Source organism: Globicephala melas, chromosome 5 (assembly GCF_963455315.2).
Source record: "Globicephala melas chromosome 5, mGloMel1.2, whole genome shotgun sequence".
NCBI classification, from domain to species: domain Eukaryota; kingdom Metazoa; phylum Chordata; class Mammalia; order Artiodactyla; family Delphinidae; genus Globicephala; species Globicephala melas.
In genome coordinates, this window is record NC_083318.1 from 7,503,850 (window position 1) to 7,648,028 (window position 144,179).

The 144,179-nt window shown below is 35.0% G+C and overlaps 1 long non-coding RNA gene across 1 annotated transcript; it reads right to left on the reverse strand.

The window, feature by feature from the left end:
• Positions 1 to 22,036: 22,036 nt before the first annotated feature.
• LOC132597307 (uncharacterized) lies at positions 22,037 to 73,357 on the reverse strand. The gene is made up of 3 exons (XR_009563849.1): positions 73,155 to 73,357; positions 26,238 to 26,371; positions 22,037 to 22,202 (listed from the first exon to the last, which is right to left on the reverse strand). It is a non-coding gene; the product is annotated as an uncharacterized lncRNA (long non-coding RNA).
• Between the last annotated feature and the right edge of the window lie 70,822 nt (positions 73,358 to 144,179).

Below are 144,179 nucleotides of genomic sequence, written 5' to 3' on the forward strand. Positions count from 1 at the left end.
ATTAACATTCTAAGTGAAATAAGTCAGACGGAGAAAGACAAATATCATATGATATTGCTTACATGTGGAATCTAAAAAAAAATGATACAAATGAACTTATTTACAAAACAGAAATAGACTCACAGATGTAGAAAACAAACTTATGGTTACCAAAGGGGAAAGGGAGGGGTGAGGGATAAATTAGGAGTTTGGGATTAAAATATACACACTATTATGTGTAAAATAGGTAACCAACAAAGACCTACTGTATAGCACAGGGAACTATACTCAATATCTTATAATAACCTATAATGGAAAATCATCTAAAAAAGAATATATATGTGTGTGTATGTGTGTATACACACACACACACACACACACACACATATATATATAAATCACTGCTGTACACCTGAAAGTAACACAACATTGTAAGTCAACTATAATTCAATGAAAATGAAAAGAAGTGCAGGCAGAGCAACCCTGTTATAACAGAAGCTAAGCCTTGTCACTCTTCTGCTTAAAACCCACCCATGACTCCTTATTTCTCTTCAAATAAAGGATAAATTTCTTATTATGACATACATGGCCCAAGGTGATCTGACATTCATTTCCTGTCCGATCTTATTTCCTTCTATTTCTCCAGCTTGCTCTCCTCCAGCCACAGTCATCTCCTTCCATTATTTTTTTTAATCTTTATTGGAGTATAATTGTTTCACAATGGTGTGTTAGTTTCTGCTGTACAACAAAGTGAATCAGCTGTATGTATACACACATCCCCATATCTCCTCCCTCTTGCATCTCCCTTCCACCCTCCCTATCCCACCCCTCTAGGTGGTCACAAAGCACCGAGCTGATCCTGTGCTATGTGGCTGCTTCCCACTAGCTATCTATTTAACATTTGGTAGTGTATATATGTCAATTCTATTCTCTCACTTCGTCCCAGATTACCCTTCCCCCTCCCCATGTCTTCAAGTCCATTCTCTACATCTGCATCTTTATTCCTCTCCTGTCCCTAGGTTCATGAGAACCATTTTTTTTTATTCCATATATATGTGTTAGCGTACGGTATTTGTTTTTCTGACTTACTTCACTCTGTATGACAGACTCTAGGTCCATCCAACTCGCTACAAAGAAAGAAACAAACTCAGTTTTGTTTCTTTTTATGGCTGAGTAATATTCCATTGTATATATGTGCCACATCTTCTTTATCCATTCATCTGTTGTTGGACGCTTAGGTTGCTTCCATGTCCTGGCTATTGTAAATACAGCTGCAATGAACATTGTGGTACATGACTTTTTTTGAATTATGGTTTTCTCAGGGTATATGCCCAGCAGTAGGATTGCTGGGTCATATGGTAGTTCTAGTTTTAGTTTTTTAAGGAGCCTCCATACTGTTCTCCATAGTGGCTCTACCAATTGACATCCCACCAACAGTGCAGGCGGGGTCCCTTTTCCCTTTATTGTTGCTGTGACACAGCAGGCACACTCCCCACTCTGAGTCTTTGCCCCGCTTTATTCCTCTTCCCAAAGTGCTCTTCGGTCAGACATTCTGACTGAGCACTCTCACTGCTCCTCCAGACCTTTTCTTAAATGTCACCTTCTCCATGAAGCTTTTTCCATCTAACTCTTTTCCAGTTTCAGTCTCTCCCTAGAACTCACCACACTTATAAATCTAGTTTTCCTGGCACAATCACTTTAGCACATAATTTGTTAATTTATTATGTTTATGTTTCTCTGTCTGACATTCTACACTAGAATGTGAGCTTCACAAGGGCAAGGATTATTTTGTCTGTTTGAGGAAACAATTGAGAAAAAGTAGCGTTGAAAAGATGGGGTAAGGAGTAAAAATTGAAACATAAATAGAATAAGTATTGTTTATCTTATCAATTATGAATCTTTTTAACCAATATTATTTATGTTTAATCAGAATTAATCATTTCTAATTCAACACAGCTAATATTACTTCTAGATCATTTGTCCCTGCTGACTGCACCCTTGTTACAGCCTTGTATATGGAAAGCACCTTTAGATGTTTATGTGATCTTTCTTCCAAATTCTTTAATGTCTCCAATTTCTCCCTTCTTTTGAGAGGAAGTTTACAGTTACTGGTAAAACTGTTGACAAGCATGTCACATGGTAAGTGGAAATAATAACCCACCCTTAGGTGGAACATGTCTTTCAATCCTTGTATGTGTGTAGGTGTTTTTCACACTAGGGAAGATATAATGAGTCCAGGAAAAAAACTGGATATTCCTCTTTTCATTCATAAGTCATAAGATCATTTCCTAAAAATTTATGACACTGATATGAACTGAATATTTGTGTGCTCCCCAAATGCATACATTGAAATTCTCACCACCAATGTGATGGTATTAGAAGATGGGGCCTTTGCGAGGTCACTAGGTCGAGGGTGGAGCTCTCATGAACTGGATTAGTGCCCTAAAGAGCTCTCTCACCATTTGCACCACTGAGGACACAGTGGAAAGATGGCCATCTCTGAACCAGGAGGCAGGCTCTCACCAGACACACAATCTGCCAATGCCCTAGATTTTCCAGCCTCAGGAAGAGTGACAAATAAGTTTCTTGTTGTGTATAAGTTACTCGGTCTATGGTATTTTTGTGATAGCAACCTGAATGGACTAAGACACCTACAACAAAGTTAAGGTAAAGTATTCAACTTTTATAAATAAACTGAATTTTAAAAACAGTTCTGTGTTGTATTGACCAGCATATAATCTTTTGATTACAAATGAACAATCTGAGACCCAATTAGCAAATTCTTTAGCCAATGGTGGTGACACCAGCGTTAAAGTTATGAATAGAGCCCAAATTTAATGAACTTTTTAGTGGACAATTTACCCCTGTATACTGGCTTTTAAAATGTATTAGCTAAAAAAAAAAAAAAAAACCCAAAAAACACCATATGGTTTTGTATGAAAAGGCTTATTATTTTTACTAACACTGTTAATAGTCGTCTTTCTCCATCCAGGTAGCATATGGTCAGTGTTTCTTTATCTGGGGTCTCCTATCTCCATATATAAATAGGTGACTACTTATGATATTATCCAGTACATCTCACCTAATCTCTCCTTAAAAAACAGAACTCAACAATGCTTAGAATTTAGCATTAGTATTCTGAGAGATTTATTGAGGGGTATTTTACTTTAAGGTCACTTAGTACAAAATTGGCTAGAGATCTCAGGGATCCCTTCAACCTTTAGGCTTTTGCAACCTCTTACACCTGAAGTTTATATCATCACTCTGGTCTGAATGTTTGTGTCTTCCCCAAATTCATATGTTGAAATCCTAACCTTCTAAGGTGATGTTATTAGAATGCGGGGCTTTGGGGAGAGAGTTAGGTCACTGATGAATGCCATTAGTGCCTTATAAAAGAGGCTCCAGAGAGATCCCTAACCCCTTTGCCACGTGAAGATACAATGACAATCTATGACCCAGCAGTCTGTGACCCTCAGGCAACAATGCTGGTATCCTGATCTCCGACTTCCTGCTTGCAGAACTGTGAGCAATAAATGTTTATTGTTTGCAAGTTACCCATTTGCAGTATTTTGCTATGGCAGCCCAAATGTCATAAGACATATCACACTTTGAGTGCCCCAGTCATAGTTAAAATGCTCCTAATGTCACTGGGCTATTATAGATGAATAAAAACTCAACATATATTAATGGTTTGCCTGAATAATAAGAGGCAATAATTTTCCCAAGGGCATGCACTAGTGATGGGATGTTTTCTGAGCTAGTTAAGTTCCCTGACTCTGAGGCTGACATTACTAAATATGTTAATTAGTTATAAAATACTTGAAAGCATTACTTTTGAAGATTGCAACAACATTCTAAGTCAAAAATAATGCATTTAGAGAATATGGGAATGTTCTGATTCTTGATACAAGTAGCTTTTTGGGGGGAATGTTGCATGACAAATGATAAATTGAGCCAAATTGTCAAAAATGGGAGTTATATTTGAGTGAAAAAATAAGTAAAATATTTGTTTATATTAATCCATTATAAATAAATGTGTACATTTTTATCCATTGTAAATCAGTCTGAGATTAGTATTCAGAGGATGTGGATCAGAGTTATGTTCTAATGCCAAATGGAATCATAATATTTATTGGCAATGAAATACTTATAAAGTAAAATTCTTAGAATTCTTAGATTTGTCTCTAAATTAATTGAGGAATCAAAATACAATTACAATTTTTTAAACATATTTTTGGAGTATAATTGATTTACGGTGCTGTATTAGTTTCTGCTGTATAACAAAATGAATCAGCTATACATATACATATATCCCATATCTCCTCCCTCTTGTGTCTCCCTCCCACACACACTCCCTATCTCACCCCTCTAGGTAATCACAAAGCACCAAGCTGCTCTCCCTGTGCTATGCGGCTGCTTCCCACTACTATCTATTTTACATTTTGTAGTGTATATATGTCAATTCTACTCTCTCACTTTGTCCCAGTTTACCCTTCCCCCTCCCTGTGTCCTCAAGTCCATTCTCTATGTCTGCGTCTTTATTCCTGTCCTTCCCCTAGGCTCTTCAGAACCACTTTTGTTAAAAATTCCATATATATGTGTTAGCACACAGTATTTGTTTTTCTCTTTCTGACTTACTTCACTCTGTATGACAGACTCTAGTTCTATCCACCTCACTACAAATAACTCAATTTCATTTCTTTTTATGGCTGAGTAATATTCCATTATATCTAGGTGCCACATCTTCTTTATCCATTCATCTGTCGATGGACACTTAGGTTGCTTCCATGTCCTGGCTATTGTAAATAAAGCTGCTATGAACATTGTGGTACTTGACTCTTTTTGAATTATGGTTTTCTCAGGGTATATGCCCAGTAGTGGGATTGCTGGGTCATATGGTAGTTCTAGTTTTAGTTTTTTAAGGAACCTCCATACTGTTCTCTATAGTGGCTGTATCAATTGACATTCCCACCAACAGTGCAAGAGGGTTCCCTTTTCTCCACACCCTCTCCAGCATATATCTTTTGTAGATTTTTTGATGATGGCCATTCTGACTGGTGTGAGAGGATACCTCATTGTAGTTTTGATTTGCATTTCTCTAATGATTAGTGATGTTGAGCATCCTTTCATGTGTTTGTTGGCAATCTGTATATCTTCTTTGGAGAAATATCTGTTTAGGTCTTCTGCCCACTTTTGGATTGGGTTGTTTGTTTTTTTACAATTACAATTTTAAAATGTAAATACAAGTTTTGGCCTACCTCCAAATTTTCTACTATTTTATATGTTTGAATTGTTTAATAACAAGAGTTTTGATAGTCACAATATTTTGGACTAATGATGAGATAGCATTTTCTTGTGATTTCTGTGATTTTTCCATAAAAGAATCAAAATAAGCCATTCTATTTTTAGTATAAGTATTTACAACCCCAATAACAAGTTTTTTTTAAATTTCTGAAATAAATGGCATGTAGTTAATTTTTCTTCAATCATTATTTAAACAGATTGTGTTGAGACTAAAAAAGCATCATATTTATATCAACCATCAATTGAGATTTTAAACCAAGAGTAAGGATACTGTTTTTAATAAAATCTTAGAATAAGGTTTACTTTTTTTAAATCTTGCATTTATTTCTTTTATCTCCTGAAAATGTGAGCAAACAGACTGCAGTACAGCAAAGGAATTGGAAAAGCTCTAAGAATATTCAAAGTAAACATTTTTTAGAGCAGGGTTGTAATTAGCTAACACACAAAGAATTCCTTCTACAAGCATCTTGCATAACTTAAGAGAATTTCTCTTAAAGCATACTCATGCCTGCAGGTAGAGATCTGCCTATAGGTGTTTATCTGCCTGTCTTCAGTAAAAATGAAAGAAAATTAAGGCTTTTTTTTTTTTTTAGCAGCATATATTAACCTTCTGTTGCCCAAAAGAAAGAAGTCTTAAAGCATATGTACCTGCAGATGGGAATGCACTGGCAAGATTTTCTGCCGAAGGCCAATATCAGTAAAATAGACTAGACTGTGTTTAAGTTGGAATAATCAGGCGAAAAAATAACGATACTACGTACAAATTAGTAAGATTGGCATTTAGCACAAAAAGGTAGAGAAATAGTTTTTGCTTGCTTCTTTATTCTTGTTTTTGCTTTGGCCTTTTCTTTAGGAGTTAGTTACATTTTTAGTGTCGAATGTCTGCTGGGTTACTAATTTTTCCCTCCAAAGAACACTAATTTGTAAAGTGACTGAATTCTCTAAAACAGAACTCTTCCTCAGGTACTTGAAATAGCAACTGTTCTACTAAGGTGTTGGTTGGGATGGCAATACTTCTACTCATTGTTTTTTGTTGTTGTTTTTTTTAACCGTTAGAAAAACATTTTGTTTTGAAACAATTGCAAATTCCTAGGAAGTTGCAAAGATAGTATATCGAGATTATCTATGTTCTTTATCCAGTTTCTTCAAATAGTGACATCTCACATAACCACAGAATAACATCAAAATAAGGAAATTAACATCAGACAAATGTGGGTGTGTAATTCTAAGCTGTTTCATCACATGTGTAAATTCACATAACCACCACCACAATCGACATACTGAAGGATCAGATCACCACAAAGATCTCCCTCCTGCTACTCTTTTTGTGTTTAAAATACATCTTTATTGCAGTATAATTGCTTCACAATACTGTGTCAGTTTCTGTTGTACACCAAAGTGAATCAGCCATATGCATACATATGTCCCCATATTTCCTCCCTCTTGAGCCTCCCTCCTACCCTCCCTATCCCACCCCTCTAGGTGGACGCAAAGCACCGAGTTGATCTCCCTGTGCTATGCGGCTGCTTCCCACTAGCTATCTATTTTACGTTTGGCAGTGTATATATGTCGATGTTACTCTCACTTCGCCCCAGCTTCGCCCTCCCACCCGCTGCGTCCTCAAGTCCATTCTGTATGTCTGCGTCTTTATTCCTGCCCTACCACTAGGTTCATCACTATCATTTTTTTTAAGATTCTGTATATTTGCATTAGCAGACAGTGTTTGTTTTTCTCTTTCTGACTTACTTCACTCTGTATGACAGACTCTAGTTCCATCCACCTCACTACAAATAACTGAATTTCATTTCTTTTTATGGCTGAGTAATCTTCCATTGTATATATGTGCCACATCTTCTTTATCCATTCATCTGTTGATGGACATTTAGCTTTGTTCCATGTCCTGGCTATTGTAAATAGTGCTGCAATGAACATTGTGGTACTTGACTCTTTGAATTATGGTTTTCTCAGGGTATATGCCCAGTAGTGGGACTTCTGGGTCATATGGTAGTTCTATTTTTGTTTTTAAAGGAACCTCCATACTGTTCTCCATAGTGGTTGTATCAGTTTACATTCCTACCAACAGTGTAGGAGTGTTCCATTTTCACCACACCCTTTCCAGCATTTATTGTTTCTAGATTTTTTGATGATGGCCATTCTGACTCATGTGAGATGATACCTCATTGTAGTTTTGATTTTCATTTCTCTAATAATTAGTGATGTTGAGCGTCTTTTCATGTTCTTCTTGGCCTTTTGTATGTCTTCTTTGGTGAAATGTCTGTTTAGGTCTTCTGCCCATTTTTTAATTGAATTGTTTGTTTTTTTGATACTGAGCTCCATGAACTGTTTGCATATTTTGGAGACTAATCCTTTGTCCATTGCTTCATTTGCAAATATTTTCTCCCATTCTGAGGGTTGTCTTTTTGCCTTGTTTATGATCTCCTTTGCTCTGCAAAAGCTTTTAAGTTTAGTTAGGTACCATTTGTTTATTTTTGTTTTTATTTCCTTTACTCTAGGAGGTGGGTCAAAAAAGATCTTGCTGTGGTTTATGTCAAAGAGTGTTTTTCCTATGTTTTCCTCTAAGGGTTTTATAGTGTCTGGTCTTAAATCCTTTTGGAGTTTATTTTTTTGTATAGTGTTAGGGAGTGTTCTAATTTCATTCTTTTATGTGTAGCTGTCCAGTTTTCCCAGCACCACTTATTGAAGAGGCTGTCTTTTCTCCATTGTATGTTCTTGCCTCCTTTGTCATAAATTAGGTGCCTATATGTGAATGGGTTTATCTCTGGGCTTTCTATCTTGTACCATTGATCTATATTTCTGTTTTTGTGCCAGTACCGTAGTGTCTTGATTACTGTAGCTTTGTAGTATAGTTTGAAGACAGGGAGCCTGATTCCTCTAGCTCCATTTTTCTTTCTCAACATTGCTTTGGCTATTTGGAGTCTTTTGTGTTTCCATACAAATTGTGAAATTTTTTGTTCTAGTTCTCTGAAAAATGCAATTGGTAGTTTGATAGGGATTGCATTGAATCTGTAGATTGCTTTGGGTAGTATAGTCATTTTCACAATATTGATTCTTCCAATCCAAGAACATGGTATATTTTTTCATCTGTTTATGTCATCTTTGATTTCTTTCATCAGTGTCTTATAGTTTTCTGAGTACAAGTCGTTTGCCTCCTTCGGCAGGTTTATTTCTAGGTATTTTATTCTTTTTGTTGCGATGGTAAATGGGATTGTTTCCTTAATTTCTCTTTCTGATTTTTCGTTGTTAGTGTATAGGAATGCAGAGATTTCTGGGCATTAATTTTGTATCCTGCTACTTTACCAAATTCATTAATTAGTTCTAGTAGTTTTCTGGTGGCATCTTTAGGATTTTCTATGTATACTATCATGTTATCTGCAAACAGTGACAGTTTTACTTCTTGTTTTCCAATTTGTATTTGTTTTTTTTTCTTTTTCTTCTCTGATTGCTGTGGCTAGGACCTCCAAAACTATGTTGAATAAGAGTGGTGAGAGTGGACATCCTTGTCTTACTCCTGATCTTGGAGGAAATGCTCTCAGTTTTTCACCATTGAGTATGGTGTTTGCTGTGGGTTTGCCATATATGGCCATTATTATGTTGAGTTAGGTTCCCTCTATGCCCATTTTCTGGAGAGTTTTTTTTATCACAAATGGGTGTAAAATTTTGTCAAAAGCCTTTTCTGCATTTATAGAGATGATCATATAGTTTTTATTCCTTAAACTGTTAATGTGGTGTTTCACATTGATTGATTTGCATATATTGAAGAATCCTTGCATACCTGGGATAAATCCCACTTGATCATGGTGTATGATCCTTTTAATATGTTGTTGGATTCTGTTTGCTAGTATTTGGTTCAGGATTTTTGCATCCATGTTTATCAGTGATATTGGTCTATAATTTTCTTTTCTGGGGATATCTTTTTCTGGTTTTGGTATCAGGGTGATTGTGGCTTCGTTGAATGAATTTGAGAGTGTTCTTCCCTCTGCAATGTTTTGGAAGAGTTTGAGAAGGATTGGTGTCAGCTTGTCTCCAAATGTTTTATAGAATTCACCTGTGAAGCCATTTGGTCCTGGACTTTTGTTTGTTGGAAGATTTTTAATTACAGTTTCAATTTCATTACTTGTGATAGGGTTGTTTATATTTTCTAATTCTTCCTGGTTCAGTCTTGGAAAATTGTACCTTTCCAAGAATTTGTCATTTCTTCGTGGCTGTCCTTTTTTTTTTTTGGCATACAGTTGTTTGTATTAGTCTCTTATAATCCTTTGTATTTCTCCAGTGTCAGTTGTGATTTCTCCTTTTTCATTTCTAATTTTATTGATTTGCATCCTCTCCCTTATTTTCTTACCCATTGATTTCAGAACTGACAACTGGTTAAAAAGTAGAGGATCTGATTCTCCATGAGATATTTTCTTAAGACAAAGTCTTTATTTTCATACCATCCCAAACCTATTGTATCTAAATCTTATCTCTGTTTTATCTTTTACATACTACTTTTTACTTATTTCTGTAACCTTATATTTACCCAATTGACTTCTAGAATGATGACAAAAAATTTCACATTATCGAAAATTATCTATATACATTTTTGTGTTTATACTTGCTGTCTATCATGATATGTATATGTATATATATTTGTAGATCCATGGTGAAATCCTCATTCCAAATCATGCTCTTGTATTCCACATGCTTGCATAACCCACAGATATTCTACATGTATGTCCACAACTTTAAAATCCCTGTAGATACTCACTGTATTTGTATATGTATTTCTTTAGAGTTTTCAAGGAAATAAACTCTTATCATATTGTTTAGCTCTTAGAACAAACCTATGAAGAGAGTTTTACTGTACTCAGTTCAGAGATATGGAAACAGTATTTTAAAGATGATGAAAATTGCAAAATTAATATTCATGTTAAATATCAGAGCTCTGATTTCTAGATCAACTAGCAACATTTGGTTGGGGAGGAATCTCCATTGTTCACTCCTACTCATAAAATCTGTGGACACTAGATCTTGCTTTTCAAAATCATGTTGTAATTTACTTAGGAGAGAAAGTGCTCTATGATTTTATTGTTGAAACACTAGTACATCAGTATAAAATGTTAGGATTTAGTTAACTGGTGATGGATCTCACCCCAACAGGGAGGGGCAGAGTCAGTAGGCAAGAATGAGGGCAGACAAGCAAATTGGATAAAAGAGGCATAGAAGCTCATTCTAGGAGATGCTCTACTTTTCTACTTTGGCTTAAGGTCCCCCTTTTTTCATTTCTTTCCTTTTCTTTTCTCTACAAGTTATCTGAGGATCCATGTTGCAGTCAGCCAGACTGAAGTTTGCCTGGGACAACTCTGATTCTTATTTTTCTAGTACTAGTGAGGTTTTAAAAATATGTACTTCCATGAAGAAGTCTGAAATGCAAGAGAGAAAACTCTCCCACACAAACACCTTTCAAGCAATTATGAGTGTCTAGTGTCACATCACCTAACAAACCACTGGCTAAATCAAGTTGCATGTATATCTGTGTGTGTATGTTGTGTCTCTGTCTCAGTTTCTGACTTGCTCTTTCTCTCATATGTAAAAATGAGAGAGAAAAAATGTAAAAATTCATTTTACAGTTATGGACATTTTGGTTAATCATAGAAATTTACTATTATATAAAATATTTCTGTGCATTTTGTGTACATGTCTCCTAGGGCCATATGCCTAATTTAGGGGGCCCAGTGCAAAATAAAAATGCAGGGCCCCTGGTCCAGAATTATTCAGAATCAGAAGATGACGACAGAAGGGCATTAAAACAAAAAGTGGAGCCCTTCTAAGCACAGGTTGTACACCCACAAAGCTGGTCCTGTTCCTAGGACATACATACAAGATATTTCACTGGATTAATCTAGAAATGGACTTAGTAGGTTGTAGGGTTGTGAACAACTCTGGTTTTGTTAGATAATGGCAAAATATTTTCAAAGTGATTATACAAATATACATGCTTATATGCAGTATGTAAGATTTGCTGTGCTAACCTTTGATACTACCAGAGTTTGAAATGAGAAAGCCATGGCCAAATAGAAGAATGGTCAACCTCCTCCTTTTCAAGACTTTCCTATTTGTGTAAATGATGTTTTCTTTCTTCCAATTACAATCTTCACTCCCTCATTTCCAGTAGTGCTTTACTTAGTTAAATAAATTCAGCCACTATGGAAAACAGTATGGAAATTCCTTAAAAAAAGAACTACCATATGGCCCAGCAATTCCACTCCTGAGTATTTATCAAAAGAAAACACAAATTCAAAAGATATATGCACCCCTATGTTCATTGCAACATTATTTATAATAACCAAGATATGGAAGCAAGCTAAATGCCCATTGATAGATGAATGCATAAAGATGCACATATATATATATATATATATATATATATATATATATATGCACATTAAGGTCCAAACTTCAGTCCAGCTGACTGCAACATGGATGCCCAGATGACTTGTAGAGAAAAGAAAACAAAGGAAAGGAAAGAAATGAAAAGAAGGGGACCTTAATATGCATAATATATATATTCATATATATATGAATATTGCTCAGCCATAGACAGGAATGAAATCTTGCCATTTGTGACAACACAGCTGGACCTAGACAGTATTATGCTAAGTGAAATAAGTCAGACAGAGAAAGACAAATACTGTATAATTTTACTTATATGTGCAATCTAAGAAACAAAACAAATGAACAAATATAAAACAGAAACAAAGTTATAGATACAGAGACCCAATAGGCAGGTACCAGAAAGGAGGGAATGGGGTGGGGGGAGGAAAGAAAGAAGTGAAGGAGATTAAGAGGTACAAAATTCTGAGAGCGTAGACAGCAGAAGCAAGAAGAACTACAATCCTGCAGCCTGTGGAACAAAAACCACATTCGCATAAAGATAGACAAGATGAAAATGCAGAGGGCTATGTGACAGATGAAGGAATAAGATAAAACAACAGAAAAACAACTAAATGAAGTGGAGATAGGCAACCTTCCAGAAAAAGAATTCAGAATAATGAGAGTGAAGATGACCCAGGACCTCAGAAAAAGAATGGAGGCAAGGATCAAGAAGATGCAAGAAATGTTTAACAAAGACCTAGAAGAATTAAAGAACAAACAAAGAGAGATGAACAATACAATAACTGAAATGAAAACTACACTGGAAAGAATCAATAGCCGAATAACTGAGGCAGAAGAACGGATAAGTGACCTGGAAGACAGAATGGTGGAATTCCCTGCTGCAGAACAGAATAAAGAAAAAAGAATGAAAAGAAATGAAGACAGCCTAAGAGACCTCTGGGACAACATTAAATGCAACAACATTCACATTATAGGGGTCCCAGAAGGAGAAGAGAGAAAGAAAGGACCAGAGAAAATATTTGAAGAGATTATAGTCAAAAAATTCCCTAACATGGAAAAGGAAATAGCCATCCAAGCCCAGGAAGTGCAGAGTCCCATACAGAATAAACCCAAGGAGAAACACACCGAGACACATAGTAATGTAATTGGCGAAAATTAAAGGCAAAGAAAAATTATTGAAAGCATAAAGGGAAAAATGACAAATAACATACAAGGGAACTCCAAACAGAAAATTAATAAGAAAACACAAGATTTAAATGACACAATAGGCCAGATAGATTTAATTGATATTTATAGGACATTCCATCTGAAAACAGCACATTACACTTTCTTCTTAAGTATGCACAGAACATGCTCAAGGATAGATCACATCTTGGGTCACAAATAAAGCCTCAGTAAATTTAAGAAAATTGAAATCATATCAAGCATCTTTTCTGAGCACAACACTATGAGATTAGAAATGAATTACAGGGAAAAAAACATAAAAAACACAAACACATAGAGGCTAAACAATACGTTACTAAATAACCAAGAGATCACTGAAGAAATCAAAGAGGAAATCAAAAATTACCTAGAGACAAATGACAATGAAAACATGACGATCCAAAACCTACGGGATGCAGCAAAAGCAGTTCTAAGAGGGAAGTTTATAGCTATACAAGCCTACCTCAAGAAACAAGAAAAATCTCAAATAAACATTCTAACCCTACACTTAAAACAACTAGGGAAAGAAGAACAAACAAAACCCAAAGTTAGCAGAAGGAAAGAAATGATAAAGATCAGATCAGAAATAAATGAAATAGAAACAAAGAAAACAATAGCAAAGATCAATAAAACTAAAAGCTGATTCTTTGAGAAGATAAATAAAATTGATAAGCCATTAGCTAGACTCATCAAGAAAAAGAGAGAGAGGACTCAAATCAATAAAATTAGAAATGAAAACGGAGAGGTTACAACAGACACCACAGAAATACAAAGCATCCTAAGAGAGTACTACAAGCAACTCTATGCCAATAAAATGGGCAACCTGGAAGAAATGGACAAATTCTTAGAAAGGTATAAGCTTCCAAGACTGAAGCAGGAAGAAATAGAAAATATGAACAGACCAATCACAAGTGATGAAATGGAAACTTTCATTAAAAATCTTCCAACAAACAAAAGTCCAGGACCAGATGGCTTCACAGGTGAATTCTATCAAACATTTAGAGAAGACTAACACCCATCCTTCTCAAACTCTTCAAAAAATTGCAGAGGAAAGAATACTCCCAAACTCATTCTTGAGGCCACCATCACCCTGATACCAAAACCAGACAAAGATACTACAAAAAAAAATTACACACCAAATCACTGATGAATATAGATGCAAAAATCCTCAAAAAAAAATACTAGCAAACAGAATCCAACAACACATTAAAAGGATCATGCACCATGATCAAGTGTGATTTATCCCAGGGATGTAAGGATTCTTCGATATACACAAATCAATCAATGTGATACATGATATTAACAAATTGAAGAATAAAAACCATACGATCATCTCAATAGATGCAGAAAAATCTTTTGACAAAATTCAACACCGATTTATGATAAAAACTCTCCAGAAAGTGGGCATAGAGGGAACCTAACTCAACATAATAAAGGCCATATATGACAAACCCACAGCAAACATCATTCTCAATGGTGAAAAACTGAAAGCATTTCCTCTAAGATCAGGGACAAGACAGGGATTTCCACTCTCACCACTTTTATTCAACATAGTTTTGGAAGTCCTAGCAATGGCAATCAGAGAAGAAAAAGAAATAAAAGGAATACAAATTGGAAAAGAAGAAGTTAAACTGTCACTGTCTGCAGATGACATGATACTATAAATAGAGAATGCTAAAGATGCCACCAGAAAACTACTAGAGCTAATCAATGAATTTGGTAAAGTTGCAGGATACAAAATTAATGCACAGAAATCTCTTGTATTCCTATACACTAATGATGAAAAATCTGAAAGAGAACGTAAGGAAACACTCCCAGTTACCATTGCAACAAAAAGAATAAAATACCTAGGAATAAACCTACCTAGGGAGACAAAAGACCTATATGCAGAAAACCATAAGACACTGATGAAAGAAATTAAAGATGATACCAACAGATGGAGCGATATACCACATTCTTGGATTGGAAGAATCAATACTGTGAAAATGACTATACTACCCAAAGCAATCTACAGATTCAGTCCAATCCCTATCAAATTACCAATGGCATTTTTTATGGAACTAGAACAAAAAAGCTTAAAATTTGTATGGAGACACTAAAGACCCTGAATAGCAAAAGCAGTCTTGAGGGAATAAAACGGAGCTGGAGGAATCAGACTCCCTGACTTCAGATTATACTATAAAGCTACAGTAATCAAGGCAATATGGTACTGGCACAAAAACAGAAACATAGATCAATGAACAAGATAGAAAGCCCAAAGATAAACCCACACACCTATGGTCAACTAATCTATGACAAAGGAGGCAAGGCTGTACAATGGAGAAAAGACAGTCTCTTCAATAAGTGGTGCTAGGAAAACTGGACAGCTACATGTAAAAGAATGAAATTAGAACACTCCCTAACACCATACACAAAAATAAACTCAAAATGGAATAGAAACCTAAATATAAGACCAGACACTACAAAACTCTTAGAGGAAAACATAGGAAGAACATTCTATGACGTAAATCACAGCAAGATCTTTTTTGATCCACCTCCTAGAGAAATGGAAATAAAAACAAAAATAAACAAATGGGACCTAATGAAACTTCAAAGCTTTTGCCCAGCAAAGGAAACCATAAACAAGATGAAAAGACAACCCTCAGAATAGGAGAAAATATTTGCAAATGAATCAATGGACAAAGGATTAATCTCCAAAATATATAAACAGCTCATGCAGCTCAATGTTAAAAAAACAAACAACCCAATCCAAAAATGGACAGAAGACCTAAATAGACATTTCTCCAAAGAAGACATACAGATGACCAAGAAGCACATGCAAAGCTGCTCAACATCACTAATTATTAGAGAAAGGCAAATCAAAACTACAATGAGGTATCACCTCACACCAGTTAGAAATGGCATCATCAGAAAATCTACAAACAACAAATGCTGGAGAGGGTGTGGAGAAAAGGGAACTCTCTTGCACTGTTGGTGGGCATGTACATTGATACAGCTACTATGGAGAACAGTATGGAGGTTCCTTAAAAAACTAAAAATAGAATTACCATATGACCCAGCAATCCCACTACTGGGCATATACCCAGAGAAAACCATATTTCAAAAAGACACATGCACCCCAATGTTCATTGCAGCACTCTTTTCAATAGCCAGGTCATGGAAGCAACCTAAATGCCCATCGACAGACAAATGGATAAAGAAGATGTGTTACATATATACAATGGAATATTATTCAGCCATAAAAAAGAATGAAATTGGGTCATTTGTTGAGACATGGATGGATCTAGAGACTGTCATACAGAGTGAAGTAAGTCAGAAAGCGAAAAACAAATATCGTATATTGACGCATATATGTGGAACCTAGAGAAATGGTACAGATGAACCAGTTTGTAGGGCAGAAATCGAGACACAGATGTAGAGAACAAATGTATGGACACCAAGCGGGGAAAGCAGTCGGGGGGTGTGGGTGGTGGTGGTAGGATGAATTGGGCGATTGGTGTTGACATGTGTACACTGATGTGTATAACATTGATGACTAATAAGATCCTGCTGTATAGAAAAATAAATAAAATAAAATTCAAAATTTCAAAAAAAAAAAAGTAAATGTTGGGGGGCCATCCCATGCTAAAAAGCAAAAAAAAAGAGGTACAAACTTCCAGCTGCAAAATAAAGGGTCATGGTTATGAAATGTACAGTGTGGGGAATATAGTCAATAACTATGTAATATCTTATGATGATGACAGATTGTAACTAGACTTATCATGGTGATCATTTTGAAATGTATAGATATGGAATCACTAAGTTTTATAACAGGAATGAACATAGTGTTGTAGGTTAGTTACATGTCAAAGCGTACCAATCAAACTCATAAAAAAAGATCAGATTTGTGATTACAAGAGATAAGGGGGTTTGGCGAGGAGGAATTGGATGAAGGCAGTCAAAAGGTACAAACTACCAATTATAAGATAAATAAGTACTAGGGATGTATTGTACAACATGATAAATATAATTAACACTGCTGTATAGTATATATGAAAGTTGTTAAGGGAGTAATCCGTGAGTTCTCATCACAAGGGATTTTTTTTTCTTTAATTTTGTATCAATATGAGATGATGGATGTTTACTAAACTTGTTGTAATAATCATTTCATGAGTTTTGTCAGTAAAATAATTATGGTGTACACCGTAAATTTATGCAATGCTGTATGTCAATTATATTGCAATAAAACTGGAAGGAAGAAACACCAGCACTATTTAAGTTGTAATTCTCCCCCACAAAGTTTTCATTCTATTTTAAATTTCTCAGAGCACATTTACTAGCATTATATACTTTAACTTTTTACTTGTTTATTGTCTGTGACAACTCTAATAAAATTTATGTATTATGATGATATTTTTTTTGATCTTTTGTTTGTTGCTGTGTATATATAGTTCCTGAAAAGATATCTAGTACATGCTAGCAGCTCAATAAATGCTCACTGAGTGAATGAACAAATAAATACGTGTGTAGTTAATTAGTTTAAAATACAGATACTTGAGAATATATAATTATGTAAAATGGATGGTGTAGTAGAATTCAGAAATGGCTTCATTACTTCACCTTATTCACATCCTTTGCAATGTAAATTTGTTGTGTCTACAATTCTAACTGCAGTTTTAGGTATGCAATTTGCTCTGGTCAATAGGCTACTAGCAAATTTTTATACAAGCACAACTTGAAACGTACTTCTGTGATTGGATTTGCTTTCACTCATGCCGTCTACCTTTTCTGTGGTAACATGTATGAACTACCTTGGTGAGGGTGAAAATGTGGAATAAACAGGGTTGCCCCAGTTGTTCCAGTTGAAGTAATCCTATGTCAACTGAGAATTTGTTGGCCCTATGTCTGTGAACTAATCTAGTTAATATCAGCAGCTCTGCCTTACTGAACCACTGCTCATTATAGAAGTACGGGAAAGGACAGGATCAGATAAACCCAGCCCAGATCTACTGAATCTTACTGACTCATGAGCTAAATACCTGTTTGTTGTACGTCACTAACACACAATGCTTATTTGATTTGCATCATTATTTTAGTAACATCAATAGATAGCTGTGACAGAAGGAGATAATTCCACTTAGGGCCACTTTTATGACCACAGGTTAGTGGTAGTCAAAATCAGGATTTTGAGCCTCAATTTCATGCCTTGTAAAATCAAATAGATAATTGGGTATTTCTAACTATTTGCTGGTTCACATTAGTACAAAGGAACACTTTCCTAAGCTGGTGTTGAAATGAAGAAGCATGAATACTCCAACACAACTCAGCTTTCTTCCAAATAGAGGGGAAAAAAATCACCTGAGGGATGGCCTGCTGCTTATACGGAATAGAAGTAAAGAACAGAATAGAAGTAAAGGTAAAAATAAAATTACATATGAAAAGTTAATGCAGTATTTTTAATATACGTAGAGTAAAATATACATGTTTCTTGTTTGTACAAAGTCTTCATTCTTATCCTACCTTCTTCAAACTGATGAATAGTATAACTGATAACACAGATCAATATTAAGTAGCCCTTTGTATTTTTTTCTCAGAGAAAATCTTTAACATTATCCTTAGTATACTTAGAAGAAAATTTATTAATCTGATACAGTTTACACAAATGATACCTACAAAATGTCATTCTCAGAAATATTCTCTATCAATTTGATTAATCACACTGGACTAGCGACACTAGTAAAAAAAAAGCTGTCAACAGCAGTGACATACTGCCGATAGTCCTGAGAAAAATGATCAAAGCTCTGAGGTAGTCAGTCTGCCAGGAGCAGGCAAGGACACCACCACGCAGTGAAGCCTTCCTCACTGCAGGACACCCAGGTCAACTTTGGCAGGAATCATGAATCCAGTATGGAGTGGTAGCCTATAGGTTTGAAACCTAGAGTCCTTTACTTTTCGCCTAGCCTTTGATAGTGCAACTGTTGCCATGCCTATTACAAGGTGGATCCAGGCACCAATGGTAGCAATCTGAGTCTGCAACTGAGCAATCTGATGCAGTTCCCATCAACATCTTGATTCCAGTTGATGCCTTCACAGAAAGGTCCATGCTGTGGGCATCTACTTGAGTGACCCACATGGTGCAATCAGTATCTGTGATTTTTTTCCCCCACAATTCACGAGATCCAAAAAAGGGATGTCTTTAATCATTAACTTATAGTCTTCTAAATGGCAGACCAGATAGCTATCACTTAGGTTATCGGCAACATTTCAAGAGTCAATAAAACTATTACCAGGTTCATCAAGGGGAACTTAGGTCAGTGCTGTGAGAATGTCCTTAAATTCCACCCACAGAGTAGAGCAACCGCATCCCTTTCCAGTCTGCAGAGCTGGTACTGAAGCTGAACAGACACAGCAGCCTAGAGGACATTTTCAGAATTCAGCTTTTTAGTTAACCACGCCTAGGTGTTTAGAGGAAAGCCCAATGAAACATGGGCTTTGCTTCAGGCGGTTTAGAGAGGGTTGTTTCCCCCAAAGGAATAGCTGCTACTTTTTCATGTAAAACTGATTTGCCAGCTAGAGCCAGGCTGGAATCATTCATACATTTATTCAGAAGAGAGAAGTGAGAGGCCTAAGCTCTGACTGGGACAAAGTTGGGTGTTCAAGGACAATCTTACAGAATATGTCTTAGGCTGTTTAGAAACTATGTTATTTTATTATTTTCTAAACCAGCGGTCCCCAACCTTCCAGTTTTGTGGAAGACGATTTTTCCATGGATGGGGGGACGGTTCAGGCAGTAATGTGAGCAAGCTGCCCTTGCTCCCTCGCTGCTCACCTCCTCCTGTGCGGACCAGTTCCTAACGGGCCGCGGATCGGTAGCGGTCTGCGCCCCGGGGATTGGGGACCCCTGTTCTAAACCATATACATATATGTGTGTGTGTACGTATACACACATACATATACACACTTGTGTGTGTATCTCAAATAAAAATAAATCTCAACATAGAACTTGCTGTTTGAGACTACAGTCCACTCAATTTTCTTCTCTCTAGTGAAGTTTAAAAATTTTTAAATGTTTTGACAGTTTTTTTCAAACCTAAAATACAAATGAAGCTTTTATGTTATAATAAAAAGAAGCCTGATGTTCACATTTCTTTATTGCTTTAATCTATAAGTGACTTAGATTTCTCAAATCATTTATTTACTAAATGGATCTGTGCTAGGTTCTGGCAATACAAAGATCAAATTAAGCTTTGTCATCACCTTCATTGTATTGATATCTGTTGATTTCCCAGCCTTTCTTAATTTCACTTGGCAGGGAACCCATCCTGCAAACAAATGTAAAACATTTTAGCTTCTCAATGAACCCCCAAGCTGAAGTTCCTTTACATGCTATTGGTAATCCCTTCAAATATCATGAAGTTTGTTCCTTATGGAATCCAAAAAATAATGCCACCTGCCCTGGCTGTCTGAGGACATTCATCTTGTGGAATATTAGGAATGCCACTTCATGTCACCTCTGTCACATTGTCGAGCACACTATGTGGCCATTCTAGAAATCTCAAATGAACTCAAGTTCTTATCTACTAGGAAACTGGATTACTTATTTAAATCACATTGTACCTCACCATTTAAACCTTTCATGGCTCACAGGCCTGGATTCTTCAGTCAACTTCCACATATAGGTCCCTGTAATTAGTTACAAGCCATTCCTACACTGCTTTGTGTTTCTTGCACTAGTAAAACATCCTCAAAATCATTTTCACCCTCTGAAATTCTTCACAATGCCCTTTACCACTACCAATCATCAACTAAGAAATCCCCTATTTTCTCAACAATTTTTCCAATCTTCTTTAATATTTCTAAACACAACTGAAAAACTATTTCCCCCAAATTTCTGCTCCAAGTGTACACTTTTCAAATAAAGTTTTTCATCTCCCATGCTACACACATGGCAGTGCAGTTTGGAGGTCCCTTCTTCCCTCAATCCCACTTCAACACATTTTCTCCTCACCATTTTAACATAACCTGCAGCTCTGAGACTTTCTTTTTCAACTGGGTTGCTCTCATGTACCAAAACTTTTTTTTTTAATTTTTAAATTTTCTCTATATCTAATTTCATTTAATTTTTATTGGAGTATAGTTGCTTTACAATGTTGTGTTTGTTTCTGCTATACAGCAAAGTGAACGTTGTAAAGCAGAAATAGAGACACAGACGTAGAGAACAAATGTATGGACACCAAGGGGGGAAAAGGGGGGTGGGATGAATTGGGAGATTGGGATTGACATATATACACTACTATATATAAAGTAGATAAGTAATGAGAACTTACTGTATAGCACAGGGAGCCCTACTCGGTGCTCTGTGGTGACCTACATGGGAAGGAAATCCAAAACTTTTGATGCTCATTTCATGCACTGAAAGATTTGAGGATCAGCTTTTTGCCCTAGGTATATTATAATACCACGTGATTCAAAGTGCAAAGGAATGATCCACCAAAATTCTCACCTCTCAGTTTTTTTTTTTTTTATTTTGTCACCTCTCAGGTTTTTAATCTCCTGTGATCACATCTATGCCACTTTAGCTGCAAATATCTAGAAATATTTCACCTGTAAAATATTAAATTAAGTTATCCTCTCCTCCTATAATACCTTCCAACATCTATATTTAATATTTTAGAAGCCAAATATTTCAGAGGGATGACACTATAGTATATCATTTGCAGTTGTTAGCTCTAACACATACTCCGATGCTCTACCTTCTCTCTCGTGGGGCCTTCACTCCAATGACCCTTTACTTTCATCAGTCACTTTACTTCATCTTTAGATGTCATTAAATGGAAGTTTAGGTTAACCTTCTACCCTCTGACTATTTGTCCTTTTTGCATATCTGTCCTGTAAAATCTTAACTTTCAGTGAATTCAACAGTCTTCCTACCTATACATAGACCGACGACACTTTTTCCACACAGTAGATTAGAACCATTGGGACCACTGCAATTGTATGTTCATTTTGTGTTCACCATTGATAGGCCCTCAGTGTTACCCATCAATCCTACTATAACAATCACCCCACAGAGAAGGGATACATTTTCCACCACCCCACCAAACATTTGGTTTGGGTACTGAGGCTGATAATGTCACACAAGCACCAAGATGGTATGAAAGGTTTATTACTCACAAAATGGTCCTTTCTGGGAGACAGCAGAGCAGGCCTCTGAAGCTGGTCCAAAAATGGCTCAAGAAGTCAGGAAAAGAGAACTGACTTGAGGGAATTCCTTGGCGGTCCAGTGGTTGGATCTCCCCCACTTCCACCGCAGTGGGGTACAAGTTTGATCCCTGGTCGGGGAACTAAAATCCCACAAGAAGCCCGGCACAACCAAAAAAAAAGAGAAAGAAAATTGAAAATTGATTTGAGGTTTTATAGTGGTTAGAGGGTGGGTCCAGGGTGACGATTCAGCATGTACTCTGGATGGCACTTACATGATTAAACTTGCCCACAAAGTCAATGGAGGATGTACCCAGGATTCCTTATTAGCCTGGCGGATGGGGTAGAAGGGAAAGAGGGAGGGGTGTGGTTTTAAAGCTGTCAGTAGTTTATTGTCACTGCTAGATCAGACTCTATCACATCTACTACTATTGCTTGTTACTATCTGCTTGGTTTTCTCCTCCCTATGATGGTTAGAACATTTACATTCTTTCAAATGTCACTAACCTTTATCTGAACTTTCAACTGACTCCTGATTTAGAGAAAATTGAAGTTATAACATGGGAACTCTTTAAAGATCTCTCTCCTCCTACATCCAAAATTACAGCTACCTGCCTTCATAGCCACTGTTGCTTTTTCTTTCCTCTCTCATCCTTGTTCTGATTGCATCCCCCATCACATTCTCAGGGACGTGGTTTGATTATCTCTTCTGTCCTGTCAGTACTTATGAAAAATAGAGTTTCAAACTCTCTTTCAATTGAAGCATAAGAAAAATAGAAAAGTCTATAACAGATATTTGTAAACCATTGGGAATACCACATACTTCTATGTGACCTTCATTCAGTTCTGTTGTTCACCTGACATTGATTTCAGCGTGTGGTGTAAGATTGGGTCAGTTTTAAATGACAGAACTCTTAGTTGTTACAAAAATACATAAACAGACTGGAAAAAGGAAATGACTATTATAAAAAGGAATAAAGAGGTACAACAAGAAGGTAACATTTGAGTTAAATCATGATTCCTCAGGAGATAGATGGCAACAAATAAGGAAGGGCCCAGGGACTAGCAATAGTGAAAATCATTTCCCAGACTGTGTGAGAATCATTTCCCCCACTCTGTGTGCTACCAGAGGGAGTAGTATTATTAGAAGAGATGGTCACAGAATGAATCTTAAGGCAAAATAACCAGCACAGATTGTAAAGGAAATAATAGGCAAAAGTGAAAATTTTGGGAGAGATTTCTATATGGGAAAATTCAATGAACAATGTTTCTTGAAAGAATGGCAAATGTAGTCGACTGCATGAAAAGACTGGTCTATTAAACAAAACCAAAATATGCATGTGGAAAAAACAATGTGAGGGGAATCCAGATAATGAAAGAGAACTAAAGAAGAGCTTAAATGTATAAAATCTAAATTGTGCGTTTTATATGTTACAAAATAGAACATTTAGTGATAGATGTATAAACCATATTTGAGAAATTCTAATTGGTATGGACCATATTAGAAACGAGAGCAGCAGAAACACCACAGACAACTCTAATGTGACTGTCCAGGCATAGAAGATTACTGACTGTCAACGATAATGGCTAAGAAGTGGAAAGTATCAATTGGTAAGAAATTGTGGAGGACAAAAGTACTTGGCATATTTAAAGTATTAATGTGGTAGGTGAGAAAAGAGAAAGAAACAAGTATTTTGGAGTGAAAATGACCAGTCTAATTTTTAGATAAGTCACAGGTGGAACTGAGTATATAATTATGATAGGACAATATCTGGGCTAGAGGCAGCTTTTGGAACTGTCTCTTGATAGATATATAGTCAGAGAGCACAGATTCTCTAAGGGCCTTATTATAAAGAAATATCAACAGACGGCCAAGGACTGAACTTACTTAGGTGTTCTTAAAGCATGGAGTCCTGAAAAATCCAGTGAGATGACAGAGTAGTCAACATTATCAGATAATGTTGGAAAGATTTTTTTAAAATGAGTATAAAATTGTGTAATTTTCAAAGTGACATAATTGGTGACTTATTTATTAATACAGTCATAAATTAAAATGATTGTATTCATTTCTTTTAATTGAAAAGTATTGTCTGGTTTAGCCCCTGCCCTCATGGGACACATATATAATGGCAGAAAGATGAATATATAAACAAATATTGTGAAATATTATCTTAGAGTATCTCATTCTGCTTAGTATTAAAATTAATAAATTGCTAATTTAACGAGAAATACTTAAAAGAAATCTCTATAATTTTATTTTACTTTATTTGAAATTTACTCTTTCCGGTAACTATTCTCATATTTATTGTAGCTCATTGTGACAATAAAATAAGAGTGGGTGTAAATTGAAAATTCATCGCTGACATGTAATTAGGAATAATTTTTCATTTATGAGGTTTCTGAATAGGGTTTTTAATACCATCTTAGTATTTACTAGATGGGTAGAAAATTACAGCAAATCTTATAGTTTCAAAAATAAAAAAGAGAACATTGGAAATTCAAACTTTAAAGGAATGTGATTGAAAAACCAAATTATTATTGTGTTGGCCATCATTACAGTTATCTATAATAGAAAGTTGTAGGCATTGTATGGCAACAATAGATAGCAATTGTTTAATTCAATGCATATCACAAATTATAAATCTCAATATGTAAAACTAATATTTTCATTCAATGCCCATCATTCCATTTTCAACTAGGAAGAGAAACTTTGTCTTTATTTTGACAGTAAAAAGCAAGAGGTGGGTTTTTTGTTGTTGTTTTTTTAAATAACTCGATAGTATACACACACTTATGGCAATATGGATTATAACTTAGGATTTCTTAGTAGGTAATAAGTTGCACATATTTTCATGGAAAGGTGATAAATAAAGACATGTTACAAACTATAGGAGTAATAAAATTAAGATGATAAATATAGAATTAATTTTCTTAAGAAGTAGAACACTGCATGTGGTACATTTTAGCCATCATTTTCTCTCTTAAATATTCCTTGTTATTAAGCTACATATTAAAAATATTTATTTAAAATTAAATTTTATTATCTTCTTTCAAATTTACTATCTACAAACCTCAAAATTATTAGAAGTATAGAGAACAGCATCTTATTTATCCCCAGTAATTAAAAAAATTTTTTTGCTTAGAAAGGACAAATAATAAAACACTTTTTAATATTTTAATAGTACAAATATAGATGCAAAAATAGACAGAATATGGTTATTATTTGGCTAAACAAAGATTAGAATTGATGAGGTTGTTCTTACTTTACTGTCAATTTTTTCCCTGTAGTAATTGGTATTTGTTTTTGCTATGTAGTTTAAGCATAGAGTGGGGAGGTTAAGTGAAATCAAGCAACACTATCCTGAAAATATTTCATTAAAAGAATTTAGGACAAGGATTTGATTTATTCAGTCCTTTTTTTTTTTTTTTAACACAGATTCCTCAACACTCAACTATAATCTGTATCAGTGTAGGCCCCTTTCCACTCCCATTTCTTTGAATTATTATTTTAGAAATTACTTTTCTTAGTGTTTTTTTTTCTTATATATATTTCCTTTTGTCACACTGAGTTCTGTTTTCCATGGTTTGCAGTGTTATGCTGCCAAAGGAAGCCAATGTTTTGATAGTTTAAAAGTGTCTCTCATTACTAAAAATAATTTATTATTGACTCCAAGGAAAGCATTTGGGTAGGGAATAAAAGGATGGGGAATCTATTAAAGATAATTTCCCGGGCTTCCCTGGTGGCGCAGTGGTTGGGAGTCCGCCTGCCGATGCAGGGGACACGGGTTCGTGCCCCGGTCCGGGAGGATCCCGCGTGCCGCGGAGCGGCTGGGCCTGTGAGCCATGGCCGCTGAGCCTGCACGTCCGGAGCCTGTGCTCCACGACGGGAGAGGCCACAGCAGTGAGAGGACCGCGTACTGCAAAAAAAAAAAAAAAAAAAAAAAAAGATAATTTCTCATCTGACTGTACTTGGGGCAAGCTAAAAGCGTGAGAAAAAGACAAATGCAAGAATCTGGGTTCAAGCGTGATGGCTCAAAGTCAATAAGATGGTGAAGGGATTTCTGCATGTAAGAAACACTGAGGTTGGTTCGTGGAATTCTTGCTTTATTTTGTAGGAAATCTGTATTCTTCACCATACGAAAAACAGTATCCGTAAGCTCCAAAGCATGTTCTCTTACCTCAGTCCAGGTTTTACAGAACTCTGTGTCTTGTGATTTTCATGGATTGTAATTTGGTGTTATAATTTCTTTCTCTCTCTCTTGATTTCTCTTTCTCTCTCTCTCATCTTGTGTCTTTCAATGTTTCACTCCCTCTGGAAGAGTTTAAAATAACTTTAAGGCTGTGGAACAACTGGGACACTTTTAAATTGTTGGTGACATCATAATTTGACATAATCACTTTGAAACAAATGTTCAGAAGTACATACTTTCAAAAATTAAAGATAGATATTTTAAATGAACTAATTAACCTAACTAACCTGCTTCTAGATATATAACAAAAAACAAACGTAACTTAAAAAAAGGAAGCTCTAATGTCTAACAAAAAATGTACAAAAATGTTCATAGGTGTTTATTTTAATAGACAAAACATAGAAACAACCTAATATCCATCAATATTAGACTGGGTAATTTTATTTTATTTTTTTACAGAGGAATACCACACAGCAATACTCATGCACATAAAAGCAAATAGGAAGATAACATTCATAATAGATTCTTTAGAGAAATCCAACACAAGAAAGTATTCCGTATGATTCTATCCAGGTGGAATCAGAAATAGGCATCGCTAATTGCTAATCTATGGTGATCACAGTCAGAAGAGTGGTTACTTTAGAGCTAACACTAACATACGTCAAAGAGCCCTCCAGTATAGTGGGGTTATTCTACACTTTGATCTGTTACATAAATCTATATGCATGTAAAAGTTCAACAATCAGTACACTAAATATTTGTGGATTTTAATATAAATAAGATATACTTTTATAAAGTCAATCAAAACTGCACTTCTTTGGAACATAACCTGGAAAAATAGCAGGCTCTTTAGATAAGTCTATACATATAGCATGGTATCAGAATAAAATTTGAAAGCTATTTTTGCTGGATATAGAATTCAAGTTTGGTATTTTCTCTTTCAGTATTTTAAAGATATTATATCTCTGTCTTCTCACTTTCATTGTTTCTGACAAGAAATACACTGCTATCTTTGTATTTGTTCCTGAATATAGGACTTCTTTTATTCTCTAGCTGCTCTTAGGATTTTCTCTTCTTCCCTAATTTTGGGAGAGTTGATTATGATATGATATGGCTTGATATAGTTTTCATTGTGTTTCTTGGGCTGAAGATTAAGGTTTTTGGATCTGTGGGTTTATAGTTTTAATCAAATTCAGAAAAATCTTAGGCACTACTTCTTTACATATTTTTGCTTTTCCTTCTTTTAGAAACTCAAATCACCTATATATAAATATGTATATGTAATATATATACATATATACATTATGTATGTACATATATGGCTGCTTGAGTGTTTCACAGTTCATTGAAACTCTGTTAAAATTTTGTTGAGGGGGTGTCTCTTTTTCTCCCTGTGTTTATTTTGGATACTTTCTATTGCTACGTCTTCAAGTCTACTTAGTTTTTAAGCCTTTAAAACCACTTGAAACCACCCCTGCCTCTTTCCATTTAGTAACTTCAGGAAGCATAAGCAACTAATTAATTTAACAAGCATATATTGTGATCAGAAAACCCATTCATGTGGCATTCTGAATGGACATGAGCAATGGAAATTTAAGGTACACAAATATAAAAAGTATTCATTATATCATTTACGTTTATTGTTCTCAATCATCTAGAAAGTCAGAATGACATATTGCAACATTGTAAAAAGGAAACTAAATATAGATTAAATATGGAATTGGTTTCTTAAAGTTATGTAAAATATAATATCCTTTCTGATATATCTCAGTATATAATTTTCTCAACAAAGAACTGCTAATATGCCAATTTAATGATTTCAGCTGGTTAATGAAAAGTGATGGGAACACATGTGTTCAGAAAACCAAACAAAGGAATCATTTGTCTTTTTCCTCTGATTCTGAGTAAACTGAAACATGCCTTCAGCCCTACTGAGCTGTTTTCTTTGACTATCCTTCAAGAGATACAACTAAATTGCTTCCCCTGAGCCAGTTATGAGTGATTTCTGCTGTGGGAGGGCACTCTCTCCACTATATCAAAAAAGGACTTTAAAAGGAAGGGCATTTGCATGAGAGAAAGAACACAAAGAAAAAAAGTACGCTGCTCCTAGTGTCCTCAAAAACTTTTAACTTCAGGTAAAGTTAAACCAGCTCAAAAACATAAATTTCTTTCATACCTTGAGGCATTCATTGCCTAAGTTAAATGTCACGAATAAGCTCCAATAAGCAAACACATTTAGTTTTTGTAGGTGGCTAGTGGACTTCCCTACTTAATTTTAATAATGTTTAGGAGAAAAATTATTGATTTCAATTCCCCCTCTTCTTTTAAGATCTATAATGGTTATATTTTATAGCAGTGAGTTGGGGGTCTGTAGGGGAGAGGCTTTTCACCTTCTCACAATTGCAGTTGTTTTAAAAATAGGTTTGGAATGTCTTATTTTCTTACTGTTTTATTCTTGGTAAAAGCACCTGAAAGTGTTCAGCTTCTCACTGGAGTCCTGTTTTTTAAAAAACACGTTATGAATATAATAAAACATATGCATTTTTCTTCAACCTAGAAAAGTTTTTCGTCATAACAAGAACATGATGATGATGATTATTAGGTACAACAATAAAAGCATGATTTAAGGCACACTCTTGGTTTTAGTTATGTAATCCCATTTTAAGTAATGGTGCCAGAATCAGAATAAAGAGTATAAGCAGGAAAGCCTGTGGTATTTACTAATGACTAAGCTTCAGTCAACCTCTCAGATCATCTTGATATTAAGTTATGAATCTCTCTGATAGATGCTCCTAACCCAGCTCTGACAAAGATCCTAAAATAAAGTACAGCAGTACCACATTATTTCCTCATTGTAACCCAGTTTCCTTGGCATAAAAAGCCTCTATGCCAAATAGGATACCAGGGCAACAGACAATGTAAGAAAAAAACAGAAAGGAGGCAAAGGTGTTTGGGGAATCTGTTTCAGAGTACATTTATGTGGTCCCAAGCTATACGTTTATTCTTATTTTTTCTTCTAAATAGAGGGAACGAATGGTAGAGGTGTATATTATCAGAACAATGTACTGTGACTGACCAGTGACCCAATGTGAGAAAGGTAATACCCCATATTTCAGGATACTGATAAGACTAGAGAATGTAGCACAACTGACCAGTTACCTAGAACTATTATCAGTATTCTCTTGGTGAGCATTGTATTAACCGCTGGTAATGACGGGGGCACCTTCAAAAGCCCTTATGCCTTGTTCATAAATACATCCAGTAGAGTTGGCAAGCCATCATGTAATTACATATAAGAACAAAACCAACTGTTCATGAACTCACAAGAGGTCAACCAAGGAATAGTATGTAATATCGTTTAGACTTGGGGAGGACCAAATGGAGTAACTTCTTCAAAAGTTCCACAGAAATGATTTTAATCTTTAAAATATTATTTGAAACATTTCTTATGATGTTAATTTATATACATATATATTATGTAAATTAATAAATATTAATTTACTATCTAGGACTTTGTTTTGAAAAAACAAACAAAGTTGACAAATCCAAAGGAGAAGTGGCTTTAAAAGTCACTAATGTACATAAGGAAACAGATCATTCCTTTCTGTCCTTCCTTTTCTCTTTCTTCCTTCATTTAATAAACCTTTATTGAATATTTGTTCAGAGGTAGGCACCAGATATAAAATGACAAAGAAATCATGGCTGATGTTGTTGGGAGATCACAGTCTAGTAAAGGAGCTGTAATGAAGTGTACCATAATTGCTATAGAAATCAAATTGACACAAGAATACTTTTATTATCCATTTACAAACAAAACTAAAATGAGGCATCTCTTCACACTGATCAGGAAGGCTGTAATGAAAATGTCTACAAATAATAAATGATGGAGGGGGTGTGGAGAAAAGGGAACCCTCCTACACTGTTGGTGGGAACGTAAATTGGTAGAGCCACTATGGAGAACAGTATGGAGATTCCTTAAAAAACTAAAAATAGAGCTACCATTTGATCCTGCAATCCCACTCCTGGCATACATCTGGAGAAAACCATAACTCAAAATGATACATGCACCCCAATGTTCATTGCAGCACTATTTACAATAGCCAAGACGTGGAAGCAACCTAAATACCTATCAACAGATAAATGGGTAAAGAAGATATGATATATTTATACAATGGAATATAACTCAGCCATAGAAAAAAGAATGAAATAATGCCATTTGCAGCAGCATGGATGGACCTAGAGATTATTATACTAAGTGAAGTAAGACAAACAGAGAAAGACAAATATCATATGATATCACTTGTATGTAAAATCTAAAAAAAATGATACAGATGAACTTATATACAAAACAGAAATAGACTCATAGACATAGAAAACAAACTTATTGTTACCAAAGGGTAAAGGGAGGAGGGATAAATTAGGAGTTTGGGATTTACATAAACACACTACTATACATGAAATAGATAACAAACAAGGACCTGCTGTATAGCACAGGGAATTATACTCAATATTTTTTAATAACCTATAAGGAAAATAATATGAAAAAATATATATAACTGAATCACTTTGCTGTACACCTGAAACTAACACAACATTGTAAATCAACTATGCTTCAAAAATACAAAACAACACAAAGTTCCTGGATAGAACAGTTAAGTTTTTAAAAAAATTCTTATTAATAATTTGATTATATTTCTTTCACAAAATATAACATTAATCAGCAACTTTGTAAATATTGACCAAAGGAAATTATAAATATATCATTCAACGATCTGGGCTAAAAATGGCTGGACACTTGGAGCAATAGAAATAATGAAGGCATGTGGGAAAGCTTGCATTCAGGTATATTTATGACAATATTGAGTGTTCTTGTAAATATCTGGATAGCCATTTTCCTTTTATAGAGGAAATAGAGTTTTATGATGAAATCAAGACTCCTATGCTTCAATGAGATTTGGTTATACAAGACATGTGATTGAATAAATTCATATTTTTTCCTTAAAAAAATCACTTGATTCTTTTTCTGAGACAGACTAAGACATTTTTAAGACTCTTATAATCACAGAGACTGACAAAAATATGTGAAATCTCTGAATATTTACTTCCACATTGTCTTTGATGGTGTTGCTCATTAAGTTACAGTTTTTCTTGTTATGAAGGTGTGAAAAGCCTACCTTAGACTGAACAATATATTATTTGAGAGTGAATCTGTCACATAGTATGCCATGAGACTATGCTGATAATATTAATATTAGGCCTGGAAATAACAAGTTATCTTTATGCACTGTTTATGTACATTACTTTGGATAGCTATAGGGTTGATGGACATAACGTCCATTAAATATTCTGGTTAAAGTAGTAACTGCATCTTTTTTTTTTTAACATCTTTATTGGAGTATAATTGCTTTACAATGGTGTGTTCATTTCTGCTTTATAACAAAGTGAATCAGTTATACATATACATATGTTCCCATCTCTCTTCCCTCTTGCGTCTCCCTCCCTCTCACCCTCCCTATCCCACCCCTCTAGGTGGTCACAAAGCACTGAGCTGATCTCCCTGTGCTATGCGGCTGCTTCCCACTAGCTATCTATTTTACACTTGGTAGTGTATATATGTCCATGCCACTCTCTCAGTTTGTCCCAGCTTACCTTACCCCTCCCCGTATCCTCAAGTCCATTCTCTAGTAGGTCTGTGTCTTTATTCCTGTCTTGCCCCTAGGTTCTTCATGACAATTTTTTTTTTTTTTAGATTCCATATATGTGTGTTAGCATACAGTATTTGTTTTTCTCTTTCTGACTTACTTCACTCTGTATGACAGACTCTAGGTCCATCCACCTCACTACAAATAACTCAGTTTCGTTTCTTTTTATGGCTGAGTAATATTCCATTGTATATATGTACCAAATCTTCTTTATCCATTCATCTGTTGATGGACACTTAGGTTGCTTCCATGTCCTGGCTATTGTAAATAGAGCTGCAATGAAGCTTGTGGTACATGACTCTTTTTGAATTATGGTTTTCTCAGGGTATATGCCCAGTAGTAGAATTGCTGGGTCATATGGTAGTTCTATTTTTAGTTTTTTAAGGAACCTCCATACTGTTCTCCATAATGGCTGTATCAATTTATATTCCCACCAACAGTGCAAGAGGGTTCCCTTTTCTCCACACCCTCTCCAGCATTTATTGTTTGTAGGTTTTTTAATGATGGCCATTCTGACCAGTGTGAGATGATATCTCATTGTAGTTTTCATTCGCTTTTCTCTAATGATTAATGATGTTGAGCATTCTTTCAGTGTTTGTTGGCAATCTGTATATCTTCTTTGGATAAATGTCTATTTAGGTCTTCTGCCCATTTTTGTACTGGGTTGTTTGTTTTTTTGATATTGAGCTGCATGAGCTGCTTGTAAATTTTGGAGATTAATCCTTTGTCAGTTGCTTCATTTGCAAATATTTTCTCCCATTCTGAGGGTTGTCTTTTTGTCTTATTTATGGTTTCCTTTGCTGTGCAAACGCTTTTAAGTTTCATTGGTCCTATTTGTTTATTTTTGTTTTTATTTCCATTTCTCTAGGAGGTGGGTCAAAAAGGATCTTGCTGTGATTTATGTCATAGAGTGTTCTGCCTATGTTTTCCTCTAAGAGTTTGATAGTGTCTGGTCTTACATTTAGGTCTTTAATCCATTTTGAGTTCATTTTTGTGTATGGTGTTAGGGAGTGTTCTAATTTCATTCTTTTACATGTACCTGTCTAGTTTTCCCAGCACCTCTTATGGAAGAGGCTGTCTTTTCTCCACTGTATATTCTTGCCTCCTTTATGAAAGATAAGGTGACCATATGTGCATGGGTTTATCTCTGGGATTTCTATCCTGTTCCATTGATTTATATTTCTGTTTCTGTGACAGTACCATACTGTCTTGATTAGTGTAGCTTTGTACTATAGTCTGAATTCAGGGAACCTGATTCTTCCAGCTCCATTTTTCTTTCTCAAGATTGCTTTGGCTATTTGGGGTCTTCTGTATTTCCATACAAATTGTGTAAATTTTTGTTCTAGTTCTGTGAAAAATGCCAGTGGTAGTTTGATAGGGATTGCATTGAATCTGTAGATTGCTTTGGGTAGTAGAGTCATTTTCAAAATGTTGATTCTTCCAATCCAATAACATGGTATATCTCTCCATCTATTTGTATCATCTTTAATTTCTTTCATCAGTGTCTTATAATTTTCTACATAGATGTCTTTTGTCTCCTTAGGTAGGTTTATTCCTAGATATTTTATTCATTTTGTTGCAATGGTAAATGGGAGTGTTTTCTTTATTTCACTTTCAGATTTTTCATCATTAGTGTATAGGAATGCAAGAGATTTCTGTGCATTAATTTTGTATCCTGCTACTTTACCAAATTCATTGATTAGCTCTAGTAGTTTTCTGGTTGCATCTTTAGGATTCTCTATGTATAGTATTATCTCATCTGCAAACAGTGACAGCTGTACTTCTACTTTTCCAATTTGGATTCCATTTATTTCTTTCTCTTCTCTGATTGCTGTGGCTAAAACTTCCAAAACTATGTTGAAAAATAGTGGTGAGAGTGGACAACCTTGTCGTGTTCCTGATCTTAGTGGAAATGGTTTCAGTTTTTCACAATTGAGGATGATGTTGGCTGTGGGTTTGTCATATATGGCCTTTATTATGTTGAGGAAAGTTCCCTCTATGCCTACTTTCTGGAGGGTTTTTATCATAAATCGTTGTTGAATTTTGTCAAAAGCTTTCTCTGCATCTATTAAGATGATCATATGGTTTTTCTTCTTCAATTTGTTAATATGGTGTATCACATTGATTGATTTGCGTATATTGAAGAATCCTTGCATTCGTGGGATAAGCCCCACTTGATCATGGTGTATGATCCTTTTGATGTGCTGCTGGATTCCGTTTGCTAGTATTTTGTTGAGGATTTTTGCATCTATGTTCATCAGTGATATTGGCCTGTCGTTTTCTTTCTTTGTGACATCTTTGTCTGGTTTTGGTATCAGGGTGATGGTGGCCTCATAGAATGAGTTTGGGAGTGTTCCTCCCTCTGCTATATTTTGGAAGATTTTGAGAAGGATAGGTGTTACCTCTTCTCTAAATGTTTGATAGAATTCACCTGTGAAGCCATCTGGTCCTGGGCTTTTGTTTGTTGGAAAATTTTTAATCACAGTTTCAATTTCAGTGTTGTGATTGGTCTGTTCATATTTTCTATGTCTTCCTGGTTCAGTCTTGGAAGGTTGTGCATTTCTAAGAATTTGTCCATTTCTTCCAGGTTGTCCATTTTATTGGCATATAGTTGCTTGTAGTAATCTCTCATGATCCTTTGTATTTCTGCAGTGTCAGTTGTAACTTCTCCTTTTTCATTGCTAATTCTATTGATTTGAGTCTTCTCCCTTTTTTTTTTCTTGATGAGTCTGGCTAATGGTTTATCAGTTTTGTTTATCTTCTCAAAGAACCAGTTTTTATTTTTATTGATCATTGCTAATGTTTCCTTCATTTCTTTTTCATTTATTTCTGATCTGATCTTTATGATTTCTTTTCTTCTGGTAACTTTGAGGCTTTTTTTGTTCTTCCTTTTCTAATTGCTTTAGGTGTAAGGTTAGGTTGTTTATTTGAGATGTTTCTCGTTTCCTAAGGTAGGATTGTATTGCTATAAACTTCCCTCTTAGAACTGCTTTTGCTGCATCCCATAGGTTTTGGGTCGTAGTGTTTTCATTGTCATTTGTTTCTAGGTGTATTTTGATTTCCTATTTGATTTCTTCAGTGATCTCTTGGTTATTAAGTAGTGTATTGTTTAGCCTCCATGTGTTTGTATTTTTTACAGGTTTTTTTCCTGTAATTGATATCTAGTGTATTAACTGTATCTTAATCAAGATTAAAGATTCTAAAATTTATTATATAGCTATAGAAATTTAGATTTTCATTTTGCTATAGAGAGCAATGGGAGAGAACAGAGAACCCAGAAAGAGACCCACATAAATATTCTTAACTTATTTTTTTAAATAGACAAAGTTTTTTTCAGAGCAGCTTTAGGTTCACAGCACAATTAGGTGGAAAGTACAGAAGGTTTCTGTATACCACCTGATTCCATCCATGCACAGTCTTCCCTCACTCTCAACATCTCCCAGGAGAGTGGTGCTACTTTTGTAACAATCAATGAAGCTACCTTGACACATCACTATCATTCAAAGTTGATAGTTTACATTAGGGTTCACTCTTGATGAAGTGTATTCTATGGGTTTTGATAAATGTATAATGACACATGTCCATTATTTTAGCATTATACAGAATTGTTTTGCTGCCATAAAAATCTTCTTGTGATCCATCCAACTTATTCTTGACAGAAATGCAAAAGGGATTCAACTCAGGAGCCAGCGCCTTTAAAACAAATGGTAGTGGAGCAGCTGAGTATCCACAGGCATATAAAATAAATTTGACCCAAACTTCACACCAAAATAATAAGTCAAAATGAATTGTAGAATTAAATGTAAGATAAAAACTTTAAAACTTTCAAAAGAAAATAAAGGAGAAAATCTTTGGGAACTAGGGCTTGGAGAACAGTTCCTAGACTTGATACCAGAAACAAGATCCTTAAAGAAAACACAATACATTGGACTTTATTAAAAACAAAACAAAACAAAAATTTGTTCTGAAAAATACCCTGTTAAGAGCAGCTATAAACTAAGAGAAAGTATTTATAATGCACATATCTGATGATGGACTCATATCTCGAATACATAAAAAACTCGCAGAACTCACAAGTAAAAATCAAACAAGCAAAAAATCCAACTCAAAAAATGAGCAAAAGACATGAAGAGACATTTTACTGAAGAGGATATGTGGATGCCAAGTAAGCACATGAGAAGATGTTCAAGATCACTATCCATTAGGGAAATGTAAAGCAAAACCACAGAGAGACATCATACATACCTATTAGAATACATAAAACAAATAAACAAATAACAGTGGCAATACCAAATGCTGGTAAGAATGGAGAAACTGGATTTCTCATATGTTGGTGTTGGTGATGTAAAATGATACAGAAATTCTAAAAAATATTTTGTAGCTTCCTTAAAAAAATAAAGCATACATGTACCACATGGCCTGGCCATCTCTCTTTGGGGCATTTATTCTGGAAAAATGAAGTTATGTCCACACAAAAACTTATAAACGATTGTTCATGTAAGTTTCATTTGTAATAGCCAAAAACTGAAAACAATCCAAATGTCCTACAATAGGCAAACTGTTAAACAAACTGGTGTATTCATCCCATTAAATACTACTTAACAGTAAAGAAAATTGAAGTATTGATACACATAACAACTTGAGTGGATCTCAAGAGAATTATGCTGAGTATAAAAAGCCAAGCTCAAAAGTTTAAGTACTGTATGATTCTAACCTTGTAACATTTTCCAAATGACAAATTACAGAGACGGAGAACAAATCAGTCATTGCCAGGGTTTAGGGATGGTGGGGTAAGAGGACAGATGTGACTATGAAGTGTAGCATGAGAAAGATCTTTGTAATGATGAAATAGTTCTGCATCTTGATTGCAGTGGTGGTAACATAAATCTACACATCTGATACGAGAAGGTGGAACTATTCATACACATTGTATCAATGTCAGTTTCATGGTTTTGATATTGCACTAGTGAGGTGTAACCATTGGAGCAAACTAAGTGGAGAGTACATGGGGTCTCTGAAACTTCCTATGTATCTACGATTAGTTTAAAATAAAAAGTTAAAAGAATAGTATTTTATTTAACCCAATGTCCAAAATATTATTTCACTGTATAATCAAGACAAAAGGTATCAATGGAAAAATAAAACAAATTCCCACATTATATTTAAGTTTATTTTTGATCTACTCTTCCATTAATCTATGTGTGGATCCTCTCACTAATACCACACTATCTTGATTATTGTAGATTTACAGTATAATTTGAGATCAAGTAGTGATAGGTCTTCAACTGTAGGTTGACCTTTTAATTCTGTGATCAGAAAACGTTCTGATTTATTATATCTACCCAAGCATACTTTATACTAAAGACTTCAAATTCACTTTCTTTTCTATGTTCTATGTCTGATTTCATTTAGCCAAATTGTCCAAAATAACCCATTACAAGTTCTGTTATGAGCCTAAATGACACATTTACATATTTCAGTAATAAAATACAAAATGTTGATAATAAAGTTACAAAAAAGAAGCTATGCACCAAAATTTAAAACAAACTATTTCTAATGATCAAACATGCAAGCAAAGGTTAATGTGGAAAAAAAAATGTTAAGGGAACTCCAAACCCATATTAACTTTCCTCTTGTGAGTTATATTTGAAGAAGTGTGGGCAATGTGGCCATATGTATCCTGGAACACCATTGTGATATTTCTCAGAACAAACTGAAATTTAGTATCATATATGTAAATCTTGAATTCTGTCCAAGAGAGTGTAATCACTAAAGTTCCAAAATAATTCAATGTATTAGACCTATAATGTACTCCCAAGAGGAGAATTAAAATAGATTTTCAACTTCTTTTGAATTTAATTTTACAAAATACTTCAAATACAAGTTATGAGTACATTAATCTGACATAAAAATTTGTGTGTGAATACAAAAATAATAAGAAATGAAATTATTTTCTTTTCTTCCCTGGCTATCTCCCTTGATTTTCAACTTCCAGTCTCTGGAGGTCCATGTTAGTGATGGGACTGTAATAGAATTTTCTGCACTTTGAGAATGTTCAGCACATAAGTTAAGGAAATTGATAATTATATAATTTAAATAGGTTTATAACAACTATTTATATGACAATATTGTTAAAATTGTGGTACCCTTTAAATATATTTGTCAACTTCTTTGATACTCTTTCTTCTGAGGAAGTAGCATACTATAGCCACAGTAATTGCAACATGATATAACACAGTTCTTAGTAAAAACAAACATGGTACTAAGCCCATTGCTTTTGCAATGTTAAACATTTGTCAAACTCCGTATGACAGCTTTTACAAATATTTGAATAATTAGTCTATACTCATTACTTCCTTTATTTATGGATCAGTGGAATAGAAGAGAACCCACAAGTAAAGCCTCACAAATAAGCCCAACTAACTTTTGACAAAGGTGCTAAAGCACAGTTCAGTGGCGGAGGAAGAATAATTATTTCAACACTTAGTGCTGAAGCAAATTAGATATCCATAGATAAAACAAAATGAAACAAAACAAAAATTTTGACCTAAACATCACACCTTATACAAATATTTACTCAAAATGAATTACCGACTTCAATGTAAAAGATAAAACTAAACCTTTTAGAAATAAGTATAGAAAACCTTCTGCCTGGGGCTAGGTGAATAGTTCTTGGAATTGGCATCAAAACATGGCACATACAAGAAAAAAAGATAAATTAGCCCTCATGAAAATTAAAATTTTTGCTCTACAAAGGACCATTTGAAGAGATTGAAAAGACAAACTAGAAGTTGGGAGAAAATATTCACGAACCACATATCTGACAATGGTCTTATACCTAGAATATATAAAGAGTTCTCAAAATTCCACAGTAAAAAAATGATGCAATTAAAAATGCTCAAAAGACATGAACAAATATTTCAGTGGACAAAACATACAGATGGAAAAGAGATTCAACATCATTAACTATTTGTAAAATGCCAATTAAAACCTCAGAGAAAGATGATTACACATGTTTCACAAAGGCAAAAAAATGATAATGCAAAATGCTGGTGAGGATGCAGAGAAACTGGATCACTCATATATTTCTGGTGGGAATGTTAAATGGTGTGTGGCCACTATGGAAACACGTATGACAGTTTCTTACAAAACTAAACATGTGTCTCCAATAGGACTGAGAAATTGTACTCTTGTACATTTATCCCAGAGAAATAAAAACTTATATCCATTCAACACCTGGAGACAACCCAAATGTCCTTTAATTAGTGAATGTTAAACAAACTGTGGTACATTTCAATAATGAAATGCTACTCAGTAATAATTTTTTAAAAAGGACTATTAATACATGCAACAACTTAGATGATTCAGAATTATGTTAAGTGAAAAAAGCCAATTTCAAAATATTATACAAATGATTCCACTTATACAACATTCTTGAAACGACAAAAGTATAAGATGGAGAGCAGAGTAAAGGGATTGGTGGAGGGAGGGTCATGTTGTGACTATAAGGTAGCACAATTAATTCTTGTGATGGAACTCTTCTGTATCTTGACTTGGGTGGTGATCACAAGAATGTACATTTTTGATAAGAGTACATAGAACAAAACACACACATACACACACACATAGGAGGGAGTGTATGTTAACCGGGGGGAATCAAAATCAGGTCTGTGAATTATATAAATGTCAGCTTATTCACTGTAATATTATAATTATGCAAGATACCATCATTGGGGGAAACTGGGTGCAAGGAATATTTGGTGTCTGTTATTTCCTGCAACTGCATTTGAATCTAATGTCATGTCAATGCAAAAAAAAAAATTAAAAATAGATGGAAATTAAAATTATAGAAGTAAAAATCAGTGTAGCTATTAAATGTTATCATATGTCTAGTCTTTTCAAATGTTGAGTAAAGAATTTTTAGTATAATTTTCCCTCAGTTTTAAGGTTAACAAAATTGTTTAATAAAAAAGCTAATTTTCTGAATGTATTACTACTAATTCTAGATAAAAATTTTCAGTCTAAGACATATTTTTCCAACTATTCTTTTGAACTCTAAACATACTGTAGCATATTTCCCACTAGCTTATTTATTTACACCATGAGACTGTTTCCATTGCACAATGTTAAATGATATAATTTAGCATAGCAATATGGAAGTTTAATAAAGTGTCAAAATATTAGGTTCCTATGCATAACAACATTTTTGTGTTTATAATTGCCTTTTTCAAATATATAAAGAAACTTAAAATAACAAACTTAGCAAGTTTCAAAAAATTGATGATATATTCTAAATTAACATAATAATGCTAGTAATATTCAGAATTTTAATTAACATGAATTTTGACATAGAAATGAATATTAGAAAGTGATCATTAGAAACTTTTGAATTATCAAGGGAATATCCATAAAAGAGCTTTTAAAAAATGTCAACTAGCAATTAAATTATAATTTGCATTTGTTACTTTGTATACAAAGGTAACGCTTCTTAAAAGAAATGAAATTAGATGTTGAATTCTGGAAGTTAGGACCTCTTTGCAACCCAATATCCAGGGCCTTCTACAAAGTCTACATGTGGTTGGCACACAAGTAGTATTTTTTGATAAATGAATGAAAAAGCAGGTGTACATATTTAAGTTCATCCTTATTGGACTGACATTTGAGATCTACAGTCTTTCCAAAAACCACCACCAATTTATTGACTGTGTTTTCAGTTATTCCCTGCCCTCTCATACATGAACAGTTCTTCTTTCTTGTAACTAGTCTAAGTCTTTACTTGTAAGATGGTTACATTTTGTCCTACAGGAGATACAGGTAACTAAGCAATGCCATACAGGAGATACAGGTAACTAAGCAATGCCATCTGTGTTTTGATTTACCATTTATTGCCAATTAGATTGTTTTTAGTTGCAACTAACAGAAAGCCCAAGCAGACGTCTTAAACCATTAAGAGAATTTATTGGGTCATTCAAATGAAAGGGCTAGATGTAGTTCAGAAAACAGATATGGTTTGATCTGGAATCCGGTTTTATTTTCCTCCGGTTCTGATGTCTGCCCCCATGTGGATATTGGCTTCATGTTCATTTTAGATCCTAACAGCTGAAGATGTCGGGAGAGAGCATTCACGCTCACTACAGTGGAACAAATTCCAAAGCTATGTGCTTATTGAACCACTATTTATTCAATGCTTGTTATCTGTGGAATGACATGTAGTAATTAGATTGGTTCTGGTTACCTTACAAACATGATTGGCTCAGATCCTAAGTAATTAGGACCCCACAGCATTATTTTTTATTTTTATTGGAGTATAGTTGATTTACAATGTTGTGTTAGTTTTAGGTGTACAGCAAAGTGATTCAGTTATACATATACATATATCCACTCTTTTTTTTGTTTTTTGATTCTTTTCCCATATAGACCATTACAGGGTAGTGAGTAGAGTTCCCTGTGCTATACAGCAGGTCCTTATTAGTTAATCTATTTTATATATAGTAGCGTGTATATGTCAGTCCCAATCTCCAAATGGATCGCACATCAGTTTTAAAAATGAATGTGTAGTTAATCCTGACTAACTGCATGTTGTTTTTATAAGGAGGGAGTTTGGGAGTGACTGTTTGTAATGGTACTTCCTGGATATTTTGTATCCTTTTCTCAATCAGAGAGACAAAATGAACTGTGAAATTGGGACAGATTATTGGTGAGATCTGGTTGCAGAGTTATAGTTCTAATCCTTGAGCATCTGCTTGAATAATGGGGTTTTCTCTGTGAAGAGTTGGGAAGATATAGATAAAAAGAAAAAAAGACAATTATGTGATTGAAAATACTGTGTATCTCAGTTGATGGTATTGTCAGGATTTTGTGAAGAGCATGTTACTTTTGTTTATGAACATTTGATACTTTATATGAAATAGTACACTGAGACAGTGCACCGAGACCCTTAGAACAGATGAAGAGGGAAATTAGCAGAAAGTGAAAAAGACAATTTCAACTCATCTGGACTTCAAAAATAAGCACACAAATTTCAAAAAGATGTGATATTCCCTCCTGACTCCAACAATTCCCCAGCTAAGATATTTAGGTACGAACAACTAGCAAAGCAGTAAAGATATATATTTTAGAATAGATATAGAAACAAAAATGGTTTTATAATGCCCAGTATAAAATATTTAAATAATTAACCATATTAGAAAATATCATGGAGCTAGAGCAGGACTTAAGAATCGAATTGAACATAAGGGATTGGGGTCATAATGTAAAGTGGGGCTCAGGTGGTAAACCCAGAAATGGGGTATTCATTTTTGGAATAAAGATGAAATGAGAATGAATGTGTGGGATCAAAAGAGGGAGAAAAGTCGGAAAGCACCAAAGAGATCAGAGGAGCCAAAAGGTTAAAGAGACATATGACTTAGAGAAATTCCAGAGATACAGTTTGTTTTTGACAGGTTTAAATGAAAAGGCATAGTGGGAGTAGTGACATCTGTTTGATGATATGTATTAGTTTTTAATTTTTATTTATTTATTTTTTTTTGCGGTACGCGGGCCTCTTACTGTTGCGGCCTCTCCCGTTGCGGAGCACAGGCTCCCGACGCGCATGCTCAGCGGCCATGGCTCACGGGCCTAGCCGCTCCGCGGCATGTGGGATCTTCCCGGACCGGGGCACGAACCCGTGTCTCCTGCATCGGCAGGCGGACTCTCAACCACTGCACCACCAGGGAAGCCCGATATGTATTTTTTAAATGAACTGAGCATGTGCAATCGAACCTCTTTAAAATTTTTGAGTTAGCCTGCCCCAGGAACAGATTTGTTTCCTTCTATCCCCAAAGTTCTCAGCAAGGTTTTCTTTTCTAGAAGTTGACAAACTGGTTCTATGAAAAGGATACCTAAAAAGATTTTGAAAAATAATATAGTTGAAGAATTTTGCTACTGGATTTTAAGACTTTCTATGAAGCTACAGTGTACTAATGGTGAAAGAACTGACAAATCTACTAATGGAACAGAGGGGCATCCAGAATGAACTTACATATGTATAGTAATTTTTTTTTTAAAACAAATGTGCTTAGACTTTCCATCAAGTGGTAATCAGCAAACTGAATATCCAAAATAAGTTTAAAATAAAGGAAAAGAATATGGACCAGTTTCTCATAGCATTCAAAAAATTAAGTTCAGATTGATCACATAGCTAAATGTATATTATGAAGAGTTCAGAAAAAAATATAAGGCAATATCCCAGGACAAAAAAAGCACTAATGATAAAAGAAACAGAAATAATACATCAGATCTCATCAAAACTAAAAACTCTATTTTTCAAAAGATACTGTTATTAAAAACTAAAGAAAAGCCATACACTATGGTAATATAGTACAATATTTGCCATATAAATACCTGACAAACACCTGTACCCCGAATAATATATCAGTAATATACATATATACACATGTATGTATGTATCTTGAAAATTGTCAATAAAATGACAATCCAGTAAACATACTGAATTATTTGGGGGAAAAAAAAAGACTTCAAAAAAGAAAATGTATAAATGGCCAATGAAAAGTCACTTGACATGATTAGGGAAATGAAAATTAAAACCACAATGAGTTACAACTTCAGATCCCCAAGAATGTTTAAAATGATGCCAAGTATTTTAGTGGATGTAAGAGTATAAAATTACAAAAAGTTTGGAAAAGACTTTGACATTTCTCATAAAGTTAAATATGACCCTAAAAAATGACCCAGTAATTCCATTCCTAAGCATTTACCCCAAAGGAATGAAAATATGTGTACAGAAATGTTCATAACAACTTTAAGCATACGCATCAAAAACTGATAAGACTGTCCATCTTCAGGTAAATGGATATATTTATACAATGGAAGACCATGTAGCAACTACAAGGAGCAAACTACTGCTTTTCTAAAAACATTTATTTATAAAGAACAATTTGGTTGAGCGAAAGAAGCCTGACACACAATAAAATGCACACTGCATTTTTTCCAGTTAATATTAGTTCTGAACAGACAGAACTAAGATTTGATGAAAAATATCAAATCACTGATCATGTTGGGTTGAGGAGTAGAGAGAGAGACTTCAGTGGTAGTTTCTCTAAGAAACTTTTGGGGATAACAGAAAGTTTTTGTATCTTGATTGAAGTGGCGCTTACATAAAGGCATGTACTTGTCAATACACATTGATCTGTACACTTAAAATCTGTGCAGTTTATTTCATGGAAATCAGAGCTCCATGAATTGATTACAAGACAAACAAAAATGATTTTGTGAAACTTGGGCTTTATGAATTATAGGACAGTAATTCTTTGTCACATAGTAGCCCAACAGCATCTTACAAAACCTAAACAAATTGGAAAGCTTGAAAACAATGAGTGTTAGAAGAAAAACAAGATTTTACACACTTTATCGTTTATAAGCAATTAAAAATATTTTCAAGTGTTTTAATTAATGGAAGAGTTTCAGAAGCTTGTAGGATGTCACTGGCAGATAGCAGAAGCAGAAGAAAAAAGGAAAGTGCATGAATTAATAGGATGTATTTTTCCTTTGCTTTATAAATCATTTTGGATTTGAAAACATACAAGTAATATTAATAAGAAGAATGACTAGATCTTTTGAAGACAGAGCCAGACAAGTTTTTACTTCAAAACATGTCATGCTTGACCAAGGATAAGTGAACTCTCTAGGTAAAAGTTCAAGTTTAGTTTGAAATTGTGACCCTGTAACAAATATGAATTTTGTAAAACATTTTCTCTCAGCTATATCTCTCCTTCTACATTTTTTGCTCTCTCCCATCCTCTGCCTCTTTTTTCAATATAAATTCTTAACCATAAATCTGTGTTTTTGTTTTAATGCAATTTCCATATAATACCTGCTATTATCTTTTAAATGAAAAAATGATCCATTGTTATAAAATATAACTTTTCTTGTTTCTTTGGGTCCCTGGAAATTAATTTCTGTTGTAAGGATTTTGTCCTATTTTTCCCCCTGACAAGGCAAGGCTTATAGGTGCAAGTACCTAAAAGCACATATCGATATAAATTTCTGCCTCTGGGCAGAGATCTCAGCAGCACTGCCCTATATACAATTTATGGACCATATCATAAAGACACATATTGCTAGACAATAAAAACTGATGGGTGCACAGATGTTTGCAGTATTTAGGTAGAATTTCAGCCATGAGTATTCTGACCCTGGCCGTCTGGGTACAACTTATAAATATGTATATGGACCCTTTTTGTAAACTTATTTTGCCTTTTTGATGATAGGTAGATATGTTTTCAGCAGGAAAGGTATTCAAAAATACACAGTCTGCTTCCCTTAAGCGCTACCAATATAATTTGCATTTAAGTTGCTTACGTGCATCTTGAGCAATAGATTCTAAAAGCTACAAAATTTTGATTGATTGAAATTAAAAATAGCTTTAATGTTATTTTGGTGCTGTGTGTGTGTGTGTGTGTGTGTGTGTGTGATTTTAGACTGTCATATTTTACCTGAGAATAACTTACTATTTTTTATTGGAACTATTTGAAGCTAATGCTATTGTGAAAAACACTGGCTATTATATGTATATAATATGTATATAATAGCCAGTGTGCTTTCTATAACTAAATGAATAAACATGTAATGCTTTAAAGCTATGGCATAAGCAAACACTATGCTCTCTTATTTCATGCCATGAGAGGCGTTTATTTTTAAGGCTGCCACTTTTGAATTTCATTGAATCTCAACAAAACAAAACCATCGAAGGGATACTCTTTCTTCACAATTGTTAGTATCTGCTCAAAAGGTATGTCTTCCATCACATTTAAACAAAACTGTCATTTTGCAAAATTAGATTATTAATTTTCACACGGCATGAATCTCAAGCTTCGTGGTACTTTTTCAATATAATCATTAAGAGAAAGTTCATGAATACTTAATGAAAAAGAGGCATTTGCATCCTATAAATACCTTCAATCTCCTGCTCTGTATGCAGTGGTTGCACTACCATCTGGCAAAGGTTTCAGTTGACTGAAGCTAAAGCAATAAATTAATACAGTAAAAGATGCTACCAACAGTTTTAAACCAATTAAAATGCTTGAAGCAGGCTCAACGCATGTTAAAATGTTATGTCTGCTTCTGCCAATAGCCATGTATAAAAGAAATATAATAAGGCAACCAAGGCTGAAGGAAAGTTAGCAGGGATCAAGGGTGCTCTTCATTGTGGGCACTTACAGCAAGGTTCACACAATTAAAAAGTAAATACTGGCACGTGCCCACCCCGCTTACCATACCATCCTACCTTTCAGGCAAAGGGTGAAACTTACTGTTTATTTTCATTGAACATATGGATACCTTTGTACTTCAAATGACAAAGTTTGATATTTTATGTCTCTGAGAAATCTCTCCTGATTGGGATCTATTAGTGGAAAACTAACATTTCATTTCCAAAATTTCCATGTATCGCTACTGGATTAAAGAAAAGATGCAGATCGGCCACAAAATCACTTTGAAGAAAAAGTAGTTTTTCTCCAGTTTATTTATTGCTGTTTTATTTTAAAGCTACTTTTAATTTTTGAACGTAAATGGATAAAAGAACGCAAGTGAAGATTTTATACAAGTCTTTCGATACATAGGTGATTCTCACAGATCATTTAATATTGGCAAAACAACAGATTTCTTGTGTTTCATATATGAGATAGTAAATGTTATCTCTAATTACCATTTTCATTCTTTGTAAATATGAGCAACTTTGTAAGTTCACATTTCTAAGTCTGGTAATGTATACCCTAAACTCTAGTTATTAAATCTATAAACCAGATCGGTTTAGTGGTAGGAGTTTAGTTCTATAATATTTCTGAGAAATGTGGTTTGTTTGATGGCTGTTTATCTTCATTACCATAATTTGTAGTTAAATATAATTATTCTTAAAGCCCAATTTGTTGATTCAGTCTTTTAATTGTATGGGAAATTTTAGAGACACTAACATAAATTAAAAGAATCAGCAATTCCTAAATACTATCCATCTATCTATCTATCTATCTATCATCTATCAATTATCTATACAGGCATACCTCAGAGATATTGCAAGTTTGGTTCCAGACCACCACAATAAAGTGAATATTGCAATAAAGTGAGTCACACAAATATTTGGTTTCTCAGTTCATATAAAAATTATGTTTATACTATGCTGAAGTTTGTTAGGTATGCAATAGCATTATGTCCAAAAAAAACAGTGTACATACCTTAATTAAAAAGTACTTTATTGTTACAAAATGCTAACCATCATTTGTGTCTTTTTTCTAGTGGAAGGTTTTGTTTTGATGTTGATGGCTGCTGATTGATCAGGGTGGTGGTTGCTGAAGTTTAGGGTGGCAGTGGCAGCTACTTATAAAAAAAGGCAACAATGAAGTTTGTCACATTGATCGACTCTTCCTCTCACACATGATTCCTCTGTATCATACAATGCTGTTTGGTAGCATTTTACCCATAGTAGAATGTCTTACAGGATTGGAGTCAAATCTCTCAAACCTACTGCTGCTTTATCAACTAAACTTATGTAATATTCTAAATCCTCTGTTGTCATTTCAACAGTCTTCACAACATCTTCTCACGTTCCTTCTCAAGAAACCATGTTCTTTGCTCATCAATAAGAAGCAACTCCTCATCCTTTAAAGTTTGATCATGAGATTGCAGCAGTTCTGTCACATCTTCAGGCTCCACTTATAATTTTAATTCTCTTGTTATTGCCACCATATCTGCAGTTACTTCCTACACTGAATCTTGAACCCCTCAAAGTCATCCATGAGGATTAGAATCAGCTTCTTCCAAACTCTTGTTAATGTTGGTATTTTGACCTCTTCCATGAACCACAAATGTTCTTAATGACATCTAGAATAGTGAATCCTTTTCAGAAGCTTTTCAATTGACTTTGCCCAGATCCATCAGAGAAAGCACCATCTATGGCAGCTCTAGCTTTATGAAATGTATTTGTTAAATAATAAGAGATGAAAATGGAAATGACTCATTGATTCATGGGCTGCAAAACGGATGTTGTGCTAGCAGCAGTGACAAAAACAACGTTAATCCTGTCGTACATCTCCATCAGGATTCTTGGATGACCAGGTGCACTGTCAACTAGCAGTAATATTTTGAAAGAAATCTTTTTTTTTTTCTTTTTCTGAGCAGTAGGTCTCAACACTGGGCTTAAAATATTCAGTAAACCATGTTATAAACAGATGTGCTATCATCCAGGCTTTGTTGTTTGAGGGATAGAGCACAGGCAGAGTAGATTTAGCATAATTTTTAAGGGCCCTAGGATTTTGGAATGGTAAGTGAACATTGGCTTCAACTTAAAGTCAGCAGCTGCATTAGCCTCTAACAAGAGAGTCAGCCTGTCCTTTGAAGCTTTGAAGTCAGGCATTGACTTCTCTCTAGCTGTGAAAGCTCTAGTAGCATCTTCTTCCAATAGAAGGTTGTTTTGTCTACATGGAAAAATATGTTTTTTAATGTAATTATCTCAGATCTTTTGGATAACTTGTTGCAGCTTCTCCATACCCACTAGCTGCTTCACCATGGTGCTTTTATAAAGGTATCTTCTTTCCTTAAACCTCATGAAACAACCTCTGCTAGCCTTAAACTTTTCTTCTGTACCTTCCTCACCTCTCTCAGCCTTCACAGAATTGAAGAGAGTTAGGGTCTTCTCTGGATTAAGCTTTGGCTTAAGGGAATGTAGTTGGTTTGATCTTCTATTCAGACCACTAAAACTTTATCCAAGTCAACAATAAGGCTGTCTAGCTTTCTTACCATCGGTGTGTTCACTGGCATAGCACTTTTAATTTCCTTCAAGAACCTTCCTTTGGATTCACAGCTTGGCTGACTGTTTGGCACAAGAGGCCTAGCTTTCAGCCTGTCTCAGCTTCTGACATGCCTTCCTCACTAAGCTTCATCATTTTCAGCGTTTGATTTTAAGTGAGATGTGTAACTCTTCTTTTTACTTGAACACTTAGAGTTCATTGTAGGGTTATTAACTGGCCTAACTTCAATATTGTTGTCTCTCAGGAAATAGGGAAGCCTGAGGAGAGGGAGAGAAACTGGAGAATAGTCAGTCAGTGGAACGATCAGAACACACACAATATTTATCCATTCACATGTGTGTAGTGTCTCATATGGGTGTGGTTTGCCCCCAAACAATTACAATAGTAACGTCAAACATCCCTGATCACAGATTACCATGACAAATATAATAATAATGGAAAAGTTTGAAATATTGGGGGAATTACCAAAATGTGACACAGAGACACAAAGTGAGCAAATGCTGTTGGAAAACTAGTCAATAGACTTGCTGGATGTAGGGTGGCCACAAATCTTCAACCAATATATCTGCGAAGTGAAATAAAGTGAAGCACAATAAAATGACAGATGCCTGTACCTATCTATCTTCTGAAGTGAAATCTATGAGTACTGTGATGATGATCCAGATTGATTCAAGTGTCAAGTGGCCCTGAAAACAGTCTGTCCTGCCTGAGTAGTAGAGTACAGTGAAGAGCTCCGCCTCAGTTAGGTAAACACAGAGCCAAAACCAACGGTCAGTAGGGGAAACTCTAACAAAACATAGGAACCATCTTACCTCCAAAATGGGGAAAGATTATTCTGGGAAGACAAAACAATGTCCACTGCAACTTTAATTTGTAGTTCCCTTTTCTGCTCATATTATTCTAAATTTCTTAAATTTATCTCAGCATATCATTGTTTATTTGGCCAAAACCACAGTATTATGTGAGTGGGTGAAATATAGAGGATGGTATCATACTCCTATGACTACTCCCATGACGAGAACCAATACTGGGGCTGCACTGCTGACAGTGCTTCTCTGATGTCAGTTGCAATCAGAATAACTGGCAAATCTAATATCTACTATTTATTGAGAGCTATGTTCCACACACTTTTCTAACCATTTTATTACTATTGGGAAGGAATTTTTATATTAATTAAGATCTCTGGAGAAAGAAAGATTTGGGGTTGAATGCTCCTGATGGTGGAAGCTTAACATTCTAAGCTTTTTTTTATTTTCATAGGGAGAATGTAACAGCACATATTTCATTGCCTTGTGATGATATTTAAATGAAAAGAGAATATATACATTGAGCATAATATATATATTTGTTGAGACCTCAGCATATATGCATGTGGTATATGCTGAGATCTCAATAAATGTTAGCTACTCATTAATGTCGTATACGAAGCTGAGTCTTGCATAATTATGTACTTGTTCATTGTCACAAGGGTAAAATTAACATGGTTTAAATCTTGTCTCTCTGGGCTTCCCTGGTGGCGCAGTGGTTGAGAGTCCGCCTGCCGATGCAGGGGACACGGGTTCGTGCCCCGGTCCGGGAAGATCCCACATGCCGCGGAGCGGCTGCGCCCGTGAGCCATGGCCGCTGAGCCTGCACGTCCGGAGCCTGTGCTCCGCAACGGGGGAGGCCACAGCAGTGAGAGGCCTGCGTACCGCAAAAAAAAAAAAAAAAAAAAAAAAAAAAAAAAAACTTGTCTCTCTGACTTCAGAATCCTTATTTTGAAACATTGCACCATTTTTCCAGGTCCTCATTATTAATGCAATAGCTTTTCTATTATATATTAAAAGTCATAGAATTTTTATACAGAAGAGACAGTAGAATGTATACAGCTTAGATGCTTACTTTACATATGACACTATAGCCAGAGTATTCAGTTCCATGTCAAATACCACAGAATTGGTTAATGGCCCAGTTGAGACTAGAGTTAGTTCTCTTGACTCCCAATCCAGTGCTTTAAAATGATGTTATATTGAAAGAATCAGGAGAAAGTATATAATATAAATGTAGTTTCTGAATCATCATAATACAATGAAAATGAATACCAGTAACTCACCACCAAATTTTAGAAAAATAATATGTTCTATCATATTGAAATTATCACCTCCTTCCATGATAAATGTCATCATTATCCTGAATTTTACCAACATTTCATCTTAAAAAGTGTTTACCATATATATTTATCTACTTATTGTTTAGTTTTGCTTGCTTTTGAACCTTATAAAATTGTATCAAACTACTAAATATTATATTGACATAAGACCAGATATGCTACCTCTATCATATAGAGCATGAAATATATATAGAAAAAAGCTTATTAAAGGAGCTCTCTATAATTGATCCTCCTTAACTGGATTTGTCACTCCCTGAGCATCTGTAAAGTGCCTGAATCAGTCAGCAAGAGAAGACTGAGACAGAATATTTTTCTTTATCAAGGAAGACAAATGTAACTCCTTAAATACGGCAGACTACTTTATGGAAAGATCCTACTGGTTATGGGAAATAATCATGAATACCAACTAAATGGAAAAAGGTCCCTTGAATGAAAAGTGAGAGACTGTTAAAAATAAAATAATAGGCACTGTGAATGCTTTTATCTGGATGTTGGTTTGATCAAAAAACACAGAGTGTTAACGCCATTAAAATCTCCCTGGTAATACACCTGAACAAGAGTAGAATCACACTTTCAGACAATGTGTAACCCCCATGACATGCTCATTCTCCACTTATCGTTTAGACTTATCCCTACACCCTTATCGAATCCTCTGCCCTTTCTATCTCATATCAATTTACATAATTTCTTTCTTTTGTCAACATTGCTTATTCATTTTATGTAATCAAATAACAAAATAATATGAATAATACATTTTCTTTTCTCTCAATTTCAATACATATAATCATATATATTGAAATCAAAACTGCAAAAGGTATGCAAGAATAACATTACTAATAACAATTTTGTTTCATCTCCTTAAACACCTTTAGATTCACATAGAGGAAGGCCTCGTGAGGGTCAACTGGATAACTTCACGCATGCACAAACGCTACTCCCATCCCTGCCTGGGCTGCTTTACTTCCATTCAAATACGTTTTACTAATTCTTCAAAACTTCAGTCCAAGCACAGCCTTCTCGGAAAAGCCCACCTTATTCTCTCACAGAGAGAATCCCTTCCTCTATGTATCCATAGCACTGGCTCATACTGCTGTCATGAGCCCTAATTATTTTGGACTGTCATCATACTAGATTTGCCTGCAAAATCTTTGAAGATGGGCACTATGTCTTATTCATCCACTCTCAGCATGAAGCAAACTATCTGGTTGATGAAAATGCAATTGAAGACTGGAATGAACTAGTGGAAACAGTTTATTAGGCATCACCAAGAGAGGAGTTTCTATACCACAGTGATCATATATTCTCTTTTTCTTGTGTTTTCCAAAATTTGCTAATAATCCAAGTGCTTCTTAGCAGTTTGGGTTAGATTACCAGTTTTTAAAAAAAGAGGGCCTATGTATTTGCTTCAAGATCAGTATCTTCAAATAGGACACACACTGTATGAATATCGAAGCATTTCTTTGAATTGAGCAGTAATGCTTTTATGATATGATCTATATTTCTCTCCTATTACCTTCCATGACTATTGAGCCTATCTTGTTATCCTGTGTCCACAACTGGCTTGACTCATGGACAATATGGCAAAAGTTTAACATAATTTGAATAGAAACAAAATTAGTACAATGGGATATGGGGGTCCTCCACTAAGAGACAATGATTAAATGACAGCATAAGCTTGATATTTTAAAGTTTGTGAATATTAAATTGGGAGAAGAAACTGTTATTATTTTCATTTTTACCTTGCTGTAATTTAACCTCTTTATATGAAACATAGCATTGTGTCTACCTACATTTCAATTAAAAGTCTCCTTTTATGATCACATCCCTAACATTAAGTGTGTGAAATAATTATGTACATAAGTGACTTTTGAAAAGAATAAATAGTGCTTTACAGATCAGGAAATACAAGTTTAATCACAATCTTACTTACTTTGAAGTTAGGAAAACATTATTTTAATTTAAAATAAAGCCATCCCATTGAATGCTAAATGATTGACATTATGCAAATTGGATATAGGCCATTATAATAGTGCTTCACACAGGTGTACTATATTTCAAAACTACCATCATAATAATCTACTCAATTCATATTTGATGAGCATAGAAAACTGTATTGTAAGCTTGCCACACTTCAAGATTTATCACTAAAAGGCTGTCTTTAAAACATTTCTGAGTTGTGAATTAATTATAATAAAACACCCTTATGAAGATATTATTTTCAGTGCATTTTATATACTTTGAAGAGTGGTTTTGCAGAAATATTCGCATTTTTAAGCATCGTCACCAGACACATATTCTGACTGCCAAAGAATGAGGACAACAGAAGAGTCCGTTACCTCTGGGAACTGGAATTAAGTACAGACAAAATTGACTTATAGTGTGTGTGGAGAATTTGCTAGTACAATAGTATTTTTGTTAATAATGATAACTAAAATATTTATTGAAAGCATACTAAATGTTATAGGCACTGTGATAAGGCAAAATTGATCTGAATTTTCTAGTGTTTTTCAAGTTACTTAAAAACTATTTGTGTCTTTTTTCACTAATAATACATATCAATGTTGTACATTTGGAGATAGATGATAGATTGATAGATTACATAGATAGATGATAGGTACATAGATATATAGATGATAGATAGTCTCATTTTCCCTTGCGAAAATATTTAAATTTCTTAAGATGAGAAATATACACATGTTCTTCTAATGTATTGATCATAATTATACACCAATATACTAGATATGCATTATGAAAATAAATTGTTCTCTTATAATTCATTTTACTCTGTTGTGTAGGTATAAACATACATGGAATATCTTCTTGCTAATATATTGATGTTAGGTATATTTCACTGTGTTTTTGAAGTAAAAATGTTAAAATATTCATAAAATATGTTATAGCAAAGCTTATATAATTTCCATTTGTTTGACCATAGCAGTAAGCAAATACTTTACATTAGGACACTAATAAGGCTTCTTTACTAATTGTTTCATTTATATATTGTTGCTTAACAAACCACTCCCACACTTAGTAGCCTAAAAAGCAAACCTGTTTTTTATCTTTGTGGGTTGGGAATTTGGGCAGATGTGTCGTTGGACTGAGGCTTTTAACTGACGTATTACTATACTCTCTACATGGCCTCTCCAGCAGCTAGCTTAGGATTTCTCATATGGTAACTGAGTTCCAAAAGGACAAGTGTCAGTGCATGAGGTTATCAAGCCTCTACCTCTGTCACATTTTCCAATGTCCCACTGGTCAAAACAAGCTAAATGAACAAGCTTAGATTCAATATGAGAAGAGACTACACAATAGTCAGGATAACCATGAGGTATAATTAATTGCTGGACATTAATGTAATAACCTACCAGAGAATGTGGCTCTAACAATTCACATCCTTACTTCATGGAAAATATACTTAGCCCATTCCAAGATACCCCAAATCTCAAATAGTCAGGCATTAAGTCTAAGTTCCATGGTCTCAGGATTTGGATTACAGCAGGAGGCAGATGAATATAACTTCATTCATCTTAATATAACTCCTTGAGTATTTCTCCTCTTTACACATAGACTTTAGAATTAAAACAAAAAGATGTCTGTTCAGACAAAGTTAAGACAGGGACAACATAATAGATTTTTACATTTGCATTTAAAAACTGGAAGTAATTAAAGCACATAGGAACACTGGATCAAAGCAATTTTAAAATTCAGCCAGACACACATTTTCAGCTCCCCTATTCTAGGGACAGAAATTTTTTTTTTTTGATTAAGGCCCAGCTCCAGTTCTTTGGTGAAACTCCCTATCCAATTGTTCTGGTGCTTGGATCTGTTGTTTGGGCTGTGGGTTCTGCTCTCTAAGACATTATTCCTTTTCCATAAGTAATGGCCTGTGTTTGCAGTTGTACAGCTTTCACCATGTTTCCTAATCATATGAAGTTGGAAAAACAGAAGACTGTTTTTTTTTTCACTTTGAATCATTTCAGTTTCTTAAAGTCCAGTCTTTAGGTGACCTTTTAAAATACAACTATCTTAAACTTTTTGGGTATTACCCATGAACCTTATCAATATTTACTCCATGATTCAAAAGCCACTTCTATAATTCTTTTTAAGACAATATTTTCTCTACTTTGGGTTTGTCAGGTAGCTGAAGAACTGAACACTTAGATTCTTTTTAGATTCTTCTTTTTTTCTTTTGTTTTACCTCAATTTCCTATACATGGCCTTCCTACAGGCTAGCTTGGGTATCCCTAGTTTCTCTTAACTTCCAACAAGAGAAACCTCCATACATAAAAATCTAAAAATTCTCTGAAAAAGAAATACAAATTGGAAAAGAAGTAAAACTGTCACTGTTTGCAGATGACATGATACAATACATAAAGAATGCTAAATATGCCACCAGAAAACTACTGTTTGCAGGTGACGTGATACTAAACTGTTTGCAGATGACATGATACTGTACATAGAGAATGCTAAAGATGTCACCAAAAAACTACTAGAGCTAATCAATGAATTTGGTAAAGTTGCAGGATACAAGTTAATGCACAGAAATCTCTTGCATTCCTATACACTAATGATGAAAAATCTGAAAGAGAAATTAAGAAAACACTCCCATTTACCATTGCAACAAAAAGAATAAAATACCTAGGAATAAACCTACCTAGGCAGACAAAAGACCTATATGCAGAAAACCATAAGACACTGATGAAAGAAATTAAAGATGATACCAACAGATGGAGAGATATACCATTTTCTTGGACTGTAAGAATCAATATTGTGAAAATGACTCTACTACCCAGAGCAATCTACAGATTCAATGCAATCCCTATCAAATTACCAATGGCATTTTTTACAGAGCTAGAACAAAAAAATCTTAAAATTTGTATGGAGACACTAAAGACCCCGAATAGCCAAAGCAGTCTTGAGGGAAAAAAATGGAGCTGGAGGAATCAGACTCCCTGACTTCAGACTATACCATAAAGCTACAGTAATCAAGACAATATGGTACTGGCACAAAAACAGAAAAATAGATCAATGGAACAAGAGAGAAAGCCCAGGGCTTCCCTCGTGGCGCAGTGGTTGAGAGTTCGTCTGCCGATGCAGGGGACACGGGTTTGTGCCCCGGTCCGGGAAGATCCCACATGCCACAGAGCGGCTGGGCCCGTGAGCCATGGCTGCTGAGCCTGTGCATCCGGAGCCTGTGCTCTGCAACGGGAGAGGCCACAACAGTGAGAGGTCCGTGTACCGTAAAACAAACAAACAAAAAAAACGATAGAAAGCCCAGAGATAAACCCACGCACCTATGGTCAACAAATCTATGACAAAGGAGGCAAGGCTGTACAATGGAGAAAAGACAGTCTCTTCAATAAGTGGTGCTAGGAAAACTGGACAGCTACATGTAAAAGAATGAAATTAGAACACTCCCTAACACCATACACAAAAATAAACTCAAAATGGACTAGAGACCTAAATGTAAGGCTGGACAGTATAAAACTCTTAGAGGAAAACATAGGAAGAACACTCTTTGATATAAATCACAGCAAGATCTTTTTTGATTCACCTCCTAGAGTAATGGAAATAAAAACAAAAATAAACAAATGGGACCTAATGAAACTTCAAAGCTTCTGCCCAGCAAAGGAAACCATAAACAAGACAAAAAGACAACCCTCAGAATGGGAGAAAATATTGCAAACCAATCAACGGACAAAGGATTAATCTCCAAAATATATAAACAGCTCAAGCAGCTCAATATTTAAAAAACAAACAACCCAATCCAAAAATGGGCAGACGATCTAAATAGACATTTTTCCAAAGAAGACATACAGATGGCCAAGAAGCACATGAAAAGCTGCTCAACATCACTAATTATTAGAGAAATACAAATCAAAACTACAATGAGGTATCACCTCACACCAGTTACAATGGGCATCATCAGAAAATCTACAAACAACAATTGCTGGAGAGGGTGTGGAGAAAAGGGAACCCTCTTGCACTGTTGGTGGGAATGTAAATTGATACAGCCATTATGGAGAACAGTATGGAGGTTCCTCAAAAAACTAAAAATAGAATTACCATATGATCCAGCAACCCCGCTATGGGCATATACCCAGAGAAAACCATAATTCAAAAAGACACATGCACCCTAATGTTCATTGCAGCACTCTTTACAATAGCCAGGTCATAGAAGCAATGTAAACGCCCATCGACAGACGAATGGATAAAGAAGATGTGGTACATATATACAATGGAATATTACTCAGCCATAAAAAGGAACGAAATTGGGTCATTTTTTGAGACGTGGATGGATGTAGAAAGTATCATACAGACTGAAGTAAGTCAGAAAGAGAAAAATATCATATATTAACGCATATATGTGGAACCTAGAAAAACAGTACAGATGAACTGGTTTGCAGGGCAGAAATAGAGACACAGATGTAGAGAACAAACATATGGACACCAAGGGAGGAAAGCTGTGGAGAGGGGGTGGTGCTGTGATGAATTGTGAGATTGGAATTGACATGTATACACTGATGTGTATAAAATGGATGACTAATAAGAACCTGTTGTATAAAAAAAAAATTCTCTGTGTATGTCATGTAGGCTAATGTTCCATTGGCTAAAGTAAGTCACATGGTCAAGCTCAGGTATTGTGGGAGGGAACTACCTAAGCTCATATCTTCCAGGATTGGTAGAAGTCATTAATATAACTATTTCCCACAATGGCTACATTTCTTTCTTTTTTCTAGTATTTTGATTATGCAAAATTCCTGCAAAATAATGGACCTGATATTCTGGCTATAACTATTCAATTATAGAAAAGCCAGAGAAAATTAACTTATCTCGGGCCATCTTCCCTTGCAAGTTAAACTTGTTTTATGACATTTATAAAAATCACAATAATAATAATTGAAAATAAAGCAAATAAACATTAATGGAGATCACAAAACATGCAAAGCACAGCAGAATAAGCTATTATTTCTTAGATCTGGATTCTAGAGGAAATGTTAACTCCATATTTCTCCTAATTTGCTCCCTTTCAAACCTCTTGTCTCCCATGTAGCTTGGTACTTCTCTTGATCTTGTTGAGACTAAATATTTTAGTCAATAATCATTTTCAAAGACTTCAGAGGTGTCTCCCAAACAATACTTCAGATCTTCTCTTAAATTGTCAAGTGTATGTAAGTTTTTAAGAAGTAGGACTTAAGTAGTCATATTCAAGATGAGAGATCAGATTTAAAGGGCTTTATCCCATACTCTTAATGTGTGATCAGCCTTTGACAGTGCTTTTCGGTATTAACAACTAAATACCTAACCCACATTTCAAATAACAAGTATAATAAAAATATAGCCACCATAAAATAATTAACATATTTAAATCTCATGATGTGTTTGGTATGGCTGGAGGGCAGAGTATTGGGTGGGTGGACAAAGGTTATAAAATGGGAGAACGAGTATGGCCTGATTTAGAATTTATCCTTTGTGACACTGTATATCATAGAGAGTATCAAGCATATTGAAATACAACTAGACTTTTTTATGGAACATAAATCTGTGGAGGATGAATTTGCAAGACAATGAAGGCTTTGTTAAAAAAATCAGGGAAAGTTTTTCTTTTTTAACAATAAGATAAAATGTGATTCGTACATGAACTGAGGAGAAAAAATAGGTGAGGGTGCATTCACAGTGCTGAATGATATATGTGTTGTAAGATGAAAGGACAGGATTTACTGAGAGCTTGAATAAGGAAGAAGAGTGTAAATGAAGTTGAAAGGCTTCCAGTTTTGTGTATTACACTGATAACATTGTGATGGATTTGTAGCAAGTCAGCTGAGCTAAGATGGAATCATATTTCTCAGAGTTTCCTTCCCTGCCTAATTCTGGGTCAGCATGAACTATGAGAGATATTTTGCATAAAGTCTGGAAGGAATAAATGAAGCAACAGCCATCTTCTTCTTGTGCTCCAAAACTTTAGAGTGGGTGCGGGTTGTTGTGGCAGGTCGTGCGTGTTGATATTTACCTGTTGGCTCACCTGGTGGTCTCGGGTAGTAGGTGGGTCACAGCGATGCCACCTCCTGCCGAGCCTCCTATTCTAGCTTCTCTAGGTCAGGTGTGTATTTAGCTCTATGATGAAGGGTGATAGCTTCTCCTGTAGGCCACCTATCCTCCAGTTGGAGATTTGGAGATGATGAGAGAGGGTACTGGTTTCCAGAGCACCCTCATAATTTCCAGCTCAGACCCAGGTTCCTGTTTGTCTTTGTTTTTCCTCATTTTATCTCCATCTCCCTTTTCTGACTGCTTGTCATTCAGAACTCAGTCTCCAACACCTGTCCCCACAATCATGTAAGGAATTGGGTAAGGAAAAATCCTTAAAATAAATGATAGATAGATAGCTAAATTAGAGATAAAACTTATGTAGACAGATAGAGGTATAGACATGGATAATATACAGGTATATAGAAATATATATAAATAGATTAAATGCTTTTTTTTTTTTTTTTTTTTTTTTTTGCGGTACGTGGGCCTCTCATGGTTGTGGCCTCTCCCGTTGTGGAGCACAGGCTCCGGACGCGCAGGCCCAGCGGCCATGCCTCACCGGCCCAGCCGCTCCGCGGCATGTGGGATCTTCCCGGACCGGGGCACGAACCCGTGTCCCCTGCATCGGCAGGCAGACTCTCAACCACTGCGCCACCAGGGAAGCCCAAATGCTTATTTTTTATGCATCCTGACTGTATTGCTTTACTGATCTTATCTTGATACAATTATTAACTGGATAGCAAATGTAAGTGGAGGACTGGTTAATAGAAGAGAATTATTGAGTACAGTTTTTAACATCCTATTTTCAGTTGCCTGGAATTTATCCAGGGAAAGATCAACAGTAGATCTGAATCTTAGAATATAAGATTGGGCTGGGGCTAAATATTTGGAAGTGGACAGCATATCAGAGGCAGTGGTAGCCATTGGTATAAATAGAGCTTGAGAAAAGTTGAGGGCAAAAACTGTTAGTAGATACTAACATTTAAGAAGGAAAGCGAGAGAGAGAAGCTCATGGAGAGAAAGAGGGAAGGAATGAAGAAATTAGAAGAGTAGTATCCCAGAAGCCAAAAAAGAAAAGAAAGAGATTAGAGAAGAAAGTCATAAGTAGCAGAATATAATATCACAGGTGTGTCAAGTAAAATCAGAACTTAAAGTAAGCCATGGATTGGGCAATTGAAGGACATTGCTCATTTCAGCAATAGTAGCTTCAGTAAAATGGCAAGGTAAAAGTCCCAGTGGATTAGACCAAGTTATAAATGGGAATTTGGGAAAGTGGAAGTGATATGAGGAATCCTTGGAAGTATAGGTAAGAAGGAAGGATGAAAAACAATTCTTAGGTAGAGTGTATTTTGAGATCAGGGTTTTCATTTGTTTGTTTATGTTCAAGATGAGATAGAATTAAAGACAAAGCCTGAGGGAATACAGGTGGTAAATGGGGGAGGGGAGAGGATGAGGATGGTTAAATCTATTTTTCAGATGGATGTCAACCTAGACTTAGGTTATTTAGTGAAACTTGGTTGGGGAAATTTACACCGGGTTCTATTAAATTAATAAAAATATTAAGGATAGATGTGCTGCAGATAGGTTTATAAGGGTGGGAGAAAACACTGAGGAAAAAGTTGAGGAATCTCATGATAAATAAATTTCTTCTTTGTAGTGGATTGAATAGTGTCTCCTGAAAAGATAAGACCAAGTCCTAACTCCTGGTCCCTGTGAATGTGACCTTATTTGGAAACAGGGTTTTTGCATCTTATTGAGTTAACATGAAGTCATAAGGGGTCATATGTTAGAGACTATATTTCCGAGTCTCTTTGTAGTTAGTTAGGTGTGAGCATGCTACTAGCTATAGCAAATAGAATGAAATGACAGTGATGTATGTACTCCCTGAGTGCATATTTTTTAGGATATTGTTTGCCTTCTACTTCCTCACTTTCCCCTTTCCTATAGGCTGGGATGTGAACATGATAGTGGGAGCAGCATCACCTGTGCACCTGAGGACAGCATCTCAGGGATGTGAGAGCAACAAGTTGGAAGGAATCAGGGTTCTTGTGTGATGGGTGGTATAGAAGCATCTGCTGTGACACCAACTGCCACTATGGCATTTTCCATAAAAGACCAATAAAATTCTGTTGTATTTATGCCACTTCATTGTAGGATATTTTTGTGACAACAAAACAGTGTATCACTAAATAAAGAGCTGTGTAAACATTTATTGAATAATAAATGGATAATTTATTGTTTCTGGATAATATGTGAAACAATTGTTTCTGGATAATATGTGAAACAATTGTCTCTGATCTCTTGAAAATTCAGAAATTTATGCCTACATTGGAAATTATTTCTAGTCAAATTTATTACTCTGCTTTTTTTTCAAGTAGCAGAAACACAGACAGTGTAAAGACTGGAAGTCACAAACCTACTGAAAAGTTAATGTGGATGACGGCTTCAGACAATTTCTTAAACAAAAAGACATAGCTTCAAATTAGAGGGTGAAATTCTTTTAGAAAACAGAAATCAGAGAAAGGCAAGGGATGGTAATGAATTAAATAAGATGTGGTAGTAGAGTACCACTGTGAAAAAGGTCAATGTTATTCTCAAAAGTACATACTGAGTAGTTTCTTGTAAAGCAAGGGAGTTAATATTTGAGAAAATGGTCTTGCTCCAAGGACGTCAAAAGCTCACTATGATATATTATCCTTCTGTTTAAGGAGACAAAATAAACTCAGAAGATGAATATAATTCTGGACCTAAGAAAACATACTCGCTGTGGTCACGATAGATCCATTATATAGTTGTCATATTCAAACCCATCAAATATATTTTTCCTTGCTTAAAAATAATACTTATTTTTTATTGTATATGTAAATATTAATACTGAGTCAGTGAAACCCTGATTTTTAAGGAAAAATAGTATTCGTTTACTTGTGACATCAAAATTATGTACTTACTAGATGTTCATCATATAACAACCAATGTGGCCAAATATGTAAATGAAATTAATGATAAAAGACAATTTTAGAATTTTATACTATACAGAAGAAAAATAATAGCATTACATGGAAACTGTTTAAAATGCTTATTACAAAATCAAGCATGAGTACTCTTAGAGCAATTTGAATTGAAACGTAACTTAGGGTTTAGATTTCAGAGGACTCTTTTATAAGGTTACCTGGATATACAATAAGTTGAGGAGGAAGACAGTTGGCTAATAATTTACCCAGCTCTCCCCCCTTTCCCCACTCCCATCACACACACACTACAGAGAAAGAGAGGGTACTCTTTTTCCACAACCATTAGATTTTCCATTGATCTTTCTCTTTCCTTTGAAATAAGCATTTGTCTAGATGACCTAATGCACAAACACAGGCAAGAAAAATCTCCACCATCTATCTGTTCAATCCTCCTGCTGAGAATCTGAACAGGACAACTTCTCTCCAGTTACCCCAAGCTAGATGCCTTGTTAAAATACGTTGCCTCAGCTGGAGAACTGTCCAGTAATACTTTTCTTCATTTTTAACAAACAATATAGACTCTATACTAGTAGGGGTAGGTATAGTCTCCAAGCTCAGAATTTTGCTTATAAAGTTGTAAGTGGTGGCAAAAACAAACAGAGCTGAAGCAGCACTAGTTTCGTTTCCCACGTATGCTCCGCTGGAATTTCCATTGCTTTCGAAGAAGCTCTTTTCCTCGAGCTGTTGACATTTATTCCTTAAAGAAAATGTAGTGACTTAAATTGAATGCTTCACTCATTGCATAGCCAAAATACTACCCTCCACAGCACTGGAGAATTCTATAGTCTTTGCGCTCTTACCCAGAGGGTGAACTGGTCACATCTGGTATTAAAATAGGAAAATTGAAGCAAGCAGGGTCGAGAATATCATGGCATCTACAGCATGGGGTAGGAAGAGGGTTTCTAGAACATCAATGAAAACTGGGAGCATTGTGTACTAACTGATTCATTTATTTACATTTTTATCTCACCAGAACATCTAAAACATATTTTATGGTGTTTGGAGGTAAACAGAGAACATAGAATAGGAAAGAATAAGATTTAGTACAGTCTGGGTACTCCCCCTTGGAAGGGCCCAGTGCCAGAAATGAATTTTTTCTAGACATGTGGGCAGGGAAGATCTTTTTATAATATCTTCACTCCTTTCTGTTATCCAGGCATCTGTGGACTACAGATTTCTGCATTTCTTGTTTGCTTTAAATACGTGTTAGGAAATGGTTAAAATAGCATAGATTTGGATGGAAACTTAGAGGACACAAATATTAAGCCAGCATCATGCTCAGTCTTTCCTGGCAGTTATTCTTCTATTCAATCCTTTTGTGTACACTAATCTGCTTTCCCTTAACATTTCTGCATAGATAGGCCATGCTGATACTTCTAGACTCAGCACAAAAGCCAGTGATACTGGAAGCTTGCAATATCATTTTCCTCCAGGCTGGGTTAGATACTCCTCACTTATGTCCACAGAACAGCATGCATACCTCTGTCATAACAGTCCTTCCCAGGGGTTGCATTTATAATTTTACATCCCAGCCTCCATTATTGAATTGCAGCTTTCTTTCATTTTTCTAATATTAGGAAACTAGCACCAGTGTGTGGCACCTCTGTGTCTTCAACAAATGTTTACTGAATAATTGAATGAACTACTTATTTTACACATATTAAATTGTGGCTCCTATTGATTTGAGGGCTCATCGTTAATAAACTACTTGCAAAGTCAAGACATAGCTCCTACCTCTTAGGCCAAATTTCTTATCATTTCAAATTATGTCCACTCAGAATCAGTTATGCTCTCCTTCACCCTCTCTGTGCTGTATCAACAGCTCTTTATGACTAGGAGTATTTTGACCAGGTAAGATTTCAGTTGGGTTAGTTAAGTGCATAAAGAGCAACTGCTTAAGAAAAGATTTGTTTTTTGTTTTATCTCTCTGATTTTCTACGGCAACTGTTTTAATTCTGCCCTCACTTGCTCTGTCCCATCTGTAGGAAACTGTAGGGGGGAAAAAAGGTACAAAATCCACTTCTCAGTTTGGTGCACAGCAGTCTGATTAGACAGCATTGAGGTGTACTTTGGCTGTCACAGCAAAGCCTGGGAAATGCCTTGAGAGAATTATTGGGTGCAAAGGTCTTAAAGAATTAAACATCTGCCAGTTTCTCACTCTTTCTCTTTCTGATTCATAAGAAGATTATAGAGTACAGAACTTAAAAAGGCTTACTTTTTTTTTTAAAGACTCTATTTTTTTCTTTTTTTCCCAAGGTGGACTAATAGATACTTTTATATTCAACTAGTCAGAAATATCAGCTTTTCTAATAAAGCTATTATTTTCAGCACAGAATGAATTTTAGGACAAAAAAATAAATATTGAGATTGTTTAGACTAATCCTTTTTTGGGACTTCCCCAGCAGTCCAGTGGTTAAGACTTCGCCTTCCAATGCAGGAGGTGTGGGTTCGATCCCTGGTCGTGGAGCTAAGATCCCACATGCCTCTCGGCCAAAAACCAAAACATAAAACAGAAGCAGTATTGTAACAAATGCAATAAAGACTTTAAAAATGGTCCACATCAAAAAAATCCTCAAAAAAAAAAAAGAATAATCCTTTTTTTAGATATATGGCAATTGAGGCTCAGAAAAAGGAAGCCATGTACTCACGATCATACTACTAATTATGGGCTAATATAATTCTAGGTTTCTGCCTTTAAGCCAAAATTTCTTTTCACTATATTAGCTCCTATCACAATTTCATAAAAATAAAATTTCTATATTCTTTAAGAATTTTTATTTAAAATGTTTGAAGGTTAGTTAATATTCTGTCCATACCATGTCAATATGAAAATTAGACATACACATTAGTGGTTCTAACTTAAAGTTGGATAAACAACATTATTTTTGATATTTTTAGAATCTCAAATAGGTAGAATTCAGTTTATCATTTTGATCTTCGTAATAATTTCCACTTTTGTCATGTAGTCAATTATGAGACATATGCAACTCTGTTTGTAATTTTCAAGTTTTATCTGATCTGCCCCACACACCCAATTCAGTTTTATATTTTTGGTTTCATGGAAAGAATTCTTCAATGTAAACTGGAAATTACTTCCCCTAATCTAAGACAGTAAAATCTTTTCTCATCAGATGGAATATTTTGACATGCACTCAGAGTTCTATAGAGAGGTTAAACTTAAAAAATTAGTATCTGGAATTCTATCACAAGATGTACATTGTGTTTTACACAATTTAGCAGTGAATTAGTTTGCTAGGGCTAACACAACAAAGTACTACAGGCTGGGTGGCTTAAACAACAGAAATGTATTTCCTCACAGTTCTAGAGGCTCGAAGTCCAAGATCAAGAGGTCAGCAGGTTTGGTTTCTTCTGAGGCTGCTTTCCTTGGCTTGCAGATGGCCACTGTCTCCTGTGCCTTCACAAGGTCTTTCCTCTGTGTGCATGCAGTCCTTGTATCTCTTTGTGTCCAAATTTCCTCTTTTTATAAGGACACCAGTGAGTTTGGATTAGGTTCTACCCTAAAGGCCTCATTTTAACGTAATCACCAGTTTAAATGCTTTGTCTCCAAATACAGTCACATTCTGAGGTACAGGGGGTTAGGGCTTCAACATAGTTTTGGAGGGGACAAAACTCAGTCCATAACAGACAGCACATATTTCAAACATCTTATAAAATAGGTTCTGCAGTTTTAAGAGGCAATGATACTGCAGAAAGCATGCTGGTTTAAGAGTTTATAGTTCTGAGGATTAGACCTATCTCTGTCTACTTTTGTACAAGTCAAAATCTTTTTATGCTTTAATAATCTCAGTAGTGAAATGAAAAGGTGGGTCCAAAAGATTCTTAAGGTCCTCTTGCTAAAGTTCAATGATCCATGAAATTTTTAAGTATGTAAAAATTCATTTTGATTTCATACTACCTCTGATATTTTCAATAATATGAAATAATGAAGTTCCAGTTTCTCAAGTTTCCTAGGCTATCTTTTAAAATAAGAATAGAACTCTTTCCACTTTCTTGCCTTCAAAGTTTTGCTATCAGGACTGTTTTAAAAATGCAGAATGAATTTTTAACAGAGCATTGACACTTGCATTGTTAATGTGCCTTCAGGCATGTAATTAGCTGAGAAGTTTAATCTTTTATATTCCAAAGTTTGATCAGAATGCATAAGCTCAGAAAAGCTATAAAGTATTGACCAGCATCTTTGATTAAAAAAAAAAAAAGTTCTAAGCAAGCACTTGAAGGTACTTTCTGTAAAATCAAATGTTCCTTGTTGCTTCTCAATATATACATTAAATATAATAAGATGATGTTTTTCTCTTTTTATATATCAACCAGAAACAAAATGTCTACTATTTTCCTACTTTATTATTTATGTTTATAAATTTATTTATTTATTTAGGCTATGTTGGGTCTTTGTTGCTGCACACGGCCTATCTCTAGCTGTGGCAAGTGGGAGCTACTACTCGTGGCAGTGTGCGGGCTTCTCATTGTGGTGGCTTCTCTTGTTGCAGAGCATGGGGCTCTAGGTGCTCAGGCTTCAGTAGTTGTGGCATGCAGGCTCAGCAGTTGTGGTGCACGGGCTTAATTGCTCCGCAGCACGTGGGATCTTCCTGGACCAGGTCTCAAACCCGTGTCTCCTGCATTGGCAGGTAGATTCTTAACCACTGCACCATCAGGGAAGTCCCTAATTTCCTACTTTAGATTTTTGAGAGATTTATCTTGCTTGGGAATATCTGAAAAGAGTCACGTGTAACTTTCTGATAAATGAATGATTTATTCTTTGAATGATTCATCTTTAACAAAGCATATCACTCAATTAAGGAAAATAAAAAAAGTCTGCTAGGTGAATATATAAAATGAAATTATAATGTAGCTTATTTAAATAAATTAATGTGTTTCCCATTTATTTATGCTGAGTAAATATGAACACATATTTATTTCTGTAGCATTCAATCTCATGTTAGAACATTACATTTATTTGATATGAGATGAAGAGAAGGCATTAGGATTGCATTGGAAACGGTTGGTTCGATCGAATAAGGAACAGAAGAAGGAAATTTCCATAAGAATCAAAAACATATCCAAATTAGAGAGAATGAGGGAATTAACCACATCAGTCTGGAGGTAATTTTCTTTCTTTGAATCACTTGTGCATAAGTATATACTCAAATTGTTCAAAAGTTGTCTCTTTAATTACTTTTATATCGACTCATTGTTCAACAGAGAGTCAGTGGTAAGTAAATCTTGTTAATTAAAAGTTGCATGGGCCTCAGAAGAAAATCAGATTTATACAGTGCCTCTCCTTTAGGGGAAATGTGAGATTAGTTCTGGTGTGATTATGCGGTAGTCAGGTAGGAGAGCCTGAAGTTTGGAATAAGAAAAATGCAGACCATTACACCAAGGAGACGTAATATTATCACAATATAAAGTAAACATCAGTGGTGAGAGAAGTAGGGAAAAATAACTCTTTTTGGAAATAGCCATTTCTGTGGCTGAGATAATCCTGATATCAGTGTTTTAAAATATATTATAATGACAGTTGATTTGTACCATGTTCTCTTCAGAAAGGAACTATCCATGGATTAATGAGATATTACAATCAATCACTTCACAAAAGAACTCTTTTGAATCTAGTTGGAAACAGAGATGAATAAAGGTTATCTGTTCTGTTTCTATGCTCCCACAGTATTTTATATATACCATTAAGATGGTGGAGTACTCATTACATTCTATTTCATATTTATCTACGGGTATAATCATCTCATTCACTACTTTGTACGTTTTTTGGGCTATGATTTTATCTCAATTTTATTTGTATTAATCACAGCACCATTCATTCTTCCAACAAATATTTACTGAATCTTCACTATGTGTCAATTGTGGGGTTATATACAAAATAATTGAATGGAGATGTACGTTTCTGGCATCAGTGATCCTATGGTCCATGGACACACACACACTCACTATGCTACAATACTACTAATACTGGATGGATTTTGAAAGAGCAGGAATATTGGGGAATGTGTGTAGGGATCACTCTGGAAGTCAGATAAGGGCATCTAGCTGTAGAGAGCTTCATATGAGATGAGAAAAATGGACAGGATTTTATTTTGTGGGCAGTAGAGGACAATCATTTGCTAAGCACAGCATTTGTGAGAATCACCTGTGTTTGAGAGTTACAGAAAGTTTATTATTTTAGGAGCCTCAAGTGTGAGTTCTGGGGTATGTATTTCAGGAAGGGTGATCTATGAAAGGCAGGATGACATCAGGAAGTGAGAGGGACATGAAGAAGAAAAAAGACACAGGAGACGTGGTTGATCAGTAGAAAAAGGATCAGATCATATAAGAATATTGTATCATGACAGTGTGTTTGCATTTTATACTACAGAGGAGGAGGCTCTTTGAAGAAATTTAGTAGGGGAGTGACAGTCAAAATTGTATATCAATAAGATCTTTTGGCAAATAAAAGATGCTAGGGGAAATCATGGGTTGAGGAAGTATAACACTTGAAAATCACAGAAGTTATTTTGGAAGCATCTGAAAACGACTAGCATGTCAATGATTCCAAAATAATAGGGAACAGCACAATCATCTAAGTTGATCCTTTAGCCATGAATTGTCAAAGATCTACTCCAAACTTTTAAATTAAATTAACCGGGAATGGGCCTGAGTATCTGCATTTTAGCAAGCATTGCCAGGTTATTCTTAGGTAGCTGGTGGCTGAAACATATCTTGATAACATGGCTTTATAGGAAGCTCTCAGTGTTGCTTCAGTGGATCAAATTATGTATAAAGGGAACTGGGTTTAGAATCTGGCTCCTGACTTAGATTATTGATGATAATAATACACAAGTGTATCTGTGTGCACAGGCATCTGTGTGTGAAGGTGGGTTGCCTCCAAACCTTTAAAAACACTATCCTATTTTATCCACTCAGAATCCAATGATGAATGCAGGTGAAGTATGTTTTCCTATTTTAAGTGAGAGAACTGAGACAATGGCAGATAAGTGACTTATTCCAAGTCACACTGAAAGTAAGAAGTAGAGGAAAAACCCAAACTAAATCCACATGATTCCCTAGGTCATTGTAATTTCTTCTCCAGTTCACTGTAGTTCACAGCCTTTTTAGAGGACACCAGCCAAATTCTTGATATTTCTGATTCTCATAAATAAAATGATAGTCCAGACGTGGTTCTCAACTGGGGGTAGTTTTGCCCCCAAGAGCACACATTTGGCCATGTGTTTTGGTTATCACAGGTTGGGGCTTGGGAGTGCTACTGCCATCTAGTGAGTAGAGACCAGGAATGCTGCTAAACACCTACAGCGTACAGGACACCCCCCCCGCACCCCTCCCCCCACAACAGCAACAAAACCGATCTGGATGAAAATGTCAATAGTGCCAAGGCTGAGAAGACCTGATTCAGATTTAGGACACACTAAGGTTCATTCCAGCTCTAAAATTCAATGACTATCAAATTACTAATCCACCCTATGCAACAAAAAGAACACATTTGAGAAAGTGTCAATGTTATAAGTCTTGGATTTCTCTTTTGTCTAAATACTGTCAATAGTTCTGACCTCTTAGATTATGTTTATCCTGATATCTCTTAGACTCAATGTCTGTTATTTTAGACATGAAGTAGGACATGAAGATTCACCGATGTCCTACTGTGTGTCAGGCATTTTCACTATGTTGACTCATTTGATCCTTAAAAGAGTGTATTAAAACAGACATTATATAGGTTGCTTCCATAAAAAAAAAGATACAAATGAACTTATTTACAAAACAGAAACAGACTCACAGACATAGAGAACAAACTTATGGTTACCGGGGGAATGGTTGGGGGGAGGGATAGTTAAGGAGTTTGGGATTGACATGTACACACTGATATATTTAAAATAGACAACCAACAAGGACCTACTGTATAGCACAGGGAACTCTGCTCAATATTATATAACAACCTAACTGGGAAAAGGATTTGAAAAAGAGTAGTTAGATGTATATGTATAATTGAATCACTTTGTTCTACACCTGAAACTAACACAACATTGTTAATCAACTATACTCCAACATAAAATAAAAAGTTAAAAAAACCCAAACAGACATTATTAACACTGCTACCCTTCTTGTATATAATTAGATAGTCCCATAATATTGGACATAGAAATAATGGTTTGGTTTTCTTTCATAAAGAAATGAGTTGATTGTTCTTATCTAATATCTTTTAAATAGATGAGTCTGGTTAAACATTCTGAACCTCAGCATCAACTCACGCTGTGCAGGCCCCTCACCATGCTGGTGAGACTTTCAGGGAGAAAGGCAGATCAGCATATGAATCACAGGACTCAGCATGAACATTTCAGAGAAGCAGAGAAAGGTAAAGTGCTTGTCATTTTTATGAGACACTATCAGTAGCAAGCAAAGGGCTTGTTCTGCAAGTGAGAGAAGTCAGCAGACTTAGTCTATAAAACCAAGTACTTAAAATTCCAGCCTCGTCACTAATTAGCTGTGTGATTTTGGGAAATTCAATATCTTTGTCTTCATTGTCTTCAAATATAAGCTATATGGCTGGAATCAAACTTATCTAGCATCCTTTTCAGCATTATAAAATAATTCCTGCTTTTGTAAATCACTCACTTGGAATTCACTTGGAGGGTTTCATATTTGGCAACCTTCCTTATAGAACTTAGAAGAAAGTGTGTGTGTGTGTGTGTGTGTGTGTGTGCGCGCGTGTGTTTTGTGCTTGTGTTTAATTTCTTACAAGTGGTGAAGGGCTTATTTTATAATTTGAAAAATTTGAGTCTACTTTCTGGTTTGAAATAAACCTCAGGTTTTCCAGCCTCAGTGAAAATATTTTCAAAATGTTAGTAATTTTAAGTAAAAGTTTTTAATTAGGGCTAGAGACAAAAGTATATATTTAACAGGAAAAAAAGGAGGTTGACTTCGGATAGAAACATATACTTGAATGTGTCTTATATTTATGAAACTCATAGTATTTCAAAATAACTCCATTAGGAAAAGACCAAATCCAAAGAAGCCGGGATTTCCAGAGACTTTCTAGTCTCTCCCTCTATAGATGCTTGGTACTTATCTGTCCATGCAGGTGTGTTGAAGGTAGTACTGTGTATGTTGGATTAAAATAGAAAAGAATGGGAAGGTTGCATTTTAATCGCAAATTCAACAGCTTTTAACTCTATTTGCTATTGCTTACCTTATGGAAAGAAGACATAGTGTTTTGACTAGTTTCTCTCTCCCTCCCCCCCTCATCCAGCTGGAACTTCAGCTGTGACTTTAAAATGTAACTGTATTTGGAAGAAGCATTTTGCAGATAAAATTAGTTAAGGATCTTGAGAAGATATCATACTAAATTTAGGGTGAACCATAAATCAAATGACTGGTGTCCTTATAAGAAGAGGAAAGGACACAAGCATCCAGAGGAGAAGTCCATTTTTAAGGTGGAGGTAGGCAGGGTTTGGAGTTATGCTACCACAAGCCGAAGAACACTTGGGGCTACCAGAAGTTGAAGAGGCAAGGAGAGATTCTTCCCTAGAATCTTCAAAGGGAGCATTGTCTTTCTGACACCCGGATTTCAGACTTTATCTTACAGAATTATGAGAGAATAGATTTTTGTTGTTTCAGAACACCCAGCTTGTGATATGCAATTATGGGAGCCCTAGAAAATGAATACAGATTTTGGTACTTAGAAATGGGGTGCTTCTTTATCAAATATTTTGAAACGTGCAAGTTTCTTTGATATTGCATAATGGGTGGAGACTGCAAATATTAAGGCTCATGATAGAAAAAGTTTAGGTTGCTTTGAAGAGACTGTTGGTGAAAATACTGACATAAACTGTACTTCTGTTGAGGTCTCAGAAGGAAAGGAGAAACATTATTTGACACTGTAGAAAAGGCAATTTGTTTTATAAAGGAGCAAAAAAATATATATTGGCTGAATTGTGTATTATTGTTGGGCAAAAAGCAGAGCTTGGTAGCAATGAATTTGAATATTTAGCTGAGGACATTTACAAGCAAAATGTTGAAGGTGTAGTCTGGTTTCTCTTTGTTGTTTTCATAAAATATGAGAAGAAAGAGATAAATTGAGGAAGAAACTCTTAAGCAAAACAGAACCAGAATTTGATACTTTGGAAATTCTCAGCCTATCCTTCTCTCAACAAATGCTACATAATACTCTGGAGAGAATGCCAAGGATGAGGCGGACAATTTGTTGCTGATTATTAGATATGTGACTTATGGATCCAATAAATCATCAACTGAAGCCAGAAATAGAGATGAAGTTGCCCAGGAAGGATCTGTGGAGATCCCTTGAGTCTGAAGGCATGGATCCCCTTGACATATGTGTGCAATTGACATGTTTCTTGAGAATGTTAAGCCTGCAGAAACACTGCAAATGGATCATACCCAGATTCTCACCCGAACTTGATTCAGATGATATAATTTGGAACTTTTTGAGTTAAGAATAGATGAGAGTTTGGACTTAGAGAGCGTGTGCTGAAATGAGTTATGACTTGAGAATGCTGGGATGAAGTGAATATGTTGTGAATGTGCAATGAATATGAATCTTGGAGGAACAGAGGGTGGACTAAAGTGTACCCCCCAAATTTGTGTCTAGTCACCCATTTTGTGGTATTTGTTATGGCAGTTGGTTGATAGAAGGACAGAGGAAAATACCTCAGAAAGAAGATTTTCTGAGGTTATGGATCTTTATGGTATCCCACACCATACACATTTCTTTTGATAATACTCTTCACCATTCCCCATTCATTCCCAAAGAGACAATATTCTTCACAAATGAAATAATAGATCTTAGATTAGCTTTTAAGCTGGTGTATGGTAGAAGTCTGCACAGTAAGATCATGCACGGTGCTAACTTCTTATAGATAGTCAAAATTCTATAGTCAAAATTCAATACTGGCTCCCAGGATAGTATAAGCAACATCTGCAATACAGTCAAACACATAAAGTTATGCAGAACCAAACTGTCGAATATTTTAGTCTTAGTTGAAGCTTTCAAGAATGATAGTTAACACAAGACCCACAAACTACAATTCATGATACATTATGCTTAATAACTGGTAAATTTTATTGTTTATAATTTATGTCCATTTCTTCAAGTAACTTGAAATATTTCTAAATTCCTAAATTAAAATAATTCCTTAGAAGATGGTACACATCTTTTTGGCTACTTTGTAGATACTCACCTGGTTCTCAGAAAGACTGGACGCAGAAATGAATACTGAGTATTCCTGGTGAGTGACACCGAAAAAATAATCATCTATTCTTTGTTGAGTGCACAGTTTCTTAAACTGTCTTTCATATGTATTTAAAGCAAAAAGTAAATGCAGATTTTTTTCCTTTAAAATTGCTTTCTTTCTGCTTTTCCTGGTAGTCAAAGGAGGTTTAAAAATATTCCCTTCTTAGCTCATGCAGAACAACTACAGGCTGTTCTTGGACAGAAAACAAATAGTGAAATAGATGTGAAAAAGAGTTCCAAAGCACAGAAGGAGCTAAACCATAAAAGCAGGGTATATTGTATAACCAGTACTGTGAATAATAACCCTGAGTACCCTGAGACTAGAGTACACTTCTTTACTCCTTCAAGAACTCTTGGTGTCACTAAAAATCAGGAGATCCTGGGGGTAGCTTTGTGTATGTATTGATATTAAACCCAATATAAAATATAAGCTAACTTACTGACATGGCAGCTATTTTTCTTTAATTTGGCAATAAAGAGCGGCATTTAGGTAAATTATGTAATGAACAACTGACCAATATTTTTCAACATTCTATTTTCAAATCACTGCTTGAAATAAATTATATGCAAATATACAACGTATTGTGAATAGAAGCAACATATAAAGTGAATCATGAATATTACCATATATATTTAGTCTCTTATTCCAGACCTTAAAATGTGTCTCTTCAAATGAATTTCTTTGCTCTTACCTCATGCTAACTCTCACTGACTAGGAGGTATTTTAATCACTTAGCTTTATATAGGAGGTGAAAGTTTGTGATTACGAATATGCACCTCCTTCTGAACAGCTTGAGGAAAATAGAAATTGTACATATAAATTATTCAACCACTTGTCCCATTTTGATACATTTCATAGTCTTCTATTGAAGATAATGTATAAATAAAACCTCAAGTGAAAGAGGTAGATAAATAGATAGACAGACAAATCAACAGATAGACAAATAGATATCCATACCTTTATGGTTTGGGAGCAGGAAAGCCAGAGTTGGTATTGTCAAGGTAACTAATAAATGCAAAGAAGAGGGAAGAATATTTCTAACTTCATGACTCCTCTTCTTCCTCTTAAAGCGTTATTTGCCTATTAGTTTTTTGTCATTTTGAAAGTTTTATGTTCTCTTTTTAATGGGAATATGTTAATGTAAAAAATAGATGTATTTCCATGATTAGTAAAGTATTATCTACAGAGTTCCAGTTCTTAAAACTGTAAGACACATATTAATTGGTTGAATTATTTGATATTCTAATTGTGGGTAAAGAGGTAGATATTGGGTGACATTTGAAGTTTCTAACCCAGAGGACTTAATGCAAACATGAAAGTTATTTTGAGGTTTTATATTTGTTCAATATTAAATATGTATATGCATACATGTATAGATATACATAGGTATGTATACATATATACTCACATGTCTATAGATATACATATGGGTATATGTATATATTTACATTTGGGAACTTAGGCATAAATTTCAAGTAGATGCTAGAGATGTGCTTGTGATTTGGTAGCTGAGGAGATTCCCCAGAGTGGTGTGTATTTTTATCTGAACATTTTATTTCATTTCAAATTATACACATTGCTAAAATTTAAATGATAGACAATGGTGGACTTTTGGGAAGTCTGTCTCAGATTTGTGCTTCTATAAAATGAAGTGCTCTTCCTTCTCTTCTAAAGTTTGTCTAGTCAGTTAGATATTTACTTTAGATGTTTGTATATGGCTTTCCATTTGGTTGTTTGACAAAACTGGGAAATCATATGACCTAACAATCATACGTGTATTTTTGTCCACCTGATCTTGAGCATGGGGTATGCTCAAAATGGCTTGTGGCTAGAACATTATGTCCTTAACATAAAAAATTCAAAATATTTGTAAACTCAATCATTCATCCATGCAAATGGTTTTCAATAAATAAAATGCTTTATAAATTTAAGTATGTAATTGCCTTAGTACTATCTGATGTTCTATCAACCACTTCGGTTGAAATTTAATTACATAATATTCATGGGAACTTTAGAATAAGTCTGCCATCTAAGCCAGCAAAATATTCAACATGGAGTCCACTGATAAAATGCAGCCTGCGTGATTTAGAGGTGCACTTGTCCTGCAATTTTTCAGCGACAGGAAATTATACACTAAAATAACTTGGAAGTTTTGGCTTTGGTCAAAATACAGCATAGGACATATCTACAATGAAAAAATTACTAATAGATTATGAAATAAAATAAAACCAAAAAAGACACAAAGAAATGTTATATGCCCAGCAATAATATATTAGCCAATTTGAAAGGGAAATCAGTAAATTAGATTCATTTTAGAGGGGATATATATAAATAAATATGTGTGTGAATGCATGTATGCACACACATACACTCATACATGTGTGTATATACATGCTGATTAAAATGTATTGAGGTGTTTTATTGAGGAATTTGGGAGTTTAATGAGAACTCCAACTACAGTTGACCCTTGAGCAACATGTGTTTGAACTGCCCAGGTCTGCTTATACACACATTTTTGTCAATAGTTAACACTTCAGTGCTGCATGATCCAGGGTTGGTTGAATCCTCAGATGCTGAACTGCAGATGCAGAGGAACCGAAGATATGGAGGGTTGAATATAAATTACACAAGGGTTTTTGAGTGTGTGGAGGGCCAGTGTCTCCAACCACCACAGTGATTCAGAATGAACTGTATTTACAAACTAGCCAAACTTTGAGTGGTATATATCTACCTCTGTGAAAATGCATTTCATTTATGAACTATCTTTAGCACTGTTACTGTAACTTAGCAATGTGGGCAAAAGGCATATGCATGTCTAATGATGAGATCCATCATTGGCAAATTCATACACACACAATTTTTACACAACTTACTATCTCAGAGGTAAAATAAACAACTTTACTTATCACAGCATTCTGGAGCAATGCATTTGGATTAAGTACAGATACCCGAGTGTTCAAAGGACACTAGGAGTTCATGTCTATGTAAACTTTTTAAATTTATTAGTACTGTGGCACTGATTCTCCCTGCAATATTATATTACATATTAGTTTTATGATTTAAAAATTTATATGCTATACATATTAGTAGTGGTATCAAGAAATTGGTGCTTGTATCTTCAAATTAATCAGAAAGTAAGAGTTCTTGTTTGACATTAATAAGCACAAAGATGCATTTCTAACAGTAGAGTATAGACAAATCTGGACGACTCAGGAGTTGATGATCCAGGCTGCAGATGTTTCAATTCCTTTGCCCCTCCTCCTGCCTGTTCTTTTCATTTGTTTATTTCTCAGTTTACTGGTGTTTTGAACTTCATCACAATGTGATGTATAAATTGTATACAATGCGTAAATGTGTAAATGTATAAATTGAAATAGCATATGCCTGTAATATTTGTGCATTTCAATAAATATAGTGGAACACTTATTGATGCTTACTTAATGTCTGTGGAGGATGAATTATTACTGATATTTTTTTCATATTTCTCAAAAATTGGATCTCTTATTTCTTTACTAAAATGCATGCCCATTATAATTAGTATTTAGGTATTATTCCTAAATTGAGAGACTCAAATTTTTCAAAGTAAGAACTTTCAGAGTTCTGTAGCCCATGCTCCCCAGATATACCTTCCATCAATTATTTGCTAAAGACAAAGGTGTTTTATTGTTATTTGAATAAGGTTTTCTTCATTATTTCCAATAAATTAAAGTTCTGTATGTTTATATTTTATTGAAAAATTAGAAGGGACTAATGATAACCTAAAAAATTAACTATAGCAAATTTTCACTTCCTACTTAAATCCATTAACATTTGGGAGATAAAAAGATTGAGCGGAGATTCACTTCTTATAATTACGGTGACTAAGAAAATGACTAAGAAAATAAGCATACATTTTTTCATTGTGCTGTATTTTTATTACAATAGTAATTAAGTATTAAAAATAATACATTTAAATTATTGTTATGTTTATGAATAGAAGTATTAAAATAATTTAATATATTATCTTTCATAGAATAATTAACATCAGATTTTTTTTTTGTAAGCCTTCCCTTTATACTATCTGTGGTGAACTTAACAATAACCAGAATAGGGGTTTATACATTTCCTAATCAGGAGCATGGCCCTTTGAGCAGGTAGAAAAAAACATGAAAGTTTTCATAATCATACTGAAAATAACATGGATATGTTTATTACTGAAAATTTAAGCAAGAAGATGTGATTATGTGATATTTTACTCAATAGTCCCTCAGTCAGAATCTGGTATTAATCAAACCACAAAGGCTGAAATTGTTTGCCCTTGGGTTAAAAAAAAATACATTATAGTGTTTTATAACTGTATATGAGCAATGGAACAATACAAATATGCTTTTAAGGGAACCGATTGCGGTCTAGGTGTCTGGAGAATAAAGTTATAGTGACTTCTGGAAAAAAATGAATAAAATGTAGTGGGTGAAAATTTTTAGAGCCCAGTGGGGGTCATCCAAAATGTATAAACAATGGATGACTGGCAGACTCAGGTATCTTTTTTCACAAGTGGAGAGGACTGTAGTTGTATAAAGGAAATAAAAAGCTCCCCCTCTCTCTCTCTCTAAATCAGACCTGCCTCTAAATTTGGCCTTGAGATGGGTTATGTGACAGCACTCAATGGAAGAATTAGCAAAACATTTATTTTTCAGAGCAAAATCTCTCAGCAGGAGGCAACACAGCACTGTTAGAGAATTTTTCAACTAAGCATGAGGCTAGGCAGTTTGAGTTAAGTTTGTTTGAAGTCTTAGCCTGTTACTCTCCTCAATGAACTGATTACTTGCTTGGAATTACAGAAATAGATATGCTGCCACTCCCTTTCTAAGCTGAAGGCTAACGTATTCTGCCTGCTGGAGCAACATTCAACACCGTCTGCAAAATGAGCTATCAATCCATCTCAAAAGCAGTTTGAAATCTACTCCGAATACTTTACTACAAAATATAAATGCAAAATCATATGGCTGCCAGGAACTTCCAAAGGTCATCTAACATTCCAGCTTTCACATATCCTAAACAGAAATGCACATGTCCCATTCTTCATTAGTTTATTCAACAGCACCAACGAATAAAACTCATTCCTACTATAAATTTCTTTTGTCCAGTGAGTCAGAGAAAATGATAGAGCTGATTAGTCATTTTAAACTATTTGTATTTAATGTGATAAGTGTCAATTTTGAAACGACTATAACATGATATGAAACTGCTTTGCAAGGAAACTTAATTCTACCTGGGAACTGGAGAAAGTTTCACAACTATGTTAGCTGAATCTTGGCAGATGTTATCATTTACTGGGAAAAGGGGGACTTTCCAAAAGTAGAAAGATAGGGATAATCTTGTTTCATTTCTATTTGACAGTAATGCCATGGAGGAATCCATCCCACTCTCTGAAATATAGAATTTTGATTTTTTATGGGACATTCCTTGGACACTTGCTCTATGGCTACACCCATGCAGCTGAACATAACATCATAGATTTCCCTATCCCATTATGTCTTCCATTTTCCTCGTGGCTGAGATAATTATTTCATATTTTTTGTTCTCTATCATTTCTCCTTTTCCTTTAACACTTCCTCCACAATCCACACTCCCAGCTCCCAACTTCACTTTCTATTTCATAGATAAATAGAAGCAATCAGAGGATAACATTAACTTGTACTGCTATATCAAATCACCTCCCACTTCTGCTTCCATATACTCCACCATTTTTTCCTGTTCCAAATGTATTAGCTGTCCATGTTCCTAGCTACAGCCAATCCTAACAGCTGTTCACATGGTCACTTTCCTGCTAATTGCTCAAGGACTTTTCTCAAGGTGCTCTCCACATCTCTCTGTCTTACATCATCATTTCTGTCTTTACTGTATCATTTCTTTTAGAATAAAGATAGCATTTGACCATCTTATAAATAAATGGTCTTATTTTTCTCCCATCTTATTAACAATGAATAAAACTTATGATCACATTTATTTATAGGCAAAGTTGAGACTACGGTAATGCAAATGACTGACTCATCTTGGGCACAAAGTTTAAAGGAGTGCCAAAAACTTAGTAACAAAGTTAAAATTATTTCAATATTTTAAAAAAATTCATGCAAAAATCCATGGCAAACAAAATATGTAATTATAAATTGTATATTTATAAATATGAATTGGCATAAAACAGAATTAGTAATACTAATTTTTATTTTTGCCTTAAACTCCAATATTGCTAGGCATGGCATTGGTGCCAGGGCATAGTCCTCTTTGACCTCTCCTATTTTCTCTATATATGCACTCTTTACATAATCTTAATCTGCCTCATGGTTTAAAAAAGCATCTATATTGGTGAGTCCCAAGATTATATTTCCAGCCTGAACCATTTCCCTGAAATATGGAATATCTAGCGGCATATTCATCATCTCAACTTGAATATTGAATGGATGCTAACTTGAGAGCAGTGAACACACAGAATCATAATAATTATTTTTCTTATCCTTTAAGTCATTTTATTATTATTTATGTTATTATATTGTTATTTTAACACATTCCACTTGGGGTTGGCTAATGAAATGTATTATGATTTTTTTTTATTATTTTTTTGTGTGTGTGGTACGCGGGCCTCTCACTGTTGTGGCCTCTCCCATTGCGGAGCACAGGCTCTAGACGAGCAGGCTCAGCGGCCATGGCTCACGGGCCCAGCCGCTCCGTGGCATGTGGGATCTTCCCAGACCGGGGCACGAACCCGTGTCCCCTGCATCGGCAGACGGACTCTCAACCACTGCGCCACCAGGGAAGCCCCTATTATGATTTGATACACAGGAAACCCATGGCAATAGAGCATTGGAATGAGTTTAAAGTGATCTGGGTTACTGCAACCTTCCTGAACTCATCTCTTACTACTCTTTCCTTCTTTGCCTTTAATTCAGCCACATTGACCCATTGTTGTTTGTTGTTATGTGTTTTATGGATTTTTCCACTCTGTTTATTTGCCCTTGGTTTCTATATAGATTTAGTCTTCATTTCTCAAGTATTTTTGTTTCTTTTTTTCTACTTATTCCTTAAATTTTATGATATTTATTTTCAATCTTCCTTTTCTCCAATCTCCTTATTTTTAAGCTTTTAAAGTTCTAATTTATTTTGTTCTTTCAAAACTGCACTAAATTTCATAGTATCTTTAATTCTTTTAAAAATATTAGATTGTAATTTTTGTCTACACTTTAGGCATGTCTTCTTGAATACTTTCATTGTTAGTAGGGTTAAAATTCTGCTCTTATTATCTTCTAATCCTCTATATGATATGTATGGGATTTGATTGCAATCTTTTCCTGTTGCTAATTTTTCATGAGCACTTAGTTTCCCTATACTTTTAGAAAAGAGTGTGGGCCAAGATGGGCGTTTCTAGAATCAGGGTTCTAGAGCTTTCTCTACTGTTGGGTTGAGAAGGTAATAGGAAAAAATAACCATATTTTCTAACTGCCTTCTAGATTTCTTTCCCTTGCTTTTATCTGAACATTCTCTTCCCTTCCCTGTACTATAATTGTCCTATATGATTCGGATTTTTCTCTAAACTGTTTCTCCTGTGTGGTAAGACTTTTACTTGGAAGGGAGTTTAAGTTTGCTAACTTTTGGAGTTTACCTGTATGGAGTGCTCTAATACACTGAAACGTTATCACATCGCTGTCCTCTTGCACTGACTTGAAAGTTTGGTCCTAATAGAGCAGATGATATTTTTAGACTGGCCCAATGCACTTTCAGGTTTGGGGTTCTACTGTAAATAAGGGCATTATGAACAGTTGCTTTCCTTTTCCTTCCTACTTCATTGTTGCTGATACCACACATGTCATATAGACTATCAGTGGTTTCAAGTTCACAAGCATAATTTTCTTTTTCTTTTTAAATTTCGGCCAGAACTTTAAAATTTTTATTTATTTTTTTTGAACTATAGTTGATTTACAATGTTGTGTTAGTTTCAGGTGTATAACAAGATGATTATACATATATATATTTTTCCAGATTCTTTTCCCTTACAGGTTATTACAAAATATTGAGTATAGTTCCCTGTGCTATACAGTAGGTCCTTACTGGTTATCAATATTACATATAGTAGTGTATATACGTTAATCCCAAACTCCTAATTTATCACTCTCCTCCCCCTCTTTGGATATGATATTGCCTCTATGTGGAATCTAAAAAAAAATGATACAAATGAATATATATACAAAACAGAAATAGAACCACAGACTCAAGCATAATTTTATATCTAGCTTTGCTGTGGGAGTTATCACCATATTTTTGGTTTATCTATTCTAGTTTACTTGGTCTATATGGAAGAATCAGAGCAATTCATAAATATAATCATGACCAATTACTTTATGATCATCTAAGTTATGAACAAATTGGGTTTACTTGGGATAAGGCTAGGGTCATTTGACATTATACAATAAGTTAGTGTAATAAATCATATTAGAAGATGAAGAGAAATATACTTAACATCATCTAATTAAATTAGGGACAGATATTTGATAAATTACAACATCCATTGTTGATTGAAATTCCTAGAAAATTAAGAATAAAAGGTAAATTCTTTAGTCAGATAGATGGTATCTATATTATCAAATCTTATGTAATGGTGAACATAGGAAGTTTTGGGGGGGAGGGAAAAAGATGAGAAGGTCTACTAACACCACTGAATCATCACTTATTTGCAGATCATAGACACTACAATAAGAAAATAATTAGTAGACAATCCAATTTAAATGGCTGTAGGTTTTTCTTTCCCCATATTATTTGATAAACAAAAATTGAAATGGACATTCAAAGAATGCAGAATGGCTAAGGCAATATTGACAAGTAATGAGTTGGGGGTGAGATGGACTTGCCCAACACAAAGAAAATAATCAAAGAGGGACTAATTCTAAAGTGATAATAGTTGAGAGATTAGTTTGTTCACAGAAGAATAGATTAATGGATCAAAGAAAGAAAATAGGCAGCCCCAAAGTAAATACATGGGCACTCATGTTTCTGTCAGAGTGGGCATTTCAAATCAGTGGGGAAAGGAGAAATCATGAAATGAATCATGAATAAATGACTGCCTAACTCTGTGATAAAAATTGTATTTCATCATCACTGAAATTAAATATTCACTGTAAGAAACACAGTAGGATGTCACTAGGCTAATAACTCTAGATTTTATATATAACTAATTATGCAAGGAGGGAATTATGCAATATGGTATATAAAATTGGTTGATTATATCCACAATGTAGGCAAATCTGTATACTCAATTGCATTAATTATCCCTTCTACATTCTCCTCACAGAAGAAGAGAAAAAGTGAGCTGTTACATTCTAAATACTTTCAAATGCATTATGATCCTAAAAACACACTAAGTAGTAGCTGAATCTATACATCCATATTACTAATAGATAAAAGAGAATGCTACTTTAGACCATAACCTTGACTTCATCTCTGTGAATATCATATAACAAATATCCCAGCAGTATGAGGCAGAACACTGGACCAGCTGTTGGCTGAAAGCAAGAGGTCTTCTTTATGGAGAGAAGAGTAAAGTTTAGATATAGGAATGATAAGTAACCTCTTCTGAATAGCTACAAGCTCATATGAGGACTAAAGATGAAATAAAATGGTTACACACCCCATCCACTGATGCTACTCATTCTTCTATGAGAGGCACATGTAAGTACCTTCCTCTAAATATACGTCTCTTCTCCAAACTTTCTAAGGACAATGAATATATCGTACCATCTTTTTTAGTTGTTCCAGTACCTACTTGAACTGAAAAACTTTTTAAAAATATGCTTTATGGTGTGTTTGCAGCATCTTGAAGTTAAAACATGTCACTTCTCTGGAGTTCCCTCCAGCAAGGTTTAATTTTGCTGGCTCCACTTAAAGTTATAAAATTTAGGCAAATTCTTCTCCTGGCTCTGAAGTTTTACATCTTTTCTGCATCCTACGTTATTTCTTTCCTTTGATTTTTGTGCCACCACTTGCTAAGTTCTGGTTTCCATATCCTTCTGGCTTACCTCAGAGGCCTACGCACACAAATATCCAGGAGAAGAAATTAGAAACTAAATTTACTTAGTCTTCTTTGTTTTTCATTCTATATTTTATAGATTTTATATGCTCATCTTGTAGTATGTTTTAGAGAATTAATGGGTAAAAGAAGAAAATGGCTTTAATGCTTTCATTGTACTCAGAAACAATAATCTTAATGTTGTTAATTAATTCCTCTTAATTCTAAATCTTAATTTAGAATTTAATAATGTAGCCTTGACTTTTCACCTTTTTCACTTCATGAACTGGAAAAGATGATAGATAAATAATGCTGACCTATTTAGCACGCTTTAATTTATTTTGCAGTTAAGTGTAATCGGCTTTTGAGAACTGCTTATGATTTGCCTCTTTGCCAGAGTACTAAAAACTATGCTTTAGCACTCATCTTCAGTTTTTATCAGTAGTCAATTTTACTCTCAATTCCTTGACATTCTTCCTTCCTTTTGTGAACTTCCTATAAATAACATATATTTTGCTAATTAATTTCTTCAGCATGATGGAAAACCGTCTTCTGATGGATCATTATGAAAGAGCCAGTTAGTATTAGCGAGTGTCAGCCAGTGTTTGGTATGCCGAAAAGAGTACTGTTTTGTAGTCCATTAGGTCTGATTCTGCATAAATTGTGTTCTCCATATGCTGGGTGTAAAATAGGTACACTTCAGGTGTTTAATACACATTGATTTTCTTCATGTTATTTCTCCCCAGCAAATCAAGTCCACTTACCATACCCACGTCTTCATCACAGGATGAACAGCAGAAATCATGGAGGACATTTGACTGGGACTTACTTTCTTCTCTCCCAATAGCCCAACCAACCCAGGCCATCAAACTGTCACCAAGTCTTGTTGATTTTATTTTAAATATTTTTAAACATCATCCTAGCAGATAACATCAACTGCCTTTTGCCTCTGACTTTTCAACAGCTTCTTCACCAGTTTGACTGATTCCATCCTTGATTCTCTAATTAATGCCCACTATCATCATCAGAGCCTCAGTTATACTTCTAAAATGCAAATACTGATATTTCTCCCTGAAATATTTCAGTAGTATTCTTTTTTATTTTGGATCAAGTCCAAAGTCTTTATTGTGGCTTCTGTGGCTTTTGATGAACTGAACTCTACTTAAATAACACCTTTCATTACTTAAAATCTTCATCTCACTCCCAACTACCTACCACCCCATAGCCATATTATGCTGCAGACATTATTGAATCTCTTTCATTGCTTCCAAAATTTCTTATTTATCTGTCAACTTACAATCTTTGTAAACTGTGTTATCTCTCCATGGAAAATTACCACTTCTTTTTTGTTTTCATGCATCCCCTCAAATTTACATATGTGCCATGTCTGCATGCTTACTATCTCTTACGTCTCCCTGTATCATCTTAAAATATTTTATTCCATCAAGTATCATTACTGATTAAGCAATAACAAATCACGTTACATTTTACTGTAATTGTTTATCTGGTTTCACCATTAGACAGCGATAGATATGAGGGTAATGTGTACTTTCATTTTACCATCATTGAGCACAGCGCCTGAAAAATTTAATAAATATTTGCTGAATGCTATTAAATGGAAAGGATAGATTTTAAAATATATTTGTTGGGCTTCCCTGGTGGCGCAGTGGTTGAGTCTGCCTGCTGATGCAGGGAACACGGGTTTGTGCTCCGGTCTGGCAAGATCCCACATGCCGCGGGACAGCTAGGCCTGTGAGCCATGGCCCCTGAGCCTGCGTGTCCAGAGCCTGTGCTCCGCAACGGGAGAGGCCACAACAGTGAGAGGCCTGTGTACTGCAAAAAAAATAATAATAATAATAATAAAATAAAATAAAATAAATTTGTTGTGGAGAGTTATAAGTGATATATCAGCAACAAATTATTAAGAGTTTGTATCTAACTCTGAGGATGCAGCTTTAATTTAAACAAAATATTCTAGTAAGAAGTCAAGATAGAATACAACTAGGTCTCTGTAATGATACAGAACACTCACAGGACTCGAACTGGCTCTAGGTGCACAAGGTCCTTAGTGATCACTTACTATTGTCCAATCTGGACTCTCTACAGTGTTATATTTCACCTTTTCCCATATATTAAAATTCATTCCCTGTGGTTAAATTCATAGGTTGGCCTCCTTTTTAGAACACTGGTGTTAGCTTATCCATCCACTTCTATTTTCATTGCCTGTCACCACACTAATTCCAATGAGGTTCATCTGTTACCTGCACTTTCACATTAGTTTTATTGTTGGTCCCTCACTGTTACTCCTGCCCCTCTGCAATCCTCTTCATTCAGCAGCCATAACAGTCTCGCAAAAAAGTAAATCTGATCTTATTACAGATCCCTGCTTAAAAATAGTTCCTGCTGTCTCCTGAAGTAAAGGAAATAAAAGGAAAAATAAACAAATGGGACCTAGTTGAACTTAAAAGCTTTTGCACAGCGAAGGAAACCACCAACAAAACAAAAAGACAACCTACTGAATAAGAGAAAATATTTGCAAATGTTATGACCAATAAGGGGTTAATATCCAACATATATAAACATCAAAAATACAAACAGTCCAATGAAAAATGGGCAGAACTGAACAGACATTTTTCCAAAGAGGAAATGCAGATGGCCAACAGGCACATGAAAAGATATTCAATATCACTAACCATCAGGGAAATGCAAATCAAAACCACAATGAGGTATCACCTCACACCGGTCAGAATGGTTGTCATCAAAAAGAACATGAATAACAAATGTTGGAGAGGATATGGAGAAAAGGGAACACTTGTGTACTGTTGATGGGACTGTAAGTTGGAGCAGCCACTGTGGAAAACAGTATGAAGGTTTCTCAAAAAATTAAAAGAAGAACTACCATATGACCCAGCAATTCCACTCCTGGGTATATATGCAAAAAAAAGCACCCCAAAACACTAATTGGAAAAGATATATGCACCCCACTCAATGTCCATAGCATTATTATTTACCATTGCCAAGGTATGGAAGCAAACTGAGTGTCCACCAATAGATGAGTGGATAAAGAAGATATGGTATATACATACAACGGAATACTACTTGGCCATAAAAAAGAATGAAATTTTTCCATTTGCAGCAACATGGATTGGCTTGGAGTGCATTACGCTAAGTGAAATAAGTCAGAGAGAGAAAGACAAATACTGTATGATATCACTTATATGTGGAATCTAAAAGATACAACAAACTAGTGAATATAACAAAAAAAGGAGCAGACTCACAGATATAGAGAACAAACCAGTGGTTACCAGTGGGGAGGAAGGAGGGGCAATATAGGGGTGGGAGATTGGGAAGTACAAACTGCTGGGTGTAAGACAGGCTACAAGGATGTACTGTACAACATGGGGAATATAGCCAATATTTTGTAATAACTGCAAATGATGTGAAACCTTTAAAAATTATATAAAAAATAAACATAAATAGTTCCTGCTGTTCTATCTCATAGAATATTGTCCATTTCCTTCACACATGTCCTGCATATCCACTTCAGAATGTGCAGTCATGTGCCTAAATGCTTGTGTAACTTATTTACATGTCTCCACAACTAGACTGTAAGCTCTACCAGGGCAAAATCTTGTCCATCTTTTTGACAACTATGTCCCCAGCAACCAACACCTAGCAGATGCTCAATAAACACCACTGAATGGTGTTACTGAATAAATTATTCTGAAGCTCTGTTACCGGCAAAGTTCTAGCATAATGAAAGTTCTCTACAACTCTGGGTAAATAAAATAAATCAATTTATTAAGGCACATTAGTCAATAGTTTCAGGAAATTGAAATTGATGCTGAAGAGTTTCACATTCCATCCTCATTCCCCCTAAGGCCAATTCCCAAGAAAGTATGTTCCATAATAATTTTAAGCACCTAAAACTAGTGGCTGTGTGCGTTCTAGCAGGCCTCACTGTGAACTGCAGTCCGATCATCCTGGGCTCCTGGTTCAAGGCTAATCCATTAGAAAATTTTGGTGCCAGATTGTTCAGAACCAGTCCATATCAAGGATTTGATGTCTGTTGTCAAAAGTTGAAAGCTGTTTCTCATGGACATATCTATTTTTGACTCCTTCACCCAGAGTCTATCACAACATAGGGATACATATACATATTTGAAGTTAACAACTGCTAACAAACTCCAGTTTTTCTTGCCTTTGACAAGAGGGCAACATCTGCAGTTAAGAATAGTGGTTCGAGGGCTTCCCTGGTGGCACAGTGGTTGAGAGTCCGCCTGCCAATGCAGGGGACACGGGTTCGTGCCCCGGTCCGGGAAGATCCCACATGCCGCGGAGCGGCTGGGCTCGTGAGCCATGGCCGCTGAGCCTGCGCATCCGGAGCCTGTGCTCCGCAACAGGAGAGGCCACAACAGTGAGAGGCCTGTGTACCGGAAAAAAAAAAGAATAGTAGTTCACTCACAGACACAGAAAACAAACTTACAGTTACCAAAAGGAAAAGAAGGTGGGAGAGGGATAAATTAGGAGCTTGGGATTAGCAGATACAAACTATTCTATATAAAATAGATTAAAAAAACAAGGTCCTGCTGTATAGCCCAGGAAACTCCATTCAATATCCTATAATAAACCATAATGGAAAAGAGTATGAAAAGGAACATATATATATTTATATATGTATATGTATATATATATATGTAGCTGAATCACTTTGCTGAACACCAGAAACTAACACAATACTGTAAATCAACTATAGTTCAATTAAAAAAAAGAATAGTGATTAATTCATTGCTCACATTTTCATTCATCAAAGTAAGACCAACACCAACCATTCATTTAAAAGGAAAGATTTTAAAGAGCTTAATACTTTAAATGCAAATCTTCCTTTTGTATAAGATTAAAAAATAAAAATCTTAAAAGGACATTGTTTCTAAAGCAAGTTAAAATTGTGCTGTACACACAGTAGGGGTAACTGGACTGCTGAGAGAATACCTGAATGAAATCACTGAAAACAAGGAAAAAAATATTGGAACATTTGCCTTTTTAAATTAACAGTGCTTCTCAATGATAGCATTAAATTATTTTCTATGGATGAAAACTGTCCCTCCATTTGGCTTCAGGAGAAATCAAGTTGATAGTTGTTTGGATTATTATTGTGTGTCCTTGAAAAGGTTCTAAATATATTTGGACCATGAGGTTATTCTTTAGTTATTATTAGAGGGTGAAGTCTATTTTGTCTCTGGTATCATACTATAGTCTTTATATTACAGGATTTAGGGATGTGCTTTTCTTTTTTTTTACATCTTTATTGGAGTATAATTGCTTTACAATGGTGTGCTAGTTGCTGCTTTATAACAAAGTGAATCAGTTATACATATACATATGTTCCCATCTCTCTTCTCTCTTGCGTCTCCCTCCCTCCCACCCTCCCTATCCCACCCCTCTAGGTGGTCACAAAGCACTGAGCTGATCTCCCTGTACTATGCAGCTGCTTCCTACTAGCTATCTATTTTACATTTGGTAGTGTATATATGTCCATGCCACTCTCTCGCTTTGTCCCAGCTTACCCTTCCCCCTCCCCATATCCTCAAGTCCATTCTCTAGTAGGTCTGTGTCTTTATTCCTGTCTTATCCCTAGGTTCTTCATGACATTTTTTTTTCTTAAATTCCATATATATATGTGTTAGCATACGGTATTTGTCTTTCTCTTTCTGACTTACTTCACTCTGTATGACAGACTCTAGGTCCATCCACCTCATTACAAATAGCTCAATTTCGTTTCTTTTTATGGCGGAGTAATATTCCATTGTATATATGTGCTACATCTTCTTTATCCATTCATCAGATGATGGACACTTAGGTTGTTTCCATCTCCTGGCTACTGTAAATAGAGCTGCAATGAACATTTTGGTACATGACTCTAAACATGGGGATAACTCATTAATCTCACACCCTAAAATTCTATGCCCCATCTGTGCTTCTTTTCTCACTGATTCCAGCCAGACATCCTTAAAACAGAACTCATCCTGTATCCTACCTTTTAGTCCACAGTCTTTCTTTTCCCCTATTTATGTATCTTCATAGAAAGAAGTTAGGCTTTGTAGTCAAGTGTCTGTATTTCAAACCCAAGCTCTGGCATGTTCAGTGCTACCTTGGAAAACTGCTTTAAATTATATCTATTTCTGTCTCCTCTTCTCTGACTGGGATACTGATTTCCACCCAGAGGGTTGTTGTGAGATCTAGATGATAGTATATATAAATCAACTCATGTAAAAACTATCATACAGTAAGAGTAAATGGATAGCAATTGTTTTTATCTTACTTTTTAAGTGACAACATATTTCAGACCATCATATAAAGCTTATATAAGCTCAGTATTAAATCCCCTGAGGACTTAACTAAGTTTCCACTATTAATCCATGTGGGATCTTCCAAAACAGACCCAGGCAAGGCCATTTTAAATCTCTGTGGATTTTTTACTCTGGGCTCTAATACTCCATCTAGTTAGTTGGAGTATCCTCCATCTTTAAATCTCTAGCATTTTTTCTCCTTTTAAAAGTTTAATGTTCTCATCATTCTATACTTTACAGTTAGCAGGGCTACATATACAAAGTAATACTTCTCCCACACAAGCTGCCTTTTAGCATGCAATATTCGATACCATAATACCAGGCATTCATTTTCATGTAAACACTTTGAATTACACATTTTAAATTTAAAGACAAACAAGGACACCTCGTAATTATCTCAAAATAGGAGAAAAATGTACTTTTATTCACAGTACAATTTTGCTTTTTCCCATGCAACAGATAGAAAGAGTAAAATAAAAGGAGTCCATCATAAAATTAAAAGAAATTGGTTGTAATAATGCTTGGCTTTTAAATCTAGGGAAATAGCAATGAAGAATCACAGTAATCAAATTTGGCCTGAATAGAGCTTTGTGTAATTAGTGCATTATACATAATGATAACGATCTTGTATTTAATTTATTTATTTATAAATTACTATATTGCACCTGGATGCTTTTCAATAATTAAAATAATTTTAAAAGTATAAAATGAGTCAAATTAAAAAGGCTCACCAAAAAAAACAAAACAAAACAAAACAAAAATTAAAAAAAAAAAAAAAAGGCTCACCAATTTCCTAGACTGATAAAATAAACTAAGGTAATTAAAAGCCAGAACTCTTATTTTCAGCTTACACTGGGCTAAGAATCCTGACACATCAATTTATTTCAAAGTTAGAGTGATGTTCACATACATAGGAATTTCACTAATAATTCTATGTAAAGAGTCAAAATTCTAAGTAGTAGCAAATTTTAGCTGTGAGATTGTGATTATAGGAAAAAAATAATAAAGATACATATTCTTGAGGGCTTTAAAAATTACTTTATTAATCAAGTGTATATTCAGGACCTGCTATATATAAGGCAATGTCCTCTGGAATACAGACGTATTTTTCATCTGACATGTTTTTTTCTGTTTTGTATACTTAAGCTCTTGTAAGAAAGATAAGTACATTAAAAATTTACATGTCAGAATAACGCAGACGGTGTTAGGAAAACTATAAAATGACTGCAGATTTATAGAAGGAAAACATTGCCTGGTTGGATATAAGAACTAAAAGTTTATATTTTTTAATGAAAATGAAGTAAATCTTACATAGTAGCTAGGATTCAATGCCATATACACTGTATGAGATAAAATGATGGTTTAGAATAGGGCAATAAGGGAGAGATTACAATCCATAAAAATAAACACATGAAAAATAGGATGATGTATATGATAGTGCATATATAATATACTATTAGAAATTCATAATAGAAACTGATTTTAATGTTATGATCCCATTCATTTGTATCATGTCTTATATGTCTTATTTTATACATATACATATTTTTCAAATCTGGTCTTTTATACCTAGATGAACACAGAGGCACAATACAACCCAGTACAAATCCCTGAGTTCAGTGATTCTTAGAGAAAGATCACAGGTGTCTTCTGGGGCAACAGGGCTGTAAAAAATTTCTGTGATTAAGGATCCTGGTATAAAGGATTTTAGGACAGAAACAACATTGAAAACCATTGGAATAAAAACTAATTCATATGCTACTTGAATGACGAGGTACCCAAAGTATTAAAGGGTACTCAAAACATTTATCCCAGCAATTATTTTCTTACTTTGTTCTCAAACTAGTTTTCAATGCCTAGTCAGATTTGCTATTCTAGATTAATATGATTTTCGTGTTTGTACTTTTTCAAAGCATGGTTGACTTACTTGAATTAACAACCAAAAAATAGTTTTGTCTCTTCTACTAGTTTTTGACTCTTACTATTTCTGATCCCTGTTCATCATTTAAAAAATGCAAGCATAAATTAAATCCAAAGTGAGCAGAAGAAAAGAAATAATTAGAGCAAAAATCAATGAAAATGAAAATAAGAAATCTAAAAAAACAAAAGCTGATTCTTTGAAAAAAATCAATTAGATTGATAAGTGTCTAGCCAGGCTAAGATAAAAAGAGAGGACGTGAATTACAAATATCAGAAATGAAAGAGGAGAACATTACTATAGGAAATGTTGGAAATTATGTGGAAATTAAAAGGATAATAAAGGAATACTATGAACTACCCTATGTCCACTAATTTGATAACCTAGATGAAATGAACCAAGTGCTCACAGATACAATTTGCCAAAATTCACCAGAAAGAAACAGATCATCCAAACAGCCTGTACCTACTTAAAAATTGGACCAATAATTCATAACCTTCCAAAGCAAAAAGCACCAGGCCCCCATGCGTTCACTGGTAAATTCTACCAAACATTCAAGGAAAAGAAATTATTCTAATACTCTATAATCTCTTTCAGTTGATAGAGCAGGGGGGAATACTTACTAACTCATTCTATGAGGCCAGCATTACCCTAATACCAAAATCAGACAAAGACATTCCAAGAAAACTACAGGCTAATATCTCCTATGAACATAAATGCAATAATCTTCAATGAAATATTAGAATATTGAATGCAAAAATGTATAAAAAGACTTATACACCATAGCCAGATGGGTTTTACCCAGATATGCAAAGCTGGTAGAACATTAAAAAATCAATTAATATCGTATATCACAACACCACAATAAAAAAGGAAAATCACATCATATTAATAGTTGCAGAAAAAGCATTTGATAATATCCAACATGATAAAAGCTCTAAGTATACTAGGGAGAGAGGGGAAGTTTCTGAACTTGATAAAGACCATCTACAAAATACCTGCAGGTGACATCATACTTAATGGTGAGAAGCTCAAAGCTTTCCCCCTAAAAGGTAAAAGGCAAAGCTATCCCATCTCACCCTCCTTTTCAACATTGTACCAGAAGTTCTTGTTAATACAGTAAAACAAAAACAAGAGATAAAATGTATACAAATTGGGAAGAAAGACATAAAACTCTTCTTGTTCACAGATGACGTTATCATCTATGCAGAAAATCTGAAAGAACATTGTATCCTGCTAACTTGCCCAGTTTATTAGTTCTAAAAATTTTTAGTGGATTTCTTAGGATTTTCTACATACAAAATCATGTCATCTGTGAATACAGATAGTTTTACTTCTTCCTCAACTATTTGAATGTTTTTATTTATACTTCTTTTCTAATCACCAGTGCAGTGTTGAATAAAAGTGGCAGCAGTGGACATCTCTGTTTTCTTTTCTGATATTATGGGCAAAGCATCCTGTCTTTCACTATTAAGTATCATATCAGATGTAGTTTTTTTTTAGTAAATGCCTCTTATCAGGTTGAGGAAATTCCCTTCTATTCTTAATTTGATGGGTATTTTTATAATGAAATGTTGTTGGATTTTGTCAAATGCTTTTTCTGCATCTACTGAAAAGATTATTCATTACTTTCTATGTAAAGACAGTGTATTGCATTAATTGATTTTCAGATGTTAGACCAACTTTGCATTTTTGGAATAAATCTCAATTAATCATGGTGTATAATTCATTATATATTGCTAGATTCTGGAGTTTCTTTTGATTTGATGCCTTGGCTTAGTTTTGTTATTTTGGGGTTTTTTTGCGGTACGCGGGCCACTCACTGCTGTGGCCTCCCCCATTGCGGAGCACAGACTCCGGAAGCGCAGGCTCAGTGGCCATGGCTCACGGGCCCAGCCGCTCCGCGGCATGTGGGATCTTCCCGGACCAGGGCACGAACCCGTGTGCCCTGCATCGGCAGGCGGACTCTCAACAACTGCGCCACCAGCGAAGCCCTTGGCTTGGTTTTGTATCAGGATAACACTGGCCTCACAGAATGAGTTTGTAAACCTTCCTCTATTACTTTTGGAAGAATTTCTTAAATATTTTGTAGAATACAGGAGTGAAGCCATCTGGGTCTCGACTTTTCATTGTGGGTTTTGTGTGTGTGTGTGTGTGATTACCAATTCAATCCCTTTAGTTACTATAGGTCTCTTAAGATGATATATTTCTTCTAGAGTCAGTTTTTGTACTGTGTATCTTTCTAAATATTTTTCCATTATATCTACATTATCTAATTTATTGGCATGCAATTGTTTATTGTATTCCTTTATAATACTTTTTATTTTTGTAAGGTCAGTAGTAGTGCTCCCTCTTTCATTTCTGATGCTAGTAATTTTGATCTTCTCTCTTTTCTTCCTTAGTAAATAGAAGAATTGTTACTCTTCCATCTTTTCAAAGAACTAGCTTTACAAACACCACCAAATGTAAAATAGATAGCTAGTAGGAAGCAGCTGCATCGCACAGACCACCTAGAGGGGTGGGATAGGGAGGGTGGGAGGGAGGGAGATGCAAGAGGGAGGGGATATGGGGATATATGTATACGTATAGCTGATTCACTTTTTTATACAGTAGAAACTAACACAACATTGTAAAGCAATTATACTCCAATAACGATGTTAAAAAAATATATATAAAGAACTAGCTTTTAATTTCATTGATATTCTCTATTGTTACTCTTTCTATTCTCAATTTCATTAATTTTCATATGAATTTTTGGCACTCTTTGTTTGCCTTAGATTTAGTTTGCTCTTCTTTTTCCAGTTTCTTAAGGTGGAAGATTAGATTATTAAACTTTCTTTTTTAAAATATAAGCATTTACAGCTATAAATTTTAATTTAAGTATGACTTTAGCTTCATCCCATAAGATTGGGTATATTGTGTCATCATTTTAATTATTCTCAAAGTATTTTCTCATTTCCCTTTTTATTTCTTCTTGACCTATTAGTTATTTAGAAATGTATTATTTAATTTACACATATTTTGGTTTCCCATATGTGTTTCTGGTATTAATTTCTAATTTCATTACATGTGGTCAGAGAACATTCTTTGTATTATCTCTATCCTTTTAAATTTATTGAGAACCATTTATGTCCTAGCATATTGACTATCCTGGGCAATGCTCATGTGGATTTGAGAAGAATGTATATTCCACTGTAGAGTGTTTTGTAGTTGTCTATTAGATCCAGTTGGTTTGTAGTATTGTTCAAGTCTTTTAACTCCCTGTTGAACTTCTGCGTAGTAGTTTTATCCATTATTGAAAGTGTGGGTATTGAATTCTCCAAATATTATTGTTGAGCTTTCTATTTCTCCCTTAATTTATTAGTTTTGCTTTCTGTATTTTGATACTCTATTGTTAGATGCATATGTTTCTAATTGTTATATCTGCCAGATGGAGGGACACAGACTATTATAAAATGCCACTCTTTATTTCTATTAATATTTTATAAGGCTTATTTCTATTAATATTTCATAATATTTTATAATTTTGTTCAATATTAGCACAGCCACTCCAGCTTTCTTGTGTGTGCTGTTAGCATGATATATCTTTTTTCCATACTTATACTTTCAATCCTGTAAACAACATGTAGTTAGGTCGTGTATTTTATTCAGTCTGATAATCTCTGCCTTTTGATTATGTTGTTAAATCCATTCAAGTGTAATGTTATTATTCATATAGTTGGAGTTGAAATATTTGCTATTTTGTTTTTCTATATACCTCATGTATTTTATTCTATTCAACCTTAACTGCTATCGTTTGCATTAAATGCATATTTTCTAATGTAGAATTTTGACTTATACTAAATTTAATTTAATTTTTTTTTTTTTTTAGTGATTGCTGTAGTGACTGTTACATATACCTTAACTTTTATCAGAATCAGCTTCAGGTTTACAATAACTTACTTCCAATAAGATATGGAAACATTCCTGCTGTATATTTCTATTCCCTTTTCCTCTTTCTTATTGTATTATTTGCATATATAGTATATCCTATAAATGTTACAAACCCAATCATACATTGTTACAATTATTACTTTACTTACATAATTTTATGATGTTTAAAGAAGATGAGGAAACAAAGGAGAGCAAATATATATTTATAGCTTTTGTTATATTAACCTTCCTATTTATCATTTCTGGTTCTCTTTATTTGCTTCTGTGAATTCAAGTCACCATCTCCACTAATTTATTTAGGCCAATATAGCTTTGCTCTCACTCATCTCCTTTGTGATATTATTGACAAATATTCTATATCTATGTTTTAGACCCCAAAATATATTATATACATATTGTTCTATGTGATTGCTTTTTAAATTAGTTGAGAGAAGAAAGAAGAGGAAACATGTGTTTAATTGTCTTTTATAATTACATAATTTACCTTTGCGGATACTGTTTGTTTTGTATGTGGATTCAAATTGCTGTCTGGAGTCAATTACTACCAGTCTGAATAAATTTCTTTAGTATTTCTTGTAGTTGGGTATGCTAGCAACAAATTCACTCAATGTTTGTTTTTCTGGGACTTTATTTTGTCTTAATTTTAGAAAGACAGCTATGCTGAATTTGGATTCTAGATTGATAGTTTTGTTTTGTTTTTTACTTCAAATATATTTTCCCACTGCTCTCTGGCCTCCACTGTGTCTGATGAGAGATTAGGTATTAATATTTTGAGGATTTCTTTGTAATGAGAGGAGTTTCTGTTTTCTGCTACAAAGGTTTTTCCTTGTATTTGGCTTTCAGAATTTTTATTATAATGTGTCTCTTTTTGTATCTCTTTGTCTTTATCCTATCTGGAGATCACTGTGCTTCCTTGATGTGCAGATTAATGTTTTTTCATTAAATTTTAAAAGTTTTCTTTGATTTTTTTCTCTTTTATTCTCTCCTCTCTTTATGGTACTCTCATGTATGTTTGTGCATTGAATGCTTTCCCCTGTTTCTCTGAGGCTCTGTTCATTTTTTTCTTAAATTCTTTTGTCTCACTGTTCTTCTTATTATACAGTCTCTATTAATCAGTCTTCAAGCTCGCTAGGTCTTTCTTTTACCTGTTCAAATCTACTGTTGAACACTTCTAGTGAATCTTCCATTTCAGTTATTGTACTTTTTAATTTCAGAATTTTCATTTGTTTTTTATAACTTTTCTTTATTCATATTTTCTATCAATGAGGCATTGCCCTCATACCCTCCTTTACCTCTTTAATTATAGTTTCCTTTAGTTATCTGAACATATTTATAATGGCTACTTTGAAGTCTTTGTGCGTTAACTCTGATATCTGGTCACTGTCACAAGCACTGTCTTTTGCCCGCTTTTCTCCTTGTGTATGGGTCATTCTTTCCTGTTTGTTAAATGTTTCAGGATTTTTTGTTGGATATTTTAGATAATGTATTGTTGCAACTCTTGGCAATGCCATCTTCCGGGGCTTTTTATTGTTATTTGCTTGTTTATTTTTTAGTTACTGTCTGAATTATTAGTGGGATCTATCTATCCCACCATCCCCCAGAGCATTAAGCCTCTGATGTTGCTTCTCAAGGTTTGCAGTCCTGGATATGTCCACAATCATCCTGGAAGGACAGTGGTTTTCACAGGCCTTGCTATTACTGTTTCTTTTCCTGACCACAAACAATTGTTAAATTCCACAATTTAAATTGGTGGCTGATTGTTTTATTGCTTTCAACAATAACTGAGGGCACAGATTGCTCTACAGACAAAGCCAATCAAACTCAGACTTTTGTAAAAAAATGGTTCCTGAAGTCAGTGTTTGAAATTTGTTCTCAACCCTAGTGAGTCTCCTCCCAGCTGTCTCTGTCCCTGGATCTCTCCTGCAAACTAGATGGCCTACAGTTTAGCCTATATCATCAATAATTCTATTAATTTCATCTCAATTGCCTTTAACCACAATTTCCACAAGCTTTCATTTTGAACTATTCCACACTCTATTGTAAAAGAAGTCACTTCCTTTAGGAGAAGTTTAAAAGCTTTTTGTTTTAAGGCCTGTTTCTCTCCCCTGGCAAACTCTCTGAGACACAGCTCTGGAGCTAGGGGCAGGGGTACGATGATATGCTTTACTCTGAGTGGCAACCCCACTTTAGGAGCTGCATGTTAAGTGGGAGGGAAGTTGTCTTAGATCTTCTCGCCTTTTGGCCCCTGGCATGGAAGCACCACCTTAGAGGTCAGAAATTTAGAAAATTAACATTGAGAATATAGTTGATATATAGCAACACAGTAACTGGCTTAGATGTGTGAAGCACAAACAGACCAGTAAGATCAAAAACCAGTGAGAATACAATTCTTCAACCACACTCAGTTCTGTAGCATGCCAAATGATAGTCACTAACATATGTATAGTGTTTACCTACTTTCAAAATGCTAGTACTAATATTTTTATATCCCTTTTGAATTATGTAAGGCTGCATAATTGTTCTTATATACATGAGGAAACTGATACTGAGAGTTTTAAATTCCTTTGCTTGTTTCCAAGAATTAGTAAATGACAGAGCCAAAATTCAAACATAATCCATTTCCAAGCCCTTTATTCGTTTCAGTAAAACTTGTTACTTTTAGACAACTATTGAAAGATCCAACCGTTTTAAAGAATTAATAACAATAACAATTTTATGTAAAGTTTTAAAAGGTAAAATCTCTGCTTGTGAACTAGAAAGCAGGAAATACCATATTGTTCAAATTGATTAAAGGTATAGAAAAACAACCTCTAAATATCTACTAGCTCTAATATTCTAAGTCCAGCTTAAATGCCAAACTTTGAATATTATGGAACTGACCCAAGTTAAAGAATTAATAGATATTTGAGGGTTGAAAATCATGCAAATGATGTCTTTATCCCTTCCAAATTTAGGATCAAGGTCCCTACTTTTGTATCCATTTTGCATCTAGATAGTTTCATACTATAAATTTCTGACTGATTTAGAAAGCAACATAAGCCCCTGCACTTACATATCTCCCATTCACTTGCAATGAATTAAAGCTCTATATGAAATATAATTTACCAACTGGTGCACTGATGTTTGGTGGGCGAAGGGCATTAAGATGGAACAGATATATCAAAATAATCTCAGGAGCCACCTGACCCATTCCCATTTGAGATTCTGGAGCACTCACATACACATAAGGAAAATGATGTTTATTACTTTGAGAAAGGGAACATTTGGAACAAATCTATTAAAATGAGTTTCAAATGCTCTTCCCACTGCGTCCCAGTCCGTTTCACGTAACATCTCTTTTTTTTTTTTGCGGTACTTGGGCCTCTCACTGTTGTGGCCTCTCCCGTTGCGGAGCACAGGCTCCAGATGTGCAGGCTCAGGGGCCATGGCTCACGGGCCCAGCCACTCCACGGCATGGGGGATCTTCCCAGACCGGGGCACGAACCCGTGTCCCCTGCATCAGCAGGCGGACTCTCAACCACTGCGCCACCAGGGAAGCCCAGAAGTAGTGTTTTTAAAGAAAAATTTTATAGAAGATATCAAAATGGGAAAATACTGCAAGATCTCAAAATAGGAAAAAGCTTGAAAATGGAATAAGGTAAAATCATGGATGTGGATGACACGTGTGTATATGTCTCTGGGAAAGGAAACATAGCTACTCTGTAATTCATGGCTAGAAAACATTGACAAAGTCAGTGTCAAATTTTGTGCAGACCAGAACCCATTATTAAGTTCCTTTAATTGTTTATTCATATTTTTTCATGCAATTTTGGAAGCTGCCAACAGCAGATAAAAAATGATTTGCAAAACAGGATATCCTTCCTCTTTTCTCAACTTTCTTCTCCTCCTCATATTCTTTTCCAGATAGTGTGTAAGGCATACAGTCCCAACACTTGAGGACAGTCTGATGGTGTGTGTGTGTGTGTGTGTGTGTGTGTGTGTGTGTGTGTGTGTGTGTGTAGGGGTGGTTTAATTAAAATACAGAATAAATGTTTTTATAAAGCACAGAGGGAGAGTAATTAGTTCTTCCTTAGGAAGTCAGAAAATGCTTCATTGAAGAGGTGATCAAATTTACTCAATGGCAGAATTTAAATTAATAGCAATCATTATACTTTGCACTCTCATACTCAATTGCCTTTTTCCATCTTCTATTTATATATAGTATTTATGAGATCCTCAGAGAAGCACATAATATCTTGTCCAAGGCCACACTCATGGTTTATAATGGGATCAGAATCAGGTACCAGGTACCCAAACTTAGTTCAACAACATAAATTTTAAAGTTTGGCTTATCATAAGGACAAAAGAAGTAATATGTGTACTATTCAACTTAAACTAAAAGTTTTTAATTAGGAGCAATTAGTTAGGAATAATTAGGTAACATACATTTTTAAGCAGAAAATGTGTATGTGGAAAGAAATGATGTTATCTGATCTTATTGTTTTTTCCATTTAACAAGGTGTTTTCTTGTATGTAGGTGATATTTGTTTATTAGTAGGAGCTGTACTCCTATTGAGCAAAATGTCAGAAAATCATTATCCTAGCAGCTGGAAATTCACTTGAATTGGTGTTTGTCCAGAGAAAATAGTATACTAGATAATGAACCAATTTTTTCCACATAAATGTAGTATAGGATAGCAAAACTGTTATTTCCTATATTATATTTAAGGAAGAGTATCAATTCTATAACTGCAATAAATTAGTTAATCTAGTGTAGTGGTTTTTTTAAAAGAGATATAGAATGGTAATTTGTATCATTTATTTTTTTAGTAGTAGAAAATACAATTCCTAGTTTATAAATTAATTCTTTTATAGTTAAACCAAAACAAGTTTAAGAGAGATTATATGATATAAGCAGTTAATTCAGTTATAACATATATACAAATACAATACAATTTACTTAGACCAATGTCAAGATATATAATATGTTTGCTTATTATAGCATCTAATGATGTAATAGCACATTAACAGTAATAACTATTCACCAAATATTTAGTTCCCTAAATTCAAAAGCACTGTCCAATTGCTTAAAATAATTGCAAGTTTCCATTACTTGACACAAACATTTCAGCACCTTCTTAATGATTATTACACATCCCATAAGAATGTGGATTAAAAATGAACAAAAGTATATTCTGTTGAGTTTAGAGTACATTGCACAGTATTTTATGAGAATAATAAAATTAAAGCTTTTACTATTATCATAAAATACTGTACAATATACTCTATAAATTCTTCTTTAAAAGGCAACAATCTTGATCTTATTATTGACTGACTATATTTTTCAATAGAATCAGGTTTGTGTGTATGTTGTGATACATGCTATGATTTCAGTTTTGTAGGAAATATTTCATAGCCCCCAAAAAACCTGTTCCCTTCTGCTTTTTTTTCCCTCTCCCATCTTCCTGATATTGTCATTTCAAATAATCATTACTTTAGTTTAAGCTGGATATTTTGAGATGTAGCTGTTGTGTCTATTCTGCTCTTCCCTACTTCTTGCTGCAGTAATGGTCTCTATTTTTCTCTGATTACAATTGCTTGAGGTCTTAATACCAGACTCACATAGATACCAAGGAAACATATTTGCAGTGTCTTCTGTAGTAACAGAGTGGCAAAACACTCATTCCTGAATGGTAGCTGGCCTTGGTAAACTGCAAACTCTGTTGAGAAGCTGGTTCACTTAATCTATTGCCATGGTCAGTAACATCATCTCTTTTCTTTGTCTACAGTGGTAAGAATAATTTATCTTTGTCCTTCCTAATCTTTGCCAGGGATTATAGGGATTATTTTAGTGAAGTATTATTATATCTAGGATAAAAAATATTCAAGAATCTAATTTATTTCAGTTGCAGAACTCACAAATAAAGAAACAGTGTATTAGTCAGGCTTCTCCAGAGAAAGAGAAATATAATAGATAAGGTAGGTAGATAGATAGATATAGAGAGAGTTATTAAAAGGTAATGTCTCACACAACTGTGGGAGCTGTCAAGTCTAAATTCTGTAGAGCAGGCCCACCACCTGGAAAACCAGGTAAGAGCTGATATTGCTCTTAAGATTTTCAACTCAATGGAAGAGGCTCATCCACATTATGAAGGGTAAACTACTTAATTAAAATCTACTGATTGTCAATGTTATTCATACCTACACAATAACTTCATAGCAACATACAGATTAGAGTTTGACCACACAATGGGTACCATAGCCTAGCTAAGTTGATACATAAAATTAAGCATCACACATGGTATCTTTCCTATTCCTTATCCCACCTCTTTGCCTTAAATCTACATTATATATTGTAGTTCAGATCTTGATTGATGTCAAATGCTACAAGTGCTTAAGAACAATCATTATTAATATTTAAAATCATTAATACTATAAACTATACAACATAGACAGTATAATGATTATATATATATGTAAATGGGATTATTACTATTTTTAAATCTGCAGTCATAAGGGCTATGTGCCTATTGTTTTCTTTTCGGGTAATGTATTTGCTTGCTTTGGGCATCATGGTAACGTTGGTTTCTTAGAGTGAATTGGGACCTTTGATTTGAGACCTTTCCTCTTTTTAAACATATACATATAGGGCTAGAAATTTCCCACTAAGTGTTGCTTTAGTGGCATCCCACAAATTTATGTAAGTTGAACATTCAGTTCTCATTTGAATTTTTCTTTGATCCACAGGTTATTTATAAGTGCATTAGTTTTCAAATAGTTGACATTTCTATTAATGACTTCTAACTTAATTGCATTGTTGTCAGAGAATGTATTTTGTATGACTCAAATCCTTCAAAATTTTTGAGACATTTTTATGTTCCAGAGTATGGTCTATCTTGATAAATATTAGAGTTGGTTTTGATTGATTGATTGATTTTTCTCTTTATTATGGGTTGTACATCCTTGCTTTTTTGTAATCTTGTTAATTGTTGATGTGGTTCCAGACACTGTAAATTTTACCTTGTGGGCTGCTGGATATTTTTTGTATTCTTATAGGTATTCTTAGCTTTCTTCTGGTTTGCAACTAAGCTACTCAGTTTTGTTTGGTCTTTCTGTATCCTGATTTTAAGATTTTTTACATAGAACAATAGCATTACTCATTCTAGGGCTAATTATTTCTGACTTCTGAGGAAAGACCTTTCTGAGTACCCTAGCTAATACTTCAGTCATTAGGAAATTTCTTAGTCTGCTCATGTTACCATAACAAAATATCATCGACTGGGTGCTTAAACAACAGAAATTTATTTTCTCACAGTACTGGAGACTGGAAGTCCATGATCAAGGTGCTGGTATGACCAGGAACTGGTGAGGGCCCTTTCTCTTACTTGCAGTTGACCACCTTCCTGTTGTGTCCTTACACGGCAGAGAAAGAAAGTGGGCAAGCTCTCTGGTGTTTCTTCTTATGAAGGCACTAAGTTAATCAGACCAGAGTTCTACCCTCATGAATGCATTCAACCATAATTAATTCCCAAAGGCCCTGCTTCCAAGTAGGGTCACATTGAGAGTTAGGGCTTCAATATATGAATTTTGGGGAAAAACAAACGTTCATTCCATAGTGGTACATTTTCCAATCTTGCTTGTAAGAATAGACAATGCTCTTGATTATGTGCGAGCACTGGTTACTGCTACTTCTAATCCTCTTGCATGGTTATTGCCCTAGTCTTCGGTAGTTTCTTCAGAGATATAGGTTGATCAGTACTGCATTGAAAATTCAAGGAGGACCACCTTGAAATCTCAGTTTCTCTGTCTGCAGCTCTCTCCTCTCCAAAACTCTCTCCTGAGAACCTTCACTACCTTGGTATCCCCAGACTTGAAGCTTCACCTCTTCAACCCAGAATGTCCACTGGACTCTGCTGGAGACTGTGCCTGCACTGCAACCTGGAAACTGTCAAATCAGGAAGTTGGGGCAATTATAGAACTCACCTATTTTTCCCATCTCTTAGAGATTATTGTCTTCCATTACCTGGTGTCCAATGTGTTGAAAATCACTCTTTAATGAATTTTGCTTTTTTTGAGGCTTGTGAGTTTTTTTCAGGCAGAAAAGTAAATCTGGTAACTGTTACGTTATTTTCACTATAAGCAAGAGTCCCAATGATTTACATAATAACCTTATTAATTTATGATTGCATAAGTAATGTTTATTCTAGATAACTCAAATACAAACAGAAAATATTAAAAAATTTCAGTTGCACAGACTTAGAAAACAAATGGAGTTTTTGTTAGTTTTTGATTTACAGTAATGGAATTGATCTTATATATTCTTCTGGATTATGTTTTCCATATACAAAATATATTATGAATATCCTCAGAGTTATAGCTCTAATTTTTAATCATTTTAATTCCTTTATTTCTGTATTTCAAAATATTACAAGGAGCAGGATTATATAATGCAATTATATAGTTATTATTTTGTACTGATGAGCAATCACTTTTTTAAATTCTTGACCCAAGCTAAAGATGAAGCAATAATCATTATTTTAAATATATTATTTCAAAATGGTATTTTTTAAACGATTAAACCTGAGAAACAGCTGTGGGCCACCCTATTTATTAAGCTATTTTAAGTATTTTTCTTTTATTCTGAATCAAGTAAAATACTATTAGAAGGAAATCTATGTGCTACGACTAATGAGTTTTTGTTCTATGGTTGGGTTCTTTTTTTGTGTGTGACATCTTTTTCTGGTTTTTGTATCAGGGTGATGGTGGTTTTGTAGAATGAATTTGGGAGTGTTTCCCCCACTGCAATTTTTTGGAAGAGTTTGAGAAGAATCGGTGTTAGCTCTTCTCTAAACGTTTGATAGAATTCGCCTGTGAAGCCATCTGGTCCTGGACTTTTGTTTGTGGGAAGATTGTTAATTAAGGTTTCAATTTCATTACCTGTGATAGGTCTGTTTATATTTTCTAATTCTTGCTGGTTCAGTCTCGGAAAATTGTACCTGTCTAAGAATTTGTCCATTTCTTCGTGGTTTTCCATTTTAATGACATATAGTTGTTTGTAGTAGTCTCTTATAACCCTTTGTATTTCTGCAGTGTCAGTTGTGATTTCTTCTTTTTCATTTCTAATTTTATTGATTTGCATCCTCTCCCTTTTGTTCTTGATGAGTCTGGCTAAGGGTTTATCAATTTTGTTTATCTTCTCAAAGAACAAGCTTTTAGTTTTATTGATCTTTGCTATTGTTTTCTTCATTTCTATTTATTTCTGCTCTGATCTTTATGAGTTCTTTCCTTCTACTGACTTTGGGTTTCCTTTGTTCTTCTTTCCCTAGTTGTTTTAAGTGTAGGGTTAGATTGTTTATTTGAGATTTTTCTTGTTTCTTGAGGTGAGATTGAATTGCTATAAACTTCCCTCTTAAAACTGCTTTTGCCATGTCCCATAGGTTTTGGGTCATTGTGGTTTCATTGTCATTTGTTTCTATGTATTTTTTAAATTTATTCTTTGATTTCTTCAGTGATCTCTTGGTAATTTAGTAGTGCACTGTTTAGCTTCCGTGTATTTCTGTTTTGTACAGTATTTTTCCTGTAATTGATTTCCAATCTCATAACTTGTGGTCAGAAAAGATGCTTGATACAATTTCAATTCTCTTAAATTTCCCAAGGCTTGATTTGTGACCCAAGATGTGATCTCTCCTGGAGAACGTTCCATGTGCACTTGAGAAGAAAGTGTATTCTGCCACTTTTGGGTGGAATGTTCTATACATATCAATTAGATCTATCTGGTCTATTGTGTCATTAAAAGCTTGTTTCCTTATTTATTTTCTGTTTGGATGATCTGTCCATTGGTGTAAGTGGGGTGTTAAAGTCCCCTACTATTATTGTGTTACTGTCGATTTCCCCTTTCATGGTTGTTAGCATTTGCCTTATGTATTGAGGTGCTTCCTATGTTGGGTGCATAAACATTTATAATGGTTATATCTTCTTCTTGGATTGATCCTTTGATCATTATGTAGTGTCCCTCCTTATCTCTTGTAACAGTCTTTATTTTAAACTCTATTTTATCTGATACGAGTATTGCTACTCCATCTTTCTTTTGATTTCCATTTGCATGGAATATCTTTTTCCATCCCTTCACTTTCAGTCTGTATGTGTCCCTAGGTCTGAAGTGGGTCTCTTGTAGACACCATATATATGGGTCTTGTTTTTATATCCATTCAGCCAGTCTGTGTCTTTTGGTTGGGGCATTTAATCCATTTACATTTAAGGTTATTATCGATATGTATGTTCCTATTACCATTTTCTTAATTTTTGGTGGTTTGTTTTTGTGGGTCTTTTTCTTCTCTTGTATTTCCCGCCTTTTGAAAGTTCTTTATCATTTATTGTAAAGCTTGTTTGGTGGTGCTGAATTCTCTTAGCTTTTGTTTGTCTGAAAAGCTTTTGACTTCCCCATCTAATCTAAATGAGATCCTTGCTGGGTAGAGTAGTCTTGGTTGTAGGTTTTTCTCGTTCATCACTTTAAGTATATCCTGCCACTCTCATCTGGCCTGCAGTGTTTCTGCTGAAAAATCAGCTGATAACCTTATGGGGTTCCTTTGTATGTTATTTTTTGTTTTTCCCTTGCTGCTTTTAATATGATTTCTTTGAATTTAATTTTTGTTAGTTTTATTATTATGTGTCTTGGTGTGTTTTTCCTAGGGTTTATCCTATATGGGACTCTATGTGCTTCCTGGACTTGGGTGACTATTTCCTTTCCCATGTTAGGGAAGTTTTCCACTATAATCTCTTCAAATATTTTCTGAGACCCTCTCTTTTTCTGTTCTTCTGGGACCCCTATAATTCGAATGTTGGTGCATTTAGTGTTGTCCCAGAGATCTCTGAGATCATCTTCAATTCTTTTCATTGTTTTTTCTTTATTCTGCTCCTCAGCAGTTATTTCCACCATTTTGTCTTCCAGCTCACTTATTCGTTCTTCTGCCTCTTATTCTGTTATTGTTTCCTTCTAGTGTATTTTTCATTTCAGTTATTGTGTTGTTCATCTCTGTTCTTTATTTCTTCTAGATCTTTATTAAACATTTCTTGTATTTTCTCAATGTGTGCTTCCATTCTATTTCAGAGATTCTGGATCATCTTTACTATCATTACTCTGAATTCTTTTCAGGTAGATTGCCTATTTCTTCATTTATTTGGTCTTGTAGGTTTTTACCTTGCTCCTTAATCTGTGACGTATTTTTTGCCATCTCATTTTTTTTTTTTTTTTTTTATGAGTGGGATTGTGTTCCTCTTTTACTGGTTGTTTGGCCTGAGGCTTCCAACACTGGAGTTTGTAGGCTATTGGGTAGAGCTGGGTCTTGGTGCTGAGGTGAGGAGCTCTGTGAGACCTCACTCCAATGTACATTCCCTGGGGTCTGAGGTTCTCTGTAAGTCCAGTGGTTCGGACTCGGAGCTCCCACTGCAGGAGCTTCCTCCTGACCCCAGCCTCACGATTCAAGATCCCGCAAGCCGTGTGGGGTGGAAAAAAAAAAGGGAAAAATAACGGAGTAAAAAATAAACTTAGGCTAGGCAACTAACAGATATGTTAGAAAGAATGTAAAAATAAATATATAGATAAATCAACAACCAGAAGGTACATCAGTACCACAATAGTAAAAAAGAGGAGGAGGGAAAGAAAAAAAAAGGGCAGGGGTAATGCCTTGGCTGTGGAGAATGCAGCCTAAGCAATGGCGAGGTTTGGATGGTGGGCAGGGCCAATGCTCAGGACCCACAGGTTTGGAAAAGGCTGTACAGGGTGGGGCTTAGGCTCAAGGTAGAGAAGGGTCCAAGGCATGCCCCCCACCCCTGGTCTCAGAGCGCAGGGGACCTCACCTGGGAGCCTAGCAGGCTTACAGGGCTCGAGTGGCTGGGGCAAATGCCGTCCTCTCCTCTCCTACTCCTCCAGTCAAAGGTTGGGGAGGGTCCTTCCTGCCTGCCTCTCCTGATCTCCCTGGCCTCCCTCCGATGCCCCCAGGACCAATGTGGCTGAGGGGGGGCAGGGGGAAAGGGGAGGCCTTGGGGGGCAGGGGACCAGCCTGGGAGCTCAGTAGGCTCCCTGGGCCCCAGTGGGCAGGGCAATCACCCTCTGCTCCTTTCCCACTCCTCCTGGATGGCCCCTCCCACCTGTCACTCCTGATCTCCCTGGCTTCCCTCTCCTATGCCCCCAGGACTCAGGTGGCCTGGATGGGGCTTTGGATGGGGGGGAAGCAGCTTGGGAACTCAGCAGGCTGCCAGGCCTGGAATGGGCCAGGCCATTGCCCTCTGCTCTTCTCCCGCTCCTCCAGGAGGGCCCCTCCCACCTGCGTCTCCTGATCTCCCCAGCCTCAGGGACACTGATCTTGTCTGGCTTCCATTTCTCCTCGCTCCTTGGTCCCCCTACGTCCTACCGGTTCACTTTGGGGTTCCTCCCGTCTCCTTGGGGGTCAGAGTCCCCCAACAGCAGCTGGCAGGTGCCCTAGTTGTGGGGAGATGTTAACTCCACGTCTTCCCACACTGCCATCTTGACTCTTCCCCCCTATGGTTGAGTTCTTTAACAGGAAACGTTCACTGAGAAAAGTTTCTAGATCATACACGTTAGTGAAAATTCTATCAAAACTGTCACACTTGAAATCAATTATTAAACAAAATTATTAAGGATTAGTTAATTGCCCTAAGATAAGACCTAGAATTACTATATTCAATGATTATGACAGTGCAAAAGTAGTCCTGAAAAAAATACTACAGTTGTACATCATAAAGTATCTCCCTCAGCTAAAGAAGACAGTAACTAAGACTATGAACTACCTGGAAATTCTGGTTTATTTAGGCTTTCAAACTCTGTTGAGGGTAGGTATTGAAAAATATGACAGGTGATCCCTTAGGTTGCCAGAGTGCCCTAAGGAACTGAGGTTGAAATTGTCACTTGACAAGTGTCAGTTTTGCGGCACCTCAGTAAATTAGATGGGACAGTGATATCATAGCAGAGATTGAGCCCCGTCTGGATTCCTGCCTTCCTTCACTTGCTCTATCTTACAAAATTTAGGGAACTAAATACATTTGGGGTCTTAGAGCATACCATAGGCAGTTTGTCAATGACTAGTCCAGTATTGTCAAGCCTCTCTGCATTCCTACTCCTGGCCAGTTCTAAAACCTCTCACCACCAAGCACATGGTCACAGCCTGTAGTGCCAGTTGTGGCTCAGGGACCCTGGCTTGTTCATTTGCTCAGGAATGGTGGTGTCAAGCCTATATGCACACTTTAAGAATAATGGTGATCTGATAACTTAATGTTAATCTTTCAAATTCACATACAACAGACTTTGCGAAGTGGTAATATTATTATATTAGATAGTGTTATATTTAGAAAACTTCCGAGAAAAATAAGCCATATAATTCACTATTAGAAGGCTATCTGATGGTGAGACTGCTCTGATTACTATTGCTGTATAAATAATTGCCCCCCAAACTAGTAAACAATCATTTTATATTGCTGATGATTTTGTGGGGCAAGAATTTGGAAAGGTCTCAGAAGAGCCTCCAGTTGTCCGCAGGCTCAAGAGGAAATGGATAGCTAACTTGGCTCACTCTCGTGGCTGAAAGTTGATAATGGCTACTGACTGCTCCATGTGGCACACTCAATATGTTGGTCTCAGAAGCATCAGACTTTATACAGGGCAGCTACCCTCCCCCAGAGCAAAAATCCTTAGAGAACCAGATGGAAGCAGCATTGGCCTTCTCTGATCTAGCATTTGCAGTCTCATACCTTCACTTCTGCCATACTCTATTGGTCAAAGAACTCACAGGCCTGCCAAGGAGAGGGAATTGGATTTCAACATTTGATGTAGGAGGGGGAAGGTTGCATTAAAAAAAAAAAAAAAAAAAAAAAGCATGTGAGATAACATTATGGCTATCTTTATGGCAAAATGAGATAATTATATCATTACCACTCCAAGAAAGACAGAAATCATCATTCATTATTAGAGTATTGATTCAGGTACATTGCCCCATGAACAGCTTGTACAGGAGATAGTAATGTCTTAGAAATACCAACCCATAGATCCATATATACTATATGATGAATCTAAACACAGAAGAAGAAACAAATATTAGGACCAATTAGGGGGTAGTTCTTCTGGCTGAAGATATTAATGCACAGTAGAGAAAAGCAAACAAACATGATATTTGTGTCTAAAGCATATATTAGCAAACATTACTCATAGAAGCTATTTATTTATAAACTATATCCATAAATATAAACTATTTATATCCATAACTATTTATTTATATCCATAAATAACTATTTATATCCATAACTAACACCTACCTAGCTTGAATTTATTTATTTGTTCATAGCCTCTAGGTTTAGAATAACAGAATGTTTGAAACCTACTGATGATTCAAACTATTCAATTCAATGAACCCAGGCACATGTCAATTGAATCTGAAATCTCCATTGTAGAAAAGGTGATGTAGGGACTGTTATAGTCTTTTTATGGATTGTCCACTGGGATCTAGTCCTATTAAGTGAACATTTTTGTAGCTTGCCTAATAGGGAAAATATGTTAAGAATTTCAAATACCCTATGATCCTCAAAGAGATCTTGACTAATTTAAATTAGAAATTAGTCAAAGAAATTTCAAGCATAATGGGAACTCTTTGTCAGAAGTAGAGAAGGCAGGAAAACAAGTACTGGGTTTTCAACTAGATGCATAGATAGTTCCTAGGAGAACACTGCTCCATCTCGCTGGCTATTCCTCAGCAACTCTTTCGGAGAAATCAGCAGAAAGATAAGGATAATCTTCTATAGGCATTAATATTTTTTAAGTATAGCAATATCCCAAAGTTCAGTCTAGGCTAGAATTCACCTAAGAATTTTGGCAATATATTTAACTCTCACAATAACTTCTGTGGTAGGTACTATTATAATTATTTAACAAATTAGAAGAGTAAAGTCCAGAACAATTAAGTAGCTTTCCCTGATATACAGTTACTCTGTGGGAATCCAGTACATGAAATCAAGCAGTTTGTCTATAGAACATCTCAAATAACTTGTCACTAGTAGTCCCTGTCTCCCATCCCATCTCTCTTTCTTAAAATTTTGTTACATAAACCTCAGCTTCTGCTTTTACTTGTGCTTTACCTCTTCTTTATAAAGTTGGCCACCAGATTTCTCATTTCCAATTAATTAAACTATAGTCATAGGAGAACACAAATATTTATAGGTGAGGACATATTACAGAGAAGAAAAATTATTTGTACTATGTTTTTGCATATAGAAATTCTATTGGGGAAGAGGTGTTTTAATTTGGTACTTAATGGAAAATGCATTGTCAAATAACATAAAGAGTTAAAATTTATATGAAATCTCTGCCTTATGCTATGCAAGGGGGATATTGTTCCACACTATTTTGTCTCACATTTATTGTGGGGTTTAGTTTCCATATATATCCTACCCACACCAGTGATATAAGAACCTCTAGATTGCATTGGAGCAGATATAAGAAGACATAGTTATAACCAGTACTCTAGGTACCAGGGTTACACCACTGAATAAAGGGGCAAAAAACACTGCCTTTTGAACCTTTGGGAGTAATTCAAGTTGGGTTCGCCTGGTAGCAAATTCCGAGATATTAGGATTTAGAATACTTGTTAGGGAATGCTGTTTGAATCAACATTTGTGGATAGCAAGAGAAGGAAAAGACGATTTGTCAGAGAAAAATGTTGATATGTGAGGCTGAGTCAATGGAGGCTGAGACTGACCTAACAAAGAGCTTGGAAGCTGGAATGGCCCTTCATAGTTCCTCAGAATTGAGGCAGGAGGTAAAGTCTTTATAATCATGCTAACCAACTAAATCCTTGGAATCTATCAGCCATGAATTTGGACTGTCCCAGCAAGGGAACATGAGCTTGGGCTAGAGGATTCCCTTCAGTCAAGGCAGGCTGATGGTTGAATTCAACCTGCGAGTCACACCCAGCTCCTAGATAAATAAGTCCTTCAGTACTTGAAGGAGGATCTGGGCAGCTTATCACAGAGTAACCTAGGTAGACAATGGTTAGGACAGAAAAGAAGGCACTTGGGCAGTCTGTTAGCATGAGGCACAGACTAGTAGCAGGCAAGAACTTCCCACCTCAGCCCCTGGGGACTGCAACCAGACTTCCTAATAAAGGGGAAGGCATTGTGAAAGACAAAAAGGAGTCAAATGCACTGAACGATTCACAAGATAAAAGTCCCAACTACAGAGTTCTAAGGGAAAAAATAAAGTAGTATCAGTTCAACTGGAATTTGGCAGTTCTTCCAGTGTGTCACCATGAGTTGGAGATACATCTGAGCAGTGATGTGTACTCTTCTTGAGCAATGTCAAACTGAATACAAAACTAGCTTTTTCTCCTAATTTGGGATTATTCTTTGAGTTATTGTTTTCTGCTAAATTGTGGTTATTCTTTGACTTACATGTCATAGAAAAAGACCTGTTAGATGAGGTTTGTCATCACCCCAAAATATGACAGCAGCTAGTCAAGTAGTAGAAAGATCAAGGGATTCTGTCTTAAGTTTTTCTGGGTTAAATAGGCTGAAAATAAATGGGCAATTCTAATGGCCCTCTTGAACTTTTACTATTTTTGTCATAAAAATGATTACCAGAACAAACATGTTATGTTATTTGTAGACTGTTATAAAAAGTATCGACCTAGGTATTTATTATTAATCAAGAAAAGACATCCTCACACAGAATTCAAGATGATTTTACTGAAGTTAATTTAAGAATACTATTGAGATATATCTCCTGCAATTCAAGGTTATGTGGGTTCCTTTCAATATGACACTGCCACAGAAAATGCGGAAATACTTATTTAGCTTTTGTTTTCACACAGTATGTGAAGTTATTCAATTGGAGAACTTTTTATTAAATGGCTGAAATAGAATACTGCCTGAATCAAACATAAAATATTTGAAAGAAAAATGAAGACTTCTTCCTTATAATAAAAATACTCCACTAATTATAATTTAATGTAAAGGGACATTTCATTACATTTTCAGATTAGAAGTTATTGGATTTCAGGTTTTACATGAATGGGAATAAACTATATCACCAGATTGAAGGTCACCAGTTACTTCCTGGTCTTTGGAAATTTTGCAGTACCAAACTTGGAAATTTTTAACTAAGTCAAACATTCTTTTAATATGTAGTTTTTCAATAATAATAATAATCTTTCACTTAATATTTTAATATTTCCCAGACCATTTTTGGGCTTATCTTTCTATTCCTGGAATATTTCATTTGGTCCCAAGTAAGGAAGAATTTTTTAAATGTAGGAATCCTGTCTTTGCTACTTCTACTAGAACATACTCCAGTAAGAATTACATTATTCCTCATACTACACCCAGGAAATATGGAAGATTTCTCTACTAACATAGACAATTACATCACTAAAGAATTATATCTTTATATATAATTGTAATAAAAGTGTATAATTATATGATGGCTACTCTTAGTACATTGTATATTTATTTCAAATGTTATGCCAAGATTATGAAAATAAATGTTAAAACTGAGAAAAAAAGAGAACTAGAATGTGATATAACTTTTATTTGTAATTAATGCAGCATGGTAACAAAAAACTACCAAAGCACAAGTTCGTTTATTTTAAAAATTAAATCTAATACAATACCCTGTGACTTGTTAAGAAGCTCAGATATTTAAACTACCAGTCAAAAGGATATACGGATGTGAAAATAATACAATCTAATTGCAAGAATGAAGAGTGAGTGGACACTCTTTCTGTATTTTCCCCTGAATAAAAAATTATTCTCTCATTAGTCTAATCTGCCTTATCTGTCTCTTACTTTTGATAAAGAATGCACGATATATTGAGTGTGTTTTGTTATTTTCCAAACTACTTAGGGTTACTATTAATGATTAACCTTAATAGGTTAGGATGCTACCCTTTTTATTTGGTTCAGCAGAAAGAGTGTAGAATCAGAAATCACACAATTCTGATCTTACCACTAACCACCTTTGTTTACACATCTATAAAATCAGGATAGACCTTAGAAAACAATTTAAAATTGGGCTTTGTCCTGGGTATTCTAGAAGTGTGCCTTTTTCTCTGAGTGCATTAGAAACACAAATTGATAGTGGAACAAGGCCTCCACTCTCTGTCTCCCTTTAACCAGAAAAATATATATATATATATATTTTTTGCAGTACGCAGGCCTCTCACTGTTGTGGCCTCTCCCACTGCGGAGCACAGGCTCCGGACGCGCAGGCTCAGCGGCCATGGCTCACGGGCCCAGCCGCTCCGCGGCATGTGGGATCTTCCCGGACCGGGGCACGAACCTGTGTTCCCTGCATCGGCAGGCGGCCTCTCAACCACTGCGCCACCAGGGAAGCCCTCTCATGTATTTTTAATAACATGAGATTCTGAGTGTTATTGCTTTTGAAGAAAGGTCTCTAGTGTTGGCAGGAAAGTCAGCTATGTGGTTGTATGGTTTGCAGAAAAAAATAGACTAATTCAGGGAAATTTAGAGATGGGAGAATCTTTAGTGATGTCATTCCCACCCTTAAACAGTCATTGGACTCAGTGAAAAATGTTCATAAAAGGATAACTATCCCAGGTCTGCTTCCTAGAAATCATGAATCAATAGTCTGAACTTGGAGCTAGAAAATTGTGATTTTTAGAAAAGCTCCCTTGATGAGTTTTGGTCACTCACATTGGGAACAATTGATCTAGTCTTGTCCTTAGTTTTAGAGATGAGAAAATTAATAATCAGAAAAAGAATAATATCTAGGTGACTGTCTCCTGCCCCCAAGCCAAGGTTACAAAATGTAGAATTTTATCTATTTGATTATAGTAAACATCAAAGGAATACACTAATTTGCCACAAGTTATATAGATGTTTCAGTATTGCAAGATAGAGATTTTGTAAATTAGTTTATAATAAATATTCTTGATATGCATCTAGGACCAGAACACCATCCAGTTGTGTAACTCCTAGACAAGAGCCCACAGGGTGTTTGGATGACATTCCAGAATTTGGTCATCTTCCTCTTTCCCCTATTGCTATATGTTGACTTCTGTAAGCCACTTCTGTAAGCCAACATAAAGTTTGTAGAGGAAAGACAGGTGTAGGCTTCTAAAAGACCTAGCCATACGAACTTAAAGTACCTGCCATTGTTCTACCCTTTAACAAATTTTCAAATGTGTTTACTTTAGTATTGCATTTTCCAGAAAAACTTCATGAGGTATATTTAAGCTAATTTAAAGGGTTCAACATCCAAAGGCATGTATTTCTTCCTTCTTTTGGAAAGGTAATAAGTGCTCATAGATATGACATTGCCAGAAGTTGTGATTCTGTGGTGTGACAAGCAGGATTTTCCAAAAATGATTTTGAGCATATTCTGGTTTGCCAAAGAATCAGAGGTTTATTCCTTCTCCTTAGGAAAAGAGTGCACCTAAATGTTTACAGGATTGAAGACGTCTTACCCTTGGCTAGAGGAATCACAGCTATCTAGATTTTTCCATGTTTTCAGATATCTTTTGTATATGGCTTGTACTTAAATTCCAAACTCTTGGAACTCAAGAAGTCTATATTTTCTCCTACTGAGATGGCTCTCATACCTGCCCTATATCAAGGGAGAATAACAAGAAAAACAGTATTTATCCATAGGAATGGAAAATGCACTATATGACCAATAGATTGTACGTGTGTTACCATGCTAAAGAAGAAGTGGAGACTATGTGCCTCTTTTCTTCTTCTTGACTCTTTAATGCTAAGTATATTCATTGATCAATGTCCAATGACATGGTTAAATTCATCCCCAAATCTATTGTCAGACAGTTGCCTCCATAAAGGAATCATCCTTCCTAGACAGATGTTTTTAACTTTCTCATTCTTTACTACATATAAGAGGAAAAGAACTTTCAGAAGAACAAAATGCCACATGGAAATTCTCCCTTCTCTTGAACTCAGAACACAATTTTCCACCAGTTCCTATGCAGCAACCTATTTTAAGCCCTATAATCAGATTTTCTTTGTGAGTTCTTTGGAAATTCTGACACTTTTCCACAAGATAAAAAAGCCTACCTTCTTCAAATAGTGAACTGAAGCATCAAAGACTTGAGTCAGAATCAAAGGATGGTCCTCTGTTCATGGTGAATGGGTTAGAGATGTGAATGGTTCTGTAGACAAGAGAGAGGGAGAGGTTTGGTGCTCTATGTCTAATTGTTTTCCTAACAGTGAAAACAGCAACTTCTTTATTTAACGATTTCCTTCTAATAATTACTAAAGAACCAAGGCAACATCACTTAATTGATCATTGAAATTTCCCCATAGTTAATAAAAACCTCCATTTTTTTCTGAATTAGTATATTGACTTTGAATTCTGCAGTGTCACTATTTAATTTTCATTGTTAATTGCAAATATTAAAAATAAATACCATTGCCTATTATTTAAACAAATCAGGCTGTTGGACTTTCTGGGGCAGTGGTTAACAAGCAGAGGGTAGATAATGCATCATTTTTACTCTTGTTAGTCTGCATGAACTAACTTTTCAGACTCTCACCTTAGCCACCTCTATTTCTATAGGCCTCACTAGACAAAAGCCAAGGAGCAGCAGTATTATTTCAAACATACAAACTAGGAACAATTCAGTACACAAGTTTAGTCCCTCTCGTCTTCTGGGTTCATCAGAATCAAGAAGCTCTCCAAAATTCACACACCTACAGAGAGGGCAGCGCCTCTTAGAAAACTCCTTTGTGAGTCTCCCTGACAAGTCCCATTAGACATCCAAGAAAACCTGTCTCAATTCCAGGATGTAAGTTGACAGAAGCTTTTTCAATTGATCTCATTGAATGCCACAGAGAATAAAACTCAGATTTTTCTTATTCCCCCGAGATCCTGGGAGAATTCTGAGCCTCCAGTTCAGCCTCTACAGTTCAGAAGCTGTATCCCATTTCTATTGTGTTGAACACTCAGATAAATTAGGCCATTTAACATTAAAGTTAGCATTAGAACATTTGTTTGGACTCATGTTGTCTTAGCCTTTAACTAGATATATCACTTTGGTGAAATTACTGAACATCCCTGACACGTTCTATTTATCTGCAAACTAAGAGAACTAAATATTATTACTAACTAAAGGTTCACATTACGTCCAATATTATTACTACCGTCCACTTTAAATCTAATATTACCATTCCTGTGTCAACAATCCATCCATTATTTCATAGGTTCAGCCAATCCATATTTCCCATCCATAGTTCTTACAGTATCTTAATGGTTACCCGCTCTAGCTTTCTTTGTTTCCAATCTGTTATTCATGGTGAGGTCAGGAATGTTTCTATAAGGCAATTCTGATCATGCCATTGTCCCTCAAAATATTCTTTAAGTCACTGGGTAATTTTTTCAATCTTAAGAGGTAGTCAACTCCAAAATTCCCTACTAACCAATGCCTGACTACACCCACAAATACTACTTCACATTGCTCAGTGATTACATGACATCTTTGTCCCTTGATCATGGTCTTTGATTACACTGAGAATGTTTTTGCCTTTCACCCTTTGTTCATCTAACTTTTATGCTTTCTTCAGGATTCAACTCAATGATTATTTCCTATTGGGAGAAACGAACTTCTCTAGAACCTTCGAAATTAGAGCTTAGTTACTCTGTTATGTATTCACATAGAACTTTCTTTTTCTTTCTTTCGTTTTTTTTTACGTTGGCCATTAGTTTTATTTTTTTCTGCTAGTTTTATTGAAATACAATTGACATACAACATTGTGTAAGTTTAAGGTGTACAGCATAATGAGATGATTACCACAGTATGTTTAGTTAACATCCATCACCTCATATCATTACAAAATTTTTTTTCCTTGTGATGAGAGCTTTTAGGATTTACTCTAACTTTCAAATATATCATACAACAGTGTTAACTATAGTCATCATGTTGTACATTACATTCCCAGGACTTATTTATCTTATAACTGGAAATTGGTACCTCTGACCCTCATACCCTATCCTCAGCCTCTGGCTATCACAAATCTGATCTTTATTTCTATGAAGTTTGTTTGTTTGTTTTTAAATTCACATATAAGGGAGATAATGCAGTATTTGTCTTTCTCTGCCTGACATTTCATTTAGCATGATGCTCTCAAGGTCCATTCATGTTGTTGCAAATGGCAAGATTTCCTTTTTTTATGGCTGAATAGCATTCTATTGTATATATACACCATATTTTCTTTTCTTTGTCAGTTTAATTCTCTATATCTTCTTTTTATTGAAGTATAATAACTTACAATATTATATTAGTTTTACACATACAACATAGTGATTCAACATTTTATACATCACAAAATGATCACTATGATGAGTCTCTTCTACCATATTCCAGTGGCCACACGCTACCACCCCAGAGACCACCACAGATCAAGGCCCTCACCCTCTGCCAACCCCAATGCCTCTGTGACATCCTGGCTTTTTAGTAATTAGTAGATCCCAAATTCTGAACTCAAGAAATAACTTAAGATTTTATGCAGTCATACATAATGATCTATAGCCTGTTTCACTGGCTTACTAAAAATAATAAAACAAAAGTATTAATAAATTTTGAGATGAATCCAATTAAATTTGCCAAACGTGTCTTCAAGAACTTCTATAGTAAAACATGCAATTGCCTCTTAGATAAAAGAATGAGGGTGGAAAAATTAGCTTCACCAAAGGCCCAATACACAGTATAACTTCATCTCCCTAATTCAAAATAACTTCAAGATAAGTAGCACAATGCCAGTACAACTTACAGGTCCACATGTAGTTTACTTTGATTCTCAGCAGTAAGTCCTGTAAGTTCATTCAAAAGGACAACAAAGCAAACGCCCATGAAGACAACACATTTGAAAGGACTCAGTCATTTTTGTAAAGAGGTCAAATCTAGTTATAGCCAAATTTACATTCCTTGATAAAATAATTCAAATTATTCTAAAAGCAGCTGAATCATAGAGTAGAATTTGAAATTAATTTTTATGTTAATTTTCATCAGTGATTAGCTGCTACATATACAGTAAAATTTATTTATTAAAACCAATGGGTAGCATATTGAAGGATAAAGTGGAATATTAACTCATCTGTAACACTGAATTCCACAGATCATGAATGACAAGCTAGACTTGTTTATAAGGTTAGAAAAATTTAAGGAAATCCTAATTTTTGAGAAAATACAGTTATTTGTACTTGTATTACTAGTAGTTATATACAGGTTTTCTTTAAAGGTTTTTTTTTTTTTTTTTGTACTAATGTTTCCACTTAAGAAGCATTTATTTGCAGGCAATTGTTTCTGAATGGTTTAAGCACAACAAGCACAAGTGATTTTCATTATTTAGATCCAAGATTGAAAGTGGACATCGCATTTTAAAGTTTTCCATTTAAATTCTTTTGAATAAAAGGAAATTTTTAGAGAAGTCTGATGGAATGTTATGCTACGATTGTTAAGCCACTATTGTGGTTTAGTTGAAAGAATGAGGATTTTGAGGTCAATTATACATGGCTTTCACTCTTTCCACTACTCACTGTTTATGTGAACTTAGGCAAATTACTTCCTTTTTCATAATCTCCACCTCATCTTTTGGAAAAGAAGAAAATACTTAATGTTGTAATTTATATTATTAAAAGACATAATGTATGAATAGGGCTAATACATAGAAGTAGCTCTTCAAATGTTAGCCTATCACAGTAAGCTCCCCTTTGATTAAGATCTTTAAATTCACCCAATTGGATCCCTTCATTTGCATGTTAAGTTAACTTCAGACCAATGAGTTATATTCAGAAAACAGTAAATCACAATAAAACACAAAATGTGGTAATAAAACTGAGAACTTAGGAATCAGTGTTCTTGGGAACACTTAGGTAGGGGTCAAAGGATATTGATTTGATTGTCATATTGTGCTGAAATCATTAGAACATAATTTAGATTTTTTCGTACTCAGTTTCCTCAACTAGCTAATGTTCCTAATAATGTTTCATATGATTGCCATGCTAATATGCATTAAAGTGAATAGCATAGGTAAATAAATGAGTAAATAATATATAAATGTTTGTTTTATTTGAATTTAATTAAAGATCCATTTGAATTTAATTAAAGCAATGGCAAAATGATAAAAACACTTGGTGCAAAAAGTTCTCATTCACCTGAATTATACCCCCATTTAAAAGCATTTTGTTGGCATCTAATCACTGTGCTTTGATTTCACTTGAGAAAAATTATGATCAAATTTCTTTCTAGGTTAGAACCTCATTTTATCTTTACCCTTCATTATTGGTATACTTTTCACATTACTATAAAGGTCAGCAGATCCCACAGAGTGAAGAGGAAATTAATGGATTTTGAATCAGGGGAAAAAGAAACAACTGAACTTTACTCAGAATTCTATAGCGGCCCTTTTTAGTATAGTGTTTCAGGGAAGAACTTGCTAGTGAAATTTGCAGAAGAAGTCATGTAAATAAGGGAAAGTACTTTTACGAAGTGGGTTTTGAACATCAGTTTTTTCTTCTCTCTAGTGTAGTATACTGAGAGGAGTTAACTCACTCACATATTCTCTCATATCATATGAGTATTCTATATAAAGAAAATGTAGTCTCTGTCTACATATTCATTCATATATAAACAGACACACAGACACATATATATGTATGCATACATATACACACCTATATGATACATATATATCATATTGACACTTTTTAGTTGTGCAACATGTTGTAGTGTTCAGAGTAAAGTGTATCTTCAACCACAGCATCAATATTTTGACAAGAATGTCAGTTAATTATAAAATGCTGATTAATTCTTATTTGCCTTTTTCTAATTGCCCAATTTGATTCCATTTAAATATTCTTAGCTGTATTATACACAACTTGCTCCTCTTTCTCACATTCTTCCTATTTTCATATTAACAGTTTTTTTTTTTTTTTTTTTTTTTTTGCGGTATGCGGGCCTCTCACTGTTGTGGCCTCTCCCGTTGCGGAGCACAGGCTCCGGACGCGCAGGCTCAGTGGCCATGGCTCACGGGCCCAGCTGCTCCGCGGCATGTGGGATCTTCCCAGACCGGGGCACGAACCCGTGTGCCCTGCATCGGCAGGCGGACTCTCAACCACTGCTCCACCAGGGAAGCCCACAGTTTATTTTTTTAAACATCTTTATTGGAGTATAATTGCTTTACAATGGTGTGTTAGTTTCTGCTGTATAACAAAGTGTATCAGCTGTACATATGCATACACCCCCATATCTCCTCCCTCTTGTGTCTCCCTCCCACCCTCCCTATCCCACCCCTTTAGGTGGTCACAAAGCACCGAGCTGATCTCCCTGTGCTATGCGGCTGCTTCTCACTAGCTATCTATTTTACATTTGGTAGTATACATTAGTCCAGTCTACTATCGATATTGATTTCTTCTATTCATCCTTTTCTTTTGTAGCATAATCACACTTCTACAAGGGAAACGTTAATGGAAAAATGCAATTTATAATGCACACGTGCCCGTTATTTTTTCTTAAAATATGACACACTAAAAGTACCAAAGTGTAAATATAGAATATGGGACTAAATACAAATATGACATTTATTTTCTATAAAACAACTGCAGAATTGTCAATATTTTGTTGCTATGAACCACAAATCTTGAATAACATAAATTTGGTGAGAATTTTATGTTTAAAACTTCTACATGACTTAAAAAATAATTATTCTCCAATGTAAACATATCATTAAATAAGTTTAAAAATACCTGGAACTATTGTTCAATAAATAGACTTTAGTTTTCCATTTTTTTCTTAGAATTGCAAAATTGATCTAGTCTATCAATACACATAGGTTCAAATGTTGATTCCATACAAATTTTTACATTAAAATATAATTTAATATCAGTTAGGTATGACTTGGCACCTTAATCTTATTTTAAGAAAATCAACACATGTAAATTTACTTACAGTTTGTGCAGATCATTATTTCAAAAATAGAGACACAGAACTTACACTGAATATTCTAAGGGCAAAAAGGCTTAATTTGTTTACTGCTACTTATTTATTTTTCAGAAGTGTAAATATGAATTCCATGGACATAGTTAAAAGAAAATGTAAATTAACTCCCATGGCTCTTTTTAAAAATTATTTCTGTGCTTACTATAATTCAAAGTATGTGTTGAAATGCCAATTTCTTCATCATTAGCACTTAATAGCTAAATGTACACTTTATTTCCATCAGTGACAACAGATGAAAAATTTTTCTTGAAATGTGTCTTTGGTTTACTGTCTGAGTTTTAGTATCTTTAGAGACTCACAATATACTAACTCGCTTTTTACCTTTCTGTAACAGGTGAGAGGGGAGAGTACACAATTTTTCTACTTAAAATATTTAAGAATTCCTCAACAGCTACTAAGTTTGACAGGATTTTAGCAAAAACTAGTAAATTTCATTGTATAGCCAATATTTTAACAAGGATAATATTATAGATACTAGATAATTAAAAAAACATATACCAGAAAAAATGGTCACTTATGGGAATTCATGATTAAGGGACCAAAAATGAAATTGAATTCGCATTACTCCTGATTCCCTCTAAGGTTTCAAACTAGTTTTTCATTATATTATTTTGCTACCATCATTTACAATTCTAGGGTCACTTTTCTGTACCAAACCGCAATTCTAAGATGAACTGGGCAGTTTTACATTGCTGTGTTATCCTTTGGACAATCATCAAAGCTGTTAATTTGCCTATGATACTTCAGCAGAATTATATAATTTCGGGGATAAATTGGCATGATGGTCTCCTCATTAGCTGTTGTTAAGTGATATGATTAGTAAATCTCATCTCAGTCTTTATGTCAGCATTCATTATCGTATTTTTTCATGACTGATTCCAATTTATTTATACCCACAAGTTGGCAGTGTTATAATTTTGCATGGGCAAAAATCTCACAGTCAAAGCCACAAATATTTAGGTATAAATATTCTAAAGATAAAATACCCTTTTCAGGTTTTGGGAGCAAATATTAGTTTAACTGTCATTTATATTACATTGAAGGAAACAAGGTATTACAATTAGTTTACCTAATAATAATAGGTAATCACAATAATAGCATCAGCATATTTTATTTTATTAATATCATATTTCAATTAGCTTAGTTTATCAGCATTATATTTCCTTTAAACGGTCAAAGTTTTATTTTTGTGTACCCTAAATTTATAATATCTGAAATAAATAATATTAATTAACTAGATGTTTATAATTGTTAATATCAAAAATGAATTTAATCTGTGCATTTATATTTTAGAGATTTTTGCATTTCCAATAAGGTATTTGTTCTTCTTCTCTTAAGTCTCTAAAGAAACAATGTACTGATTATTTCATTAGATACAGTTTCAATCTTTGGTTTAGCAGCATCATTAAAGTCATAATATATCTTTGTTATGTTTTGACAAATATTTAAGTTCACTATTATCCTTAATCAGACAGAATAGAAAACAAGAGTGAGAAGTTAATATTAAGTTTTTAATTTCCAAATGGTCTAAACTACACACACACACTGTTGGGTTTTTTTGTTTTGATATTGATTCTTGCTCTTCCATTATAACTCAGGCACTATTAGAAACAAGGGTCTAATTATAATGTAAACATAATAAATTAGTTGATCATTTAATTCTGTGGTCATACTACATGTGCTGATTTTGAAAATGCCATGAAATGCATAAATATATAAATTTTTATAAATCAAGTTATTGACTTTAAAGGAAATTTGGAGAAAATATCCTAGTGAATAGAAACTATAAAAATTAGACAAAATATGAAAATTATCTGCTGGAAGAAATTGGATTGCCAAGAGTTATATCTTTAAAAAAGGAAATGGTCGGAGGGAAGAATAATAGAATGATTACCTAAAATGAGATGAAAAATTAGAGATGAGGCTCACATTTGCAGCCTGCTCAGGAGAGATTTCTGAGAAGCTGAGAAGCTAAGCAGTACTTTTTCTGAGGTCAAGGGGACACATTAAAGAACAGAAGCAAATATAAACTCTCTTGGGAGTGAAACAACATAAGCTTAGGCCTCTAATTTTACTTCCATTTATCATACCAAATCCAGAGTTCAAAAAACCAAAAATCATCAATAAAAATGAAATTACATAATTACAAAACAAGAAACAGGAGACAATACAGACAGGCCCACAGGATATCCAAGTGATGGCATTATCAAGCAGAGATTGTGAAATAACTAAGCTTACTATACTTAATATGAAATTTGAGCTTAAAATTTCTATACAAAATAGTAAACTATAAAAATAAATGGATATTTTGGGGTGGGAGGAACTGGGAGACTGGAATTGACATATATACATTATTGATACTATGTATAAAATAGACAACTGATGGGAACATACTGTACAGCACAGGGAACTCTACCTAATGCACTGTGGTAACCTAAGGGGAGGGAAGTCCAAAAGGGAGGGGATATCTGTATGTGTATGGCTGATTCATTTTGCTGTACAGTGGAGGCTAATACAACATTGTAAAGCAACCATACTCTAAAAAAAATTAATTAAAAATGGATATTTTATAATTATGATATAGTAAAGAAATTATCTTAAAGGATGGCTTCATAGCTGAGTAAACAGGTGAAGAGAGAATTAGTGATTTGAAATATGTTTCAGCTTACTGTCTATAATCACAAAGACAGAAACATCATATTGTTGGTTTAAATAAACCAACCAAATAAAGGGGTGTCTCACATGTTTGATAATGTCATGGTCCACTCTGGGTTACAGAGTGAATACCAGCAGAGTTTTATTTATTTATGAGATCTCATAAGGCTTCCAAACCAGCCTGTGGCAACAGCTAGTTGGAAATAGAGAAAATAAAATAGGTATAGTAGAAACTGTTTATACAGTAGGATATTGCAATATAGAAAGAATATTTCTTTTGCCCAATCACAAATTCGTCAAATATTCAAAGCTATCAGATGACTTACATATCCACATCACTTCTAGTTACCATGAATACTGTCCCCTTGTTTCACAGTTATAATTTATCTATATGCTCAACAGTGTCAGTTTCTAATTATTTTAAACATATTACCATATATACCTTTTTACTTTTATCCACGTATCACGCATATTAGGTTGATAGATTTTGAAGGATTCCAATTTCAATCATTCAAACAACTTCTATGATGTAAAGGCATTATCACGACAAAAAGTGTTAGTGGTTGTTAATAAACACATCTTTATGGATTACTTTGTTAATTTGCTATTATTGAATCTAATACATGGCTCTTAGGAAATTGAGCAAATATAACTGGTGTATACCAAGGTTAGTTGGTGTAATGCTGGGAATAAGAATGGATAAATATCACGTGAAGTAGCATAGAAAAATTCAGAGTATGGGGTATCCCACAGTTGAGATAATTGAACAGTCTGAGAGCAAAGGATTTAGAGCAGGATGCAAAGGGCATGAGAAAAACAAAACAGAAGACAATGTAATGACATAAACATCCAATTTAGATCAACCCTCTGCTGTTGTATTCTAATGGACCGTATTTTTTCAATATTTATTTATTTACTTATTTTTATTTTGGTTGTGCCGGGTTTTAGTTGTGGCACGTGGGATCTTTTTCAGTTGTGGCATGCCGACTCTTAGTTGGGGCATGTGGACTTCTTAGTTGTGGCATGAGGACTTCTTAGTTGTGTAATGCATGCCAGATCTAGTTGCCTGACCAGGGATCGAACCTGGGCCCCCTGCACTGGGAGCGTGGAGTCTTACCCACTGGACCACCAAGGAAGTCCCTAATGGACTGTCTTTTAAATGTAGGCTATACTGAATATACTCTGCTTAGAAATCATCTTATGAAAAGGCCATTTATTGTTTAACTTTTAAAATAATTCTGTAATTTTGGAATTGTACTTTTCAATTTAATTACATTTGGGTTTGGATGTACATATTTATTTTTAATTTGATTATTATTTTTTCAAATCACTGATTTTTTTCAAGTCCAATGTGACTGAAAGAATGCAAAGTGAACTGTCAACTATGTAAGTGAAAGAAACATAGCAAAAGATTAGAATAAGATACTTTAACTGAAAGGAAAATAAAGACTTGGAATTATATGAAAATCATTGTAACCAGACTGTTAAAGAAAGCGTAGACTGCCCTTATCTCATCAGAACTGCCAGAACCTACTTTCATCACACTGGTTAAGGACAGACCAATTAAGAAAATGCAAAACTGTTCGATGTTAGATAAAGAAAATGATACTTCAGATCTATGATAAACACATTTCAAGATAATGGTTTTCAGATTCAGATTTGAGGTTTCTGGAAAGCACACATTTGCTCAATGGACACAGGGACAAAAATACTTGCTACCACCACATTAATCTCAGAAGAGAAGGTCTTGTTCCTGTTGATTCATTCTGTCCTTCACATCTTGTCAATTTACCAGTGAAAAGAGGAATAGTGTGAAGATAAGCTCTTACCTCCAAATATATCTTGAAAGTGTAGGAGACAGGCTGAATGCAGAATTGAAAACTATGAAACAAAATCATCAATCTTATGTATGTGTAGATTAGTGTAGATGGCAGACAATCACATCTGGAGGAAGAGCATTGCAGGTGGCTGTCAAAGAAGCACCATTAGAAAGGGAAAACTGGAGTTTAGACTATCTGGATTGTCGGGAAAAAAAGTAATCACTCCTAGACTATTAATTATCTGGGACTTTCTATTCCCATTTTATGAAACTTAAGATGGCAATTTGAACCCATATATATTGACTGTCTTTTTTACCTATTCATTAACGAGTCTCAACTTAATAAGATTCTGCATTATTATTATTTTTTTTGTTTTGCGGTATGCAGGCCTCTCACTGCTGTGGCCTCTCCCGTTGTGGAGCACAGGCTCCGGACGCGCAGGCTCAGCAGCCATGGCTCACGGGCCTAGCCGCTCCGCGGCATGTGGGATCTTCCCGGACCGGGGCACGAACCCGTGTCCCCTGCATCAGCAGGTGGAGTCTCAACCACTGCACCACCAGGGAATCCCCAGATTCTGCATTATTAATGTGATGTATATACTTCTGGTTTGAGATACATATAAATGCATGATGTGTTGCAATTTTCTAATTATTTAGCACTAATAAGTTCATTATATTTAAAATAATTTGATGAATTATGTGAACATGAATCAATGTCTTTTTCTTAAAACATAAATACTTTCCTATAGGATATAAAATAATGTTTGGTTACTTATTTTACATAAAGGGATGGGGAAGAAAGTCTATATTATTTTATTATGGAATTAATTGCCCCTCAAAACCTAGTTAAAATCTAAGGAAGTCAGTGGTTAAACGTATAAAACCTCTTGGGCATCTTTATGCTGAATAAATATGTCATTTATTGCCATTTAATTTATTTGACATTTCATTTAACATTCATCCTCAAGATTACCTTTCCTTGGCTAGGAGAATAATTTGATAATTTTTGTTACTTTCAATTGCGGAGCAAAATGATTAGGTTGGACTAAGAATGATTTATTCATCCAATGCTGTAGTACAACATTCTAGTGTAGTATAGTACATGACACTGTGTGATACAGTAGTCTAATTGTGATGATCACATTTGTATCATTTTACTCAAAGTGTAATTCATTGGTTTCTCCTTATGGCTCTTTCTCATTATTTGTGCACCTTATTTCCATAATCTTAGAAACTTGGGAGATATATAATTGCTCTCTTATTTTTGGTACTCACTTTAGATCAACAATTGCCTGCACATATACATATGTACTCCTTCTCTGTAAGGGACAAAAAAAAATTTAAAGGTGAAACTGATCTTCTTGTTTACCACATGTCAGCATTTTTCCCTAGGTAAAAAACTGAGTAGCTAGGGACACAGTATCCATTAGAGAAAAGTGAAGAAAATCATTTTAAGATATTGCCTCTACTATTAAGGCTGCACAAATATCTGTTTGATTACACAGAAACACACACATTAGTAGGATACCCAGTACTATTCATATAATTACATAAGTTATGGACCCAGTGATAAATGAAAGGAAGGATGAAAATTAGTATCTTCTTACTTGAGTTTTCATTTCCTTGATTATTCATGAGACTAGGTCAGTTTTTTTAAGTTTGATTAATTATTTGTGTTCTGTAAGTTGCATATTTATGTCTTTTGCACATTTTTATATTGAGATAGTTCTCTTTTTCTTTTTTCTTTATGTGGGATCAAAATAACATTATAAGTACTGTTTGTCATTTATATGTATTACAAATATTTTTCACTGTCATTTTATCTTTTAGCTATTTTTTTTCTTGTACAAGTGTGTCTTTTTCCAAATGTAAAAGTAATATGTAATTTTTAGTGTAGAAAATCTGGAAAATACATAACACACACACACACACACACACACAAAATCACCAGTTGTATCGTCTAGGGAAAAAGAAAGAAAGCCCTGAAAAATATCTTGACTTATAAGGAAGGGCAACAATGAAGAATCGAGCCTTTAATAATGTATCTCCAATCCTTCACCTTCTATTCCATTTTTCCAAGTCTACAAGTCACATTATTTATTTTTAACTCTTTCAAATCTCCAAAGAGTAAATAAGCTCATGTAATATGAATTATCTAAGACACAGAATACTACCAGAAGTCATTTGCATGGTTACATACACATTTAGCATGGATATGAGATTCTGAAAATGAGAACCTGAAGTGAATCAGCATTATATGAGGTCCCCCTACAGAGCTGTACAGGTATTAAGTCATTGACCGTGTAATTTAAACCCACCCTTCTAGAGTCAGCTTTCTGTTGCTGGGGTTGATGTTCTGCAATCAACTTTTCTCCTCTGCCCACCGTTCTATGTTAGATTTTGCCAATAGGAGGTGCTAGAGGGAGGCTGCAAGGATGGAAGAATAACAACAGACCTGCTTCTCCCAGCTGGCTTCCTATTGGTTTATTTCTGCTTGCAGTTCCTATGACTGCCACACAGACACACTTCTTCACTCCAGAAGAAGCAGTTCCTCTACATAGCAAGAGAATATGGTTTCTAATTTTTCCAACACTTGCAGAACCAGCTTCACTGTACCTTTTTTCAGAGATGGGGTCTTGGCCCTACAGATCCCTCCTCCCTGCTCAGAGACATCAAGTCCAGATGAGCAGTGCCCTTTCCCTTGTGGTCTGAGGTCTGAGGCCAAGCTCCGCAGGCCCTTCCTCTAAATTTCTACGTTTCAATACTTCTAGCCTACTCTCCTCTTTCCTCAACCCTAGGGATAGTTCCTTCTGCCAGCAGTGTGACCTCCATGATACCTTAGTGTCTACTTCTTTGTCTTACAGTCATAACTTGTTCCCAGTTAACAATGCACTAGTATATTTTCTTCATTCAGATAATTGCTGTGACTTCTTACTCCTATTTGATACAGATGTGTTTCTAGACACCCATATTGATAAATGTCCCTCCTTTCTCTTCAAATCTCTTGAATTCTCTAGCCAATTCTCCTGTGCCATTCTTATACTTGTTGGCCAGGCTTTACTGTGATTTTCATGTTTACAAATGACTTTACCAATCCTTGATCAACTGCTGATGTTTCTTTAACATATTCTTGAAAGCATGTAACGCCATAGTAAACATTGCATTTTATCATGCAGCAGTAGAATTTTGCTTTATCCATTATTTCAGTGTCAGCACTGTCACTGAAATAACTTCTGTCACCATTATGGGTTGAAAGTTCACCAAAACACTCAAAAAGGAACCACAGTGAAGGAAGCAGGATATAATACAGAACACACAATTCAGAAGGAAAAGAATATTATTACCAATATGTAAAGAAATAAAATAATTTCAGGCGATGACGGAATCAAGAAAAAATTTAGCAAGTTGCTAGGCATCAGAGCCAACCATAAGTAAAAGTTGGGGCAGGAAACGATGGGGGAAGCTTTTGCTATTATAGTCATGTATTATGACATTGCTACTTTAGTTTTAGGTGCAGTGAAAATGGGCTTTATAACCAAGAAAATGACCACAGGTTCTGTTTGAAACTGTTGTGTGTGAGAGGTATATTGAGCCTTCAAGCAGAGATGTTAATTTGGCTTTTAAGTGTAGGTTTCTGGGGAACAAGTAAGGAGTCAAAACTGTATATATACATTCCATCAAGCAGTTAACTAAGCATAGTTACACAGAATGACTATAAATAATATATAATGCATTTCTGATATTGATTTCCAATGTCTTGCCAGAAAGAAACTGTTAGGTTGGTTCTGCTCTGGTGCAGGCAGAATTTGCCTTTCCTTGCCTACACTTGGCGGTTTTCTTCCTAGGTATCCCATACTATTTTCATTTATATCAGCTTATTTTGAATCTTTGTTTGCTTGAGACAGAACAACTGTTTTACTTGCTTAAAGAAAAAAGAATTTCTAGAAGTAGAACGATTATTAATAGCTTCACCAAAAGGTCTTTCTTCTGATAATACATGATTTAAGCTCTTATTATTTGAGGTTTTTTTTTTTTTTTTGCGGTACACGGGCCTCTCACTGTTGTGGCCTCTCCCGTTGCGGAGCACAGGCTCTGGACGCGCAGGCTCAGCGGCCATGGCTCGCGGGCCCAGCTGCTCCGCGGCATGTGGGATCTTCCCAGACCGGGGCACGAACCCGCGTCCCCTGCATCGGCAGGCGGACTCTCAACTACTGGGCCACCAGGGAAGCCCCTAGACTTTATTTTTTTTGTAGGGTCATCTTGGATATGTAACTATGTCTCCTCTGTGCTTCTGGGTTTTCCCCATGATGAATTACAGAGTAAGATTATGAGCATTTCCAGTGGATGAGAAAGCAAGTTTTTGACTGAATCTTAACTGAAAAGCAGTTCCTGCTACTGACCAGGAATATGAAAGTAATTATATTTTGTCTGTTTTATTATTTAAATTCCATGTGTGCATAATTCTGTATTTTGCTATGCAATCACTTCACATAGTAAAATGGGAGTTCTATTATCCACAAATCCAAAACAAATATCTCTCAGTGGTAGTTAAGCAAATTTCCATGGTGATGGTAAACTTGTAGAACTCATTTCTCATTAAGAGTGATCACAGGTTTAAATATTCAGATAGCCTGTTTTACTTCCAGGTACTGAAAGAGACACTCTAAAAAAATTTCTTGAGAACGTAGGAGAGTTAATAGCGCTCTGATAAAAAAGATGTGCTATATCCTTATAACAGCTTCCTGAAAAGGGTCAAGTTTTCCTTTATCAGTTTTTAATCAGTTGAAATTCCTTAGTTATAAATTTAAAATCTTAGGGTTTCCCTGGTGGCGCAGTGGTTGAGAGTACCGGCCGATGCAGGGGACACGGTTCATGCCCCGGCCCAGGAAGATCCCACATGCCGCGGAGCGGCTGGGCCCATGAGCCATGGCTGCTGAGTCTGCGCGTCGGGAGCCTGTGCTCCGCAACTGGAGAGGCCACAACAGTGAGAGGCCCGCGTACCGCAAAAAAACAAAAAAAACAAAAAAAAAAAACCTTGGACCTAATTACGAAATACACACATGCACACATCCTAACCCCACCACATTCAATTCCATATATGTTGATTTAGTTACCATCAGATATACTTTCTTCTCACTTCTATTAATTAGAATTTTAAAAACTTGGCAGTAGACAATAAAGCTTATTAAGTCTTGTCTAATTTTCCTTGAAAACAAGATAGCTTGTATCCAAGATACACTGCATTTGAAAAATTGATTCACAGCTACAAATACAGACTTAGTTTCCTAAGAGTTCTTTGTATTTGTCAAAATAAAGTAAGGAAAATCATATAATACATAATATGGTGTGCTTACCTTTATTTTATTACAGTTCATTAAAATAAATATAAGTATAAACACTACTAACTAGGATTACTCATTTTTCATTTAAAGTCAAATAATTATAAATCAAGGAGTTTATTGAGTAGAGCACATTGTAATTTTCATGCATTAACAGATGCTACAGTGTGACAATGAGAATCTTTAGTGAAACTGTGAAAATATGAATGAAAATACTTCCATAAATATCAGAGAAATGGGTACAGATGCCTCGTTAAAATTGATACAGCACATCTGTATCTTTGTAACTTTAAAAAATTTTGCTTTTGAATTGAAATTGTTTTACAATATGTTGATTTATTTCTTTCACATTTTTTTAAGACATCTTTATTGGAGTATAACTGCTTTACAATGGTGTGCTAGTTTCTGCTTTATAACATAGTGAATCAGCTATACATATACATATGTCCCCATATCTACTACCTGTTGCGTCTCCCTCTCACCCTCCCTATCCCACCCCTCTAGGTGGTCACAGAGCACCGAGCTGATCTCCCTGTGCTATGCGGCTGCTTCCCACTAGCTATCTGTTTTACATTTGGTAGTGTATATATGTCCATGCCACTCTATCGCTTTGTCCCAGCTTACCCTTCTCCCTCCCCATGGCCTCAAGTCCATTCTCCAGTAGGTCAGATTTTGAATGGCTGGTCATTGCAATATTCTGTTGAAAATAATAGGAGGATTTCAAATCACCAGACTATCCTTATGAGAAGAAAGACAACCTTTCTTTCCTCTTCAATAATTATTCACTATTACTTGATATCATTTATCTGCTCTGTTTCAGTGTTCTGACAATTCTGGCATTCTGCCATGTTCATGTTACTTTTCAGTAAGGTGAAATTTTGAAGAGCAAGATACCATTTTTCTAGCTTTGATTCATAAAAAGTAAAGAAAATTATCATATGTCTAAAACTTTGTTTCAGAATATATTTCAAATTATTTTAAGGGATATATCCAGAATAGAAGAATGAAGCAGTAACACAGGGTCAATAATTATAAATCATATTTGTAAATGGAGGGTGTCTAGTAGTTTTTAGGAAATAATTTACTTTAAAAATTGTCATATTTAAATCCTCTGTTTAATGAGACAAACATTAGTTAAATTTCTTTTAAACACATGATGTTAGCTATAGAAGCTATTCTTTTTTTAGTAGATCTTTATTGGAGTATAATTGTTTCACAATACTGTGTTAGTTTCTGTTGTACAACAAAGTGAATTAGTCATATGCATACATATGTCCCCATATCCCCTCCCTCTTGAGCCTCTCTTCCATCTTCCCTATCCCACCCCTCTAGGTCATTGCAAAGCACAGAGCTGATCTCCCTGTGCTATGCTGCTGTTTCCCACTAGCTATCTATTTTACATTTCGTAGTGTATATATGTCGATGCTACTCTCAGCCCCAGCTTCCCCCTCCCACCCCATGTCCTCAAGTCCATTCTCTATGTCTACCTCTTTATTCCTGCCCTGCAGCTAGGTTCATCAGTACCATTTTTTTTTTTTTAGACTCTATGTGTTAGCATATGGTATTTGTTTTTCATTTTCTTAATAACTTCACTCTGTATGACAGACTCTAGGTCCATCCACCTCACTACAAACAACTCAATTTTGTTTCTTTTTATGGCTGAGAAATATTCCATTGTATATATGTGCCACATCTTTATCCATTCATCTGTTGATGGACATTTAGGTGCTTCCATGTCCTGACTATTATAAATAGTGCTGGACTATTGTGGTACATGCCTCTTTTTGAATTATGATTTTCTTAGGGTATATGCCCAGTAGTGGCATTGCTGGGTCCTATGGTAGTACTATTTTTAGTTTTTTAAGGAACCTCCATACTGTTTTCCATAGTGGTTGTATCAATTTACATTCCCACCAAGTGTAGGAGAGTTCCCTTTTCACCACATCCTTTCCAGCATTTATTGTTTCTAGATTTTTTGATAATGGCCATTCTGACCAGTGTGAGGTGATACATCATTGTAGTTTTGATTTGCACTTCTCTAATAATTAGTGATTTTGAGCATCCTTTCATGTGCCTCTTGTCCATCTGTACATCTTCTTTGGTGAAATGTCTATTTAGGTTACCTGCCCATTTTTTGATTGGGTTGTTTGTTTTTTTGATACTGAGCTCCATGAGCTGTTTGTATATTTTGGAGATTAATCCTTTGTCCATTGTTTCATTTGCAAATAGTTTCTCCCATTCTAAGGGTTGTCTTTTCATCTTGTTTATGGTTTCCTTTGCTGTGCAAAAGCTTTTAAGTTTAATTAGGTCCCAATTGTTTATTATTGTTTTTTTTCCATTACTGTAGGAGGTGGGTCACAAAAGATCTTGCTGTGGTTTATGTCAAAGAGTGTTATTCCTATGTTTTCCTCTAAGAGTTTTATAGTGTCTGGCCTTACATTTAGGTCTTTAATCCATTTGGAGTTTATTTTGGTGTATGGTGTTAGGTAGTGTTCTAATTGCATTCTTTTACATGTAGCTGTCAAGTTTTCCCAGCACCACTTATTGAAGAGGCTGTCTTTTCTCCATTGTATGTTCTTACCTCCTTTGTCGTAAATTAGGTGACCATATGTGTGTGGGTTTATCTCTGGGTTTTCTATCCTGTTCCATTGATCTATATTTCTGTTTTTGTGCCAGTACCATAGTGTCTTGATTACTGTAGCTTTGTAGTATAGATTGAAGTCGGGGAGCCTGATTCCTCCCGCTCTGTTTTTCTTTCTCAAGGTTGCTTTGGCTATTCAGGGTCTTTTGTGTTTCCATATGAATTGTAAATTTTTTTGTTCTAATTCTGTGAAGAATGCCATTGGTAGTTTGATAGGGATTGCACTGAATCTGTAGATTGCTTTGGGTAGTATAGTCATTTTCACAGTATTGATTCTTCCAAACCAAGAACATGGTACATTTCTTCATCTGTTTATGCCATCTTTGATTTCTTTCAACAGTGTTTTATAGTTTTGTGAGTACAAGTCTTTCACCTCCTTAGGTAGGTTTATTCCTAGGTATTTCATTCTTTTTGTTGCGATGGGAAATGGGATTGCTTCCATGATTTCTCTTTGTGATTTTTCGTTGTTAGTGTATAGGAATGCCCAAGATTTCTGTGCATTAATTTTCTATCCTGCAACCTTACCAAATTAGCTTTAGTAGTTTTCTGGTGGCATCTTTAGGATTTTCTATGTATAGCATCATGTCATCTGTAAATAGTGACAGTTTTACTTCTTCTTTCCCAATTTGTATTCCTTTTATTTCTTTTTCTTCTCTGATTGCCGTGGCTAGGACTTCCAAAACTATGTTGAATAATAGTGGTGAGAGTGGACATCATTGTCTTGTTCCTGATCATAGTAGAAATGCTTTCAGTTTCTCACCATTGAGTATGTTTGCTGTGGGTGTTTCATATATGGCCATTATTATATTGAAGTAGGTTCCCTCTATGCCCATTTTCTGGAGAGTTTTGATCATAAATGGGTGTTGAATTTTGTCAAAAGCTTTTTCTGCATCTATTGAGATGATCATATGGTTTTTATTCCTTTTGTTAACTTGGTGTATCACATTGATTGATTTGCATATTTGAAGAATCCATGCATCCCTAGGATAAATCCCACTTGGTAATGGTGTATGATCCTTTTAATATGCTGTTAAATTCTGTTCGCTAGTATTTTGTTCAAGATTTTTGTATCTGTTCATCAGCGATATTGGTCTATAATTTTCTTTCTTGGGGATATCTTTTTCTTGTTTTTGTATCAGGGTGATAGTGGCTTTGTAGAATGAATTTGGGTCTGTTGTTTCCTCTGCAATTTTTTGGAAGAGTTTGAGAAGGATCAGTGTTAGTTCTCTAAACGTTTGATAGAATTCGCCTGTGAAGCCATCTGGTCCTGGACTTTGGTTTGTGGAAGATTTTTAATTACAGTTTCAATTTCATTACTTGTGATAGGTCTGTTTATATTTTCTAATTTTTCTTGGTTCAGTCTTGGAAAATTGTACCTTTCTAAGAATTTGTCCATTTCTTCGTGGTTTTCCATTTTAATGACATATAGTTGTTTGTAGTAGTCTCTTATAATCCTTTGTATTTCTGCCATGTCCGTGTGATTTCTCCGTTATCATTTCTAATTTTATTGATTTGCATCCTCTCTCTTTTTTTCTTGTTGAGTCTGCCTAAGGGTTTATCAATTTTGTTTATCTTCTCAAAGAACCAGCTTTTAGTTTTATTGATCTTTGCTATTGTTTTCTTCATTTCTATTTCATTTATTTCTGCTCTGATCTTTATGATTTCTTTCCTTCTACTGACTTTGGGTTTTCTTTGTTCTTCTTTCCCTAGTTGTTTTAAGTGTAGGGTTAGATTGTTTATTTGAGATTTTTCTTGTTTCTTGAGGTGAGATTGAATTGCTATAAACTTACCTCTTAGAACTGCTTTTGCCACGTCCCATAGGTTTGGGGTCATTGTGGTTTCTTTGTCATTTGTTTCTATGTATTTTTTAATTTATTTTTGATTTCTTCAGTGATCTCTTGGTTATTTAGTAGTGCACTGTTTAGCCTCCATGTATTTGTGTTGTTTACAGTTTTTTTTTCCTGTAATTGATTTCCAATCTCATAACTTGTGGTCAGAAAAGATGCTTGATACAATTTCAATTTTCTTAAATTTTCCAAGGCTTGATTTGTGACCCAAGGTGTGATGTATACTGGAGGATGTTCCATGTGCACTTGAGAAGAAAGAGTATTCTGCCACTTTTGGGTGGAATGTTCTATAAATATCAATTAGATCTATCTGGTCTATTGTGTCATTAAAAGCTTGTGTTTCATTGCTACTCCAGCTTTCTTTTGATTTCCATTTGCATGGAATATCTTTTTCCATCCCTTCACTTTCAGTCTATATGTGTCCTTAGGTCTGAAGTGGGTCTCTTGTAGACAGCATATATATGGGTCCTGCTTTTGGATCCATTCAGCCAGTCTGTGTCTTTTAGTTGGGGCATTTAATCCATTTACATTCAAGGTTATTAGTAATACGTCTGTTCCTATTACCATTTTCTTAATTGTTTTGGGTTTGTTTTTGTAGGTCTTTTTCTTCTCTTGTGTTTCCCGCCTTTTGAAGTTTCTTTAGCATTTGTTGTAAAGCTTGATTGGTGGTGTTGAATACTCTTAGGTTTTGCTTTTCTGAGAAGCTTTTGACTTCTCCATCTAATCTGAATGAGATCCTTGCTGGGTAGAGTAATCTTGGTTGTAGGTTTTTCTCGTTCATCTCTTTAAGTGTATCCTGTCATCCTGTCACTCCCTTCTGGCCTGCAGAGTTTCTGCTGAAAAATCAGCTGATAACCTTATGGGGATTCCTTTGTATGTTTTTTTTTTCCCCTTGCTGCTTTCAATATTTTTTCTTTGAATTTAATTTTTAATAGTTTGATTAATATGTGTCTTAGTGTGTTTCTCCTAGGGTTTATCCTGTATGGGACCCTCTGTGCTTCCTGGACTTGGGTGACACTTCCTTACCCATGTTAGGGAAGTTTTCCACTATAATCTCTTCAAACATTTTCTCAGACCCTTTCTTTTTCTCTTCTTTATCTGGGACCCCTATAATTCAAATGCTAGTGCATTTAGCATTGTCCCCGAAGTCTCTGAGGTTGTCTTGAATTCTTTTCATTGTTTTTTCTTTATTCTGCTCCTCGGCAGTTATTTCCAACATTCTGCCTTTACTCACTTATTCGTTCTTCTGCCTCCGTTATTCTGTTATTGATTCCTTCTAGTGTATTTTTCATTTCAGTTACTGTGTTGTTCATCTCTGTTTGCTTGTTGTTTATTTCTTCTAGATCTTTGTTAAACATTTTTTGTATTTTCTCACTCTGTGCCTCCATTCTATTTCTGAGATTCTGGATCATGTTTAGTACCATTACTCTGAATTCTTTTTCAGGTAGATTGCCTATTTCCTCTTCATTTATTTGGTCGTGTAGGTTTTTACCTTGCTCCTTCTTCTGTGACATATTTTTTTGCCATCTCATTCCATTTCTTTTTTTTTTTATGAGTGGGATTGTGTTCTTCCCTTACTGGTTGTTTGGCCTGAGGCTTCCAACACTGGAGTTTGTAGGCTGTTGGGTAGAGCTGAGTCTTTGTGCTGAGATGAGGACCTCTGGAGTCCTCATTCTGATGAATATTCCCTGGGGTCTGAGGTTCTCTGTCAGCCCAGTGGTTCGGACTTGGATCTCCCACCGCAGAAGCTTTGGCCCGAACCCCAGCCCATGAACCAAGATCCTGCAAGCTGCGTGGGGTGGGAAAAAAAAAAATGAAAACGAAGAAAAATGGAGAATAATTACAAAATAAAAAATAAAATTAGAATAGGAAACTAACAGATATGTTAGAAAAATATAAAAATAAAAATATAGATGAAACAACAACCAAAATGTAAAACAGAACCACAATAGTAAAAAAGAGGAGAAAAAAAAAAAGGTAGAAAAGGCCTTGGCTGTAGAGTGTGCGGCCTAGGCAGGGTGAGGTTTGGGCGGTGGTTGGATGCTTTGGACCCACAGGGCTGGAAATGGCCCTGGGAGGTTTGGGGGGTATGGCTTAGGCTCAACAGAACAGAAGGTGCCCAGGCATGCCTCCCACCTCTGGTCTCAGAGAGTGAGGGACCCCACCTGGGAGCCCAGCAGTCTTCCTGGGCTCGAGTGGGTGGGGCAAATGCCCTCTGATCCTCTCTTGTTCCTCTGGTCCTGGAGGTCCCCTCCCACCTGCCTCTCCTGATCTCCTAAGCCTCCCTCCTATGCCCTCAGGGCCCACACAGCCTGGAGGGGGCTTTGTAAGGTGGGGGACCAGCCTGGGAGCTCAGCAGGTTCCCTGGGCCATAAAGAAAAATATTACAATATTATAGTCTGGTCCAAAAGGCTTTTCACAAACGTGAAAATATTTTAATATTTTTCATTTTAAATATTTAAAGCATTATAAATAAAATATTTAAAATATAATATTTTATGTGTTCTATTTTAAATATGTGCGCTTCAAATTTGGTTATTATAATTAGAATACATTAATAAATAGGCTAGTAAATCTCCTTAACTCTCCAAATAGTTGTTTCTCTGTGTTTTGTCATTTCTAAATAATTACAGCCTTTTCAAAAATTTTTACATCAACAAATGCCGAATTGTGGAGTTCTCAGTAGAGGAACAAAGGCAAAGATGAACCCTACCATCTGAACTTGTTAAGGATCTAAAAGGGGGAGTGTATATGGGAGGGCAGCACAATTACAGAGATGTATATTTTTTAAAGTACCTAAAAGCCATAATCTCTCTATTTTAAAAATAAGCATATTATACTGGACTTCCCTGGTGGCACAGTGGTTAAGAATCTGCCTGCCAATGCAAGGGACATGGGTTCGAGACCTGGTCCAGGAAGATCCCACATGCCGTGAAGCAACTAAACCCGTGCACCACAACTACTATGCCTGTGCTCCAGAGCCCGCATGCCACAACTACTGAACCCATGTGCTACAACTACTGAAGCCCACGTGGCTAGAGCCTGTGCTCTGCAACGACAAGCCACCACAATGAGAAACCTGCACACTGCAATGAAGAGCAGCCTCCACCCGGTGCAGCTAAAGAAAGCCTGAGAGCAGCAACAAAGACCCAATGCAGCCAAAAATAAATAAATAAATTTATATTTTAAAAAAAGTATATTATAGAAATTAAAAAAAACAGGAAAGCTGGATCTACATGGCAAATCTCCAAATTCCCACTCCATAGCAATAATAAATGCATTAATATATTTGAAGATAAATTATATTCCAATAATTGTGTTAGATAAATGCTTAAAATGTCCTGACCTCAGTGGTTTTGTCTCAGGCAACATGTTACTTTTGGTAGTTTTGGTGCAGAGAGAGAACACACATTTCACACAAAGCATGTTTATCAATTCATAAATTATCCGCATTGTAAATTATCTACAGATGTTGAGGGCACTCCTTCAGTGGCCAGACACTTGACTACAGACATCACTTTATCTTAAAAGATTTAATTAATGATGATGTGACTTTGGTAGGCAGAATTCTAAAATGACCCCCAATGAACATGAATCTCGTAAAATCTCCTACCCTTTTTGAGTGTGGGTGAACCTCCAGATATGATATCACTTCTGTGATTATGTGACATTATAAGCAGAGTTAACTTTAAGAAAGGAAGATTATCTGGATGAGCCTAATATCATAATTACATGAGCACTTTAAAATCAGAGTGTTTTCTTCTATTGGAGGCAAAATAAATAAATACATTCATCATTATCTCATGGAAAATAAGATATTTCGAAGCCAATTGATTAATGTTACATTCCTGTTTAACTATTATAACTTAAGTTACCCATGTAAAATATTCTATCATTTATAGCATACAGTTACAGTATTATAGCTCATAAATGTTTCTGATACCTAATTTGTATTCCCCAGAGGACCTAGTAAAAATCTAGAAAAGTATCTGATGATTATATTTATATCAAGCTATTATGAAAGAGATATGACAGATTTTTTTTAAATGTGAGTTTATATATAGACTATGTAAACTTACAGAGTAATCTGATAAAATTTTTTAGTGAAGTTGAAAATATTTAGTATTATATGTCATATGAGATAAACTCATAAAAGGATATATGTGTTTATATGAGTATAAATATATATGTATATATACTTTAAATGAAAAAATACATATGCCTTTAATTAATTTTCCCAACTTTTTGGTCTATAATTTCCTGTTGAGAATTTATGCTCCTGTCCCTCACTAAATACTGCTAACCTGACAGCCACCTATTCTGCTGTCTTTCTGTTGATATGATATACACTGGAATTCAGTAGCTCATACCTGCAAGATTGATGATATTGCTATTCAGGAATTTTTGGAAGCTTTTAGGTTATAAGCTAGCTGGGAAGGACAAATCTACCCAGTCTATTACCTCAGACATGTTTTAATAACTATAAAAGTCCTCATGCTCTCCAGGAGGCCATGTTCTTTTATGGAGGCTGATTGGACAAGCTGCAGAGAATTTTCTATGATGTTTGGATTTCTGTTTTCAAGCACTGAGGTGGACTTTAAAAGTTTTTTTTTTTTCTTTTCCTTAGTATGTTTAAGGGAAATCTAATTCTAAAGTGCTTTCATTTCATTTTGTGAGTCTTGTTCCATTATGAGCATTACTTTCAGAGATTCTTCATATTTTCCATATTTATGTATAATAGTTTATGATAATTATAATCATGTTACTCTTTCACTCCAAAAACCCTTGCCTTGATATCGATATTGAAGTGATAGCAGTGGACTTGAGATGCCCTGATTTATTATTTTTCATCTGTGTTTCCTCCTACATTCAAAAAGTTTGAAATATTAGATTAGCACATATAGTGTTAAAAAACTTTCCTTTTCTCATTTATTTGGCTTTCTTTTACTCTTTGTCTGTTACCTCATTTTCTGAGTTAGATCTTACCCTTTTCTTCTCCTTTCTTTGCTCAGTGTCATAACAATGCTACAAACTTACTTTATATCTGATTATCTCAATCATGTTTCCCAAATTCTCAAATGCTATTTGTCTTGTTCATCATATATTTATTGAGTATGGGTTCAAAATCTTTGCTGTATATGGCATCAATACAGAACAATAGCCAGCTTTTATCATCATCATCATCGTTATTATAAAATATCTAGAGTTCTTTGCAAACTGTCTCCCCAATTTCCTTTTTTATAATTCTTGAAGAACAGTATTATCTTCTAGTCAGTCCACTTTAGCTACCTCCTACACCACTCAAATTTCTTTGCTGTTTCCTTGATTCTTATTATTACCTGCCCTTCATCTTTATGTTCTATGTCCTTTTGTACACTTTACCCATTCAGCCAGCAGGGAGTCAACAAAAACAAGCATCATAAATAATATTGGGTTGGCCAAAAAGTTCGTTCGGTTCGGTTTTCCCGTAAGATGGCTCTGGTAGTGTTTAGTTGTCTTTAGCTTCATTTGAAACAATTTTGTTACACTGTATTGTGACAGCTGTCATATCCACGTGTATTTAAAGAAAAACATCAAAATTGGTGAATTTTTGCGTAGCCATTTTAATATTGAAGATGGAAGAAAAAAGCAACATTTTCAGCATATTATGCTTTATTATTTCAAGAAAGGTAAAAATGCAACTGAAACGCAAAAAAGATTTGTGCAGTATATGGAGAAGGTGCTGTGACTGATCAAACGTGTCAAAAGTGGTTTGCGATATTTCGTGATGGAGATTTCTCACTGGACGATGTTCTATGGTCAGGTAGACCAGTTGAAGTTGATAGTGATCAAATTATGACATTAATTGAGAACAATCAATATTATACCATGTGGGAGATAGCCAACATACTCAAAATATCCAAATCAAGGGTTGAAAATCATTTGCACCAGCTTGGTTATCTTAATCACTTTCATGTTTGGGTTCCATATAAGTTAAGCAAAAAAACCCTTCTTGACCGTATTTCCACATGCAATTCTCTACTTAAATGTAACAAAATGTTCCATTTTTAAAACAAATTGTGACAAGCGATGAAAAGTAGATACTGTACAGTAATGTAGAACAGAAGAGATAGTGGGGCAAGAGAAATGAACCACCACCAAACACACCAAAGGCTGGACTTCATCCAAAGAAGGTGATGTTGTGTATATGGTGGGATTGGAAGGGTGTCCTCTATTATGAGCTCCTTCCAGAAAACCAAATGATTAATTGCAACAAGTACTGCTCCCAATTAGACCAACTGAAAGCTGCACTTGATGAAAAGCGTCCGGGATTAGTCAACAGAAAACGCATCATCTTCCATCAGGATGAGGCAAGACCACATGTTTCTTTGATGACCAGGCAAAAACTGTTACAGCTTGGCTCGAAGGTCTGATTCATCCACTGTATTCATCAGACATTGCATCTTCGGATTTCCATTCATTTCGGTCTTTACAAAATTCTCCTAATGGAAAAAATTTTGATTCCCTGGAAGATGGTAAAAGGCACCTACAACAGTTCTTTGCTCAAAAAGATAAAAAGTTTTGGGAAGATAGAATTATGAAGTTGCCTGGAAAATGGCAGAATGTAGTGGAACAAAATGGTGAATACATTGTTCAATAAAGTTCTTGGTGAAAATGAAAAATGTGTCTTATATTTCTACTTAAAAACAAAAGGAAATTTTGGGCCAAACAATATTTCATCTCTTTAGGAATTGTTCTGTGTTAATTTCTATACCCAAATGTCTCCTGTTTTATTTCTTATTTCCAAAATCAATTTACTACATATTATGTTTTAGTGCCTAAAACATATGTGGCCTCGATGTATTAAATAGTTATTCCATGTTATAGATTTTATCACGTCTCTACTACCCCCTTCCCCCTACCCCATCAACAAATGTCAACTCATGAAAACCATCTATATATATATATAGTGTGTGTGTGTGTGTGTGTGTGTGTGTGTGTGTGTGTGTGTGCCTCTGTTACCAGAACAAAGCAAGGGGAAATCATATATTCTGAAATAAATATTAAATTTATTTTCTCCTAAAGCATGACTTTATTCATGATATATTGATCTTTCTAATTTTTTTCAACTGAGACTTTTCTGAAATGTTAATTTGAAATTTAGACAAAAATCTTGTGGTGTGTCCAATGCCTTTCATTTCATAGTAGATGAAACTTTGCTACTACTAGATGATAATGGAAAAATTTATAATAAAACAGTATTTCCAATAAATTTGTAGTTTTGGTAATAAAACTCATATGGCTCTTGAAGTGAGATTAACCATTGGTTTCAAAGATATAAAACCTGGGCTTCCCTGGTGGCGCAGTGGTTGAGAGTCCGCCTGCCGATGCAGGGGACACAGGTTCATGCCCCGGTCCGGGAAGATCCCACATGCCGCAGAGCGGCTGGGCCCATGAGCCATGGCCTCTAAGCCTGCGTGTCCTGAGCCTGTGCTCCACAATGGGAGAGGCCACAACAGTGAGAGGCCCGCGTACAGCAAAAAAAAAAAAAAAAAAAAAAAGAAATAAAAAAAACCTATTACATAGAGATTATGTCATGTTTAATCAAAGAGTGGAACCAATCTCTTTTAAAACCTTTATTTGAAATCCTATAAAGTCTACAATATGGTGGAATTTTATAAAGTTTACTAGAAATAATTGAAATCAATAAAATTGTCCTCTGGAGGGCTATTCACCTAAATTCACATATGATGACATAGTTAAAAATGTTGCTGAACACTATTTAAAACTGAATCAAACTAATTCCAAGAATGTTCTTCCTGATCCAAATTTTATTCTAAAAAATGATTATGATATTTTACAGAAACAACCATGAAAACTAAGGGTTGTCAAATAAGGTGTAATTAGATTCTGAAACTTAATATTATTGTTTAAAAACTCTATCTCAAAGAAATAACACAGTGAGTTGAAGCAACAAAGTGTTCTCGTATTTTACTTTGCTATTGCTCCAACTCAGGGTATAAATTCCTTGAGATGGCATTTTTTTAAACAAAAATATATTATCTTAAGAATCTGATTATTTTCCCTGGGGATATTAAGGATCATCGATAAGGAAACTTAAAGTTAGTTTAGTCTAATGGGTAACAGAGATATACTAAATATGGATGACTGCCTGTGGTTTCAAACAAAAATATAATATCTCAATTTATGGACACTAAGTTCATTTGTGATTTAAAAATATAAAAATTATATTTATTAGAACAATAAAAGCTATGAAGACAGGAGTAGTTAACCTGGTCACAGCATGTAAAAAGCTCTACCTTAGGGAAGATAATTTATCCAGTTCCACTAACTTTCAGAATATTAATTGCTCATAAATGTTCATAAATTTATGTGTTACATTAATAGACTTATTTGAGCGTGCACAAGTTATTCATTATTCAACTGCCAGTA